The 144,179-nt window shown below is 43.1% G+C and overlaps 2 long non-coding RNA genes across 2 annotated transcripts; one reads left to right on the top strand and one right to left on the bottom strand.

Annotated features, from left to right (window-relative positions):
- Positions 1–28,285: 28,285 nt before the first annotated feature.
- Positions 28,286–78,703, top strand: LOC120409044. Its single transcript, XR_005601077.1, has 3 exons — positions 28,286–28,373; positions 68,502–68,675; positions 75,849–78,703. It is a non-coding gene; the product is annotated as an uncharacterized LOC120409044 (long non-coding RNA).
- A 5,183-nt stretch (positions 78,704–83,886) lies between these two features.
- On the bottom strand, positions 83,887–108,408 carry LOC120409045. The gene is made up of 4 exons (XR_005601078.1): positions 108,348–108,408; positions 105,696–105,788; positions 85,847–86,087; positions 83,887–84,688 (listed from the first exon to the last, which is right to left on the bottom strand). It is a non-coding gene; the product is annotated as an uncharacterized LOC120409045 (long non-coding RNA).
- Between the last annotated feature and the right edge of the window lie 35,771 nt (positions 108,409–144,179).

Genomic DNA, 144,179 nt, shown 5'->3' with positions numbered 1-144,179 from the left:
AGATGATGCATCAGCCTTATATAGACTTTTCCAAGTGTAAGAATCTCTTTGTCCTCACTGTGAAAAATTACAGCAAAATGGAGTCTGGAGTCACAAGGACAAGTCTCTGCATACTTTGCTGAGTCACAAGGCGTGTCTGCCTTCTCTCCATGGGTCAATTGTGTAGCTGATGGTCCTTAATGGGCCATCAAGCCAGCTAGGCAGGGCTAACATCAGCTTGTCTGGGCTATTTCCCAGAAGCAGAGCATAATACAAAATACAGACAGTACAGAGCCAATACTTATACTTCAACTACAAAATGATACACAGACATACAGACAGCATAATCATAACCAGAAACCCATAACCTGGTCTTAGACACCTTATTTGACCCCCTTTACTTAAGATTTGGTGCCACTACAGGACCTTGGTTGCAACCCATGTTCTATATGGTCCCCATTTATATCAATAACGTCACAGTACTATTTAAGAAAAGTTTTGTAAATGAGTTCCAATAGTTCATGGATTAGGGACCCAATTTTATGGGGTTCCAGGGGTGTCTGTATAGATTATTTAGGTTAATCTTTCTATCTACCCAATGGGACTCAGTGCTCAGTCTAGAAGATACCATCAGAGATGCTTAGTTTTGCAGTTCTCAAGCTGTGGATTTGTGTCTCCAGAGATAACGTGCTTGTTAACAGCAAAAATGTTTTAAAATAAATAAATAATATAGAGAGGTGAGAAATAACAGACCTCAACCCTATTGTCCCTCTGCAGATTTGTGTACACAGAGTCAATCCCTTACCTCTCTCTAAAAGTGCAAAGTTTCAAAAAGTTCAATGAATAGAAGATTGTTGGGCGTGGAATAGATCTGGACAAGGAGAAGAAGTCTGGAGGAGGGAGGGACGGGCATTAGAAACAAAAGTGAAGCTGTCTGAGCAGCATATTCCAGAAGTCTTGAGGTCTTTTTGAGTGTAGCCGTCACTGATTTGAGATCTACCATACCATTCTCTCACTAGAAGGGAAAACTTATAATGGCAGCAGGCGGTAAAAGAGACCCAGTTTGTGAAGTTCCTCTACCTGCAAAGAATATGTATAAAGATTGTAACAGCCAACAAGAATGCACTTTTATGTAGAAATCCATGATTAAATTGAGTCTTCCTGATTTGATTTGGATGACAGGGTGGATTTGATTTAAATCAAATTGATTTAAATCAAATCCACCCTGAAGCTAACCCCCAAGAAAGCTATTATGGGTGCTTAATTTTTGGAATTGCTCTTTTAAAAGCTAGCAAAAGCCTAAGTTCCATGTATTTTCTTCCTTTTTGTTTTTAATAAAATTTACCTTTTTTAAGAACAGGATTGGATTTGTGGTGTCCTAAAAGGTTTGTGCATATGCTGTTTGATTAGCTGGTGGCAACAGCTAGTTTCCTTTGTTTTCTTTCTCAGCAATTTCCTGGGGGGAGGGGAGAGTGAAAGCGCTTGAGGATACCCCACAGGGAGGAATTCCCAAGTGCGCCTTCCTGAGTCCAAGGGGTTTTCTTTGCATTTGGGTGGTGGCAGCATTTACCAAGCCAAGGTCAGAGAAAAGATGTAAGCTTTGGAGTTTAATACAAGCCTTGAGTGGCAAGTATTAATTTTTAGAATCCTTGCAGGCCCCCACCTTCTGCACTCAGAGTGACAGAGTGGGGATTCAGCCTTGACAACTGTACCAGGGGAAAGGATTTGGTCCAGACTAGGAAGAAGTCTAGTCTGTGAAAGACGCTTATTGGGATATCTTTGAGGGTGAGATATTACCTGTAATCAATTTCTTAATGTATTTGGCTTAGACTTCTGTGTTTTGTTTTATTTTGCTTTGTGACTGACTTTGTTCTGGCTGTTATTACTTGAAATCACTTAAATCCTACTCTTTATACTTAATACAATCACTTCTGTTTATTAATAAACTGAAACTTAGTGGTTAATACCTGGGTGAGCAAACAGCTGTGCATATCTCTCTATCAGTGTTATAGAGGGCAGACAATTTATGAATTTACCCTGTATAAGCTTTATACAGAGTAAAACAAATTTATTTGGGGTTCAGGCTCCCAGAAAGACTGAATACTGGGCACTGGGAAAGTCCCTGCTGACTGAGAAGCCCCTAGGCTGAGTGAATCTCAGTTTTAGTGAACTGCATAGAGGCATGGCCCAACCTCTGAGTCTGTGCTGGAGCTGACTGGAGTGTCTAACTCAGCAAGACAGGAGTGAAGGAGCACCCGTTCTGGCAGGAGGGTTGTTCTCAGTGGTATCCCAGCTCATCGAGGGACAGTCTCAAGGGGAGTCTCTGTGACCGAACCTGTCACAGTACATATCTGGACACTTTGGGGACCTGAATCCAGGGGGAATGACTAATACTGATAGTCATTTATGCAGGTTTAATTGTATCTGTTAGTACTACCAATGGATAGTTACTTTGGAAACGAACAGTGCTGTAACGTAGTGTAATAAAGTGGCAGTTTCTAGAAATTTATAAACCAGGTGATAGAACCCTGAAAAATATGAAGTAATTACTACAGCTGTCAATTAATCACAGTTAATTCACGCGATTAACTCAAAAAAATTAATCACAATTAAAATAAAATTAAATAAGGACAACTAAAATAGACCCCAGTTTGGAAGTTCTTTGCAAATGAGATTTATTTGGACCTGAATGTATGCTTAGTGATACTACAGTGACTTTGACTGTTGCAGCAGTACTTTTTTTAAGGGATAAACCTGTTTGTGGATAAAGTAAGAACTGGATAGACGCTTTGCCTAGATCTTAAAAAGAATTCAAGCTTTTATCATCATCATCATCATCATCATTAACTATGTACATAGTTCTGTACATGTACAAAGTGCCAAAGCCAAGCCTGCTTTAGAAAGTCTAAAAAGTTTGCTAACATCTCCCCCTTCTCTCTGTATTTTTGGCCTGAATCAAATACTTTGCGGGAGGCTATCCTTGCAATGTTTGTCAGCAAGAACTGGGAAATGCTGGAAATTTCATGTATCGTATATACTTGATCATAAGCCGGTTCGTTTATAAGCCAACCCCCCAAAAAATTTCCCCACCAGTTGCTGTCCCGGGCCGTCAGGGTAAGCAGCTGTCACGCTGGGACACTTTGTTTACTTAGGTTTACCTCCGTGCCTGCGGACGCTCGAGGTAAACAAACCATCTCGGCCCACCAGCAGCTTATCCTGATGGCCCGCGAGCAGAAGTTTGCTGACCCCTTAATTATAGGGTCAGTTTATGAACAGGTCATAAAAATTTTCCATTTTTACTTACCCATCTTGGGCGGGGGTTGGTAGTGTGGTATATAATTAGTCAAGAATAACATGGGTGGCACTGATGCTGTGTTAGAATGCAAACTGAATCAACAGCAGGGATTTTATATAGGTAGAAATGTATTGAACATACTGTGTGAATTTAGGGAAAAAACATATTGGTTGCTGGATCAGCAATCAGAACCCTGGTCCTACTGCATTCCTAGAGTGTTACTATATCAACTGTTTTTTTTTTTTAAATTAAGCCCTGTCAGTCTGACTCCTTTCACAAACTCTAAATTAACATGAATGTGTCTTTTGAAGTACTTAAATGTGTGCAGCAGAGATGGCAAATAGATACTAAGTGTTTGTGATTTAGATATAAAATGTGACAGGCATCTTAAAGTTCACTCCAATGGTACTACTTGAATGTGAAATAAGCAAGATTTGACTCCTGCCATCATGAAAACTTATGCTATGAGCAGCTGCTACGCAATCAGAATCCTTGGTAGAACTTTGAGAGGAGGTATTTGTAAAATGAGAGCGCTCTCAATCAGTGGTTAGCAGCTTGGTTCAAATATGTACTGGATTTCTTTTGTCACTTTTTATTATTTACATAGTGATTGGGATGTACATAGCACTGTTCAATGACAAAGGCTCCTTCCCTGAAGAGCTTATTATGTAAAAGGCACAACAGCTACAATGCAAAATAGGACACGCACTAGAAGAAGAACCTAGTGAGGAAGGCTTTAGACTAGGTTCAACAGGGACAGGTGAGCAAAGCCCACAGGTAAGTGGACAACATGGGGACCGGGGAGATGGGTCGGAAATAGGAGGGAGTGTGGGCTATAATGGCAGAGAGAAAAGAGGGTCAGGGCAAAACTGGGAGTCAAGATCAAATCAGTATCTTAGATGCCTATGGCACCTTATAGACTAACAGACGTTTTGCAGCATGAGCTTTCGTGGGTGAATACCCACTTCTTCTTCTTGCATCCGAAGAAGTGGGTATTCACCCACGAAAGGTCATGCTGCCAAACGTCTGTTAGTCTATAAGGTGCCACAGGATTCTTTGCGGCTTCTACAGAGCCAAACTAACACGGCTACCCCTCTGATACTTAGATGCCTATATACAAATGCAAGAAGTATGGGTAATAAGCCATGGAAGTGCTAATAAATAAATAAAGTATGGATGTGCTAATAAATAAATACAACTATGGCATTGTTGGCATCACCGAAACTTGGTGGGATAATACACGTGATTGGAATGCTGGTGTGGATGGGTACAGCTTACTCAGGAAGAATAGACAGAGGGAAAAGGGAGGAGGTGTTGCCTTATATATTAAAAATGTACACACTTGGACTGAGGTGGAGATGGACATAGGAGACAGAAGTGTTGAGAGTCTCTGGGTTAGGCTAAAAGGGGTAAAAAACAAGGGTGATGTCATGCTAGGAGTCTACTACAGGCCACCTAACCAGGTGGAAGAGGTGGATGAGGGTTTTTTTTAAACAACTAACAAAATCATCCAAAGCCCAAGATTTGGTGGGGATGGGGGACTTCAACTATCCATATATATGTTGGGAAAATAACACAGCGGGGCACAGACTATCCAATAAGGTCTTGGACTGCATTGCAGACAACTTTTTATTTCAGAAGGTTGAAAAAGCTACTGGGGGGAAGCTGTTCTAGATTTGATTTTAACAAATAGGGAGGAACTCGTTGAGAATTTGAAACTGGAAGGCAGCTTGGGTGAAAGTGATCATGAATCATAGAGTTCACAATTCTAAGGAAGGGTAGAAGGGAGTACAGCAAAATAGAGACGATGGATTTCAGGAAGGCAGATTTTGGTAAGCTCAGAGAGCGGATAGGTAAGGTCCCATGGGAATCAAATCTGAGGGGAAGAACGAGTGAGGAGAGTTGGCAGTTTTTCAAAGGGACACTGTTAAGGGCCCAAAAGCAAGCTATTCCGCTGGGTAGGAAAGATAGAAAATGTGGCAAAAGCCCACCTTGGCTTAACCACGAGATCTTGCATGATCTAAAAAATAAAAAGGAGTCATATAAAAAATGGAATCCTAGGACAAATTAATGAATATAGATAAACAACAAAGGAATGCAGGGGCAAGATTAGAAAGGCAGAGGCACAAAATGAGCTCAAACTAGCTACAGGAATAAAGGGAAACAAGAAGACTTTTTATCAATACATTAGAAGCAAGAGGAAGACCAAGGACAGGGTAGGCCCACTGCTCAGTGAGGAGGGAGAAACAGTATCAGGAAACTTGGAAATGGCAGAGATGCTTAATGACTTCTTTGTTTTGGTCTTCACCAAGAAGTCTGAAGGAATGCTTAACATAGTGAATGCTAATGGGAGGGGGGTAGGTTTAAAAGATAAAATAAAAAAAGAACAAGTTAAAAATCACTTAGAAAAGTTAGATGCCTGCAAGTCACCAGGGCCTGAGGAAATGCATCCTAGAAGACTCAAGGAGCTAATAGAGGAGGTATCTGAGCCTCTAGCTATTATCTCTGGAAAATCATGGGAGACAGGAGAGAGTCCAGAAGACTGGAAAAGGGCAAATATAGTGCCCATCTATAAAAAGGGAAATAAAAACAACCCAGGAAACTACAGACCAGTTAGTTTAACTTCTGTGCTAGGGAAGATAATGGAGCAAGTAATTAAGGAAATCATCTGCAAACACTTGGAAGGTGGTAAGGTGATAGGGAATAGCCAGCATGGATTTGTAAATAACAAATCATGTCAAACCAATCTGATAGCTTTCTTTGATAGGATAACAAGTCTTGTGTGGATAAGGGAGAAGCGGTGGATGTGGTATACCTAGACTTTAGTAAGGCATTTGATACAGTCTCGCATGATATTCTTATTGATAAACTAGGCATATACAACTTAGAGTGGGCTACTATAAGGTGGGTGCATAACTGGCTGGATAACCATACTCAGAGAGTCGTTATTAATGGTTCCCAATCTTGCTGGAAAGGTATAACAAGTGGGGTTCCGCAGGGGCCTGTTTTGGGACCGGCTCTGTTCAATATCTTCATCAACGACTTAGATGTTGGCATAGAAAGTACGCTTATTAAGTTTGCAGATGATACCAAACTGGGAGGGATCGCAACTGCTTTGGAGGACAGAGTCAAAATTCAAAATGATCTGGACAAATTGGAGAAATGGTCTGAGGTAAACAGGATGAAGGTTAATAAAGACAAATGCAAAGTGCTCCACTAAGGAAGGTACAATCAGTTTCACACATACAGAATGGGAAGAGACTATCTAGGAAGGAGTATGGCAGAAAGGGATCTAGGGGTTATAGTGGACCACAAGCTAAATATGAGTCAATAGTGTGATGCTATTGCAAAAAAAGCAAACATGATTCTGGGATGCATTAACAGGTGTGTTGTGAGCAAGACACAAGAAGTCATTCTTCTGCTCTACTCTGTGCTGCTTAGGCCTCAACGGGAGTATTGTGTCCAATTCTGGGCACCACATTTCAAGAAAGATGTGGAGAAATTGGAGAGGGTCCAGAGAAGAGCAACAAGAATTATTAAAGGTCTAGAGAACATGACCTATGAAGGAAGGCTGAAAGAATTGGGTTTGTTTAGTTTGGAAAAGAGAAGACTGAGAGGGGACATGATAGCAGTTTTCAGGTATCTAAAAGGGTATCATAAGGAGGAGGGAGAAAACTTGTTCACCTTAGCCTCTAAGGATAGAACAAGAAGCAATGGGCTTAAACTGCAGCAAGGGAGGTTTAGGTTGGACATTAGGAAAACGTTCCTAACTGTCAGGGTGGTTCAACACTGGAATAAATTGCCTAGGGAGGTTGTGGAATCTCCATCTATGGAGATATTTAAGAGTAGGTTAGATAAATGTCTATCAGGGATGGTCTAGACAGTATTTGGTCCTGCCATGAGGGCAGGGGACTGGACTCAATGACCTCTCGAGGTCCCTTCCAATCGTTGAATCTATGAATAAGAACCCACATGTGCAACACACTAAATGTGGGCAAGGCCTAGAGAAGTTGTATGGAAAGTTAGAGCCAAATCCTGAAGCCCTTACTGAGTTCCCTGTTCTTCCTGGCTCTTAGTCAAGTGCACACTGTGTGGGAAGAAGCTGCAAGGACTTTCTCCCCTTTCCCCTTGGGTGCCTAGAGTAATGATCCAGTACAACTGTGACCACTTCCTTACTTGGTACACATGGCACCCCAAGAAGGGCTGTGAAAAGTGAGAAGGAAGTGAGGGCAGTCATTTCTTCCCATGTACCGATGCAATCACACGTGTGGTTTTCTGACAGAATGCCTCTTGGTGTTCCTTGTAGAGTACTGTCCCTCCTACTCTGGGCTATGCTTAAACGGCACAATCTAGCCTTTCTTAAGGGCTAATTAAAAACCTCAACATTTATCCCAGAGAGATTAATTCAAAGATAAGAGTTTGTATAAGATTGAATGTATGTCAAGACTGGAAGTGTTACATCAAATTAGTCTTTAGAATTAGCCTTCTGAATGAAAAGCATAACCATCATCAATTAAATGACTCTTCCAGTATTATTTATGTTCTAAGTGGAGGGGAAACAAATCTACTACCTTGAGAACAGTGAGTCAGCACTGAAAGGTATTTTCACGATGTGGAGGAGTTATCAGTTAAATCCACTATGTAATAAATCTGTGTCTTCTCTGAACACTCTGGAATGCAATTATTTTAGAGATAGGTTTCTCTTTAAAAATAGCTCACTGGCCTCATCTGTATGTAGTTCTGACTGCACAAATTACAAAGCAAATAATGGCTTAGTGTTTCATCTGGGATATTCTGTTTATATAATGACTTGCTGAGATTAGCTTCAGTTGTTGTTAGTCTCATTGTTCCACCCAATTTCCAATAAAAGATATTTACCTACCAGTTGCAAATGTAAGTCTTGAAAGGGAGAAGCAAATACTTTTTAAAAAAAATAAAGAAAATAAGCAGTTAGCTTGTGAAAAACATAGAGATCATTGGATGAAAGATATATTTGATTGTTCTGGTACAATGTGAGTAGCCGCTATAGATCAGAGTGAAATGCAGGCTAGCTTACATAAAGCCCCTACATCCTCATTTCAGTTATTCATAACTTTCTCAGACAAATTCCTTTTGGGTTGAAATTTTCCAGGCTTGGCCTCCACCCAGTAAGTTTTGGAAAACATCAGCTAGTGAGTTGGATTCATGTGCATTAAAAAAGAAACAAACAGGCCTAAAACACAGCTGAATGTTCCCACACTGCCTCGGACCATGCCTCAACCCAGACTTAGAAGACTTTTGAGGGCTTAATGGGATCTCTGTTTCTATGGCCTGTTGAATTCTTAGCTGCTTCTTCTCATAGTGACCCTAAGGTTGCTCCACTTCATGTGCGCATGCATCCTATGTATTTTTGATAAAAGATTTTCAGTAGCAGTGCTTGTTCAGCTCACACATATGGCTACATATTCTTATGTCCCACACTGAGGCTATAGAGGGCTGCATGGGTGAACCACCTTCAGTTTCTTCTCAGCTGCCTCTCTCAGGGACTCTCACCTCTTGAATGCATCCAGCTACTGCGCCTGGTACTGCAGGCCATTTCCTTCCCCAGTGCACCCTGTAGGTTCTTGACCTTGCATGGCGGGTCTTCAGTGGCTCAGCCCTCTGGCCAAGTCACACTGTCTAAATGGATGGAGTCCTTTCATGGTAGCAAAATTCCAACAGAACTATCTGCCCTCTCCAGGGTATTCAGCCCCATGTCTGGGCTCTTTAAACTCTACTCTTTGCTTTGGCTTCTAAATGAGTCTTATCCCCTTCTTGGATAGAGGCTAGTGGGGGAACCTGGATCCACCCACTACTCCGGATCCCAGCCCAGAGAACCCATAAGCAGTAATCACATCCAGTTTCCTCCAGTTTGCTGTTTGATGGGCTCTGATTGGCTGCAGGGGGCTCTGAAGGATGAGGTACACCCAGTCACAAAGCATATCCAGCGAGCCTGCTTCAAATGGTCAAACTTGCCTTGCCTAATTGTTAGTTTTATTAGTTTAGTTGGATTTGTTGGGTTTTGTATCAGGATTGGTCCTTCCTCCTGGGAGGTTCTCCATCTGTTGAGGGGATATGCCAGGATCACCACAGTTCAAACATCGCCTCACTTGCAGGGAAGTGATTGTTGTCAGAAGGAGCATTCCCATTGTGTTTGTTGCCTAGGAGAAAAACACGTTCTACAGAGGTGCAAATTCTGTTTAGCTCTTAAGAGCAGGGCTAGGAAGAATCAGGAGTTTAAGCTGACACTGCTTATGATGGAGTGCTCCCTTTGCCCCACTTCAGATCCAGGTCAGAAGCCCCCACCTTGTACACCAGTCTTGGAGCAAATGTAGTGCCTTGTTGACCTCAGCTCAGTGTTCACCTGCACCTTCTAAGGGAAAGACTTGAGAGATCTCTGAGAATGTCCCTAAGAAAAGGATTTCTGGTTCTCCTGATTCTGGTTGAAAAGACCTCGGTCTCTTCATAGGTCGACTGTGTCTGACTCTTCGGGTTTCTGGCCCAGTACCATTGAGGCTCCTGACTCCTCTGATATTGTTGGTGCTACCAAGTCCCTAGGCTCCTCTAACGGCCTTAGCGCCAACCATGCTTCAGTACCTAAACCACTGTTGTTACCTCTGGAACATGATTGACTCAGCAGGGAGAGACAGCCTCCTTCTAGCAATAACTGATGGATATTCCTTTGCAACCTTTGGTACCCAACATCATGGGACCACAGAAACCTGAGTGGCTGCCTCAGTGTATACCCACCTTGAGGCAATCAACAAGCTTTATAGTTTTGTGCATTCGTGGGGTGAGAAGATTCATTAAGCAGCTCTCACAAGCTGCAGAAGCACTAAAAAGCAGACCTATCAACTTTATTATTTTTTGATTCCATTGCTATTTCAGCAGGTTGGTAAATTAGGCAGTTGATTAAATCAGAGATCACCTCATTCCTTCAAGGCAGGTGTGTATGAGAGAGGAGCTCAGAAGGCGGGTGATAGCAGAAGAGGCAGTGGGAAGGAAGAGACTTCCTGCAGATGTCTGTTGCAGATCCTTTCAGATTTATAAAGATCCTAAACCCTGCTGTTTCCTCAGTACACAATTTATCAGACAACAGAGTTAAAAGCTGCAGTTTTTCATACACAGAAAAGCAATGGGCTTTTTGTTTATATACATTCTGTGCTTAGGCAACTCCCGTTGAAAGTAAATACAATGTCTTAATTTGGCTCTTTTTTCCCTTGTTTAACATTTCACCCCAGTTTTTCTAATATTTTCTGTAATGAGAGAGCCAATTCCAGATGCCAATGTGAATCAGAGCCCTTAGAAATGTTTTTCTCTCCTTGAACCTGCTTCATTCAATAGACTTGCACAGCTGGGTAAAGTGTTCTATTGACTAATTTTGTCTATCTCTTTCAGATTCTCAGAACATCTCAGGGCACTTTGCCAAAGGAAAAAAAAATAAAGAGACAAAAACAGTCTGTACGTGTGAAAAAGCAAATTGAACCTAGAAACTGATCTGGAGAGTGGCACAACCACTCTACCAGGAGATAGCAAAGGGGTTGCAGAGCTGAGCAGGCAACAGAACTTGCTGTGAAAATAGTGATCCTCACTATAAAGTTGGAATAAAGTTTAACAAATCAATTATTACTTTTGGTCAGAGAACTTTTTTAGAATGTTTCCTACTTATTAGAATTTTTCATAATATTTAACTTTCAAAGTCTTGAAAACTATGTGAACAGTAATACATAATCCTCTGCATAGCCTTGTTAGGTAAGATGGGCCAAATTCAGACTGAGTTTCAGGGGCTATAATTCTATTTGAATTCATAGAGTGACAGTGAACCAGGTCAGAGGATAAGCAAGTATATCCAAGACTGCCCATTAAGTCTGTCATGGCTTGTCTACAGGAAAACTTAGTTTGCTGCCAGCTGCAGTGTAAATCTACCCTGCAGCAGTTTGCCATGCACTAAGTGTCCATATGGACTGTGCTGTTGAGCACTAAAATTACTTAGTATGCTTTCAAAACAGGGTAGATCAAAGCACACTGGGGAACTGTTACTGTACAACAGCAGGGTCCACACAAACACAAAGGATATATCTACATTGCACACAAAAACAACAACAACAACAAAAGGCAGCAAGTCTCAGAGCCTGGACATGCAGATGCATGCTCCTGCTATGGCACTAAAATGAGCATTGTATATGTTCTCGCTTAGGCTCTGAGACCCACGCCCTTCACTGGGTTTTAGAGTTCGAGCTCCAGCCTGAGCAGGAACATCTACACTGCAATTTTTAGCGCCATAGCACAAGCCCTGTCAGCACAAGTCTGTAGACCCAAGCTCTGAGACTTGCTGCTGCAGGTTGGTAGGGTTTTTTGTGTGCAGTGTAACCATACCCATAGTTCACAGCAGACTATTGTGGGGTAGATTTACCCCCCAGCTTGCTGCAAACTAAATATGTCTGTAGACAAAAGCTGCTAGAACTAAGAATTCCTGGCTCCCAGTTCTGAGTGCAGTCTGCTTGACTATGCTTCCTCTCCCATATAAAAGCTGGTTGCCTGCAATACCAAAGCTATACAAACACTTACATTGTTTAGAATCATAGCTGTTAATTACAAATAATGCAGTGAAGGAAACCAGAGAATGCTTTGATATATCAGGATGACGAACTACCCAGCAGCTAATGAATTGATGCCTACACAGTTTAGAATAGTTTCAAGTGGGATTTTCACTCTGGGAAAACTTGAGAATGTATTATGCTTAAATACTAGTCTATTTACATTTAGCTGCATTTTTCACTATATTTCTTGTTACTCTGGTTAATGATCAAAGGTACATATTAAAAAATAATTTCCAGCTGGCTGCATTGATTTAAGTGAAAACAATTTAAATCAGCAAATAGGAAACCTTGATTCAAACCATGGATTTTAATTTTGTTTTGCATTTGTACTTTTTAGGGTTTTTTTCCCTAAAGAAAGGTTGATTCACATTGGTTGGTAATGGTTAAAACATGTCCATTTGCAATTAAAACTTGACTTTAGGCTAAATTTGGTACTTGAGTCTGTTAACCAGGAGGATACACTCTCTCTCTCTCTCTCTCTCTCTCTCTCTGTATTTAAGCAATTATATAGATTAATATACATTTATTCAATTTTTCTATTTTTACATTTTTTATTATGTTAGAAAATGTTAAATGATAATTTTCTTGATTAATTTTGTACTTGTGATTTGTCAAATTGTGTTTGAATTGAAATACAAAACCAGCATTTTAAAATGTTTTCATTAGTTAACTAAACTACCTTAAATATACTGGAGACATAATTTTTTTTATCAAAACATGATGTTTTCAGGAAAGGAAGTATTTATCTGTAGTTAGTGAATTGAACTAATTGTTTCTGGCCACCATGTCCTTCAAGATTTTAGAGCTAGTAGATCGTATCTTCGGTCTCACACCTAGCTTTTACTCATAGATTGGAAGAAGAAACTCTCTTTCCTGCGCTCTTAATTCCCAGTTGGTTTCTTAACTTTGAATGAACTAGTCATTGAATTGAACTAGTTGAATAAACTGGAATGAAGAAAATATTCTCTCTGCACCTGCAAAAGAGACTACTGCTGTCAAAACTGGTTTAGCACTTCAGCAAACTCTGGTTCCAGATGCTTAGCCGGTGACTTCCACCAGTGACTTCAGCAGTTCAAATTTCTTTTAAAACTTTGTCAGAAAACATGTAATGCTTGAATATTTTTTATTATATTTAAATGATTTTAGTAGATTATATTAAACTGAGGCCTTACTATAGGCTGTCCATTTAAAATTTGATTATAAATAGGTTTATTTAAAAAAAAGTATTTAATTTAAATAAAAAATCAAATTGTTGTTATTAAAAAATCACTGATTTTTATCCACCCTAGTTTCCAGTCAAAGGTCACAGTCTCCCCTTATTTGAGTTTGCACTGGATCAGAATTCTCAACTTCTGACATAGCCATAATTTCTGTAACCAGCTGTGAAGTGACAAATGGTAAATTATGAGCTTTGTTCAGGATCACAAAAAGCAGAAACCAGTGTATTGAAGAAGAAAGCTCTTATTCAGAACACAGATATCAGCACTAATAACCAGGGGAATAGAAAATTTACAGGGACGAGAAAAAAAATTTCTATGTGTGTTCCTTCTTTTCCCCCCACCCAGTAGTTCCTCTCATTTACATGACAGTATCAACTGCTCCTGGTAATCGCTACCTCATGACTTCTTTAGAACTGTTTTTTAAAATAATTTTCCTGTAGACAAGATGGTAGCCCATTGTTATCAGTAGATTTGCAGTATAAATAACAAATTGTGGCTGGCTGGCATTTTGCAGCCCTTGGGGCAAAAGTAGCTGAAAAGCTGAAGGCCTTGATTATTGAGGGAGTTGTGACATTTACTTAGAGATATGGGTATTCAAATGTTTACCAAGGTTTAACTTGTTAGCAGCTAATTATTCATAACTATCCTTCAATAGGACTAAATTTCATACCTTGAATCTTAAATTAGGGGCTTTGAAGTGGCAGTTTGCTCAGTACAGCCTGCTTCAAACCGAAAATTTATGATTGTTTGTGCTCAGACAACATGCACACCCTTTTGTACTTGTTTAATAAATGGTATCCTGACACATTACTTCAGTGTTTTACCTTACTAAGCAAAGTAACTACATTTAACACAATTATACACATATATTGAAAGATTGTACTACTAAAAGAAGTTGGGTTCATCCGATTTGCTATAATGTTTGCATATGGTATCAAGCATTGTAATTAGGATGAAAAGCCAAATTCAACTGTGATGTAACTATTGAGATCAATGGAGTTACATCAGGGATGAACTCAGCCCGGTGGATTTATTGCCACAAGTGCCTGTGGGAAATTGAATTCATTCAGAGTTTGTTTTTTTGACTTCAGTATTCTGCTTCTCTTGTCAGTTAGTCATTACAAACTTTGGTCCCAGTCCTGCTCTCTATCACAGTAAATGGTAACCTTGCTTGAGTAGGAAGTATGGGATCAGGCCCTTTACTTGCATTGTAATTTCTGTTTATAATTTGTAATTTTCTTGCACTGCATCTATTTACCCTTTGTAAAATTTATAAGTGTATCACAGATGTACTTGATCCCCCAGCTCCAAACATCCCTGCATTTTGAGGAGATACAGAATTTAGTTCCAGACTCCAATTTTTGCCTAGGCTTTTCTGTGTGTGTATGTATGGATGTATGTATGTAATATATTTGTAGATACATAAATAGTTAGAAATATATACATGATGAAACACTAATCACTTATGGGGAGGTAAAAAGAAATCTCAGTCGTTCTTTGTACTCAGTTTTCACTATGACTGAGTCCTGTAAATGAGTCTTATAGTTCATATGAGACTATTATATCATGCAAGCCAGGCAGTGAAAGTCAAAAGCTATAACCGTGATGTAGGAGAGCTATTACTTTGCATGTTGCACTCTGGCCTCTTATCTGTTGATTCAATCTGTAACCTGTTAGTTTTGATGGATGACACTTGTGAAGGGCCAGTGAGGGTTGACCTTGGAATAAATGTACAGAGACTGAAGATGCCATGATTCAGAGCCTGTGCTTTAGGTACAGTTATCAAATTTGTATAAGTTTATATGGATATCACACTGATCTCAGGTACACAGATCTCTTTGTACTGATGTCAGGGAGCACAAAGAAATACTCCAGAAAGTTTATATAAAAAATAACCTGTCCAACCTAAAAAATGTTAGATCTGTGCTTCTATTATCTACTAAGACCAGCACAAAAACAATTCCATGTGAAGGTGACTGACTCAGTGAAAGCCTTCTAGGATTTTTGTCCTTTAGAGGGGGAGGGAAGCTTCGGAATAGTTGAGAGAAATACAGTAAGAAGAATGTAGTACAGGGTCTCAAGTGCACAATAACAAAGACATAATGGAAAGGGCAGGTTCCAGCAAAATTAATTATGCCGTCTTCTTGACACTAGTGAATTCCCTTGCTCATCATGTCAAGAAGTACCCCATTCGGAAACTGATTAAATAAGATCTCTCAACAATGGAGATTTAATATCTGGATTGTATCTCGTAATATTTTTGACAGCAGTATGCAGTCATTTCAGAGAGTCCATCCCTTGAGGGGCTATTCTTTTGTCAATAAACTCTCAGAAAGGTTGCCATCCAGCTGCTACTGAACTGGGGGATATTTTACACAGCGAGAAAGTAGCTTTTTCATTTTTTTAATGTGCACGTGTGATGTGTTCTTTGTCTTCAAAATCAATTATTTGCCATATTAGGAGTATTTCACCATTGATAGGGATTGGAACAAGCAGCATGAGTTAGCTTTATATTTCTTGTTGATTGCCTGCCTTCCCTTATGTCTGATAAGAATGTGCTTCTTTTTATTTTTTTAAAAGAAGTTTATTGTTAATGATTTTTTAAATGGGAAAACGCTAATATTTTAACATCCACAAATAATAATTTGCTATATTAATTTATCAAAATAACAAGATGAGATTGAAGCTATTTTGTTTGTGATGGATGACTGAAAGAACATTATGGCAAAGACCTCATCGTCAGGTGAAACATAGGAACAGCCATACTCAGCAATGGCCCATCTAACTCAGGATCCTTTCTCTGATAGTGGCTAGTGTCATATGCTTCAGACTGAGTGAACAAAACAGGGCCATAAAGTGATCCATTGCCTTTTGTCCTGTCCCAGCTTCTGACAGTCGGTGATTTAGGGGCATCTGGAGCATTGGGTTACATCCCTGACAATAGCCATTGATCTACTTCTCCTCCACTAACTTATCTAATTCTCTTTTGAACCCAGTTATAATATTGGCCTTCAGAACATCCCATGGCAACAAGTTCCACAGTTGACTATTCATTGTGTGAAGAAGTACTTATTTATGTTTGTTTTAAACCTTCTGCCTGTTAATCTCATTGGGTGACCCCTAGTTCTTGTGTTATGTGAAAGGGTAAATAACTTTTCCCTAGTTAATTTCTTCACACCATTCATGATTTTATAGACCTATGATAGAATATACAAACCCCACACTGGGATGGAAGGAGTTAAAGGCCAGTACTGGGCCCAGGTAGTGCTGCCCCTCCACTTGACTTGCAAGTAGGATTTGACTTCCAGTTTTTAAAAGATTCCTTTTTTCCTCTAACCACCTCTTTTACTTTGCTGTTTAGCCCCGGTGGCATTTTTGGGAAGGTTCTCTTACTATTTTTTTAAATGTGGAGGGTACATTTAGTTTTAGCCTCTATTATTAGGGTCCTAGCAAATTTACGGCCATGAAAAATGTGTCACAGACCATGAAATGTGGTCTTTTGTGTGTTTTTACCCTATGCTATACAAATTTCACAGGGGAGACCAATGTTTCTCAAATTGGGGTTCCTGACCCAAAAGGGAGTTGCAGGGGGGTCATAAGGTTTTTTTAGGGGGGATCCTGGTATTTCCACCTTTACTTCTGCACTGCCTTCAGAGCTGGGTGGTTGGAGAGCGTCGATTGTTGGCCAGATGCCCAGGTCTGAAGGCAGCACCCTACCAGCAGCAGCAGCAGCAGCAGCAGCACAGAAGTGATGGCAATACCATACCAAGCCACCATTACTTCTGTGCTGCTGCCTTCAGAGCTGGGTGGCCAGAGAGTGGTGGCTGCTGACTGAAGGTCCAGCTCTGCAGGCAGCAGCACAGAAGTAAGGGTGGCAATACTATACCAAGCCATCATTACTTCTGTGCTGCTGCTGGCAGCGGCTCTGCCTTCACTGCTTTCCAGCTGTCCCAGCTCTGAAGGTAACACCACCGCCAGCAGCAGCACAGAAGTAAGGGTAGCAGTACCACAGCTTGTGACCTTGTGACCCCCCAAAAAACCTCATTTTTGGGTTAGGATCCCTACAATTACAACACTGTGAAATTTCAGATTTAAATAGCTGTAATCATGAAATTTCTGATTTTTAAAAGCATATGACTGTGAAATTGACCAAAATGGACCATGAATTTGGTAGGGCCCTATCTATTATGGTGTTTTTAAATAGTTTCCATACAGTTTGTAGGTATTTCATCCTCGTGACTGTTCCTTTTAATTTTCATTTAACTGGCTCTCTCATTTTTGTGTAGTCCCCTTTTTTAAATGAAATGCTACTGTGGCATGTCCCCCACCTACAATTATGTTAAATTTAATTACATTATGTTTGCTATTACCGAGAGGTTCAGCTATATTCACCCCTGGGACAAAATCCTGTGTTCCACTCAGGACTAAATCAAGAATTGTCTCTCCCCAGTGGGTTCCAGGACAAGCTGCTCCAAGAAGCAATCATTTAATGTGTGTGGAAATTTTATCTCTGCATCCCTTCCTCCGGTTATGAGACTAGTTGAAATCCCCCCATTGTTATTGCATTTTCTGCCTGTGTAGCTTCTCTAATCTCTCTGAGCATTTCACAGTCATTGTCATCATCCTGATCAGGTGGTCGGTAGTATATTCCTACGGCTATACTCTTATTGTTGAAGCATGGAATTTCTATCCACAGAGATTCTATGGTACAGTTTGATTCATTTAAGACTTCAACTTTATTTGACTCTATGCTTTCTCTAATACAAGACATTTATTTTGGCTGGAGTTAAATGGGCAGATATACCACCATTTGCTGATAGTTCTTTTTTATACCTTGGTTGGGGAGGGATGAACATGAATACCTAATATCTGGAGCTAGTAAATATGTTCCTCATGCAAGGATATTTAGTAGAGAAAGATATGTGAACGGTTAGCCTAAAATCCCTAATTCTCCTCCCATAAGTCAAGGTGAATTAATTTTTTAATTTTTTTTTACAAGATTGGTCCAGGATTGTCCAACAGACTGGGTAGATGCTCTTCACAGCGTCTTTGTGACTTAACTGGTTAAACTCCTCAAATTATCTGAAGTGGTTTAAGATCCTAAATCAATTTAATAACTTAAACCTCATAGTCTTTAAAGTGTTGCAAGATCTTAAATGGCTTTTGGAGGGTATGGGGATTGAGGATATCCTGAAATAGGAAGGCAGGAGGCAGCCGACTGAGGGAACTTGTGTGATTTGTTTTCTCCTGTGGAAGAAAAGTTTGTCCAATCAGGGAAGAGAAATAATGCTCATCAGTCACATCATGAATAGGAAATAATCCAAGTAAGCAGTAAATAAACAATGGATAGACTGAAAAGTGTCCATCATCATTCAATGACTACTTAATGTAGATTCACAGAAATTGGAAAATCTCAGAAAATGATTTTGGGATCAGAAAAGGCCTAAATTTGACTAATTCTTGGTTCAATTAATACTATTCAGTCAGGTCTACCAGGAATATGATACAGTTTGACAGGAATAGGAGACAGCTATATCAAACTGAAAGTGTAAAAATTTGCTAAGGATTTCCAAAGCAAAAATCTCTGTTCTTACAGAAAGTGCCATGTAACTTTTGATTCCCCTGGGAGACTGGGAATCAGGATCCCAAACAGCATGATGTCCTCCATACTTTACACCCAGGCGAGGCCTGGCCAGGCAGGCCCAGATAGCAGGTGTGCATCTTCCTCCACGGGGGACCCACAGCCCCCAAAACTGCAGGAGGCACCTCCCGGGACAGGGGTGGACTCACCTGGTGTCGCTCAGCTCTCCCTGTGCCTTGCTGCCAGGAGCAGGCACCACCCCAGAATCAGTCGCAGTCACCCACACCAGGCCAGGCCTGCCTGGATTCTATCCTCCTATGGACATCTGTGATAGTACCACGATACTACCGGCCATCAGGTCAACCTGTTTGATAGACTTGGGTTGACCTGGTGGCTGAGTGGGGAGTTTAGAAAAATGTCCAGCCCTTTTCCCTGGGGTCTTGACCTGACGCCCGGCCCGACCTAGACCGACTGTCAGGGCCTGGCCACTCACGCCTAGGTGAGCCTGACAGGCGCCCGGGGCTGGGGAGTCAGGCTCTGGCTCCCCACCCTTCCCTGGCTTCCTCTGCAGCAGGGGCCCCAGACCAAGCTGCTGGAGGGAGACCTTCGATTCCATGTCTGAAAGAAGACTGCCACTTCCTGAATCACTACCACTTACTGTAGGAGCTGGGTATTCTTTGCAAGACTTCCAACCAAACATCGATTTTGATAGTTACTCTTTAGCTTATAACAGGGGTAGGCAATCTATGGCACGTGTGCCAAAAGTGGCACACAAGCTGATTTTCAGCGGCACTCACACTGCCTGGGTCCTGGCCACCGGTCCAGGGGGCTCTGCATTTTAATTTAATTTTAAATGAAACTTCTTAAACATTTTAAAAACCTTATTTACTTTACATACAACAATAGTTTAGTTATATATTATAGACTTATAGAAAGAGACCTTCTAAAAATGTTAAAATGTATTACTGGCACGTGAAACCTTAAATTAGAGTGAATAAATGAAGACTCGGCACACCACTTCTGAAAGGTTGCCGACCCCTGGCTTATAAGATACAAACTGGGTATTATGTAACAGGGTAGCTGGCTCCCTACATTAAGTTGGGCCCAGCTTTTCTGGTCCAGTTCAGGTGTGTTCTAGTTTGGTGTTACGAGGAGCACAGATCTGGCTCTGGAAGTTATAAATGAGAGAGAGAAGGGAGAGAGTCCTGAATGTAGATAGCAGCGCTGGGTTAAAAGCTTCTGGGAGGGGATGCCCTTGAAGAAAGGAAAGGTGACAGTTGTCTGGTTGAGCAGTAGAGACAGATCAGACTGGTGAAAGTAGAAGGCGGTTAGCAGGGTAATGAGGGATCAGCTACAAAACTTCCCCAGTGTAGAAAGCCAGGGCCAAAGAAGGTTGAAAGCTGACAGCAGCAGAGGGAGATGCCTGCTGACTCTCTGAGCCAGAGAGCTGAAGCTAGAGGACCAGAGAGGGCCGAATGCTGAGGAATGATGGAGGGGTGAGCCTGCTGCTGGTGTCTCTGGGAAAGAATTAGAACAAATTAACAAAGAGGCTGAGTGAGGTGTGATGAAAGACACCACAGCTGTACCGGGAAGGTTGTGAGAGATGCTAGAGTTGTAGCTGAGAGCCTGAGCATGGTGAGAGATATTGGAACTGTACTTGAGGTGTTGGACAGTTGGAACTTGAGAGACTGAGCTGGGGAATTCTGGTTTATGGCTGTGGGATTTTTTGTAATAAAGTAACTCTTCAAAGGGCCATTTATAATCTGACATCTTGTGTGGAGTCACTGGGGTCTCCAGAAGAAAAGGGCAGCTGAGACAGGTGTAGCAGTTGTGCTGTGTCTGACTGCAGGAGGTGCCCCTGATGGGGCCGCATTGTTACATATAATGGATAACATGAGCAAGCGATTGGGTTCTGAGAAGAGGGACAATGTGAGTGCCTGGAAGAAGGAATTGAGGCAGGGGCTGCTTACAGGGGCACCTTAGAGGCAGATATCCTATAAGAAGGTGGTTCTTCTATTTCAGGTGTGGGTTAGACACTATGGCCCAGCTCCTCCAAAGTAGTTAGGAGCTTAACTAATGGGAGTTAGGCAGCTAAGTACTTCGGAGGATCTGGGCTCATGAGTACGGTCATGTTTTCTCCTTATCTCTCTTTTGTACAATCTGATCACAACTAATTTAAAAATACAATATTTTTGCACTGTATTTGGTCCTTCCACTCCCAGCAGAAGTGCTGAGATGCAGAAACATTTAAAAAAAATGTAACTACTATTTCTCTGAACCTCAAAGGTACCATCTGAGATTTTGGGTAAAGTGTGGATAGATTCTTGTTTTATCAGAATCCGTAATTTGGTGTCATTACCAGTAGCCCAAGCTTGTCACCATTACAGAGCTTATTCTTAGGCTTTGTCAACGTGGCAACTTTTTTTTTTGTATAACCCTCCACATCCCTGAATTTAAACAGATTTATACTAGTATAACTCCCCTTGTGGACACTAATTCCAGTACAAGAACGAGTGCCTTTTTTCTGGGTTAGCTTATGTCGCTTGGGAAAAGATTTAAGCCAAACAAAATAAAGCCATCGGTATACCAGAATAAGTGTGTCTGCACAGAGAGTTATACCAGTATATCTATATTGATTTGACTATACCAAATTAACTAGTTAAATTCTCCAGTGTAGACAAACCCTTAGCCATTCACATCTTAAGTTTGTATATTTGTGCATGAAGAAACCAAAATGTCTAGCAAGGTCAGTTTATTTTGTAAAGGTTTAACATTTTTTCAGTTTTTAACTATTGATCTGTTCTGTGCAAATTGTTTGTAAAACATTAAACAAATACATTTTTCTTTTTGGTCATGCAGTTTGTTGCCTTTTATGTAAATAGTGACTCACAGAACTATAGATTCCATAGAGTTTTGAAAAATTTACAGAAGTGGCCAAGGTAAAAACAGCAATAAATATCTATGAAAATTGTTCAGGGACATAGCTGTCAAACAAGCTACACACACTCCCATCTTTATAGTTTCCCACTGCAATATGCTCCTTGGTGGGTTAGATGGCCTAATGATTAGCACCCCCTACTGCCACCTTCCAGTGGGTAGATCTTGAAATGCTAGTTCTCCTTTAGTGAGAGGTGCAGTACGGTGGATTTGGGTCCCTCTTGTAGTGGTAGTGGTAGGTGAGTCCAGGCCCAACCACTTCATTGGGCTTCCAGGGCCCTAGGAGGGTCAACAGTGTCTGGCCCCCAAAGGCACCCTCTAAGTTATCTTCCTTGGGTCACTTCCTACTACTGCTTTTCTCTCTCAGCTGGAGGGCCAGGCCTATCTGGGCCCAGCACGGTCTTTTAACCCCTTTCAGCTCATTGTATACCCCATCACACTCACCATTCCTTTGAATGTCTTAAAAAAACTCTAGTAAATGTGGAGGTCATGAAATGTAGTGCATTTCTTATTAAATATCTATAGCATCTTTTATTATAAATATTAAAGAACACTTTACAAACTAAACAGCATGCCAAAGGTCTCATTTCACCCACTACTGAAAGGCAGCTACCTCTGGGGTGAAACAGCAAGTGACGCACACTGAGGAAGAGAACAGTTTGGGACAAGCCCTGAAGAGAAAGGCATAATCCATTGAAACGAATGGGAGAATTTTAGGAAGGCAAAATATAATTCCCAAATTGGAATATGGCCAGGACAACACTGGAGTTAACTGTCTAAAATTAAAAATAAAATGACCTTATCAGAAAGTGTCAGGAATTTGCTGTTATGTTTTATATGGAAGCGTACCTCCACCAGCACGGTGACCACTAATGCCAAGGAGAGACATCAATTCCATACTGACTCAGAAGAGGGCCACCTGCTGAATCACCCTCACTGCTGGATATTCCTTTCATGGAAGTTTTACATCCAAGTACTGATTGAGCCTGATCTATTTTAGTTAGAGGCTTGACAAAATTACAGCTCTAGATGGCTTACCTACTGTCAAGCAGACTACTGATTATAGATAGGGTAATGTTAGCCTGTGGTCAAATAGACAAATGCTTCCATGGGTATAAAAGTTTTATGTAAAATTGCTAATATCAGAAATACATTTGTCCCTCTGAGATTATTTGGCTCCAGACATAATCTGTTTTATTTTTTGGACATTTCAGTGCATTTTGTCTCCTTGGAGTTGAAAGCACATTCATTTTGCAAAGAGGTTGCTGATGACAGACTGAACTACAGGGGAAAGACTTTCATGAAGACTTATTTGGCTTTATTCCCATCATTAAGCTATATTAAAAGTCTCACAATTTCTAGTGTTCATTACCTAAACTGTCCATTAAACAATGTATGTTTGTTTTTAGGGTGTTAGAGCATGTCAGATGGTGACCAATTAGAGCAGGGGTGGCCAGCCTGTGGCTCCAGAGCCATATGTGGCTCTTCAGAAGTTAATATGCAGCTCCTTTTTATAGGCACCGACTCCGGGGCTGGAGCTACAGGTGCAAACTTTCCAATGTGCTGGGGGGTGCTCACTGCTCAACCTCTGGCTCTTCCACAGGCCCTGCCCCCACTCCACCCTTTCCAGCCCTCCTCCCCCCAGAACCTCCTGCATGCTATGAAACAGCTGATAGGGAGGTGCAGAGCAGGAGGGGGAGGCGCTGATTGGCAGGGCTGCTGGTGGATGGGAGATGCTAGGAGTGGGTGGTGGGAGCTGCTGCGGGGCTGCTGATGTATTACTGTGGTTCTTTGGCAATGTACATTGGTAAATTCTGGCTCCTTCTCAGGCTCAGGTTGGCCACCCCTGAGTTAGAAGATTTGAAGGCAAAATATAGGCTACTTGATACTCTGACTCTTGTAGCATTCTTTCATAAGCATCAGAGCACTTTGCAGTACTTAGTAAAACAGAATATATAAAATAATCTGATACAAACGAGGCGTTTTAGCAGGAAAAGCACTTCCAAAAGAAAATTGTAGTAAGAGAAATTTGAAAGTTTGTTTGAATATAAAGTTTAAACAATTGCCTCATGGGAAGGAAGGGACAGAAAAGCATACATGATAGTCTTACACAATACTGTGATGGTTTAACCAACCTGTTGCCCCTTTTAACGAAAGTTTCAATAATATCAAAACTTCCTCTTGCATTTAAAATCTCTGTTCTAACACTGATATCTGAAAATCTGATTATTTCTCTGAAAATCTCCAATAGGGAAAATATATTGAAAATTGTAGATAATCTCCATCCTGGGGCAGTCTGGCATCTTGCAATAGTTCCATGAAAGTGGTTAGAGTCTTGGGGTGGTTATGATAAAAAGCAATTTTTTTGCCCTCAAAATGTGCCAGATTGCAGCAATGGCACATAGCTTCATAAAACTTTGGCAAAGGAGTCATGGGGAAAATATTCTCAGTCCCTTCCCAAGGGCTTCACTTTCTCTTTCTCTCTCCCTGCAAATTCCTCAGTTTATACACTGCTGGACAGATATTGCCCAGGATGCTTTCATGTACTAATCTAATGCCGGTTAACTCATTGAAGCACAAGATTTGATTACCTTGATTTTAGTATGTATTAGAAACACTGTTGGTCAAAACTATTCAGTCCTTTAAAAGTCCACTACAGTACAACATTGAATCAAAGCAACCTGCAATTGTGAATTCTTCAGGTCCCATTGGGAACTGGGGACAGATTGCTATTAAGCAATTGTAGTACAGTAATTGTTACAATTCAGTACTGGTAGTACAGCATGAACCACAGTTTAGCACAAGTAGTACTGTAATTGCTGCCTTATCAGAAATACAGAACAGGGGAAGACTATCAATTGCTGCTTGGTAAAAGAAAAACTCTTCCTTGATTATCATAGATTTTTCCATTTGCCTGTTTTAAGCCCTGTGCTGCAGTCAAAACCCAAATCACTGAGTGAAGAAAGACTAATTGATGAATATGTGCTGGCCACAAATCCTGTTTCCTGCTTTATATTAGTCAGAAAACCTTTTCCTGAAAGGTCAGCTCAGCTAAACAATGAACCTAAATGCAAATTTTCAAAGGAAGGCTGACCAGTTAAAACTGTTGCATCTGAAGAAGTGGTTTTTTTTATCCATGAAAGCTTATACCCAAATAAATCTGTTAGTCTTTAAGATGCCACCGGACTTCTTCTTGTTTTTGTGGATACAGACTAATACGGCTTGTGGATACAGACTAACCCCCTGACAGTTAAAACTGTAACATGCTTGGACTGCTTTAATGAGAAATGGTCCTGAAACAAAAGATGAATTCAGAAACCCACACTTTGAGGAGATTCAAAATCTCAGTCAGGCTCCAGATTGGACTTTAGTATCTGAGCCCCCTTCTGTAATGGGCTAAACCAAAATCTTAGCTGTGAACCCCACTAAAATGATCTTTCAAGGCAGGATAGGGCACACAATGTAGAAAAGGCAGCACAGAGGTTGAAATCTGGATCCAGATCTTAATTTTGCAATCTGGGCTCATTTTGAGATTGGCTTTGTCTTCTCCTTAGCCCTCACCTGGAGTCCTTATGTTTGTCTGATCAGTCTTACTTCAATTTACCTTACCAAACAAGAGTTGGCTGTGTATATTACTTTTATAGATTTTAAATGCAAGAAGGCCTCATCATATCTTCCACATAGACCTTAGAATTTCACTTTTGGATTTCTGAAGTGTAGGAAAATATTCTCTCTTACTGTGAAATGAAAATGATCAAGGTGCAGGAACTTGCAGCTGAACCTGATATCAAGCTCCAGCACTTTGATTGTCCATTTTCTAGGTTAATGTTAAGCCTTGGCCTCAGGATAGTATCTCACAGAAAGAAACTGAACTACATCATGAAGTCCTACAGTCTCTTTTCTTTCCTTCCTGACAGTGGTTGTATCTGGCTGGCCTCTTCTGCAGAAGTTTGTCTACATTTTCCTGTGGATAATATTACCCCAAATATGGAAGTTTAGTTTGAAATGCAGGATCTTGCACATGTTTTCTGGCCTATTGGTACATTAAAACAAAGATTTTAGCTACTCAGGAAGTAGAATTTTTGGCATCTGCTTTATCCTTATATTTAAAAGGAAGTGAAAATGCCTCAGACAGTAGTTGTGGGCCAGGTTGTGATCTAGTTTAAATCTTTTTCAGTCAGGAGCAACTTCACTGACATCAGTGGAATTACACTGACAAAACTTAACTCCACTGAAAGCAACACTTACTGATTCTCACTGGTGTGAGATCAGAATCAGGTCCACTGGATCATGATCTTTAAATATTTAAGTAGTCTAATCTGTAGAGTGAGTGAACAATATTTAGAGAGTGGGTGATTTAACTGATCACTGCAACAGTACTAGCTTTGCCTCAGATAATATTTATTCTTTTTTTTAACCTGCTTTTGAAGCAGATCCTTGTAGTTCCATATTGCCCTTCCCTCTGGGCTTTTTAAACTTGTTCTCACACTGCCTTATATGAGGAGATGTAGAGATTGTAGATAATAGACCTTTCTCAACGTGCTTAGGTGCATCACACTGTGTACAGTTTATTGTAAGTGGGGACAGTGCAGTGCAAGAGTATGAGTGTGCAAAACAAAGTGCTGTATACAAGGACCACAGACAAAAAGATAAAGCCAAATTTAAGCAGCCTTGATCACTCTGCCAGATCTAGGCACAGATTGCTTGTTCATAGCTCTGTATGCAGTGTCTGATTCTGTTTCAATTTACCATGCTATAAAAGAGTAATAATGATAAAAATAAGACTGTATAAAGATCAGAATGCAAAATCAGAATTGGGGCTAGTAATTGGCTCTCGTTCTGTATCCTAAATTGTTGTTGTTAATCACATTAATGGCAGTGAGATTATGCTTAGTTTCTCCACCCTTTTGAACTGAGAAACACCCTCTGGGGTAGGCAATAGTTAGAGGCTCAGTAGTTTAAAAAAACACATGAAGGGGAGAAATAAGTAATTGGCTGATGAGAGATTGCAAACACTGGAGTAATATCTGTTACAGTCAGCTGGAAATGGGAACTTGAGGAGAAGAGAAAGTAAATAGTTGTCCTTTAAAAGCTCACAAGCTAGTAGGTGCTGTAGATGTCAGCCCTTTGGAAATCAGGTTATTTATTAACTTCTGCTCAGCTTTCCCTGTCACACCATCTTTAATCTGTGGAATTACCTGCTGCAATATACCACTAGTAAAGCTAATAGCTTAGAGAATTGTAGACAATTGTATGAGTAGGGGTATTATTGGTAGTTGCATAATGGGATAAAAAAATGAAAGGGTATTTTCCTTATGCTTCAAAGCAGAAGCTAATTGTTTGGGATTGGCAAGAAATCTTTCCTCCTTCTCTGTACAGTTTTACTCAGTTGGCCAGGTTACTTATGGGTATTTCTACGTTCCTTTAAAAAGAGAGGTATTGGTAACTGCTGGAGTCAGGGTATAAGATAAGATTATTATAGTTTCCCTAGACAGCATGATATATGTTCATAGAGCTTTACAAGGACATTGATCCCTGACCCAAGCTATGTAGGCCCAGATACTCAAAGGTATTTAGGCACCTAACACCCACTGATTTTTAAAGTTTAAATTAAACTTACACAGAATGGGGGATGCTTTATGTTTGAATATGAGTTAAAGCAGTGAAAGATGAAGTAAAACTATTAAATACATATGTATTTTCCCTCAGCCTTTTCCCAATCCTTTTGTTATGTTAACTCAATATATTTGAGTATAGGATCCAGAATTGAGACCTGGATGGAGGTCAGCACAGTAAGCACTGTCCAAAGGGTGAAAGTTTTGAAAAGGCATGTGACAGATGTAATTGAGGGTGAATGATACACAGGGACAATGATGTGTCCTGGTATGGAACATTCTATGTTCCTCTGAATTCTTTCAGTGATGTTGGCTTCCCTTCATTAAAGCGATGTAAGTTCTGCAAAGGGAGTCTATGGTTGTTTCCCTTGGTCAGAGCTAATCATTTGGTTAACAACAATTTAAATATATATTTAGGATATTGTTTCAAATCTTAATTTGCTTAAAATTCAGTCTTTTGCAGAATTATCTTAGAGATGTGTCACTGCACAGCTTCTCTTATTCCTTGTATAGGATTACAAAGAATGGTCTACATTTTGCTCTTAATGAGAGCTGTGCAAACCCACCGAGAGTGAGATTGTTGGGGTTTAAGTAGAATTTGTCAGTTTCCACATTATCGTACTGAATTTAGTTGGCCAAATTATTTATAATTAGACAGATTTTGCTCTGTTGAAGCTAATGGAATTACAGTGAGGCCCAGATTCTGGTGAACTGCCTTTTTGAAAACATGTACTCAGAGGTGAAAGTAAGCCAGAATGCCCTAGTACGGTATACTGGACCGGCTTCCCCAGGCGGCAATTTAAAGGTCCTGGGGCTTCCAGCACCGGTTGAAACCCCAGGCCCTTTAAATTGCTGCCAGAGCCCCCAGGTAGTGGATGTGGCCGGGACCCCCGGGGCTACGGGGGTGATTTAAAGTATGCTGGGCTCCACTGCGGTAGCGGCGGCTGGGAGGTCTGAGCCCTTTAAATCACTGCCAGAGCCCTGCTGCCGCTACCCCAGGGCTCTGGCGCAGGGCTCAGGTGGCAATTTAAAGGCCCAGGGCTCTGGCTGCCGCTACCGCTTCTTCCGGTTGAGGCCACGCCCCTTCCGGTTGAGGCCCCACCCTTTGCCCAGGACTCCAGCGTACCGGTAAGTCGTTTAAGTTACTTTCACTCCCACATGTACTACATTCTTCTAAATTCTTTGGACTTGGCAGTTTCTCACTCAGTGGAGAGCACTGAGTTGTCTCAAGACTGCATAAATCAGCAAATTCTCCTTTTGCCAAGTCTTTCTGCACATTATAATTTTAATTATTAACAATATGCCCTAATGTGGTTGCCATTATAAAAGCCTGTACCACAATAATAATATTCTCTCCCCAACCCATGTGAAGAATCTGAGAGATCTGAAGTAACTCTGGCAGAAATTAAGTACTGACATTTAGTGTTTTCTACTGTAAACAATCACTTGTCTTTTGAGTTTTTGCTATCAACAGGATTAAATAGCTTTTACCTCACTGACCCATTTGGCATATTTTCCAGATTTGTATTGTTAACACTGAAATTATTTTTTATGAAGTCCTGGAATGTTTTATTTTGCATCATATTAAGTATAACTCAGGTGTATTTCCATTGTGGCAATGTTCTTTGTATATCTGGTGGCTCAGTATCTAGGATATAATTGAATATGTGGTCTTGTGCCAAAAAACATTAAAATACACAAAGGAAGAAAAATCAATAATGGATAGTATTTAAGTGTGGGAGATTATTAACCTTTTTTGTAGTAGTGCAGTCTCTGAAACCTCTCCCTTCCTCTCTGCACTGCCTGATCTCTTAACTCTTGCACAAGAAATTGAAGTGTACAGTTTCAGTGTTTTATGTACATTTCTCAGTATGTCTGCCTGTCTGACTGATAATAAGCTGCCCTATAAGTAAGGTGTTTAAACCCAGTGGGATTGTTTTCTTGTATCAGTTTTTATCTTACTGTGTTGCATAACGTATTACCCTTAGTATTACACAACTGGCCAGGGGACCTCTGGGATTCTGCTTGAGTAAAAACTGCAACATTGGATGTATTTGAAGCATGCAGTATGCTTGACTAAGGCCAATAGTCTGGTCTAGCATGGCAGTTTTTATGTATTGACTTAATTGTTTATTGAATTAAAAGCTGAATTTTTAAAGTAGTCTACGGATACTCAATTTACAGTCCTTCAGTCTGACATATGGCTCTTTTGTTATGTTTGAGTGAGACTCTGCTAATGTTCTATTATTGATCAGTAATGACACCTAGGAAAACGGCTGATTATGTAGGCAGAGATGTGTCTGATTTATTCGTTATTAACACCCAGATTTATTCTCTATTGACCAAGGAGTTAAAGCTACATTATATTACACTGGTTGCTAAATGAAGATTTCTGTTTTGAGGCGTTAGTCTTCAGAAAGTTGCTATAATGGAAGCAATTGTTTAAATGGATTTACTCATTCCTGTTCTAAATAATTTGAATTGTGATTCTCTGAGGACAAAAGGGCTCTTGCCCATCATGTTGAGTACTGCTGTTTTAGACATAGTAGCCCACCCAAAACCCAAAATAGTGGTTTTCAAACTTTTTGAGCTGAGCTCCCCCCTTTGAGTTACAGTTTTTGGTTGCACTCCCTCAACCGAGACAAAAAAAGACAAATGCAAGCCTGCATAGCCTGCTGAGGTTAGTCAGGAGGCAGAGGTGGCGCTCCCTCCCCAAGCCCTGCTATGCAGGGCTAACCTGGGCCCTGCCACTCACCCCCCACACCTTGTACCTCTGCACCCCCCCAGGGGACTGCCCCACAGTGTGAAAACCTCTGTTCTAGGAGGATGAGCTCCTGACTTCACTGAAGATGTCCAGAAATGGAAAAGAGTTTATGTAGCTGAAGAATTATTTGCAATGTTTAAATTTAGAAGACTTCTTTGAAAATCAGATATGTAGTGTGCAATTATTGCTTTCATTTTCTGAGGTGTTGTGTATCTAAAACTCCAGCAGAAGTGAACAGAACCTGTGGATGCACAACACCTGAACAAAAATCACATAGAACTATGATTGACATCCATGGCAAGTAAATTATCAGAAATGTTCTTTTTTATTCACTGTGGGAAATTCAGCCAAATTGTAATGGATGCAACTCAATTAGCGCGAGTTGCATGTGTTTACATTACAATTCAATTTGGCCCTCTTCCTCTACAGTAATATAAATGTTACATAGTCCTTTACATTCATGCTGTGACCTCATTAGGGATGATGCAACAGTGTAATTCCCCTGATATTGTTACACCAGTTCAAGTTTGCCTAGTTTAGACAAGCCCTGAATCACTGAAAGAGGAGAGATTAAAACTCAAGCGTTTTTAGCTTCCAGCCCAATTCAATTGCCTATGCCATGCTGCCTCTCCCATAACAAAAAGTTGCAAGGCAACAGTGAAATAAACTAACAAAATATTAAGAAATACAGATTATTAGCCAGACTTTTCCTGTGACTCAGAAGTTCATCACCAGGTAGGACAGATATCATGGAGTTATTAGCAAGACTAACCTAACATCGTCCATGAGTTGAAACTGAAAGGGGGGAATTCAGCCAGAACAGGTTGCCACAAAAGATCTCTGGGACTGAAAAGGATGAGACATTTAATCAGAGTTACAATAGTACATAATAAGAAAACAAGTTTTGATAGAGAGAGATACCCTTAGAAGACAATCTTTAACTATCCGGTGTTTGAAAAAAACTTTGAGGAGAGCTTTTCACAGCTGGTCCTGGCGACCGTTGGGGAGGGGATACTGAACTAGACAGACCACTGATTTGATCTGGGATGGCATTCCTACCAGGGGCGGCTCTAGGCAGCAGCAAAAGAAGCTGGTGCCTAGGGCGGCAACATCTAGGGGGCGTCCCCTGCGGCCGGCGGTCCGGCCGCAGTCATGCCTGCGGGAGGTCCACCGGAGCCCCGGGATGACCGGAGCTGCCGCAGGCATGACTGCGGAGGGGGCGCTCGTCCCGCGGCTCGGCTGGACCTCCCGCAGGCATGACTGCGGCAGCTCAACCGGAGCCGCCGGACCCGCAGCCGCGGGAGGTCCAGCCGAGCCACGCGGGACCAGCGGTCCCTCTGCAGTCATGCCCGCGGGAGGTCCGCTGCTCCTGCGGCTCCGGGGCACCTCCCGCGCATGACTGCTTGGGGCGGCCAAAAAGCTAGAGCCGCCCCTGATTCCTACGTAGGTTTAGCTCCTTGCTAGACAGAGTTAGTTTGGAATAAATATCGCTTGTAGAACTTTGATTCGCCCTGAACTCTTCTCTCCAAATGACTCAACCCACCACTTTCACTTTGTTAATAATGATCAGCTCCAACCTGCAGTCTGATTATAATGACGTCTCACACACCCTTCCCTGCCTTAACCTGTATGATACCTGCTTGCTATGAAGGTCTCAACTGACCATTTAAAAACTTGGAGGACTGTTTACTCTTTTCTGTCACTTTTGATATCTTCTAAATTTTTTTAGTGGGCACAAGCAAAAATGCAAGGGCGCATTAAATATTGTGTGTATATGAGAGCTGGGCATAAATGCCAATTTTTAATCTGGTCTTGAAGTCCCCCCTTTCCTCACACCTTCCAAATTTAATAATGATTGGATTTAGGGAGGCGGTGTGTGTTCCTGTCTAGGGCATATGTGTTGGAGATAAAGTATATATATAAAGTCAGATCTTAAGTCCGTTAACATGCTGAACATGCCTTTACAGCAATGATTTATAGCCTAACATAACCATGCAGAATCACTTCATTATATTTGAATAATGAAAAGAGTGGCATCAAAATGGCATGTCTCAAGGGAGCTTTCTAAGGCAATACTTTAAACAAATGAATTTTTAGTTAAATTTATTATGAAGTGTGATGGAAACCATTTTTCTTGGCAGTCACATTTTGCAAAATCAATGGATTTTCTCGTGCTGTTTTTTTAAGCTCTTACATAACTAAAGGTCCAAGACATGCAAATTTATGGTTGATATGTTATAGACACAATAGTTATAAAATGCAAAGTTAAGAATGGTCAGTCATAACTCTACCCAATTATGCCTACTTAATATTCCTGGACCTAATTTAGGCCCAAATCCTGCAATCATTACATAATTATGAATATACATAAAATTAATTTTGAATATGTGGACATGAGTATTTCCACCTGAAACATGTATCTAATTTTCTCATCTGATTAGGAAATAGAACAATACCATGCGATTTTATGTATAATCAAACTAGTGGACCCAGATTGAATACTGACAATTTACAAACAAAAAATTATGTTGTTCAAAAATATTTTTGAGGAAAATATGATAGAACCTCTTTAGGATCACTTCTTAACCTCCCCACTTTGGCAACTGCCTCTTTGACTTTCAAGAAGCCTGGACTCTGATCACCTTGGACCAGTGAGTCCTGGAAACTGTCAATTGCAGATATTCTACCCACTTCCAGTCTGTCCCTACCTTCTGTGCCCCTTCTCTGTCCCTCTTCAGGGACTCTTCTCATAAGATACTGTTAAAACAAGAAACGCACTCCCTACTACAACTTGGGGCAGTGAAGGAGATGCCCTTAGGATTCAGGGGCAGGGATTCTCATTCACACTATTGTCTTATCTCAAAGAAGAAAATGGGGTGGCATCCCATTCTGGATCTTTGACATCTTGAATTCATCATTTCAAGTTCAATATGGTGATACTGGCCTTCATAATTCCCTTGATAGATCCTCAAAACTGGTTTGTAGCTTTTGACCTTCAAGATGCCTGCCTTCACATCCATTTGTCCAGGTCATAGGAAATACCTCAGATTGCTAGTAAGAACATTTCATGATCGGTACCCATACCTCACTGTCTGGCTGATCTGAGAGAGATCACCCCATTAGATGACCAACTCAATTCATATAACTTTAAAACTGTTCACCACACTGGGCCTCAGAGTCAGAGAAAAATCTGCGCATACTCTGACTCAAAGCATGGAATTCATAGGAGCAGTGTTAAAGCTGACTACTCACCAGACAAATTCCTTATTATAGAGAACTTACTGACCAACTTTCAAGCTCACCCAAAGACATTAGTAAGAGCATGCATTAGACTTTTGGGACACCTGGCCTCATGAACCTACGTGGTGCAATTTGCCAGACTTTACCTATGATGTACATAAGGATAGTTGAAACTCTGGTGACAGATATCTACACTCAAGAATTGGGAACCCATCTAGATTGCCTTTGAACTCAGGGCATATAATCCCCTCAGGAAGCTCATTTTGCAACTCAGAGCAATCCTCTTGCGATGCAAAATATTTCTGCCTTTACTTCAGAGAATCTCAATCTATATGCTGCTGACAGAAAACATTGCAGCTATGAATTATGGCAGACAAGGAGAAGCAAGGTCATTTCCACTCTTGCAAGGAGTCCATTTGTCTCTGTTCTTGATGTATTCCTCACTGGACCCCACCACTGGCCATGCATCTTCCAGGTTTTCAGAACTTGGTGGCAGATAATCTCAGACTGTTCTCAGACACCCATGATTTGTCCATCAGGTTCAAGTGTTGCAGATCCTCTTTTGCAATTAGAGATAGCCCTCAATAGACCTGATAAACAAGAGGGAAGCACGTCAAAGAATTTGCCTTCTCTAATGTCCCTCACTGTAAAAGGCATCTTCCCTCAGATAATTGTCTGCAGCGTTGGATATCTTTCAGACTCAGTGCTGTTGAATGTCCAAATAACTAAGGGGGCAAAAAATGCTCACTTCCATCTGAGACTAGCCAGAAGACTGTGCCATGATGTCAGACAGATCTATCTACAGGGCTCCACCATTTGTAACCACTAGTTTTGATTATTGCAATTCATATCCTGAATCACATGTGCTGCAAAAACTCAGCTAGTATTTATGTTGACCACATGCGCAGCCCTCTGCATTGCCTCTCATTCTGAGTCCAATTCATAGTCTCCACCCTGACATTTAAAGTACCCCATGGAATATATCCTACCTGCTCTCCTACAATCATGGCCATGTGACAGCTGCTTTCCACTGTAACAGTGAAACTGTACACTGGTAAGTAAAGTCTCATGAGCATGAGAAAATATCATAGGAGCTGGACTTAGAGTATGAAAAGGGTAAGAGTTGCACCATTCTCCCAACTACAGCAAAAGTAATTATTTCTTCAACTTAGCTTCCCTCGGTTCTGCTCACACCACACAAGAAAATTCTGAACTAATGGAGCTCTTTCTCTTATAGGGCTGGAAAGAGAAAAGATTCTTATTTGTAATGGAATTTAATTACATTGATGGGAACTATGCAGGTACCTAGAGTGAGTTTTACTGGTACAAATGCACACAGAAAATATTTCAAAGTTAGGGCGAATAATTTGTTCCACGAATTTCACCTTTTTCCATTCAGAGATTGTTTATGAACAGATTGCAATTTTCAGTTTTTGTAGTAATTCAAAATCATTTAAATAGTTTCTTGAAGATAATTCATGAGCAGTTCATTGTCAATACTTGATAGGAGCGCTATTAGATTTGATTGGGTCACAGTTGGGTCACAGTTTCATTCTGTATGCAGGGTGGATAAGTAACTGATGTGGATACTCATTTAGGCATTCAAAACTTGCTTTCTGAAAATGTTCTAATAGTCCCTTAAATTTCACTGTTTCTATGAACATTCCTATCAGCAAACTCATTGCTGAAAGCAAATGAAAGGAGAAGAAACAGTAAATGTAAATTCAGTGACAAAGAGATTGCACTACAGTACGTATATGAAGTGAATTGAATTTTTTTTATCATTTTTACAGTGCAACTATTTGTAATAAAAGTAATACACACTTTGATTTCAATTATAACACAGAATACTATATGAAAATGTAGAAAAACATCCAAAATACTTAATACATTTCAATTGGTATTCTATAGTGTAACAGTGCTATTAAAACTCTGATTAATCACAATTAATTTTTTTAATTGTGATTAATGTTTTGAGTTAATTGCATGAGTTAATTGCGATTAATCAACAGCCCTACTCTTAACACAATCTTACTTCACTGAGGAAGTATATTATGAAGTGTGACAGATTTATATCTGGGTAACTCCACTAAAGGGAATGCATTACCACCAGAAATTGGCCTATTGTTTCAGGATCTAAATTACCTGATTGACTAATTTAAATTTAGATCCCCCCCAGCAAAGAGAGTTGTAGCTATTATGTAGCTACTCGTACAATTTGATTTACAGTTAAAGTGCTGTAACTTGAGACACTACGACTGTGAGTGTTGATGAAAATGACAAGTATCTGTGGTGGTAAGCAGCTCACCTTACCTTATGGACGAGTTCTAAAAAATTTAGTAGAGTGTTAACTTACTATAGTATTTTTTAAAAGGTATTAATTATTCTACTCTGTAGGTTAGTTAAATTTTAGAGAAAATATATCCTTTCCTGTCAAATTCTATAAACTTTGTCATTTTTATGGAACCCTGTTTCTTTCATCTTAATTTCTACAGGACTGCTACATAAGGGGGATTGGTGGGAAGGAGAGTTTTGGCTTTGTCAGACTTAGTTTCCACTCTCATGCTCTCTTCTTCACTCACCTGCACAGTTTTTCAGAATGTTCTGTGGAGCAAAGACAGATACTACTGCTTTTGTTTTCTTGTGGACTGAAATGAGTTTAGATCAGTGGTGGACAAACTTTTTAGCCTGAGGGCCACATTGAGTTTCCAAGATTGTATGGAGGGCCGGTTAGGGGAGGCTGTGCCTTCCCAAACAGCCAGGCATGGCCCAACCCCCACCCCCATCCAACCCCCTGGCTTCTCACCCCCGGACAGCCCCCCCGGGATCCCTGCCCCATCCATCCATTCCTCCCTGTCCCCTGACTGCCCCCAGATCTCTCGCCCCTGACTGCCCCCCCATCACCCCATCCAACCCCCCCTCCTTCCTGACTGCTCCCCCAGAACCCCTGCCCCCATTCAACCCCCCTGTTCCCCTCCCTCTGACCTCCGTGACCTCTATCTACACCCCCACCCCCTGACCGCCACCCCAAACTCCCCAGCCCTCTATCCAATCCCCCCTGCTCCCTGTCCCCACATGCACTGCCTGGAGCACTGGTGGCTGGCGGCGCTACCGTTGTGCCACCCAGAGCACCAGGACAGTCAGCCATGCTGCCCGGCTGGAGCCAGCCACGCCACCACGCAGCACAGAGCACTGGGTCAGGCAGCACAGCTGCAGAGCCGCGGCCTGGCAAGAGCTTGCAGCCCCGCCGCCCAGAGGATTGTTGCAGCGGTGCAGTGAGCTGAGGCTTCAGGGGAGGAGGAACAGCAGGGGAGGGGCCAGGGGCTAGCCTCCCAGGCCAGGAGCTCGGGCCAGGTAGGAGGGTCCCGAGGGCCAGATGTGGCCCGCGGGCCATAGTTTGCCCACCTCTGGTTTAGATTGTCACTTTAAGAACATAAGAACGGCCATACTGGGTCAGAACAAAGGTCCATCTAGCCCAGTATCCTGTCTACCAACAGTGAGTGAACCTAACAGGTAATGATCAAGTGATCTTTCTCCTGCCATCCATCTCCACCCTCTGACAAACAAAAGCCTGGTCTACACTAGGCGTTTAAACCGGTTTTAGGAGCGTAAAACCGATTTAACGCCACAACCGTCCACACTAGGAGGCACCATATATCGATTTTAATGGCTCTTTAAACCGGTTTCTGTACTCCTCCCTAACGAGAGGAGTAACGCTAGTATCGGTATTAACATATCGGATTAGGGTTAGTGTGGACGCTGATCGACGGTATTGGCCTCCGGGAGCTATCCCACAGTGCACCACTGACCGCTCTGGACAGCAATCTGAACTCGGATGCAGTGGCCAGGTAGACAGGAAAAGCCCCGCGAACTTTTGAATATTTCCTGTTTGCCCAGCGTGGAGCTCCGATCAGCCCGGGTGACGATGCAGTTAAAAATCAAAATAAAGAAAGAGCTCTCGCATGGACCATGCGGATGTGATCACTGTAAGGGCAGGTAAATCTGTTCTATCAGCGCTCCGTTACAGAAGATGAAATTCAAAATCATTTTTAAAAAATCTCCAGACAGACGCCATAGCAGGGGCTCAGCGCACTGCTGCGTGACAAACGTAACGGAAAGCCCAAGAATCAAATGGATGCTCATGGACTGGAGGACTCAAGCTATCCCACAGTTCCTGCAGTCTCCGAAAAGTATTTGCATTCTTGGCTGAGCTCCAAATGCTTCTAGGGTCAAACACAGTGTCCGCGGTGGGTCAGGGCATAGCTCGGCAATTTACGCACCCCCCCACCCACCCCCAGAAGTGAAAGGGAAAACAATCCTCTCTTGACTCTTTAACATGTCACCCTATCTTTACTGAATGCTGCAGATAGACCCGATGCTGCAGCACTGAACCCCAACATCCTTGCTTCGCCCCGCCATGGGTGGCTGATGGTGCAATATGACTGGTACCCGTCCTCATCATCAGCCTATTGGCAAAAGGGGCAGTGCAAAAGGACTGATAACCATGATGACCAGCATCTGTTAGGTCGATCAAGGGCGCCTGGTCCTAATTTTTCATGGTAGATGGTGCAATATGGCTGATAACCATCATCGTCATAGAAACAGGGGCTGAGCTCCATCAGCCCCACCCTTCATGTGTAAAGAAAAGATTCAAGTGCCCCTGAACTAGCAGAGGGATGCTGGGCTCCTCTCCTACACACTCCTTACTGTCCTGTCTGGACTATCATAGCAGCTGGAGGCTGCCTTCCACTCATATCTCACTAACAAATCACTGTGTCTTATTCCTGCATTCTTTATTACATCATCACACAAGTGGGGGGAAAATGCTACGGTAGCCCAGGAAGGCTGAGGGAAGAACGGAATCAACAGGTGGGGTTGTTGCAGGAGCACCCCCTGTAAATAGAATACAGCTCATAATTTCTGCAGGATCTGACACAGAGCAGCTGTGCTCTTTGGTTCTATGATACAGTGGTTCTCTAGTACACTTGCCCATATTCTAGGCAGGACTAGGGGACTTGCCCATATTCTAGGGGACTTGCCCATATTCTAGGCAGGACTGATTCTATTTTTAGATACCAAAAAGGAGGGATTGACTCAGGGAGTCATTCCCAATTTTGGCTTTTGCGCCCCTGGCTAAGAGCAGCCAGGGGCACTTATGACAGCAGCAAATGGAACAGTGCAAAAGGACTGGTAGCCACAATCATCTTATTACCAATTTATGGTATGGTAGATGGTGCAATATGGCTGATAACCATCCCTGCTATCATGCAAAAGCAAAAGCATGCTGCTGTGTAGCGCTGCTGAATCGCCTCTGTGAGCGGCATCTAGTACACATACGGTGACAGTCACAAAAGGCTAAACAGGCTCCATGATTGCCATGCTATGGCATCTTCCAGGGCAATCCAGGGAAAAAAGGCATGAAATGCTTGTCTGCCGTTGCTTTCCCAGCGGAAGGAGTGACTGACGACATTTACCCAGAACCACCCGCGACAATGAATTTCTCAACCCGGAAATTCAAAGGGGCGGGGCGGCGGGGTTGGCTGCGGGAACTATGGGATAGCTACGGAGTAGCTACCCACAGTGCAATGCTCCAGAAATCGACGCTAGCCTCGGACCGTGGACGCACACCACCGATTTAATGTGTTTAGTGTGGCCACGCACACTCGATTTTATAAAATCTGTTTTACAAAACCGGTTTATGCAAATTCGGAATAGTCCCGTAGTGTAGACGTACCCAAACAGAGGCTAGGGACACCATTCCTTACTCAGCCTGGTTAATAGCCATTAATGGACTTAATCTCCACGAATTTATCCAGTTCTCTTTTAAACACTGTTATAGTCCTAGCCTTTACAACCTCCTCAGGCATGGAGTTCCACAAGTTGACTGTGCGCTGTGTGAAGAACTTCCTTTTTTTTGTTTTAAACCTGCTGCCCATTAATTTCATTTGGTGACCCCTCGTTCTTGTATTATGGGAATAAGTAAATAGCTTTTCCTTATCTACTTTCTCCACATCACTCATGATTTTATATACCTCTGTCATATCCCCCCTTAGTTTCCTCTTTTCCAAGCTGAAAAGTCCTAGCCTCTTTAATCTCTCCTCATATGGGACCCGTTCCAAACCTCTAATCATTTTAGTTGCCCTTCTCTGAACCTTTTCTAGTGCCAGTATATCTTTTTTGAGATGAGGAGACGACATCTGTACTCAGTATTCAAGATGTGGGCGTACCATCGATTTTATGTAAGGGCAATAATATATTCTCCGTCTTATTCTCTATCCCCTTTTTGATTCTCTCTATATTATTCATAGTTGGGTTTCCTATTTGTTAGACACACTTAAGGCTTCAAGTGACTTTGGATTATTTGTTACAGAGCTTTATGATGGTTTATAGTCTGCTCTAGTTACCATTTCATTAAATATTCCAGAGTTAGTGAAGCAGAGGGCAACACTGAGTTTGATCTGCATGTGGCTTTTTCCTCAGTACATCGTTCTTTGCATTGCAGTGTTGCTCAGATCCATTTATATACTGGTAATATATATTACCCACAAAATACATTAAGAAGGTTAAGTTTGCAAAATCAAGTACAGATAGTCAATATAAGGAGTTCCCAAATATCTCTGCAAACTTTGTTTATACATGCAGTACATATTCCAGCAAGGCTATGTTGGATGTGGGAGCTTGACTGCAGAAAGGTAACTAGAGGTGCTGGGCTCTCTTGAATTTATTAACTTCTGAAGTTTACATTTTTGAGTTCTAAAGTATAGATTTGATCTACCTTTGTTCTTTCAATGGGAACTGTGGACAACAGGGTGCTAGGAGGGAGACTAATAACATTCTCGAGCTACAAGAACATACCTGAGTAGCATTATATACATTGCTTCTTTCTGTGGTGGCAAAAACATATTGAAACCAATCGTAATTGGGAGAAAAGCATATGTTGTTCTGCTTTTTCCTGATTAAGGGCATAGACCTAAATTTGCTGGAAGATTTCTGCCTGTTAGGGTTTTTTTTTTCCCAGTCAAGACTGCAGGTTTATAGGCCCTCTTTGGCTGTCTTTGATATATGAGCTAAAACACCCCATTTTGTACTGGGGAAGGACTCAGTAGTGGTTATTAGTGCAGCTGTTAAACTTTTTCTAAAATATACAGGTCATATAAATCCTAAAAATAAAACTGGCCTTTTGTCAGCATCTGAGCAGGAATACATAAAAAGGTTAATAAATAACCTATATGGATGAGAATACAGGCTGAGTCACTGGGTCAGAGAAAAGAGTGCTGTTGGCCATTGTGGGGAAAGTAGTAGTTTAAGCTTTAATTTTATTCATTTTCAGAGCATCAGATTTTGTGTATATGTCTAAACATACACACACCCTGCATGCTACAATTTGGGTGCTGCAGTTTGGTGTAATATAGCCATTACTGCAGAAGATGGTGAGTCAAAAGACCTGGGTTCTATTCCTGCATCTACCACTGATTTGCCTTGTATTTTGGAGGTAGTCACCAATAACTCTGGTGGCCTGTCAAGATCTTGAAATTATCAGGACCTTGCAAATACTTTGTAAACTCCTCACATGTCCATACAATTGCTCAGTCTGTTTGTGTTTACCTGGACTTACAGTCTGAAAATCTTGAACAATATGTTATAGGCTTCCAAATATCTCTGTGTAACTGGAAGAGCACCCCACCAAAGCTACAGCTGCTGACATCAGGCGCTGACTTGAAAACATTATAGGTTACCAAAACAGCTATGTGGCTAATATATTTAGATACTCTAAAAAGCACTCCTGTGCTTAATCTAGATCGACAGAGCATGTTTTAATCAGCTCATAAAGAAATATGCCTTTTAAGAATTGATTAGGTATGAATTTGCTACAAAGTTTTATACCAATGAACCACATCAGTTTGGATACATCTTCAGAAAATGGTATTTCAATTAGAGCTTAGACGTATAGAATTCTGAGTTACAGCCCTTTATTAATCTTATGCCCTAAGAATTATAGTGGGGGTTGTTAAATTATCTGTTTCTCTATTTAAGCTTAGCCCAGCAGAACTTGTTTTAAACTGCCACTGTGTTTAACTTGAACTTCATTTGGAACAATTAAGGCCATGTAATATTACATATATAAGCACAAACTTTCTCCTCATTGAAACAGGTGCAATCTTATTGGCTTCCATGAAATTGCACAAATGTAACTAAGCAGGAAGTTTGACCCATAGACCCTTGAAATGCATTGAACTGATATTTGTCTTTTCCCAGAATTTATTTGATTGCCCTATCTTCACGTATTCTTAGTCCAGGTAGAATGACCAATGAAAAACACCTTTGACCAGTACTTTGGAAAAACTAAAGCAGAGACTTTCCACCATTCTCTTTCTCTCTGCTCCTTCTTCGCCTTCCCACTCCCCTCCTCCCCCCCAAAAAAGTTCTCTACAAGATTCAGCGCATAGTGGAATGGAACAGGAATCCGTGAGTTTTGGTTGTCCATGTCCCAACTAGAAAGGACCGTCAGGTTTTGCATAGGTCCGATGGTTTTGCTTCACTGATTTTAATTGTGTTATTACTCCTAATTTCAGGCTCTTCAAGTCAATGGAGCTACTCACACAAATAAACATGCTTAAATTTAAATGCTTGCAAGTTTGGTATGGGAGTTAAATTGGGCCCAATATCTCATCTGCTTCTGCAAACCCAGGTTCCAAGATTCCCATCGACTCAGAGGGCACCCTAATATCTAGGGATTAAGTGTCTGAATAAGAGACAGGAAAAATGGACAGAGGTTGAAGAGAAGAAAACAACAATATAGATGTAAGCCCCAAAGCTAGAAGGTTTAAAGGGAAAAGCTCCCCTTCTTTTCTTAGAAGAAGAGAAAAAGCTACTCCGACAGCTTAATTTACATGAATTTTTCTTGTATTCTGATTTTATTAATATAAGAGTTTGTTAATGTAACTATTTATGAAACGTTATCTGAATTGTGCAATATGCATCCTGTAGTAAGTGGAACTGACACGTAGAGGACTGGTGGGTGTGAAATCCAAGTTCAGCAGCCGGGCTCTGAAGGCTAGGCCTTTTTGAGAGAGCAATGACTCTATCCAGAGGTCCTCCTTTGTTCAGAGTTTGTCTTTCAGGATCCTGCTCCAAGCAAAGTGATGGCTGGAGGCCCGAGACCAAAGAAGATTGCCCTCAAGTCAGTAAAGGGCTCAGAAGTGTCCTTATGGCACCTGGCTGCTGGCAGCATGGCCGGCTCTAGGTTTTTTGCCGCCCCAAGCAAAACAAGTTTTGGCTGCCCCGCACCCCAGCCCTGGGCTCTCCCCCCACCACCAGTGCCCGCCCCTGCCACCCCAGCCCTGGGCTCCCACCCACCCCAAATGTGACCTCCTCATTCACAACAGCAATCCCCATTTACACTTGATGTGGGGATCAAACCGTTTCTCCTAATTTTATTTCACTTTAGTATAGAACACACACACACACACACACACACACACACACACACACACACACACACACTGTCCCCGCAACCCCATCTTTAGTGCTCCAAATGCACATGGAAGGCATAGGGACTAACCCTCAAATCTTGTACCAAGAAAGGGATGGGGATCTAGTAAAGAGGGTTCAGGCAGAGGTGTGGGGGTGCTTGGGGGCTCTACACTGGCAGAGAAGCGGGGCGCGCTGTACTTGTGGAGGAGGAGAGGGGGTATCAGGAGGGTTGCAGAAGAGGTGCAGGGGAAGGGGGAGGTGCGGGAGGAGAGGGCTGGGGGAGGGTACAAGGGGAGAGATGCAGGTGAAGGGAGACTACAAGGGGAAGGGGTGCGGTGAAGGAGCAATATGGGGAGGTACAAGTGGAGGGGCTGCGAGTGGGATGGGGGGGGTGCAAGGGCTGAGAGGGGCAGGCGCTGACAGCTGTTTCCCCAGCCCTGTGCAGACAGAGCTGAGAGGACAGACACTGACCCCGCAGGTGCCAGAGCCGCGGGGGTCCCCTGGTGGGGCAGTATCCACTGCCCCACTTGGAGCTGGGCTCTGCATCTCCCCGCATGGGGCTGAGGTGGGGGAGGTGTGCAGCGGGCTGGGTCTGGCGTCAGGAGGGGGCAGCGGCAGTTCCCTGGCAGCTCGGGCTGCCCAGCCACTTGCCCTGTCAGCTCGTGAGCTGGGATCCACACACCCCTGCCCACCCTGGCGGCACCCTGCACAGCCCACTTGGGTGGGGAAACACCGCGCCACCCTGGGGAGACTCAGAGCAGCAGCAGCAGGACCCCTCCCCCCTCCCTGCATCCCGGGCCTCACTTCCCTCCCTCCCCGGCTGGACTGGACAGGCTGGACTGCAGTTCAGGCTCCCCTGCCCCTGGAAAGCCAGACCATCATCCCCCGGAGCTGAGCCCGGCCTGCGGCAGCGAGAGAGGCTCAGCTCCAGGGGATGATGCTCTGGCTCTCCAGCGGCAGGGCAGCCTGAACTGCAGTCCAGCCTGTGCAACTCAGGCTGCCATGAGCGCCATCTAGCTATTGAAGCCAGAACTGCAGTGCCAGTTCCAGCTCAGCCTGAAAGCCTCAGCTGACAGGGAACATCTTGGTTCAGGGCCAGCTCCCGGCTTTTTGCACCCCCAAGCAAAAAAAAAAAAAAGTGGGGGGTGGGCTGGAGTGCCACCCCTTGGAAAGTGCCGCCCCTAGCACATGCTTGGAGCGCTGGTGCCTAGAGCCGGCTCTGGCTGGCAGCTGCCAGACCTGAATGTTGTGGCACCTGACTAGTGGCAGAGATGATGGAGCTGAACTTGGAGAAACCAGACCAGATAGCCATAGATCAGAGGGAGTCTTGGTGACACAAGTTTTTCTGGACTGGAGTAAATGGGCTGAGGGGCTGCTTCCTGATGACTGCTTGATCACCACTGTGTGTAATGGAATTGGAGAATGATGATTGTATTGCAGATAAGCATTTTGGTCCCTCAGTAAGCTAGGCAATTAATGATGGGGACAGTGAGGTCAGCCATACACGATACATGATCTGGATTTTGCTCACTTTCTGTTATGTGAATATATGATTGTGTTCTTTTCCAAATAAAAGGCATTTGTGGTTACTTATTCACAAGTGATGATAGGTGGGCAAGCAACACATGTAAAGGTGACCAGAAGGGGCCAAGATTGTTAGTTCCTAAAACTTTATCTGCTCTCAGGTTTTAGATGGAAGCTCGAAATACATTTCTAAACAGAACCCTTAGACAGCATTGAACTCGGCCCTGTTTCTGCTATGACACCTGGCAGCAGAGTTACGTGAATTAGGTTAGAAAATGTAATCATTTAATATAAAGCAAATAAAATGTGTCTAGCATTGAAACTGGCCAAAATTCAATTTTAACAGTAGCCAATCAACCATCTGTGACTGTTTCTCTATAGTCTAGTCTTTGACTTGGCTATTGAGTTAGTAGAAGGTGTAAGAAATATACAGGACCCTGTTCATAATAGCATTCCTGGGCATTTTGAAACTGGATTTGTTTTTAAACCAGAGGTGGGTGGAGAGTGGAGAACATGTTTTTCATTTTTAGAGAGAAGTTTGAGACCCTTAGGAGTGCTTAATCCCTGTCAATGGGTAAAGTAATACAGGAAAAGGTAGGGCAGCAAGATATATATTATATACACTGTACAGTATCTTGTCACATTGGCTAGATGCCAGTCCTAATAGATGTGAAGAATGGACTGTGCCAAGGAGAAGGAATGTCACTTGTAGATTGTGATGAGGCACCTTGAAAGAGTGGGAGGACCTGCTTGCAAATGTAATAGATGTAATTATACATAGAGGTTACTTGTGGGTTGATCACTTGCTGCCCATTCTTACTTTGAAGACAAAAAGACAATGTTGCAAGGGCAGTCATACCTCATGTTTAAGGTTGCTTACAATGGTTAGGCAGGGAAGAAATTCTTTCCCGCACCACGGTTCCCATGGTACCCAGTATGAGAGTCACCTTGTTACCCTGCAACCCCCGACTCCAGTGAGATATGGATCAGGATACTCTTGTAACTACCTTGTCAGTTGGCATAGAGGGTTTCATGCATCACAAACCACCACTTGTCTTCCATTTAAATATAGGCCTGATTAAAATAACTGGGTGAGAACTCAGACCTTTGGGAATGGGGATGGATTTGGCATCCAGGGTCTGAGCCTAAATTCCATACCCATCCCTAAAATGTTCTGTAACCAACTCGCTTCAGAGCAGTTAAACCAGTTTAAATTGCTGAGTCACAATCTACTTGCCAATTATAGAGTTTACAGACCTAAGCACTTAAAACCAAGGAAATGAATAATTAAGGATTACTGCCCACTTCGATTTGGCCTGGTGGCCCTTCTATCATGAGTGGGACAAACCTGAGTGGTGCTGCAAACCTGTGCACCTGGTTGCAATGCCCAAGGCAGAGAGCTGGACCCAGCTCCATGGGACAAGAGCCATTACTGCAGGGAGAATGGGGGATGGTCTCAATCTCCAGATCCCACCCCCAGGGACTCCCTTCCACAGTGGGTCAGGATTAGGGTTGCAGTGCCAGGGGAGAGGTTGCTGCTGCGGATGGTCAGTAATTTATATGTGCACCTATTGAATTTGGAGGCTGCATCTGCCCCTATAGGCAGGTAATAAGTCTGGAGAAGCCTTAACTCCTTGGGGAAATTGCATATACTAGATTGACATGGTTCAGGAGGTGTGGCAAACAAGGAACTGAAAACTGTATATAATGTCCACTCTCACCCTAGGGCGAGAGGTCATTCTCATCTCATTCAAGAACAGATATGAAACTGTGACCCAGGCAAACATGCCCTGCAAGAGGGCCAGAAGTACTCTGAAACTTGCTAGGGTTCCCATGTGGAAGATGAGTCACACCGGGTAAAACATGCATATAAGCTGTTTTCAAGATAATTTTTGCTCTGTAATGCTTTTGATCTGAATAATAAATACTCTGTTATATGAAGGCTCACTGGTCACTGGTTAACCCTGTCATTGACCGTGAGAGAATAGAACTACAAGTGCTGAATTAAAATTAGACTTGCTGGGATGATCACAGTGAGCTATAGGAGTCTGCAGCCTAATCCCTAGTCTGGGAGTAGATCACAGGATCCTGCTCCAAGCCAAGTGATGGCTGGAGGCCTGAGAACAAAGGGGATTGCCCTCAAGGAGGTCAGTAAAGGTTTCAGAAGCGCAGTTACCTCAGATCTGTGACACCTGTTCTGGGATGTGTTTAACATCTTGTATATATGATGAAGCTTTTTCCAGTATATGTGCACTTGCTTTTGGAGTTCATCACTGTCATTCATCTTTCACCCTCCCCTCCACAAGTGCTGAATTCCTCAGCCATGCTTTTGGATTGTCTTCCTTATTTATAACTAGAAATTTTAGTTAGGAAATCTTAAACTAACATGGTATGGACATCTCTATAGACAAAAAGCCCGCTGTCTCTCTAATCGCACCATCATCATGTCATTTGAAGGACCTGCTCATTGTCCTGCCACCTGTTTTCTGAGGCAGCTCCATAGGGCTCTGTTCTTGGTCATCTTCTCCTTTTACACCTTATCTCTGAGTATTCTCATCTGCAAACACAAATTTAACTGCCATCTCTATGTGGATGATACACAGATTTACTTCTCTACTCCAGACCTGTCTCCATCTGTCCAAACTAAAATATCTAAATATCAGTCTGTCTCTTACCTTTTCTGATGGTTGTCTAGAACTCAGCTGAAGCTCAACATGGCTAAGGAGAGCTCTTAATCTCCCCTCTTCCTGCCACCGTCTTTCTCAATCACTATGGTCAACACCACCATCCTGCCTGTCACTTCAGGCCCATAACCTGGATGTCCTCTTATTGACTTGGATCTTTCTAGGTCCTCACATCCAGGCTATGGCAAAGTCTGGCAGTCTTTCTGCATAACATTTCTAAGATCTGGTCTCTCCTGCCTATCTGCACAACTAAAACTCTCATCCAGACTTTCATCATCTTGCATCCAAATAACTGCAACACCCTTTTCTCTGATCTTGACAAATGTAGTATTACCCTGTTGATGTCCATTCAAAATGACGCTGCAAAGATCATCTTCCTAGCCAGTCACTTTGACCGTGTCATCCTTCTCTTTGCATTCCCTCACTGGCTTTCCCTTCTCTATTGCATCAAACATAAGCTACTTGTCTTCACTGTCTATCAGGCTTTCTCTGCCCCCCTGATGAAGTTGTCAGTGACCTGATAACTCCCTGCTTGAGGAAAGCCCACTTGACCTTTGCTACTAGCAAGACTTAGTGCTTCAGAGAGCAAGAAGGGCCAGAAGGAGACACTGACCAATTGGGAGCCAGCATGGAAGTTAACAAGGCTTGTCTGCTTCTGGGTGGTTGTTGAGACTCAAACAGAGGAGGAATTCCACAGTACTAGTCCAAAACCCTAGGGTGAGGTCAGGGCCTTGCCTTCAAGTGTTGCAAATAACCACTTGCCTTTTCAGGTTGATTGGTTTGTTTAAAGGTGAAGACAGTCAAATTCTGTGTTTATTTTTATTTAACTGATTAGAGACTGTTGGAGAGCTTATTGCATTGGCCACCCTACTCTGCGCAGGCAGCCATAACTTGTAAACTAGGGCAGGGAGAGCCTGCAGTACCATGTCTGCCCCCACAGGGGGCACTACAAAGCACCCGCACCTGTGACAAGGCCCATCATGACCTATCCCCACCCAACCTATCATCTTATTCCATATCAAAAAGGTGATTCCTGCCTCCAATTGACCCAGGATGCCAACCTCCTTTGTCCATTTATTACAGTTTCAAACAAACACCTTCATGCTTTCTCCCTAGCTGCTCCTCATGCTTGGGAGGCAGTCCTCATAAACATCTGCAGAACTAATTAATTATCTACCTTTAAAACCCTCCTTCAAACCTCTCAGTAACTGTGAGATCTACAAGAAACTTGATAATTGTTAGGCTGCTGGTGTACTGAGATCACTACCTGCCATGCTGACTCGTACTGTTTCCTCATATTCCCCCATCTGTCCTTATCCATCTATTGTCTCTTGTTGTTATACTTAGACTGTAACCTCTTTGGGGCAGGGACTGTCTTTGTTCTGTGTTTGTACAGTGCCTAGCACAATGGGGTCCAGGTCTATGACTGAGACTCATAGATGCACGATGATGCAAATAACAATATTCAGTCCAAATACACTTAAGTTCAAAAGTCATTAGAGCAACATATGCCAACTTTCAAGCAATCCTGGGGGCAGACCAATTGGATCACAGGCCAGGAAGTTATCCTTCAAGCCCAAGCCATACTTGGCATGTTACTTTTACCATTGCACAGGTCAACTTCCTGGCGTTTCCTGGGCCAGTTATCAAATTTATGTAGATAATTTCACAAGAGTATGAGTTGCTTTGAGCCATTAACACTAGAAGGGATTGTTATAAATGTGCAGTATATGTCTACAAGAATGAAAATTGTTTATTACAAGGACTGTACCAATAGCTATGCCTGCAGTTAGAATTTAGACGATGACTAAATGTTTCAGACCTAAATTTACCCAAACATAATTTATATTTTGGAGAATGGTTGCATATTCATAATGGACTATAGTTTATACTCCACTAATATACACTTTTACTTGAAAATATATTTGTTTTAGTGTGGTTTTTATACCTTAATTACACTTTAGAATGGATTGGTTTAACAGTTAAAGATTTTTTTTAAGTGTTCATTTTATTTTTAAACAGTCCAGGTCTAAAATTTTGTAATTGACTGACTAGTAATTTTGGGTGCCCCAGTCTTTAGCTTCCCAACTCAACACCATAAGAGGTCTGATTTTAACAGGTGTATGCTCAGTATTTATGTAAATAAGGCTCCTTTAGGTTCTCTCTGCTTTGGCACCCAAAAGTTGTTCGCTTTAGAATATACAGGCCCCAGACTTTTGGGAATATCAAGTGGTATTTGTAACTCGGTATTTAAATACATAAGTGATTATTAGTAAGGATTGAATTTCAGAAGCTTGTTATATGAAGTTTGTGAAGACTTTGGATACTGGATAATATATCCCCTGTCTATATTTTCTTCCTCCTTTGCACTCTATAAAAATCCAGGTTTATAAAGCTTAAAAGTCCCCTACATTTTCTACTCTGCGGTAATTTTAATATGCTGGCATCTTCCATGTTAAGGAGATATCACAGTTGTACTGGCTGAGTAGTCAATGTTGAGCTTTTTAATGGCAACTGCTGTATAAAGACTTTAATTTACCATGTTATGAATAACGAATCTGAAATTTGTCTGTTTAGTATTCTGATCAACTGCAATCTGCCAGTAATTCCAAGGCTACTTTGTGGAATATTATTCCATGTAGTTAAATAATTTCAGTCATAATAACAAGACATAAGATAATGTGGTGATGTTAAGATTAGATAGAGCAGGGGGTTTCCAAATATTTCCATAATCTGGAACACATTTTAATACAAGGATTATTATTTGAACCACCTCCTCTCCAGGGTGATCTTATAACCTCCCTGTGGCATCTATAGCAATTGCTTTATATGGTTAATAATACAGTATGCATCTTAATGAAGTTTAAGATTAGGAACAAAGGAGGAGCCAGCACCTTGTGCCAGCGAGCTATGCACAGAGTGGCGTTTGGGAACCTCTAAGATAGAGCGTTAGATAGAAAACCCTGTCAATTGGGACTCTGACTAATGCAAAGCAAGATTATGTGGGAACACAGATGGGAATCCTCTTTCTAAAAATGAGATATAACTGACCTAATGTCCGCTATAGGACGTTAACTATTACAGTAGATCTCTTTTAATTATCCACTTTATAAACTACATAGAAATCTTTGCCCTCTCTCAGCAAAGATTTAATAACTGAGGTTGCAATAAAGTTTCATTACCCAGGTGTCATTTTTACACAGTATATTACTGTTTCCTTACTATTACATAGTGAGATATTATCATAAATAAAAATAAATATACGGAGTACATTGTGGTACATTATTCTTGCTTTGATCACGCACTTGCAGAGTCACAAAATTCACCATTAGCAATACGAATCCCTGTCATTAGGACAAGTGATGTTTTTTTACAGAACAGAAATTAAAAGTAAATATTAAAAGCGATATTGTGAAATACTTTATGAATGTGATTAACAATTTTAGCTACATTTGAACTGTTTTAGACTATTTCAAAGCTCTTAAGATCACTAGAAAGCAGAGAGAGTATGCATAACTTTTCTTTGGTCGGAAAAAAGCTTAAAAATAAACTTTGCTCAAATTAGAACAGCTTTCTGGAGCTCTCCATTGAGCTCTCCAGAGAGGAAGTATAACTAGGAATATAAGATACAATTAAGGAATTGAAAGATTTGGGTGAATATCAGGAAAAAAAATAAAAAATGAAGTTAGTTAGACAGTGGAACAGTCTCCAAAGCAATGTGAAAGCCCCATTGCTTGGCTGGCAGGTTAATACTTTACTGGACAAACGTCTAGAAAATGTGCTCTAAGGAACAGTCCTGTATTGGCAGGAGGATGGTCAAGATGATCTCAAAGCACTTTATGAATATTTAGTTAAGTCTCCTCACCATTATGAGGTAGGTAATACGTACGGATCTGCACAGGGCATGAATGTGGTGCAGAATTCTTCCATGAGTTATGTACCCACACTAATTTTATAATAATAAGTTGAAACAGCATGGAGAGTTAGGTTGGCAGCCTTAAAATAAATTTTGGCCAAGATATTGGCATGAACTCTAACCTAATAAGACTTTCTTCTCTACCTCAAACTTGTTTCTAATGGTGCAATGCAACACATCAGGTCAAATTCATATGTTGTGTAACTGTGTTCAAATGAATGAACCAAATGCTGATCTTTGTTACATCAATATAAATCTGCAGCAACTCCATTAACATCAAAGGAGGAGAGTTGGGCCTTTTGACTTCAAAAGTTACAGCAGGGATTTATTTGGTTTGTTTTATGGAAAAAAATAGACTAGAGACGTTTGACACTGATTCAGAATATGTCCTAGTCTAATACGTACCTTTCTGTGAATTTGTTGTGTCCTATATTCTAGTAAATGATTAAACTTAATTATGTGTTTATATTTAAACTGGAAATTCAATCCTACATTTTGAGTCCCTACAATTATTTATTTGTAAGACTGATGCAATGAATTATTTATGCCCTTTGGTTTTAGACTGAGTGTTTTTGCTGTTAAAGCACTGTACATGACTAATTTGTTTTTCTGCTTATTCAAAAGCAAGAGATTGTCAGAAAGCTAGATCTATAGTGAATTGAAAACATGTTGTTTTGTTTCCATAGTTGTACTGTAACTTGGCCTTTTAAAAAAAAAGTCTTTATATTCCAAGTGTGATATTAGTATATCAGTGAAATGGCAAAGCGATGAACCACTGATATAAAGTGAAGATGGACACAGTATAGAATTTGTTCTATAACACATTGCAAAAAGATGCTGAGGAATCTGACATTTGCATATTTGTTTTCAGTTGCAGTAGCTCCCTTGGTTAATGTAATACAAAATGGTTTTAGGCAAATCAATACATTTGCTATTAATAAACAGTTACAATTCTGTGTCCAATATAATAATGGCATCATACATTAATTACTTCCATATCAGTTTTTTGTTCAAAATGTTCTGTGCAATGTCCCATGCAAGAAATTTCTGACTTGCAGCAAAACACGTTCATGTAAAAATCTGGTTCATCTTGCTTAGATTTGAAGTTATATTCTAGTATAGGTCAGGCATGGCCAAACTGTGGCTTGTGAGCCACATGCGGCTCTTTTACAATTAAACTGCAGCTCGTGGAGTCCCCCCACATTCTCCGCCTACCAGGCTGGGTGGGGTGGAGCTCGGGGTTTCTGCCCCCTGGCACGGTGGTGGGACTAGGGGCCCTGTGGTGGGATCTCTCCCTTGAAGGGCGGGGAGGGGTATAAGCCTTTAGTCCTGCAGGGGAGGAGAGTCGGGGCAGAAGTCCCGCACCCTGGCAGGCGCTGGCCGTCGGGACAGATTGTGTGTGTGTGTTGTGGCTCTCAAGCTTCTGAAAATTATTGTATGCGGCTCTGAGGGTCAGTAAGTTTGGCCACTCCTGGTATAGATATCTGCTGAGTTCTCTGCTTAAGTTAGCTTGTAGCGGAGTCTTTCATTCTGTTATAGCCAGGGTCCTGAAACTGTCCCTATATTGTACTCTATATCCACGCTTTTAAGGGTCAATTTAGTCTTAGACATTTTACAGTCTTTATAATCTTTTGTCAATTCTTCAGTCTTCAGAGAAAGATTAAAACTTCTTAGATAATAGTTTCATATTAAACCAGTGGATTCTAATAATAGATATTTTTAATTGATGTTACCTGAAACTGCCCGTTAGATCCCATCACCACTGGACTGGTTTCTGTGCAATATAACTGTAGGATTAAATTTCAGTGAATTTAGGGTTGTAAGTAACTACGCTGCAAGAAACAAGTGCTGTACTACTGCAACCTGTAGTTTCCAATATGATTCTTATGGCACAGCAAGCACATTAATCATTTTATATAGCATGAGGAACAAAAGGCTTCTCAGATACAGTGCAGCTGCCGAGAAAAAGATATAAAAGGGATCACTTATCCCTCATAATTTTGGTGAAACAAAACAGAATTACCTGCTGCTGTTTTTAGGTTAGTGTATTATAGGTTACTTTATATAGCATCACTAGCTAAATTGGGAATTGCAGCTGCAGGGGTGATGAATTAAGCAATAAAGAATAAGTTTCTGTGCATGATATTTCATTTCTGGATAGCTATGGATAGTAATGTATGAGTCATAGGCAAGTGAATGAATTTCTCCAGCTTAATATCAACTTATTCTATACCACTAACAGTATATCAGGTGTCCTAACACATTGAAGAAGTGATGCTGCTTTCCCATTATTATTTTATAAAGTCAGATGGCCCTTACGCCTAAATGAAATAATTGCTGGATTAAAATTTTTAATCTTTTTTATATTATTTATAGAACTCCATGAATTCACAGGGCACGGTGTGAAGTCTAAATATATAAAACAAAGGGAGTCCCTGCTCTTGAAAGGTTTAGGGAGATACAGCCTTAAGATGTCAGGGGCAGTTGGTGCCAGTCAGAACCTTGCAAGAGGTGCACAGCGCCTTGAAGGAAACATCAGTGCATTACATGATACACTATAAAGTGGGGCAGTGTCTGGTTCCTACTTCACAGGAAATTAGACATAGTCACTAGTGATAAGCACATTTAAGTGGCAAAATCGTGACAAGGTGTAAGGGGAGGTGTTTGTTTCCAGAGATTGCGTGACTGTTGTGACTAGAAATTTAATATGAGGAAAAGATGCAGACAATGTGGCTCTTGTTTGAGTCAGACCACTTCAGCTCTGGAAATCAGCATCTGTGTAAGGAGTCAGACTATTTACTTTAGCGGCTCCTTGATTGTTATGTATTTTGCCACTGAAATAATTGCCACAGTACATGCTGAACAAAGACTTGGAAGTAAACCAGCGAGCAACTTGCTACTTAGTCAAAACAAAAACAAAACAAAACCGTTTATTAATGGCAAGGTCAGCTGGGGAAAGTAATCTGGTTTTGAAAGAGGTGGTAGAAACCCATTCATTAGTACTTATCATAGTATGTTGAGTATCTTTTGGAGATTGTCCAGAAGTAGTGGAGCCCAGTCTCATTCCTATCAAATCTTGTAGGAGAGTCAGGCCCTTGGGCCTTATCTACATTAGAGAGGTTTTTGGCAAAAATAATCCACCATTGCTACCACTAGAGCAGCTCCACTGGTATTAGAGGTGGGATTCCTAGCAAATGCAGCATTTAAAATTGTTTAGCTGTGCTCTGAGCAGGCTTAGTCAACATATTACCAGCCCTGGTGGCCATGGGCATCTTGTGCATACTTGTACTCTCACCATTGCTACTGCTGGTGGGAAGTGTTTGCATAAGAACCCAACTGTCAGTAGCCTATGATTCTGTCATCCAGTTACACATGCATGGAGTGATGTTTATAGCCAAAAGGGCACCATAGAAAAGATGCCTATATCTGTCTCAGTCAGAGGCTTCATAATACACAATAGTGTGATTAAAACCCTGACTCTTACACAGTGAAATTTATGGGAGGAAGTGCTACCTAATTCAGACAGTTTTCTTCTTTACATTGTTACCCTGATGTAAATGATATTGCTGAGCAGAAAAAAAAATTCAGCTCTGCATGCTGGATAAATAATACACTCATAACATTTGCAGAAGGTTTGAGTTGGAATTTTTTTCTCCTGGTTGGAGTTTACAGCAGGTGAGTAGTGTTAGTTATAGAATTTTCCTTGCATAATGGACCACATTGTGACTAACTTGTTATCCAACTTCCATGGAAGTAGGGTGTGTAACAAGGCTATCTTCTCCATCCTTTGGACCGCTGCACACAGACTGGATGCTTTCACCTTCATAAGCACCTCTGTATTATTTATTGGGGTCCTCCAGCTCATCAGTACAGGCTTGTGCAGCAACTTACAAGTGAGCTTCCCCATTAGCCCACTCTTCAGAAGCAAAGGGAATGATTTCCTCATCCTGAGATCCTGTATCTTCTGGCCCCTACCATCCTCCTACCCATACTCTTCTTTCCTCAGCTTTAACTCTTCCCAGCTGATGGGTTGATTGTTCTCATTAGCTTGTCAGCTTCCTGCCTACTTAAGCCATGGAGCACTCATCTCCAAATTATGTCCACTCTAGGATGGAATAGCTGGTACGTTAGTAACCAGAGTGCTGGGTCAGCTTTACACTACTAGCACTAGGTAACAGGGTGTCAAGTTGACACGGAAGCAGCCCCATTGTTGCAGGAATATCTGTTGCAAAATAATCAAACTATAAAACTTATACTTGCTTGTTTCTGGTATTTCTAGTTTTTCTATAAATTGCAACTAGGTAGTTCCATGCCTAAGCACCACTGAGGATACTGTGTGTTGAACAGAACGTTGCTGTGCCCTATCAATAGCTGTGTAGATGGTGCCAACCACTGCAGCATGTTGACATATTGTCAGGCAACATAAGTGGCTGTGAGGTTGCCAGTTCTACTGGGCTGCCATGCTCACTACTCTCCCTTGCGTCTTTTTCCAGTCTCTCTGTATTCTCAGGCTACCACCTTGTCCATGAGTAGCTTTTGGGAAAGATTATCAATATTGCCTACAAAGTATAGAAGGCTGCAAGTTTGCTGCATTGAGGTTCAATTTCCTGTCCCATTTAGGTCAATGGGAATTTTGGAATCAAAATTTGGCCTTTAATGCAGCATTGGGATCCAGAGCCCCCATCCTATAATACGGAAATAACCCCATTGCTTAGACTGGTTGCCTAGCAGTGGGTACCCCTTCCTGTCAATCTCTCAAATAATACATTAAATGATTAAACCATAATTGCAGCCTGGACAAAATCATTTTCAGCCCAATTACAGAAAATGTGCCGGAGACTTGTTGTGGAATGAGGGCTACCGCATCCCCCGCAGGGCCAACAACAACCAGCTAACACATTTTAAAGGCGTTAAACTGTGTCAACACTAGATGTCAAATAGTGTTTAAAAACATGTTACCTAGCTTTCAGACATGACCTACTTTCCTAGTCTAGATGGCGAAAAAAGAGTGAAGTTGACTATTTCCAGCTGATGAGTCTAGACAAAGCCTGAGAGGTTACCTGATCAACCGTGAAACTTTCCTAGAAGATAGGGAACGAACATTCAAAAGTGATAGAGAAAATGACTTTTCCTTTTTCTTCTCTTGTATTCTTTTTTTTAACCACAGACCAATATTAATTTCACAAACTCAGGAGTGACAGTAACATCAAGCAATAGTACAAGATCAATTCAGTGAATCATTGTGTGCATATGCTTATATCTGATGTCTGGCACCATGTGAGAAGTTTATTCCTCACACTGCTTTGTAATTCCCCAATATCATCACTGAATTAATAAGTCTGTTTTTACTGCCCAGTACAACTAAAAAGCAATTTTAATGGTATTTTCCCCATTTAACATCTAAATAATCATTAGCTTCCTATATCTAATTTTATAACACAGACATACTGTCTGAGTTAATTACAGCAACACTCTACAATAAGTGGAAAATCGTTATGAATTCCTTTGGTATTCGTAACATTAATCATGAATTGTTTTGGTGCTAATATGAATGCACTATGTGATGCTTAATGCGGAGATGAACTACAACAAAGACATTAATATATGTTATAAAATGTATTCTTTAAAGATGCAAAAGCAATTGGACTGAGGCTTACAATCAAAAATGTATATGGAATAGCAGCTATAGACAGTGCCTTGTGACAACTTGTGACCTGCAGACAACTTGTTGTGACCTGCAGCCCTTGTAGGAGAGATTTGTCATTGAAATACTATTTAATAGATTTCTATAGTAGTGGCTCAAAAAATACCGATCATGCAATTAATCATGTTAAGCTAATTTGTCCTTGCAGCCTATCTCTTTCAGACTATGCTAAGCCACTGGTTTCTATTGTTACCTGTCCTTGGCAGTGAGTTTCACAAGGTCACCATTCTTTTCGTGAAACAATTCTTTGTTCATTTCCTTATTTTTATACTGTCTAAGATTTTATTGCCTTCCATCTTCACTAGACAGATCAACTGAGCTAGAGCTCTGGTGCTATTGTTTCCCTTCTTACTGAGCACTTATGTGGACACTCAGCACTGTTAGTGTGATGGAATGAAGGTTTAAACATGGAATGAAGGTTTAAAAATGTTTGTAAATTGTCCTTTTCTCTATTTGCCAGGTAGCATTTGAGAGTCACAGGTGTAACAAGATGAAAGCTAGGTAACTGGGGTATCTGGTACCCATGTTGGATTATTGTCGCTAAGGACTGACTGATGCTCAATATATGAGTGAGGCAGAATGTGTGACATTACATTTTTGTCTTTTTGGAACATATAAGCAAGCATCACCAGCAAACTTTTGGATCAGGAAGATTGCCAGCTGAACAAACTGGTAGCAACCAAAAGACCATGCATATATATTATGTGTCTGAGGACAAGATTCGCAGCCTGGACGGTTGAAGCTTCTCTTCTTCTCAAGTGACTGCATTTGACTAGTTCACTGCTACTCTACATTGATGCTACACTGCCTGAAGATTGTGAACTCGAGTCCAAGGCCATCATGTTGAGGTTGAGGTTTTGTTATTGGTGAATTGGGATTCCAGGAGCATAAAATTATTACAAGGAAACCACCACCACTTTCTGCCTTTTCAATGTTACTCTGCCAAACACAACCTAAACAATATACATGGTGAAGTCTGAAGGAGCTCTTGAATGGTTTGCAGACTTGATGGCATTCACTTGTGAATATCCCAGCCTAAATTAGTGATACATTGTATCCCACAAATTTGGATTCTAGAATTGCATACGGGTATGAAAAGACTATTATTTTGTTGTTGTGACTGGAATTCATACTGACCTCACAAATACCAAAGTTATCGGTCAAGAAGCCAGTTCCATAACTGAACTCAGATGAGCAGTTCCATTGAATTCAGCTGAAGTATACACCCAAGTATAGGTTTGGGTCTCCAGTGATCTACTTCTTGTATCAGGCATATTCCTACTTCTATTTCTACCATTTATGCTTAATACAAGTTTTTAAAAACTTCTCATCTACTGCAGCCTTGACACCTGATATCCAATGTATATGAACCTCGAAAAGTGTCAGAGTTCCAAAACACACAGAAAAGTTTGGAGTATTATTTAAAGCACTGGTTCTCAACCAAGGGTTTGGGGCCTCTGAGGGGCCGTGAGCAAGTTTCAGGAGGTCTGCCAAGCACGGCCAGCATTAGACTAGCTAGGGCCCAGGACAGAAAGCCGAAGTCCCACCACGCAGGACTGCAACCTGGGGCTCCAGGGCTGAAGTCTAAGCCTGAGCAACTTAGCTTTGTAGGCCTGGGCAGTTACCGTGCTTGCTACCCTCTAACACTGGCCCTGGCTTTTATATGCAGGAAAACAGTTGTTGTGTGGTACAGTTGGGCCATGGAGTATTTATAGCATGATGGTGATGGTGGGGGAGCAAGAAAGAATATGTTTGAGAACCCCTGATTTAAAGCATGGCAGCTGTCTAAATCTGTTTCATCTGCAACACAGAGGAAAAGGTCAGATTTCTAGCTCTAAATTAGTTTTACTTCTCATTTTCGGTTGGGCAAGCAGTGGACAAAGCAGGCAGCTGCCAAAGGACGTTAGAATTGCATCACACAACTTTAAACAAGCATGTTCCCTAATTGATCAGCAACGTAACAACGAAACAACGTTAACCGGGACGACTTTAAGTGAGGAGTTACTGTATACTGATTGGTTGGCTTGTCATCCACATGCCTCATTCACTCAACCCATCCACCTATTTTAAAAGAACAAATCCACAATCACCATCTATCCTCAATTTCTGGCACAAAAAACCCCAAACAAAAGTAATTAAATAAATCTAAACAAAAAACAAAAAGCAAAAAAAGAATAGCTAGTAACAGTAAATACACAGCTCATTCTAATGGCACAGGCCAGACCTTCCTACTGTATTTAAGAAAGAATCCCATGGCATAGTAGCTGTAATCCTAAAAGAAAAAAAAATGAGATTGCTTAAAACTAATTGATTACTAAATCATTCAAGAGTAAAAATAAATTAAACTGACACTAATGGCAAACAAAATATCAGTCTTGAATACCTAAATGTTTCTTCTGGTTCTCTCACAGACTATAAGAATTAATCTAAATTGAGTACATAATACAACGAGGCAATCATATATCTAGGTTCTAAGTGCACGTGCATAACAATTACAAGAGCATGCATCGATCCGTGTATTAATCAGCTTCATAACAATGGGTCGCTTCTTTCCTTGAGGAACAAGGTTATGAATTACAACATGTATACTTACTGATCACACTTGAATAACCTAATTAGGTACAACAAAGATAGGTTGAAAAGAAAAGAAAAAATCTGTACAGTAATTGCAAATTTCACTCCTTCAAGTACCCTTCTGTAGCATTACTCTGTAATAAATTCTATGGGAGAAAAAAAAAGTTCTCATTATCTTAACTTTCTGATTTTTTTCCTGTCTACTTTATCCCATACCCTGCCCCACCACGCCAACGGAACTAAACACACTTACTGAGACCAATCTCTAGTTATGAAGCAAGTGCTGGCTTCTATTTGTTACAATTTACATAAACACGCACTGTATATAACTTACTGGTCTATATTGGAACTGGATTTCTGTGACATGAGAAATGTTAAATCAATCTTTAAATATTTATCTTTGAATTCCCCTGCTTGAATGTACTTAAGAATGTTTTCATAAATACATCAATAACTGTCTTGTATGGCTCATTAAGGAAGCTTTTTATCCTTTAATGTAATAGTACAGTTTACAGCTGCCTGTGAATCATTTTTATGGACCTCCATTAAGTATGCCCTTCAAACTGCAATTATTTGTCAGATTTTTTTTGATACTTGAGCAATCACCAGAGAAACCATGAAAGCTGAGAAGATACACAAACATTTGGAATTAAAAACTGGCCCATTTCCAGCAGTATGTTCTCTCATATAACTAGTACTGATACCATAATATAACAGATTTACTTAACAGATCCGTTCATTTAAGTGAATCTGTTTATCCACGTGAAGGACAACCTGTTCAAATAGACTAAAACATTATCCCTTGAATTTTCATTTCAAACCTGATAGGAACCTTCTTTGAGGTTTGAAGAAGGTTAAGCTGCATTTATTTAATTTTTCCCTAGATACTTTAGTTTTGGATTCATGATGAGCCTGGGAAAGGTAGTTCCAAGTAAGAATATAAGACTGACCATACAGTAACTCCTCACTTAAAGTCGTCCTGGTTAATGTTGTTTCATTGTTACGTTGCTGATCAATTAGGGAACATGCTCATTTAAAGTTGTGCAATGCTCCCTACTAATGTCCTTTGGCAGCTGTTTGCTTTGTCCACTGCTTGCAGGAAGAGCAGCCCGTTGCAGCTAGCTGGTGGGGGCTTGTAACCAGGGTGGACTGGCAGCCCCCCTATCAGCTCCCCCAAGTTCCCTGTGCTGCAACCGCCCAGCAAGCTATCAATTGCTGGCAGTTCAGCTGTCCCTCCCCCCACTACCATGTGCTGCTCCTGCCCTCTACCTTGGAGCTACTCCCAGAGACTGCTGCTTGCTGTGCAAGAGGGAAAGGGGTGGGGGGGGGGCTAATGTCAGGGTGTCCTCCTTCCCCCTGATCCTGCACCTCACTTACCCCTTTGCCATATAGAGCAGGGAGGGGACACCGATGGAGAAAGACATAGAGAGATTGGGGCAGCAGCTGCTGTCTCCACTTCCTGATCCACTTAAAAAGACAATGCACTTAAGAGTGGGTCAGCTTACTTAAAGGGGCAGTGTGCATCTCTCTCTCTCTCTCCACAGACACAGACACACACACACACACACACACACACACATATACATATGGTGTGTGTCTGTCTCTATCTGCTGTTTGTGCTGCCTTGTGTGAAAGGCTACATTAACAACAGTGTGTTCACCTTGAGGGCTCAGCCAAGTGCTAGTTCATCATTTAACAGCAAGGCATTCCCTGGGAAATATCTCTCCCTCTAACTTCAACACCTCAACCAAGCTTCACAATCATCATAGCTGTGAACAGTATTAAATTGTTTGTTTAAAACGTATACTATGTGTATATCTATATAATATATAGTTTTTTGTCTGGTGAAAAATATTTCCCTGGAACCTAACCCTCCCATTTACATTAATTCTTATGGGGAAATTGGATTCGCTTAACATCCTTTCACTTAAAGTCGCATTTTTCAAGAACATAACTACAACGTTAAGTGAGGAGTTACTGTATAGCATGGCAGATAACATTGGTATTGGGAAGTTGAGTGGCAGTGGTGGAGGAGGTCCTGAAGTAGCATGGTCAAGTGACCATGGAGAATAACAGAAGGATCCAACCAACAAAGTTGTAGGGAGCAATGGATAAAGTAGATTTAAACAGGATGGGGGATTTCTTACTGGACAAGCAAAGAAGGAAGGGGTTCACTGTCCTAAGTAAGGAAGAGGAGGAGGAAGAGCTCACTGTGCTTCCTCATCTCTTCTTACTTAACCTCTCTTATTAGAGTATGGATTTTCCCTTTATATCAATGTTCTATCATCTGTTTTGCTAAAAATCTTTTTATGCACTTTTGCCCAATTCTTTTCTTTTTTTTTTGTACATTTACCTTTCTCCATTTATAACTTTCAAACCCACTTTTCATATCTTTTCAGGTGTTGATCTGGACAATCATTTTTTAGCTATGCTAATTAGAATTTGACAAATTAACTGTGACAGATAAATTAAACACCCAAATTTAGACATTGTAACTGTCACAGTTCCTGAGATAACTGCACCTCTTACCTAACATTGGAGGGCACCCCTCTTACATCTCTGGCCTCTATCTGTTACCTTCATTGGGGCAGAGTCCTTTGACTTTCTCCCTCTAGACCTAGGCCTCCTTAGGCTGTAGAGTCCTACAGTTCTTTGTGATTATCTCAGTAGTCCTGTTCTCTCAGTAACCAGCCTGCTTTCATAAAACAAAGTACTGCTTATTCAGAACAAAAGCATTACAGAGAAAACATATCTTAAAAACAGTAAACAAGTTATATGCAGACCTCTTGTAGGCAGTTCTCCACCTTCCACATGGAGCCCCTGATAAGATAAACCCTTTCTACAGGATCTTTCTTTCTCTTAGTCACAGCTTCATGTCAGTTTCTGGATAGAGTGAGCATGACCCTTCTCCTAGGTAAGGGCTGTGTCCTTATCCAGTTTTAAGATTTTTGTTTGCCAGGCCTCCTTAACCAGGTCAAACCAGTATCTGCCCAGTGTGTGAACCTTCTTACGGACTTGTCACCTGCATTAGGGATTTGCATTAATTGTCCCCCAGTGACATTAGTTCCTATGCCAAACATCTTTTAGCTCACCCACTGAGCCAGAAATACAATCACTAGTCAGTCTATAAAGATAAACATAATACTTGAAAGTTTTTGAATATTCCAGGTGTCCATGGAATCTATCACATCTCAATACAATACTGTATGATTAGTCTATGTTTCCAGAGCATCACATCTGTCACAGTAAACATCTCATGTCACAAACAAAGAAGTTAAAGGTGCAATAAAGTTAAAACTTGGGAAAGCTGCAGGTGAAGACTTAGGCCTAGATCCTCAGTGGTATTTAGCCTCCTAACTTTCATTCAAATCAGTGGAAGTTAGGAGCCTAAATACCTTTTGAGGCCCTGGGTCTAAGTCACTGGGGAAGTGTTGAAAGCTTGCAATGAGCCCAGTGATGAAATAACCAACCTCCCAACAAAGCATAGAAGCAGGAAAAGATTCCAGACAAATGGTATTGTAGTCAAAATATCAAATAAGGGTGACAAAGTATTGCAACAGCTGGTGAGGTGTTATATTCCTTTCAACGATTAGGTGAAGTCTTCCACAGTATCGTCTTGAGCAGAATAAAGGAAGAAGTTGTTGAGGCAAAGCTTAGGGAAGAGTGTCAACCAGATTTTCACCCTAAGAATAATAATCAAAGAAGGCATTGAATGGTAAAAACTACTTCTTATGAACTTCATAGATGCCAAGGAAGTATGTGATAGGCTTTGTTGTGATTCACTCTGGAACATCCTCAAGTGTTATACGCCAACAAAAACATCATCAAAGCTTTATATCAAGGTGCAGCAAGCACAGGTAAAGTAAGCACAGCCTTAAGTGATTGTTCAGCATAGACTCTGTGTACAAACAGGGATGCATTGTCTCACCTCTGCTGTTTGGCACTGTCATTGACTTAATTATGAGGAAAAAAATGTGGCCTGATAAAACAGAAGCATTGCATGACTCAACAGTATGCTGGAAGATCTACATTTTGTTGGCGACGTGAGAACTAACATGCAAGTAAAGACTGAAAGACTGACCATTATACAAAAGAGATAGGTTTAAATATTAGTTATGAAAAAAAACCCAAATCTAATCAGAAACCCAGCAACTCCCAACTCAAGCATTATTTCGGATGGCAAAGAAATACAAGTATTGAGTCAATTTACAAACCTTGACAGTAATGTGCAAGCCATTGGATATGTCCAGAAGGAAATGATGTCACGAAATGGCAAGGTGGCATCTGTGTTCACCAGTTTAAACAAGATTTGGACATAGAAAAATCTATAGTTTTAAAGACCAAACTACTTCAAACTCCAGTTTTATTTCCATCTTAACACATGGATGTGAAAGCTGGAAAATCAAAGAGACATCTAAATTCCTTTGAAAGCAAATTCTTTTTAAAATTAATTCCATGTATTTTTCAGAAATGTGAAGATTCATCATATTTCAGAAACCCCTTATTTTTAAAGTTATCCAGGAAAGATGGAAATATTTGGGACATGTATTAAGAATGAAGCCAGAGCATCTGCCATGGCAAGCATGTCATTGGGCAGCTGGACGAATACACAAAAGCGGCTGACTGACAGAATTCCTCCATCAAAAACTGAGAGGGAAAATTTTTATGGGGCTTATATGGGTGAGAGACGGGGATGGTTTAACCTTTTTTTGTGCCCTAAATTATATCTGATGCATGGGATTAATTTAGATTCAGAATTGAAATCTGGGCTTCAAAGTAGAAATAAGGCCACATCCAATTTGATTTCGTGTTCTGGAATCTATATTACTTGCCATAAAAGTCAGTATTTGTTATGTGATATTTGTCACAGTTCCAGGGTTGACTGTACCTTTGACCCGCTACACTATGGTCTTCTTGAGGGAACCCCCTCAAGGTTCTAGGCTTCCCATCCATCACCTCTCTTGGTGCAGAGAATCATGTCTTTCTCCCTTCAGACCAGAGGTATAGGCTTGCAGTCCTTCCGCACTTTAGTGTGATTTCCCAGCAGGTCTGACTAGGGTCCGACACCTGTGCTTAACTCCTTCTCCAGGGACTATAACTGTACACCAGTTAGCAATCAGCCTTCACAAAGCAAGCTGCATTGATTCTTACGGCAAAAGCATTACAGAGAAATCATGTATGTAAAAAGGAAAAAACTTATACACATACTAAAAGCTTACCAGATATCACTCCCAACTCTAGCGTAGGCCCTGGTAGGTGTCAGACTTTCAAACCTTACAAGTGAGTTTGCCCTGTTGGTTACAAGTTCATGTCAGTTTTTAGATCAGGAACCAGACCCCAACTGGTCAGTTCAGCTGTTTCTTTACACAGCTAATGCCTGCGATCTCCAGTCTGCTGGAACAGGTAATCACCAGTCAGGGAGTTGCTTCAAAAGTTGCTTTTCAGGGAGTTGCTTCAAAAGATTGGGTTTTTGCATAAGTGGAGTTGTGGAATTTGTAATAACTGCACCCCAGGGATTCCCCAGGAAACCCATTTAACACTTCTTATCCCTAAAGTCTGTGCCTGTCTAGCATATTTTAATATAGTTGTTTGAACTCCTTCGCTTCCCAGGTCTCCTATCTGTCACAGTGGTACAGTATTTAGTTTTATTGTGAAGAATTTTGCAGTGTTCAGAAGATACCTAAATAGGAAGTTTTCCATAGGCAACATAACACTTCAGAAAATAAAAATTACTTTTCGAGGATTCCAAGATTCCTTCCAATATTACTTTTATTCTGCCACTTCCTTTCTTACTTCCCCCACCCCCACCATTGGATGGGCTAATTTTGACTCAAAACCTTAATACATTGTGGTTGTCATTTGACATTTGTTTTCCCTTTCTGATAAAGTTCTTTTGCATCTTTCATCACTTCAGTAAAAAAGATATCAAAGCTAGTTATCAAATGCTGAAAAACTGTTTATATTTATATTTTGGAAAACTGCTTTTCTATAGACCCTCAATCCTCCTCCAGTCAATCTCAATCTCAAACCATCAGCTCTTAAAATGTAAGGATTGAAGCAAATCCAAAAAAACCTGCCTACTTAGGGCCCAATTCTGCAAACCAAACTCATGGGCATTCACTAACCTCGAGTGACATCTTCCCATGTGAGTGAAGGTTGCAGGCTCAGGCACTATCTTTCTGAGTACTAAATTCCTTGAAGTCATTTCCAAATATTGAAGACTCAATCTGTACCGAATATCTGCAACCATACAATCTTGGGCTAACTCCCCATACACCAATTTAAAAGATTAGCTTATACTGATTACTTTGTTAATTGGGAGGATATTTGTTTTAGAAAACAATAGTTGAGAAATACCACATGTTCACACATTATATTATGTTAACAGCAGCAATGCATGTATTGTAGCATCTTATCTGAGACTGATTTTAAGCTCTTGCTGTTTTATTGCTTGGATGTATGTATTTCAGCCTCATCCTTTCCTCTCTTTGATTGACCTAAATTTTGCCTGTTGGCTAATCTCTATGCCATGCCATTTTTGCTCCTGCTCTTTCCTTTCACTTTTTTTTCAGTTTGATAGTTATGGTACAGTAGTTCTAATTTAATGAGTAATTTTAATAATGTCTTTAAAATGAAATAATTTGTTTAAGGAATCCCTTTATGAAAAGTTGTAAGTAGAAACTGCTGGTTAGTTGCTTGGCTGGAGTGTGAAGGATGGAGAGATGGCTATAGGGAAGACAAAGATTTTGGTACTTACGAAAGTGAGACCTAAACATTTGCTACAGTATGAATTCTAAGGGTTTATACAAATTCTCAGTCCAGCTCTGTTCATGCATCTCACTCTTAGTTTGTACCAACCCCTGCTGTATTCATCTTATAACTCTCTTGAGCAGAGTCTGACAAGCCTGCCTGTAGCAGGGTGGTCCCTTGCTCCTGCCCTGAAGGGCTTAAAACAGCCCTGGGGGAGGGTTGTGGCTGGGAGCTACTAAGCTGGGCTGATTGGGAAGTGGCTGCAGCTGGGCCACGCCCCAATCAGGCCACAGCTGGCCTGTATAGAGGCTGGGAGCCAGAAGCTCAGCAGTCTCCCTCTGCCTGTAGAGGGAGAAGGGCCTGGCTGCAGGGAGCTAGAGACAGGGTATGTGAGTGAAGCAGGGCTGGGGACAGGCAGTGGAGCTGGGGAGCTCCAGCCTGGAAAGCCCCAGGCTGTGGCCTAGCATAAGGCCAACAGGTATGGGGGGTTGCGGAGGGCAGCCCAGGGGTAGGCCAAGGCAGCAGGTCCAAACCCAACCTTGCCAGTGATGAGTGGCTGATACTGCAGTCTGCCCTAGGGCATGGGGCTAGATGATGACTGGCAGTAGCCTTATACTGAGGTGAGGTGGGAATAGTGGGTGGGGGTTCCCTGGGGAGGGGAGACGCTAAGACTGAGGGGTTACTGCCAGGGGGCAACACCCTAGATAAGAGGGCACCGGGGTCCTGGGAGGGACACGGGGGCCAGAAGACAGGTGGATCACCAGCCTGCAGAGGGCACTCCGGAGCTGGAATGAGCTAATTCCTGGAAGTCACCAGCAGGAGGTGCCGCAGGGGTGAGTCTGCCCATCTACACTGCACAATTGGTACAAATGTCTGACCTCCTCTAATTGTGACCTAAACTAGATTTTAAAGGTTAGTGTATTTGACCTACTCTTCCAGTCTTTGTTTTCAAACTAGCGGTGCTGGTATGCAATGTTAAAACAAATTAAGGGCCAGAGTCAGTCCTAGATTCAGTGGGTTGAAGTACTTAGAATACCCTGAAAGAACTCATTTACATGCACATTTCAGCTCTGATATCCTTTACTCTTGCTCCTGTTTTGAAGATGCATTTGCCCTAATAAGTTCCCCTCTGTCTTGCTGCTTTGCAGAAATGCATTTCTGCTAAAGTCAACAGTGGTGCCTTTATTTCTTTCAATGGAAAGAATCTGAAATGTTGTCACTGTAAACCACTCTGAATTCACAAATCTATACATATGAAAGGGACAAGCGCTGAAATAATCTCTGGGACTGTCAGACCATGTTACATTCATCTGTGTTTGTTGCCTTGCCATGTTTTCTTTGGAAGACTGTGGTTCTCAGTTCTCAATGGGGGCATGCATATGTGACACCAAAATCAACTCCTACAGTGCTTTCTACGTTACTTCCAGGAAATTATATGGGGAATACAGTTTTTGCATATTACTTTTTTCTGTAACAGGCTACACCTTTCAGGAGGATATTTTCATCTTCAAAGTGATATACAAACAGTTTCAGACCCTGCGAGTTAAGTATTATTCCCATTTTGCCAGGCAGGAAGTTGAAACAAGTTGTGACAAACAGGGCCCCAGAAGGCATTTATGCAGAGCCAGGGTTACAGAAGACAGGAGTTCCAGTTCTATACTGAGGCCCTGACATTTGCTAAACATTTCTGGTAATTGACATACTTTTGGTAGAAATGCATTAGGAACCTTTCAGAAATATAAAGATGCCTAAATTACCTGGAGCAATTATACTGTAAAAACGGAGCATATACACAGATTATAGTCAGATTTAATCTCTGTACTAAAGTAGTTACCTTGGCAACTATTATATTGCAGGAGATTTGGGTAATTAGCAAGTAACACACCGACTAAAGTCTGACAGGTGGGATACAACACTTCACCAATGTGTTTCATAAGAACTAAGCATAAAGTGGCATATACACTTGTGTTATTTTCAGTTTAAGAAAAAATATGCCAAAAGCAACACTACATTCAAGGAAGGTTTGTTTTAAATGCATTAGTGTGCCTTTTAATATAGCAGTCTGTGCAGTATTGTATACACTATACCAGCACTCATTGAAGCAACATGACATGCATGGGCATAATTAAGACAACATTGTTTGTCTCAATCTATAAGCCTTCTGTCTAAAACATCTTAATAATCCTTATTAGTACAAGTGTGCAATTGTATATTACTGAAGTTCCCTCTTAAATCTGGGGTGGTTGTAGGCTTGGTTAGATTAAAGGCTTGTCTCCATGATGCCACACTATGCTTTTCAGAGTGTGTCTTGTAGAACGCACATGATAGAGTATTCTGCAACTGCCCCATGTAGACCCTGCTGGCACAAACTAAAGGATACCTAGTATGCATTAACATAGTCCTGTTTGAAATGGGACTACATCAGTGCAAACTAGATACCTTTATTTCATGCCAGCAGGGCTTACCTAGGGCAGTTAGAGCAATCTGTAGTTCACACGCATGTAGAGCACACTGCAGCACTATGTAGATTAGCCCTAAGGCTCTGATTTTTTAAATTAAATCTTATATGAACAGATGCATAAAAAGTGAGTTTTCAATATAGGCTTAATATGTGCTTGTGTGACAGGGTCCAGCAAGACTTCTCTGCCCTCTGCTGGAGGCATCAGTGTCTTGCCACTCCCTGTTAAAGAAAATCCGCTCTGATTGGGCTGCCAACACGATTTACTCCTCCAAAGAATTAGAAGGCCAAAGTAGACTGGTGGAGACGCTGACTAAGAAGGCTTGGCTACTTCCTCTCAGGGTGAGTGCTGGGTGAGCCTGGGACAGAGGAGAAGGTGCTCAGTGCTGGCTCTGAAGCTCAGGGCCAGGTCAGGACCTTGGCTTAAAGCACTGTGACCAAGTGCTTGCCTTTTGTGTTTCTTAGTTTAAAAATGCAGTCAACTCACATTCTGAGTTTATCATTTAATTGTTTAAAGGGTGAAGCCGAGCTTTATTCCTCAAGCTTCGATGAGCACAAGATTTCCTCTCACTTGTGTGATTTCTGGAATATTTGGGGTAAAATTTGAAACAGTCATTTGAATAAAAAAATCAAAATGTTTTGAAAATGTAACAATATTTTAATTTTTGTTCAGAATCTTTTTTTTATTACTATAATTGGCAAATTTGATACTAATGTGCAAAATGTGTTCATTGACCTGAATCTGCATTTTTTTTTACAGAACAAAGTTTTGGCCCAAAAATATCACCCAGCTCTACACTTAAATTTTTACATACAAAGTATAAGAAAGCTGTTAAGTCCTGACTATTTAAAGTGAAAAAATATCTGGTATCTGACACTGGAGGTTCAGAAACATAAGGGAATGTTGTAGATATGAACTAATTTGAAGAAGTCTCATCACTTTCTGTAGTTCTTCTTCGAGAGATGTTCCTGTGGGTGCTCCGCTCCAGGTGTTGGTGCGTCCCTGCGCCTTCACTCGGAGATTTTTGCAGCAGTACTCATACCGGCCACGCATGCACAGAGCCTGCCCCCCCGCTCAGACCCCCGCTACAAGCCTACCTACCTGTAAACGAGCGGATCGCAAGTACTTCATCCCTTCTAAGGGCTCTGAAGTCTTTTTTACCCATCCAGTGCCAAACTCGTTGGTAGTAGATACAGCCAGCCAAAGGGCCAAACAGCAGTATTCCCGCTCCACCCCATCCAACAAAGACAGTAAATGCTTGGACCTCCTTGGACATAAAGTATATGCATCTTCAATGCTACAATTTTGTATTGCTAATTATACTGCAGTTCTCGCAAAGTATGACCACAAGAACTATAACAAATTCATAGACTTTATTGATGACATTCCAGATGAAAAGAAGCAACAATTCACAGCTCTAGTCTCTGAGGGACAAATCATATCATGTACCGCTCTTCAAGCGGCCCTCGATGCAGCCAATACTGCAGCAAGATACACCGCCACAGCAGTGGTCATGTGCAGAGGTTCATGGCTCTCCTCCTCTTCCTTTCCACGAGAGGTCCAGAGTACCATTGAAGATCTTCTCTTTGATGGTGACAAACTCTTTGCTTCCACCATGAATTATGTACTTCATTCAATGAAGGACTCAAGGGCAACCCTCCGGTCCTTAGGAATCCAAACCCCTATGACCAGAAGGCGACATTATAGATTTCAACCTTACCACCGTCCACGCTATCCCGCATATACACAGCACTTCCATAGATCACAGGAGCAACAACAACAACAACAGCAATGCCGGAGACCCAGATACCAGCGCCGTCATCTCAATTCTTCGGTAACGCCTCAGCCCCCTCCAACTAATAAGCAGATTTGAAATTTTGGTCGAGGATCTAAAAAACAACATTCCCACTTCAGCGCTTACACCCCATGGCCCTATTTTTGGACACCACCTACGGCCATTCTCCCACCAATGGCAGAGCATTACCACCAACAAGTGGGTTATAGAGCTTGTCACAGTTGGCTACTCTATTCCCTTCCGCTCCCTGCCTCCCACCCACCCACCCTCCCCGTCCCTCGTCAGGAACCCCTCTCACGAGCCACTGGTCTTCCAAGAAGTACAACATCTCCTTCAGTTGGGAGCAGTGGAACTTGTGCCCAAACGACACAGAGGGAAGGGCTTTTATTCCCATTACTTCTTAATAGAAAAGAAAACTGGGGGATGGTGACCGATCCTCGATTTCAGGCGCTCAACAAATTTATCAAAAAGCAAAAGTTCAAGATGGTTACTCTCACCACCATAATCCCAGTGCTGGAGCAGGGCGATTGGTTTTCAGCCCTCGACCTACAGGACGCCTATTTTCATGTCACTATACATCCAGCCCACAGATGTTTCCTTCGTTTTACCCTCGGCTCGACACATTTTCAATACAGGGTTCTACCTTTCAGACTTTCCACCACCACTTGGAGTTTTCTCCAAGCTCCTAGCCGTAGTCACCGCCTACCTCAGGAAATAAGGAGAAGGAGTCATAATATTTCCTTACCTCGACAATTGCCTCCTCAAAGCCTCAATGTTCGATGAAGCTCTCCGATTTACGCGGCTCACCATGTATTGTTTCCTATCTCTTGGTCTATAAATAAACAAAAACAAATCCACATTACGTCCTACTCAGCACCTGGAGTTCATAGGAGCATACCTCAATTCCCGAACGGGGTTGGCATCTCTCCCACCCGACCGATTCAACACCATAAAACTTCTGGCCACAAAACTTCGCAACAGTCCCCAGGTCACTGCCCGAGACTGCCTACAACTACTAGGTCACATGGCCTCGTGCACTTTCATGGTCCTAAATGCACGCCTGTACATGAGGTGCTTCCAAGCTCGGTTGGCCACGGTTTACAAACCAAATGTGCATGCTCTAAACAAGCCTCTTTCCATACCCTTCCGAGTCAAAGACTCTCTACTATGGTGGACAGTTCCCTCCAACCTCTGCTCTGGAGTCCCCTTTCTCCAGGACGCTCCATCCCTCATAATGACTACCAATGCATCCCTCACAGGGTGGGGCATACACATGTCTCACCACACAGTCCAGCGGCTATAGTCTTCAACGGAAACCTCCCTGCACATAAATGTCCTAGAACTTCGAGCCATACGCAATGCCTGCCATCACTTCCTCCCACTAATCAGGAATCAACATGTATGCATAATGACAGACAACATTGCCTGCTTGTTCTATGTAAACAGGCAAGGAGGAGCTCACTCTCACTCGCTTTGCACAGAGGTTATGAAGCTCTGGAATTGGTGCCTTGCAAACAACATCCGGATATCAGCTGCCTATCTTCCCAGAGTTATGAATACCACAGTGGACGAATTAAGCAGACGCTTTCCCTGGGATCATGAATGGGAGATAAATGAGACAATCATCCACAGCATATTCCGCATTTGGGGGTCACCCAACCATAGACCTTTTCGCAACTGCGAAAAACACGAAATGTTCCGAATTTTGCTCCAGGGCAGGACTCGGCAAACATTCCCTGGGAGACTCATTCATGGTCTCATGGCACCGGAACTTACTCTACGCTTCCCCCCCTATACTGGTTCTCCACAGAGTTATGACAAAGATACGAACAGATCATGCCAAGGTGATCTTGATTGCCCGTCGTGGCCCAGACAACCATGGTTTCTGTTCCTCACTAGAATGTCAATTCGACCACCAATTTCATTGCCCCTCACTCTGAACCTCTTATCACAGCAACACGGCCGATTTCTTCACCCCAACCTGTCCATGCTTTACCTCAAAGCCTGGTTCCTATATGGTTCTCCCAAAACTAGCTTGCTCTGACCAAGTTCAGAGTGTTCCTACACAGCAGAACACAATCTACTCATACCAGCTATCTACAAAAGTGGAAACAATTCACACAATGGTGTTCACCTAAACAACTTTCTCCCACATCGGTACCTCTCCCGCTCATACTTGACTACCTATTGGACATTAAGCAATCTGGCCTTTCTTTCAGCTCCATCAGAGTCCATTTAGCTACTATTACAACCTCTCATGACAGAATCAACAATACCTCTGTCTTTGCTCGTCTGATCAACAAGCGTTTTCCTCAAGGGACTCCAAACCCTATACTCAGACATTAAACCGCCTACCCCTCCGTGGGACCTTCATTTAGTATTATCCTGCCTAACTCAACAACCATTTGAGCCCCTAGCCACTTGCTCCCTTTTACACCTCTCTATGAAAACAGCATTTTTAGTGGCAATTACCTCCGCCAGACGGGCAGGAGAAATAGCAGCTGTTATGGTAGATTCACCATATACACTATTTTTCAAGGACAAGGTTACCCTTGGATTACACCCCAAATTTCTTCCAAAGGTTCATTCCTCATTAATGAGCCAATACACCTACCGACCTTCTTTCGAAAACCACATGCAAACTCTTTCGAAGCCACAATGCATATGTTAGATGTACGCAGGGCCTTGTCTTTCTATTTGGATAGAACCAAACCTTTTAGAAGCTCTTCTAGACTTTTTGTCTCCATCGCGGAGCGTTCCAAAGGGACACCTATTTCTGCCCAGAGACTTTCAAACTGGATTTCTGACTGCATCCGATTGTGTTATCAGATAAAGAAAGTTTTGAATAGCTTTCAAAAGGTTGTTGAATAGCTCAGTGGTTTGAGCATTGGCCTGCTAAACCCAGGCTTGTGAGTTCAATCCTTGAGGAGGCCACTTAGGGATCTGGGGCAAAAATTGGTCCTGCTAGTGAAGGCAGGGGGCTGGACTCGATGACCTTTCGAGGTCCCTTCCAGTTCTAGGAGATTGGTATATCTCCAATTATTACCTTTTTTTTTTTTTAAGTTACACCTCCAGCCTGCATCAGAACTCATTCCACTAGATCTGTAGCTACCTCTGTAGATTTCTTACGCAAAGTTACCCTGGCTGACATCTGTAAAGTAGCCACTTGGTCCTCTGAACACACATTTGTTAAACACTATGCCCTTACTCAAGGCCCTCTCTCTCATACACGATTGGGCAGAGCTGTATTATCTACTGAATTCCTATCAGATCCAAAGTCCCTACCTCCTTGAGACACACTGCTTTTAAGTCACCTGGAGTGGAGCACCCACAGGGACATCTCTCTCTCGAAGAGGAGGTTACTCACCCTGTGCAGTAACTGATGTTCTTCGAGATGAGTGTCCCTGTGGGTGCTCCACTACCTACCCTCCTCCCCTCTACTTTGGAGTTGGGGTACCTCTGTTGTAAAGAAGGAACTGAGGAGACCGGTCATGCATGCGTACTATTAAGGTATACTCAGAGCGGGGGGGCAGGCTCTGCACATGAGTGGCCGGTACAGGTACTGCTGCAAAAATCTCCAAGCAAAGGCACAGGAACGCACCAGCACCTGGAGTGGAGCACCCACAGGGACACTCATCTCAAAGAACATCAGTTAATGCACAGGGTGAGTAACCTCCTCTTCTGTGAGAGATTAATTATATGAAACAAAGCTTCATTTTTAAATGAGTACAACAGTATTGGTGATGTCCTGTGTATTTCATCATATTATGTACGAAGGATAAGGGTACTGTATTGTGTGTTGTGGAAACAGAACCCAGTTCTGTATGTGCTTTCCCATAGACTAACAATTAAGTCATTGCACAGAATTACTCTTGAGCGCTGGGATGAAGATTATTTTTGATGTTTACATAATTTTAAGCCTTTTAAAACTGATGTGCATGCATAGTACATTTTGTATGGCATCTTTTATTAAGCTTGTAAACTGTGGCTAAGGAAGTCTGCACTGAATATGTGTGAGTGGCTAACTGCAGATCTTGGAGACCTTTAAAAGACACCCTCCACTACTGCCCATATTGTAAGCATCTCTCAGCCTCCTCTTGTGAATCTGTGTGGCAGAGTTCTGTTGAATGGGGTAATTCCCAAATATCTCTACAGAAGTGCTGTCCTGCTCTATAGACCTTCTGAGATGCACTGGAGACTTATCTTCCTGCAGACCTCCCAAGATGTGGGTGGGACCATTTGATCAGTGTCCATTGATTTTTTTTTAATTTTTATTTTTGGCAAGCCAGCAGAGCTTTCTAGTCTAGGAGACAAACATTTATGTCCTCTACTTTATCCTTTTAAAATTCCATACAAAGTTACATTAAGAATGTTGGAGTTGCGTGGTTAAGCACTCAAGTCAAGAAATACAAAAATTAGGGTTGCATGCACAACCATTTTGCCCCTTGTATTTTTGAATTTGATATGGTCTTAAAATGTATGTTCATCACATACCATTTCTAATTTCACACAATGTACTATTTTCCCTACAAACTTAAATCTGTGTGTATCTTTGAGTACTGTGCACATTATGCAAGAATCTGAGTAGTGATACATGAAAAGTAAAGTAAATGTTTATACCTGATTCAGATTCTATCTAGGAGCAGAGATTAATGTGTATGAGAATTAAAATTAGATGGCATAGGTAGACCATTTAAGTATGTAGCTAAATTACTTGATTAGTTGGCTATTTCAGCCCCTGAAAGGCACCTAAAGATTGTGCTGCTGTTGGAAGAATACACCCCCCCCCCACACACACACCCCTCTTTAGGTGTCTTTATATATACACAGTACAAGGTGTGATGGGATATACCCCGCACACTGGCTCTAAAAGGGCTGAGGTAAACAAGGTGGACCCAATTAGCAGGCTGGGAGAATTAAGGATGAGAGTAAAGCCGTAATTATGAGGAAACTCTCCTGAGCAAAGGTGGGCTGGGCTAGCGTAAAGACAGGAAGCTGGCAGCAGCAAGGGATTGCTTGGAGGAAGTTTGCGGTCACCCTCTGTTTAGTAGAGAGGGAAAGAGGGAACACAGGGAAAAAGTAGTACCCTGAGAGCCTGGTTCAGAGGGAAGGGTGTACCCTGAAGAGAGCAGGGTGGAGAAGAGAGCCCGTGGGATGGGACATGGGGTAGGAAGTAGCCCAGCGAATTAGCAGCAAGGTTGGGGACTGAACAGACCTTGGCTCCATGTTGTAGGGTCCCTGGGCTGGAACTCAGGGTCGAGGGCTGGGGAAGTGGCACCGGTGGGACAGTGAATTGGAAGGCTGCCTGAGTCACTGAACATAAGAACATAAGAACGGCTGTACCGGGTCAGATGAAAGGTCCATCTAGCCCAGTATCTGTCTACCGACAGTGGCCAGTGCCAGGTGCCCCAGAGGGAGTGAACCTAACAGCAGGGCTGGCTCCAGACCCCAGCGCGTCAAGCGCGTGCTTGGGGCGGCATGCCGCGGGAGGGCGGCAGGCGGCTCTGGTGGACCTCCCGCAGGCATGCCTGCGGAGGGTCCGCTGGTCCCGCGGCTTCGGTGGAGCATCCGCAGGCATGTCTGTGGGAGGTCCACCGGAGCCGCGGGACCGGCGACCGGGAGAGCACCCCCCTGCGGCGTGCCGCCCTGCTTGGGGCGGCGCAATTCCTAGAGCCGCCCCTGCCTAACAGGCAATGATCAAGTGATCTCTCTCCTGCAGGGGTGACAGGATCAGGATACCAGGCGTGGGGACTTCTGGATGCCCCTTGAACAGGAGAGATTTTGAAGGACTCTACCCTGGAAGGGGGGAAATGTTGAGTGACCTCGCCAGAGGGCCAAATCACTAAGAGGGAGCAACAGTTAATGAAGTGAGAGTAGGGCTGTGGCCTGAGAGTGAGAGGCAGAGAAACGGCATGCGACCGCAGGAAGAGGCATTGGTCTCATGGAGCGAATCCCCAGAACAGCCAGGAGGAGGCACCATTCCAGCAATGAGTAGAGCACACATGTGAGTATTGATAGTTATTACAATGTATTAAAGAGAAGACAAAGTATCAAGAATTTGGTATTTTGACAGTAAAAGCAATATAAATACACATCAGTGTCTAATCCTGCATGGTGTGAATGTCTACTGTGAACAGGGCTGTGCAACACATCTGCTCTTTCAGAGTCTGTTCTGGTTTGGCTACCCACCGTTTGAGACTTACACCTGTCTTATTTTGAAGCCTCTGGACTGCTGACTCCCAAGATAGATAATCTAGTTTTAAGGTTTTGAAACTGTGTGAATGTAATTTATACTCTTTACACTTCCACTGAAGAATGCATCCCATCATGTCATACAAACATGTGACGTTATTCTTGCTGGCATATTGGAGAGATCATATCCTTAGCATCAATACCATGCTGTGAATTTATTGTGGGTGATGACATGTATCCACTCACTTATACACAGCCTATTTCAGAATTTCTAGAAAGGCAACTGAAACAACAAAATTGTCATCAAGAAATACAGTAATAAACTATGCTATAAAAATACTGAGGATTTGCAGTGCAGATCTGGATTTTATTCCCATAAGCATTAGAATAAAAACCTAGACATTTGCTGATTTAATGCCCACTTCCTCTTAAGAAGTCGTAGCTTCATGCTACCCTAAATCACAAACTACAGCATCTCTTGCCACACTGAATCTCACTATGAGACTTTGCTCATATCTTGCTCACACATTGCCCACCTGCAATAAACTGTGCTTCAAACTGAAAGTGTATGTAAGGTAACATGTACCCACCATTCTCACCCTACTATTGAGGCTGAACCAACTACTAGAGAATGACTTCAAGTCACACAGCATCTCAGAACTACCCTATTGAAAGTAAAATGAAACTACCATGTAGAAAAATATGTTCCTAGAAGATCATTTTAACTTCATTCAGTTCAAGCTTGTATGACTATCTACACATTTCCATGGTCTTTCAGTTTCTAGGGACAGTTTACCCTACTGATATCTGAAAGGTAGCAATCAGTGTGAGTAGGCTCTGAAAATGTATATGAATTCTTTCACATACATGACAGCTTGTTTTGAGCAGGAGATGCAAGTGAATGCATATAGACACATGGATGGATTTAAGCACGAGGCCACAACTTTATTAATGCTCTATTACATACCAGGCATTTAAGTGGGACCAGTGCAGGGTTACAGGGCTCCCAACATTTAACCTGTAACTTGGGTTAGACTCTCCTCAGCTTAGCCCTTGGATTCTGCTCATTCTTCTGAATCCTCTTTACCCTGATACCCATGAGGGGAACAGAAGGTATGAAAAAGGGGGGACCTTGGTATGCACAAGCTTCAGATCTCCTTTCTCCAGCAGACATAAGGCCCACCAGCAAAATCCCAGGTGTCTGTCTCTCTCTTTTTTTTTCCCTTTGGGAGCAAGCCCCTTTTTGGCTGTTATCTGCAGTGGACACTAAGAGTGCCAGCAATTAGACTGCTCTCATCCTCCACTGCACAGTACCTGTTTTCTGCCTGATCCAATCCCCAGTTGCCATCGTACATCATAATGGGAAATTCATTTACAGACTTATCCGCGTTCCTTCCCCTGCATCGAGCTTGCCTGTGCTTCACTGCCAGGCTGACTGGACTGTGGTGGAGTCTCAAATTGGTCCTGGCTCACGGCATAGCTAGAAAGTTGCATGTCCCCCATCTCCTCCTCATCCTCACTGTTCACATCGGGAATCTGTGTCTCAGGCGCCTCAGAGGTATCCACAGTGGTATGGTGGTGGAGTCTCTGCCAGATATGGCATGCAGCTCTTTGTAAAAGCATAAGGTCTTAAACTTTGAACCAGATTGACTGTTGGCCTCCCTGGCCTTCTGATATGCATGCCACAATTTCTTTGCTTGCACACAGCACTGTTGCTGATCCCTCTCGTACTCTCTTGCATCCCCTGTCCACATTTCTACATCTGGTCCATGGCTGTGCCTGCACAGCCTCTTCTTCCCACAGCCCAGGAGATCCAGTATCTCCTGTCAACTCCAGAATGGAGCATGCCTGGAGCGTGTAGCAAACATGGGCAGCTGGGCAGTTGCACACAAGAATGGAGAGCTGCTAGGTGTGTTGCCAAGCTGGACAATCAGGAAAAGGCATTTCAAAAATCACAGGGTTTTAAAGGAGAGGCTTCCAGTCTCCATGGCCCCTGGGCAGTGGAGTTCACAATTATAACCAGAGCAGTTGGTATAGGGCATTATAGGACAGCTGCTGGAGGATATAGGGTCAATATAGGTAAGGCAGTATCTACACTTCACTGCATTGACCTCAGTACGATTGACTGTAGCTCAACGTGCTGGGTGAGGTGGTGTTACTGTGTTGCCATAATGGGGTGCTTATATTGGTGTGAATCAAATTTAACTGATGACACATGGACAACTAGGTCAATGCAAGACACCTTACATCAGGGCCACCCAGAGGATACAGGGGGCCTGGGGCAAAGCTGGGGAGCTGCGGCGCTTGTACTCACCCGGCGGCGGTCCAGGTCTCTGGTGGCATTTTGGTGGCGGGGGGCTTTTAGTCGCTCTGCATCTTTGGCATCACTGAAGGGCCCCCTGCTGCCGAAGACCTGGACTGCCGCCGGGCCAGGGCTCGCGGGGCCCCTGCGGGGCCCAGGGCCTGCGGCAAATTGGCCCACTTGCCCCCCCCCCGGGCAGCCCTGCCTTACATTGACCTGATGTAGGGGAACCAAGCCTTATTTTCTACTTACAATAGGCATGTATTTTCTAGTAATACTTTAACAAGGAAGGACAAAACAGCAAATCTTAGTAAAAGTTTTTTCAAAACTACTTCAGCCCAATTCACACTTGCTCTACTGATGCATAAGGTAGTCTAATGTAAGTCACCTAACATCACTTCTGAATTTGGCCCTTAATGTGCATATGCAATGTGTAATATTTTACACTTATACACACAGATTTTACATTTTTCTGGTTTCTATTATAACTCTTTATTTTCCACTTGAGTTTTTAATATTTAGATCTTTTGGGATGAAAGTTTCTATATTTGGTGTCTGTCTGAAGTAGAAATCTGATTATTTTGATAAAAATCTTCAGCCATTTTTCTGTGTTGGAAAATATTCTAGCTGTATTTTTTTAGAAGTGGCTCCAGCAGAAGTCACTAAATTTCAAAACCGGAACACTGTCCTCATTGAGGCGTTATCAGTGTTGGAGACTTAGGCCCTGGTCCTGCAAAAAATTATACCTGTGCTTAGCTTTACTGTGTTAGCGGTCCCTTTGAAGTCCACAGGACTACTTGCATTGTTTGAAGGATGTGCATGAAGTCTTTGGACTATTGTGACCTTCATTTTTTGTTTCCCCACTTTGCATTGCTTCAATTGTATGACTTCAGCATTACATAAAGGAATTTTTATTAAATATAAATCCTTCATTGCAGTCCTGTGTATTAGTGCCTGTACTTTGTGTAACAGGAGTTTTGGATGTTGAAGAAATACGAGACTGGATCCATTGTGTAAACAAAATGTACTGTAGTTGTCTCATGCAAGTATATTTCAGCATACATTTGACGTAGAAAATAGATGTGAGAAACAATATTTGAAAAGCTATCTTTTGCTTGAACTTTGATTTATAAAGGAAAATTCTGCTAATTCCAGTGGGATAAGACTAGTGACTTCTAATTCAATTGCTTGTGCATAAAGATGTAACATGGGATCATAGGATGAAAAAGGGTACTCTTGCCTCAGCTGAATCAGACAAAATACAGTGCTTAAGCTGTTGACTAATACATGACATGACTGCTGCCAAGATTATGCTGCTCATTTATAAAGGTTGGGGATGACTCAAAGGCAGCACATGTTTCACATTAGTGCCCAGAGGCAATTACTGTTTACATCATGACAATGTCAATTATCACCTACAGCACTTCTGCAAGGAATAAAATGGTACTGACAAAGATATAATTATTTGGCCATTTGCTTCTTTACTACTTCAAATGTCAGTGTCTGAGTTGTTTCTCTAGTGATGTTTATATGGCCATATTTTCTCTCAGCTAAAATGGTATGAAAGCTACAGTCTCTTCCCACTTGAGTATTGGGGAAATATGTTGTTTAAAGCAAAACCTCTTCCTGTGTGACCTTTGATACTGAGCTAGATTTGGGGGGATTTTCATGGTCTGAAATTAGCTTCCATACAGTTACATTTTTATTTTAAATGTACATGTTAACATGGCTTAGCCAGCCCCAACAGTTGTGCTAAAGAGTCAAGGACTTTGGAAGTGAATATTAGAGCCATTGCTGAAAGCCAGTCATTAGTGGTGGCATTTGGATGGAATAGAAAAATAGTAATATAAAAATTCAGTGTCGCTCATTACTGTGTCAGCATGGAGAGGCACTAAATAGTGGAAGAACTAAGTTGTAATCCTGGATGTAGCAGTAGGTCTCCAAGACAACATGAGTTTCAAGTGCTGCATAAGAAAGCTGTAAATGTGCTCACAGTTCCTACTATGGACTTGAAGCCGTGTCAGCTTCTGTGACTATTAATATTATGTGTAATTATGTACATTCTAAACTCAGCCTTTTTATCAGCTCAGTTCCTAAGCATCATCACACACAAACCCCCACTAGAACTGCTGCTAATTGGTGCTATTGTTGACATTGCTGACAGAGGTATTGAGGAGCCAGTGGGCAGGGAGTCTAAATTCTTCTCACTCCCAGAAGTGGATCTCTAGATCAGAATTGTGGCACATTGTCATGGCGTGAGCGTGATGATGTTGTAAAAAGTTACACTCCATTTGCTGGTTATTCTGTGTATAGAGAATTTTGTTTTCCAGGGATGTTAATCTGGTACCTCTTACAATAAGTACATTTTGAACAAAGGTGATATCTTTACTTTCTTGATTCCTGATTCAGGAATCATATTAGTGATTCATTTAATGTAGAACCTGGAAGGGGAGTAAGCTTATTAATAACAAAGTATTTCTCCACCCTCATTGGATCTTTCTGCCCGTAGACAGAATCCATCTAGCTTCCAGGTTGAGCTGGTCAAAAATTTTCTGATGGAATGTTTCCCATCCAAAAACGACAGTTAATTGAAACAGAAACTTTCCAAGGAAACATGTTTCGACAAAATTTCATCAATCGACAATTGAATATTAAATTGGTCCAATAAAATATATTACCTCACCCACTTTTGTCTCTAATATCCTGGGACCAACATGGATACAATAACACAGCATAAAAATTAATATTGGGTTTAACAAGGTTGAAAAATCCATGTTGGTGGTTTTGGAATGGAATACTATTTTTCATTTCAAATTTTATTTTTATTAAAAGTCAAAATTGAAACAAAATGCATCTACGGACAATAATTTTTTTGAAAACATTTTTCAGTGGTAAATTTCAAATTTTTGTTTTTATTCCAATTTGGAATCAAATAAATCTTGAAATTGTGGAATATTCTGCAAAACAGAAATTCCAGTTCTTGCACAGCTCAATTTCCAGGATGCAAATAAGTTTTTTCAGGGGTGTCTTGCAGTTTCCCTGGTCTTTTGCACAATGGAAAATTATTTTGCTCAGTCAGATCCTTTCCCTTCTTTGCAGCCATATTCCCAAAGGAAAGGGAGAGTAAAGCAAATAATGGGGGATGGAGAGACTAAGTTTAAAAATCTCACTACTTAAGAGATATTCCAACTCTTCAAACTGGAAAAATTCTGTAGACTTGAAGTGAGAACTCCTACCTGTTTTAACTGCCAATGATGAACTTACGCGTGCTGCTTGCTGGAACACACGAAACAATTTTGAATATATATTCTATGCTTTATAGTATGAAATGTTGAATTTCTTTGACAGCTTCATAAGAATTTTACATGCATTTCTGCACCAACAAAAAGCAATGTCAATCAAATGGAGTGATTATGCAACAAAATATTGCTTATTGACAGTGATTCTTAAAGTTGCAAGATATGTTTTTATCACCCTCCATAATAAGGGCTGAAAACCTAATTATTACATGCATAATAGTCTGAGCTGAGTCATTCCTACAGCTGTTTCTCTTTCTGAATGTAGATAATTGGTAAGAGTAGCAATCATAGCTCTTGTTAAAATGGAAAATACCAAATTGCTCTGAGAATCACCATGAAATAAATTTGAGTTGGGCCTTTCTAAAAAACACATTCTAAGTAAGCTAATCTGTTTGCTGCAAAGCTAGTATAACAGCCACTCCCCTCCACTTGTAGCAGAAGAACCAGACTTCAATAGCTCCAGAAATGAACCAGCAAGGGCTGCAACTGGACCTTCAGCCATTAGGACATACAGAAAGATTTGATCTGTCCCAGATCACTGAATGTAGATGGAATTCCACTTTTACTTTGTTTTACTCTGCTCAGTTTATCTACATTGGGTAACTTTTGCAAAACTGATTTATAAGGAAGTTAATGTTTAAGGATGATTGTTGCTAGCATGAAAAATTAAACACTTATTTGATAACAGTTTGATATAATTTGCATTATAAGTTTTTACAGGACAAAGAAAGTAGTCCAGATACAGAGTATGTGTTTGTTCTCTGTATTCTTTTAAAAAGATAAAATTGACCAGTTTCATCCAGTTTTTAGTGGTTGGCCAGAACCCAGAAATTAGATGGAAGAAAAGCTTGTTGAGTTAATTTAAATAATGCAGGAACACATGGTATAACCTGTTCTTCAAAACAGTGCCAGACATTAATTAGTGGAGCTGACAGTTTAAGGATATAGCCCTGTTGGAAAGCCTGATTATTAATACATAAAGAAGGGGAGAAGAATATGATCAGTTCTAATTGCTACCCTTTGACTGTTTTAAAGATTGTGAGGAGAGATCCCTGTTTACAGGGACCTCTAAGATCTTAAGAAATTATGTAGTTTTTACCAAGACATGTATTACTATAGGTCTATGTCTACTCTGCAATTAAAAACCTGTGGCTGGCCCATGCCAGCTGACTTGGGCTCGGGCTAAGGGGCTGTTTAATTGCAGTTAGTCTGGGTGATATAGAGCCCGGGAGAACTTCAAGTCCAGTAGTCTAAATAAAGAATGCCCTTTATATTATTTACAACTGTCTCCTTGTTGTTGAGAGATCCTGCAATAGCCAGTTTGCCTGACTATGTCGTAGATTGTGTACATCTAAACAAGTTCCTTTGGCTGTTATCACCTTTAAGATTATACTTATTCAGAAACTTGTAGTTTTCTTAAGTTTTTTCAAACTTCAGATGCTTATAATACTTAAATTGAGCCTTTGTCCCAAACAAGCTGATTCCTAACTAAAGCTGGGTCCATAGAACATAAGTCATTTTAGTTAAATTAAATGATAGTCTTGATTTCTTTGCCCACCTTAATAAGATGGGTGAATAGTAGAGAAATACTCTTGTGTATTTTAAAACATAGAACATTCAAATAAGTTTTGCATAAATATTATTTGACCATCTCTATCATTCCAGTTTTTTGGTTAGTTAATTACTTTATGGACCTTTGAATTTCTGGGCTACAACTGGAATTGGTAATGCAGCACCCAAAATACCACGAGAAATCCTCTCTGTGGTATTATAGGCCAACTGGAATAGAAAAACAGTAGAAACCTTACTCAAAAGCCTTACCATGTGAATTTCCAAGCCCAGATCTGTTTATTTGAATAGGTTTAAATAAGTATCAGAATCTTTTGAACTTTATTGGCTAATAGTGAAAAAAATCATAAAAAAACCAAAACCCAAAAACCTAGTAATGTGAATGTAACTGAGTCGACAACCATATCCCGTGAGCATCCCCTTATGGCTGAAAAGTGCCTGCAGTCACTTAGTTTTGAAATGGAGTGGCACCTTTCATGAACACCCTCCTTCTGGTTGGGTGTAAGCCTGCTTTTCTTTGAGTTCTTACAATAGGGTGGCACCTGCGTCTCATGCGCACCCCCATGGCCAACGGCTGTTTGGTGGGTCTTCGGTGACTCAGCCCTCTGGTGGAGTCACACTATCTCCCCTTCTGAGGTATACACTCTCTAGTTCTTTCTCTCAGTCCTGGTATGGGGCTGTAGCACGAAGGCTTCCTTCCCAGAGGCACTGCCTTCTTTAACAGCCCAACAGGGGCCCATCTCGGTACCCTCAGTTAGTGTCTTTTCAGCAGCCTTTCTTGGGCTCAGTCTTCAACCAGAGTCCATCACAGTACTCTCTGGTCTGGCTGGGTTCTTGGCTCAGTCCCCTGGGCTCAGCCTTTCTGCATTGACCTGTCCAGGTCCTGCTAATCTTCCAGCCAGCCAGACACCTGGTCTTTGGCAGCCTTCCCTTTGCTCAGTCCTGCCTGTAGTAAACTGTCTGCAGGCCTGCTGCTCTTCCAACCAGCCAGGCACCCGGTCCACCCTCTTCAAGCTCCAGGCAGTAACTGACTGCTCTGCCTCTGCTGCTTCTTTTTATAGGCCCCTTCTGGCCCCTGACTGGTTGCTCCAGCAGCCCCTGTAGGCTGCCTGTAGGACTTCTCCCCTGTTCTTTTCTGGGGCGGGGTGAAGCAGGGCTGCAAGGCCTCCAGCAGAGGGCCTCTGGACCTAGTCCACCCTGTCACAGTGGAAAAAAAGGGCATGAATTGCGCTGTATTCTACTGTAGACATAGTAGAACCTCAAAGATGCAAACACCAGAGTTACGGACTGACCAGTCAACTGGACATCATGTGAAACCAGAAGTAACCAATCAGGCAGCAGCAAACACCAAAAAAAAAAAAAAAAAAGAGAAAATACTGTACTGTGCCTATATTGCATCTTAAAGGTAGGCACATGTGGGCTGCCTGTCCCCATCCCCACCAGCATACGTGGGGAAGCCACTTACATCTAGGAGTGAAGACGCTGGGGCTGCCAGACCAAGGCAACTGGCAGAGCACAAGCAGCACTGGGGTCTGTGCTGCTTTCACCCCTCTCCTTCTCCCCTGGACAGGAGGGGGTGCTGTTTTCACCCCTCCTCCCCCAGCCGGAAGGGGGACACAGTTGCAGTCTGACCCAGGAAAAGAAGCTGCCTGCGAGGAAGCTGCTAGCACTTAAGAGGGAGTTCAGCTGCTGCTGGAACTTGGCTTGGAGTGACAGCTGCTGGAACTGGAGCCCGAACTGCACTTTTTTCAGAGTTACGAACATTCCAGAGTTACAGACAACCTCCATTCCCAAGATGTCTGTAACTCTGAGGTTCTACTGTACAAATAAATACCCATTTTGCTTGGAATTTCTTTTTTCTTAAGGTGTAGGATTTACTTCATTTTTCATCTGAGATCAGAGGCAAGAGCTCATGACACATTCCCACAATTAAAGAACTCAAAATTAGAAAAACTTTTCTCAAACGCCTGAGAAATTTTGGTTATGACTCACAGAACAATCCCAAACCTTGCAGTTCTTATTTTCATTGTATGAGCTTGTGTTTGCAGACCAAAACCTTTGAGGCTGAATAACACCCTTCCAGGTCAGGTAAGGATTAACTCAAAAATGCAATAATGAAGCTACACTCTGAAAGACCATTGCTACTGTCCGTCCTTTGCACTATGTATCACAGAAAGTTGTTCTGACACAAATACGAGCAGAGGGAGTTTGAATACAAGCATATGTTACAAACCGCCTGTGTTGTATATATTCATTACAAGAAGCAAGACAGCCCGTACTGTGCCCCCTTGCAGTGTAAGATTTCAGAAACGATAGAATCTTTCAAATTTCAGTATGCTCCCTTGTCCTTATTACCTTTGGTGCTGGTTTTATCACAGTCAGCTTCCGCACCTCACAAGCTCCACAGCCTTTTAAAGAGCAAGCCAGTATTTCCTTTCCGTAGCCTCTTGTCTGTGTCATTTCATTATTTGTTTGTGGTTTTGCATGCTTTTATTTAGCAGATGTGACTGCTCTCTACAGATTTTAACCTAGGTTCCTGGGCTCAGTGTAGGTCTGTAGGCCTTCTCAAGCGTACACTTCATTACACATTCAGTCTCTGAAAAAAGGAGAAAAGTGTGAAATGAAATGACTGAATAATATGCTAGATAGTTTCTGCTTCTTCAGTATCTCTTTTACATTACAGTAGCAGCTAGAGCACCCGAACATGATCAGGACCCATTATGCTAGGCACGGTACAGACCAAAGAAAAGCCCTGTCCTGGAGACCTTCCACTATGAATATACAAGACAAACAAAGGGTAGGAGAAAGGGAGTATTTTACAGATGAGGAACTGAGGCAGGGATAAAATGATTTTCCAAAGGTTATACAGGGCATATATGACAGAGCTTAGAATTGAACCCAGATCAATTTCCTAGTCCAGTGGCTTACCTACAAGACCAAATTTCCTCTGATTTCCATTGTGTATATCATACTGAGACTATTTAAGGAGTAATTTCTGGTACAATTCCAATCATGTGGACACCAATCCATTATCTGACCTTAAATATGGTTTTCCAGACTTCCATGCTCTTCCACATTTTTCGGAATAAAAACTACAGACTCGGAGGGGCAGGCGGGAAGGGCACTCTGACACATGGTAGTTTAAGTAGGCCAAGCTTATTGCACACAGCAGGGGCTCCTTGTATCATTCCATTCCACCCAACAAGCTCCCTGTCTGCCGCCACCATCCCAGGCCCTTCTAATTCAGGGACTCTCAGAAACTCTCCTTGGTTGCCCTGCCACCCTGGAGTTCAGTGTGACCCTCATTCTCCCTCCTCCTATACCAGGGTCCCCTATTCTCCCTCATGCCAGTTAGCTCTGCCCCATACTCCATATTAGGTTCCCCTTACCTCCTCCACCCACTAAGGGTTCTGTGTGACCCCATTCTATCCTGCCCCTGCACCACTGTCCTCTCTTCTCCCTCATGCCTTGGGTTCTATGTGCATGTCTTCCTCCCCCATGCTAGGGGCTCTGTGTGCCCCCAACCCCACATACCACGGTTCCCCAATTTCCCGCACCAAGGATAGTACATGTCCCCATTCCCCATGTGCCTTCCCACTCCCATTATTATTTGTTTGGGAGATGTCATTCAGGATGTCAACATGTTAAACTCTATAGGGGGGATGAGCAGGGGTATTGTTATGCTGGAAGAGTTTAAGCCTTGCCACCACCAATTGTTTGATCTCTAGACAATTGCAGAGGTGCTCGAAGCTGTGGGTGTGCTATCTGGATGGGAGGGTACCCCGTTTCCCCTCTTTTGAATTTCTGATTTTCCCCATCGATGGCTAGAACATTCCCTGTAATTTTTACAATGATTGGATCCATGTTCAAAGACTATTGTGTTACACACAGAAAACATCATCAAATTGTGTGTAAGGCCTTTGTAAGCTAGGACAAAAAGTGCACATTGAATTTGATCAATGAACTTAGCATCTTTCCACTCACTCTGCAATCCCAATTTCCTGTGATTTAATTATTCAAAATTTACTAGACTCAGTTAAATAATACACTGGATAGATTGTGGACGGGTTCCATTATTCTTTCGACATTTAGTATCCCAAAGTAGAGACCACTTTTTGAAAGAAAGAGAGATTGTTTTTGTGTCCTATCACAATGGTAACTGGGCACATAAACTACCCACAACTGCCAGCACAAACAGCTCTGACCTAACCAAGTGATTGTCCAGTTTCTAAGTTGTTGTTTGGTTATATAAATGTGCACACCAAAAAAACTTCTGCCACTCGAGTTTGAAGGATGACAGATTCAGGCTCTGGAAGCCTGCCCAGAAGGAATGAGTTCCACAGATGGGACCCTTCAGTGAACTACTCTGCTGATAGTCTCTATGGGAGGGGTGAGGGAGGGGAGAGGAAATTTTCAACTCCTAATGCCCTTTGGTGTTTGGAAAATCTCATCCAAAGTGTGTATATTTTGGTATAGTCAGCAATACATATCAGGTGCTATCCGCCGGTTAAGTAGTACTAACAAATATTAAATGATTTTTGGTCACCATGGTCTTGAACTGGATGCTGACTGGTAATAAATGCCAATGGCTTGAGCTAATCAATCCAGCATACAAGCAGCCTTAAATGTTTATTCATCCTTGAAGGAAATTAAAAAATAGCTGATCTGATCAGTTGAGACTAGAACTGATTACTTATTCATTGCGCTCAATCTATTGGCTAATTTAGCCATTTTTTCCTGTTTGTGAATTGTCTAATAATTTATTAACTTAATTGAAATTGTTTGTTGAATGTTTTTATGAACATTTATTCAGTTTTGATTGTTCAGGAACTGCCCTTAATAATTACTTACGGTATTAGATATCCAGAACTATTCGAGCTGTGTGATTGGTCATCAAGTTACATGGTTTCTGCTCCTTGATTTTCATGGGTTTTAAACTTCAATATTTCTGCTTGAAACAAGTTTAACTTCAAGAGGAAGTGAATTTCATTTTGTGGTTTAACAAATACATAATTTTTTTGCTAACTTCTGGTCAGGCAAAATTTTGCTTTCACAATCTTTCATGAAAGGTTATTAAAACAGGTGTATGTTTAGCACAAGGCAAAAATCTATTTAGAATTTGCCAAGTGTTTATGCAGAATTCTTCCCGCTGTTTCTCCAACTGGAGGGCAGTTCTTGGAGATGCGTGAAAATGTATGTGCATTTTTCTAAAATGGAGTCTAAACAGAGAGAGCTCTTAACTCTAATGAGGTGAAAGACAAAATAAATAACTGCTCTTTGTTGTAAGGGGAAAATGAGTTGAGTATACATATTACTAACATACAATGGAGAATGTAAGTGAGCTTTAGTCTCAGAGCAAAAACTGGACAAATGAAAATGTTACCAATTAATTTATTTAAACTTCAGGTTCTCTGTGAAATGTGAAGTCTCAAGGGTCATTTTTCAAATCTGCTGTTAAATATTTCATTAAAAGTAATTTAAACTAAGGGAGAATAAGTAACATTTGCAAGTGCACATCATATCTTCTCAGCTCTACACTGTCTTGACCTGCACGGCTACCTTTGGCTGCTACTCATCAAATATTGAACAGCTGTTAGTGTAATTGCATTCTCTGCACATCCCCATAAAAGATAATCAAGGCTGTGCTTGCCATGAAAGCCAAGAAACAAGAGCATCTTAACCCCCTCCCCCCTGAAACTGTTCCCAGCATATTACATCTTGAATTGAGATTAATGAAGTTAACTGTCACTTTGTCTCTGAGATTGTGTCAGCCATGCTGCAGAGAAGACCATGGGGAGATAGAGCATTCAGAAGGTATTCAGGAGTCATTTAGTGCTGCTGCCCTTGAGGGTTATCAAAAATTAAATAAATTAGAGTATTAAAAATAAAGATGTACAATGTTCTTAACTAGGGGTGTCAGATGATTTAAAAAAATTAATTGCAATTAATTGCAGTCTTAATCGCACTGTTAATAATAGAATACCACTTATTTAAATATTTTGGATGTTTTCTACATTTTCAAATATATTCAATTACAACACAAAAGACAAAGTGTATAGTGCTCACTTTGTTATTTTTATTACAAATATTTGCACTGTAAAAAAGATAAAATAGTATTTTTCAAGTCACCTCAGACAAGTACTGTAGTGCAATCTGTTTATCATGAAAGTGCAATTTACAAATGTAGAATTTATTTGTTTTTACACAACTGCACTCAAAAACAAAACAATGTAAAACTTCAGAGCCTACAAGTCCACTCAGTCCTACTTCTTGTTCAGCCAATCGCTATGACAAATAAGTTTGTTTACATTTACGGGAGATAATGCTGCCCGCTTCTTATTTACACTATCACCTGAAAGTGAGAACAGGTGTTCAAATGGCATTTTTGTAGCCGGCATTAGAAGGTGTTTACGTGCCAGATATGCTAACATTTACATGTTCCTTCATGTTCAACCACCATTCCAGAAGGCATGTTTCTATGCTGATGATGGGTTCTGCTCGATAGCAATCTGAAGCAATGTGGACTGACGCATGTTAATTTTCATCATCTGAGTCAGATGCCACCAGCAGAAGGTTGATTTTCTTTTTTGGTGGTTCTTTTAAGACTTCTGACAGCACGTTCCACATCTCATCCCTCTCAGATTTTGGAAGGCACTTCTGATTCTTAAACCTTGGGTTGAGTGCTGTAGATATCTTTAGAAATCTCACATTGGTACCTTCTTCACATTTTGTCAAAGGGCAGTGAAAGTGTTCTTAAATTGAACAACACGTGCTGGGTCATCATCTGAGACTGCCATAACATGATATATATATGGCAGAATGCTGGTAAAACCACAGAGCAGGAGATGTACAATTCTCCCCCAAGGAGTTCAGTCACAAATTTAATTAACGCGTTATTTTTTTAATGAGCATCATCAGCATGGAAGCATGTCTTCTGGAATAGTTGACGAAGCATGAAGGGGCACACAAATGTTTAGCATATCTGGCATGTAAATATCCCCCTGCCCCACCAACCCCCCCCCAGCGCCATCAAGCCCCTCTGAAATACTCCCCCACCCTCCAGCACCACCCGCCCCATGGAAACAATCCCTCCTTCCCCAGCACTGCTCCACCAGAACAGCGGTATTGAACCTTGGTAATATGTTATAGCGAGCCCCTAAGGTAGTATAATTAAGGTAAAAGAAAAATGTCTTTTTGCTAGAAGTAGAATAAGATCTCCCCCCGACTTTGTAATCAATTGCCCTGTTGAATGAATGAGGTGTGACTGAGGAAGGCGTGGAAGGCAGCACCTCCAGACAGCTGCAATCCCTGGAGAGGGGATGGGAGCCAGACCAAATCAGTAGAACAGGTCAGCCACTGACTCCTCACTCGCCTCAACCTCTCACCCCCCTGGCTCACCTACTCACCCCCCGCCACTGCCCACCCGCCCCTTCAGCCCCCCTCCCTCACCTGCCGCTTGCCTACTCACCCCCCGCGGGCTGCACAGTGAGCCCACCTACTCACCCCCCGTTGGCCGCACAGTGAGCCAACGCGGGCCGCGTGTTGTGCACGCCTGCTCTACATAAAAGAATAAATGGACACAAATCAGATGTCAAGAATTATAACATTCAAAAACAAGTTGGAGAACACTTCAATCTCCCTGGCCACTTCATTACAGACCTAAAAGTCGTAATATTACAACCAAAAAAAACAGACTCCAATGAGAGATTGCTGAATTGGAATTAATTTGCAAATTGGACACCATTAAATTAGACTTGAATAAAGACTGGGAGTGAATGGGCCATTACACAAAATAAAACTATTTCCCCATGCTTATTCTCCCCCGTAACCACCCAACAGTTCCTCACATCTTGTCAATTGCTGGAAATGGGCCATTTTCATTACCACTACAAACAGTTCTTCTTTGAGTGATTGCTCCTATGCATTCCATGTAGGTGTGCGCGCTGCGCGTGCACGGCTCTTCGGAACATTTTTACCCTAGCAACTCCGGCGGGCTGGCTGGGCGCCCCCTGGAGTGGTGCCGCCATGGTGCTGAATATATACCCCAGCCGGCCTGTCCGCTCCTCAGTTCCTTCTTACCGCCCGTGACGGCCAGTTGGAACAGTGGAGTGCTCCTTTACCTCCACAGCCCTAGCGTTTCTCCATTTCCTACATGTACATAGTTGGTTAAGTTAGTTTAGTTGTTAGATTAGTTGAATAAGTTTAGTTAGATATAGTATAGTTAGGGAATTAGGGGGGTTTAGCCCCTCTTCTTCCACAACCGGTGCGGGCTCATGCCCAAGGCACTGGGGTTTAAGCCCTGTGCGGCTTACCAGCGGCACATGCCTGTCGGGGACCCGCACGACTCCTGCTTGCGCTGCCTCAGGGAGACCCATCATCCAGATAAGTGTCCTATCTGCACGGCGTTTAAGCCGAGAACTAGAAAGGAGCGGGACACTCACCTAAAGCAGCTCCTTGTGGAGGCGACACTTCAACCTCCCGCGCCGACCCCAGCGGCACCGAAATCGTCATCGGCGCGCAGCACACCAGCGGCCCCGAGCTGCTCCGGTACCGAGACTGCTCGAGCTCCGCAGCCGGCACCGGCGTCCCGGCACCGTTCCCTCTCTCCAGCGAGGAAACGGAAGATGGCGCAGACGGCCTCCAAGCCGCATGCTACGGGACCGCTTCCACAGCCACCACTGGCCCCTCCAGTACCGGCTGCGGCGGTGCACAAACCGTGCACGGTACCGTCGACTCCGGCGCCGCAAGAGCCGTTGAGTCCGGTACCACCCTGCTCCCCGGTGCCAACCGCGGTTGAGCTGCAGCTCCCGTCCATGCCCGAGACATTCTCGACAGCAAGAGAGCTCATCGAGCTCACAGAGGCTCCGGTGCGGGCCGTTCAGTCAGCGGGCAAGCCGGCGATGATGCGGCCGCCTCCCCCTGACGGACGACAGAGACGTCGGTCCCGGTCCCGGTCCCAGTCCCAGCCCCGCAGACGGTCACCGCCACGCCGTTCCAGATCTCGGCACCGTTCACCATCGTGGTACCGCTCCTCGTCTTGGCACCGGTCGCAGTCCTGGTACATCGCGGTACCGGTCGCACTCCCGGAGACGCTCCCAGTCCCGGTCGCCCGACCGTCGGTACCGAGGGAGGTCCGGATCCCGGTACCGTTCCCGGCACCACGACTCCCGAAGCCGCTCCCAACGCCGTCGGTCGAGGTCATGGTCGAGCTCCCGGCACCGGTCGAGCTCCCGGCACCGCAACAGTCGCTGGTCCCGCTCTCCATCCCGGCACCGCGATGACCGGCACCAATCCTCGGCACCGCCCAGGGACCTACTGCCGGCATCCACGGCGCATTCTTTCAGCGCCTCTGCTCCGCCCTGGCCTTCTCGTCAGTCCTCAGTCGCCTCTCAGGCGGGCAGCGGGAGAGATCTCCGGGCCGACCCCCAAGGCCAGGACCACGGACCGCAGCAGTGGGGTTTTTGGGTCCCTTGGGCCTACCACGAGCCTCAAGGACTCCCCTTTCCCCCGAGGCACGTGGGCGCTGAACATAGGGTGCCCGAAGCCATGGTGAGCAGACCTCCCCCATCACCACTGGGTGAGGCCCCGTCGCCACCTGGCCCCGTACAGCATCCAGGGTCCGAGGTGGCTTCACACCCCCTGGAAGAACCACCTCCAGAAGCGGTGGTCCAAGGTCTGTCCTCATCATCCTCGCCGGATGAGGCGGTGGCGGGGGCTTCTACGGCAGACCCCCCTCCTATTGACATGCGGGCCCACCAAGACCTTCTTCGCCGGGTGGCAAAGGCTATCGACCTCCCCATGGCGGAGGTCCCGGAGGATGACGACCCGGTGACCAACGTCATTGGAGCTGAGGCCCCGCTGCGGGTAGCCCTGCCCTTCATCCGCACCATACAGCGGAATGCCACTACCATCTGGCAGTCACCGGCGTCCATCCCTCCCACCGCGCGTGGCTTGGAGCGCAAGTACTCGGTCCCGCCCACCGGATACGAGTACCTCTATACCCACCCAACTCCGGACTCCCTCGTGGTACAGTCCGTAAATGACAGGGAGAGGCATGGGCAGCCCGCTCCAGCGCCAAAATCCAAAGACGCACGGCGCATGGACCTGTTGGGCCGGAAGGTGTATTCGGCGGGAGGCCTCCAGCTCCGGATTGCCAACCAGATGGCTCTTCTCGCTCGTTACATCTTTGACATCTTGGTGTCCCTGGCGAAATTTTCGGAGCTGATCCCAACAGCCTCACGTCAAGAGTTCTCGGCCCTCTTGGAAGAAGGCAAAAAAGCCTCCCGGTCCTCCATCCAGGCCGCTCTGGACTTGGCGGATTGAGGAGCCAGAACCCTGGCCTCCGGTGTGACCATGCGGCGTATCTCCTGGCTGCAGTCCTCCACCTTGCCGCCTGAGGTGCAGTACACCCTTCAAGACCTCCCGTTCGACACTCAGGGTCTCTTCTCGGAGAAAACGGACTCCAGAATTCAGACCCTCAAAGATGGTCGAATTGCCATTCGCACCTTGGGTATGCACATACCGGCTACCCAGAGGAGGTCATTCCGGCAGCAGCCCTACCGGCCGTTTACCCAGGCCAGGTCAAGGCCGTATAATAGTCGGCGTGCTAACCTAAACCGCCGTAGACCATCGGGCAACAGACGCAACCAGGCCCAGGCACCTTCCAAGGCCCCTCAAGGGCCCAAACAGGCCTTTTGATGGAACGCCCGAGGACGGCCCATCAGTCTCCTTCCCGGATCCTACCCCGTTATTTTACAACCGCCTTTCCCACTTCCTTCCGGCGTGGTCCCAAATAACATCGGACAACTGGGTCCTTCGCACCATCCAGTATGGTTACCGCCTTCAGTTTGTTTCGCCCCCTCCTTCCCACCCACCTTCCCCGTCCCTCTTCAGGGACTCCTCTCACGAGCAATTCCTCCTACAAGAGGTCGAGACTCTGCTGAGCTTGGGGGCCATAGAGGAGGTGCCGCACAACATGCGGGGCAGGGGATTTTATTCCCGATATTTTCTCATCCCCAAGGCGAAAGGAGGTCTCTGACCCATACTAGACCTCCGGGAGCTCAACAGGTACCTGCTCAAGCTCAAGTTTTGCATGGTCACCCTGGGGACTATCATTCCCTCCCTGGATCCGGGAGACTGGTTTGCCGCCCTCGATATAAAGGACGTGTACTTCCATGTCGCGATTTACCCTCCCCATCGACGCTACCTGCACTTTGTGGTCAACAGCGCGCACTACCAGTTTGCGGTGCTGCCCTTCGGCCTGTCCACCGCGCCAAGGGTCTTTACCAAGTGCATGGCAGTGGTTGCCGCAGCCCTCCGCCGTCGTCGCATACACGTCTACCCGTATCTCGACGACTGGCTGATTCGCGGGACATCCCGACAGCTAGTAATGGACCAGATGACGGAAATACTATCCCTATTTCGGCTCCTGGGCCTTCTCATCAATGCCGAGAAGTCCACTTTAACTCCATCGCAACGAGTGGAGTTCATCGGAGCGGTCCTCGACTCCAGTTTAGCCAGGGCCTGCCTCCCTCGGTCTCGGCACCAGACAATGGTCTCCATCATTCAGGACCTACACACCTTTCCCACGACGACGGTTCGGTCCTGCCTACGCCTCCTGGGCCACATGGCATCCTGCACATTTGTGACCATGCACGCCAGGCTGCGCCTTCGCCCATTTCAATCTTGGCTGGCGTCGGTGTACCACCTGCATCGCGACCCCATAAACATGGTGGTCACGGTCACGAAGCCTACCCTCGATTCGCTCAGCTGGTGGCTGGACCCAGAGGTCGTGTGTGCAGGAGTCCCGTTCCGCCCTCCTCGCCCATCCGTCACCCTGACCACGGATGCCTCGGCGTTGGGATGGGGGGCTCACCTGGGCGACCTTCACACACAGGGTCTCTGGTCGCCCCAAGAGCTCTCCCTCAACATCAACGTCCGGGAGCTGCGAGCGATCCGCTTGGCGTGTCTCGCCTTCCGCGCCCGTCTGCAAGGCCGCTGCGTGGCGGTGTTCACAGACAACATGACGGCGATGTTCTATGTGAACAAGCAGGGCGGAGCTCGCTCCTCCCTGCTCTGCAAGGAAGCGATGCTCCTGTGGGACTTCTGCGTGACCCACTCGATTCGCCTGGAAGCGTCCTTTCTTCCAGGATTGCAGAACACGCTGGCCGACCGTCTCAGCAGATCGTTCCTCTCCCACGAGTGGTCTCTTCGTCCGGATGTGGTGCACACAATTTTCCGGAGGTGGGGGTTTCCCCAGATAGACCTGTTTGCCTCCAAGGAGAACAGGAAGTGTCACCTGTTTTGTTCGTACCAGGGTCGCTCCCCAGGCTCCCTGTCGGACGCATTCCTCTGCTCCTGGACGGATCACCTCCTCTACGCCTTCCCTCCATTCCCGCTCATACACCGGGTGCTACTCAAGCTTCGGAGGGACAGAGCCCACATAATACTCGTCGCTCCGGCCTGGCCGAGGCAGCACTGGTACACCCTGCTGCTCGAGCTCTCTGTTCGGGACCCCGTTCCCCTTCCGTTATGGCCGGACCTCATCACACAGGACTTCGGCAGACTCTGCCACCCGAACCTACAGTCCCTCCATCTTACAGCTTGGTACCTGCGTGGTTGACGCACGCAGAGAGGGACTGTTCGGCGGCAGTACAGCAAGTCCTATTTGAAAGCAGGAAGCCTTCCACTCGCTCCACCTACCTCGCGAAATGGAAGCGTTTCGCGCTCTGGTGCGATCAGTGCGGCCATAATCCCTTCCTAGTCCCTATCCCTACAATCCTGGACTACCTCTGGTACCTTAAAGAACAAGGTCTTGCGGTCTCCTCCTTGAAGGTGCACCTGGCAGCAGTGTCTGCCTTTCATCCATCCATGGGAGGTTGGTCCATCTTCTCCAACCAGATGGTTTCCCGCTTCCTTAAAGGCCTGGACTGCTTATACCCGCCGGTGCGGCGTCCTACCCCGACCTGGGATTTAAATCTCGTTCCGGCCAAGCTTATGGGACTGCCCTTCGAGCCCCTGGCCACGTGCTCTCTACTCTACCTCTCCTGGAAGATAGCCTTCCTAGTCGCAATTACATCGGCAAGACGAGTTTCTGAGCTCCGTGCATTAACGGTTAGTCCACCATACACCGTATTCCACGGAGACAAGGTGCAGCTTCGACCACACCCGGCCTTCCTCCCTAAGGTGGTGTTGGCCTTTCACCTCAATCAGGAGATCTTCCTTCCGGTCTTCTTCCCAAAGCCGCACGCCTCACCTCGTGAGCAACAGCTTCACACCCTGGACGTCCGCAGGGTCCTCGCTTTTTATATCGAGCGGATGAAGCCCTTCCGGCGTTCGCCACAGCTCTTTGTAGCGGTTGCTGACCGCATGAAAGGCGAGCCGGTCTCCTCGCAGCGGATTTCCTCCTGGGTGATGGCATGTATCCGGACATGCTACGAGCTTGCTCGCGTGCCTCCATGCCGCCTCACCGCTCACTTGACGAGGGCGCATGCCTCGTTGGCCGCCTTCCTGGCCCATGTCCCCATCCAGAACATCTGTAGAGCGGCCACCTGGTCTTCTGTACACACCTTCGCTTCCCACTACGCGTTGGTGCAGCAATCTAGAGGCGATGCAGCCTTCGGCTCCGCAGTCTTACACTCTGCCACATCTCACTCTGACCCCACCGCCTAGGTAAGGCTTGGGAATCACCTATATGGAATGCATAGGAGCAATCACTCGAAGAAGAAAAGACGGTTACTCACCATAGTAACTGTTGTTCTTCGAGATGTGTTGCTCCTATCCATTCCAGACCCGCCCTCCTTCCCCACTGTCGGAGTAGCTGGCAAGAAGGAACTGAGGAGCGGACGGGTCGGCAGGGGTAGATATTCAGCGCCATGGCGGCGCCACTCCAGGGGGCGCCCAGCCGGCCTGCCGGAGTTGCTAGGGTAAAAATGTTCCGAAGAGCCATGCATGCGCGGTGCGCACACCTACATGGAATGGATAGGAGCAACACATCTCAAAGAACAACAGTTACTACGGTGAGTAACCATCTTTTCTTTTTCTCTCCTACTGATAATAGCTCACCTTAACCGATCACTCTCCTTATAGTGTGTATGGTAATACCCATTGTTTCATGTTCTCTGTGTGTATATATATATCTTCCTACTGTATTTTCCACTGCATGCATCCGATGAAGTGGGCTGTGGCCCACGAAAGCTTATGCTCAAATAAATTTGTTAGTCTCTAAGGTGCCACAAGTACTCCTGTTCTTTTTGTGGATACAGACTAACACTGCTGCTACTATGAAACCTCTATTTTTAACACATCTGAAGGCTTGGTAGTCTCTGTCCAAGAGATGCCCAAGAATGCGAGAAGTGATGGGTGATAAAGACCAGGAAATTGGATGCATTGTGATGGGAACTTGTACATTACCTGTATGTTCTGCCTGTACTCAGGCCAGTATTGTTCCTATCCTTTCTTTCCTGAACACTAAATTCACTCAACATTAAAAGTCAGTTTCTGACCAGCTATGTATACATACTTAGGCTGCGGGCTGCTCTACACTACACAGTTAGGTCAACATAAGGCTGCTTATGTCAACCTAATTATGTCAGTGTCTACACTACAGCCTTCCTCACAGGAGCTGTGAAATTGACAAGAAAGCTGGGCAACTAGATCCCAGCTGCCACCCGCTCTCCTGGAGAGCTGGGTGGCTGCACCTAGCTCCCGGTGGCTTCAGACCATGCTCCCCGCTTGGAGCCAGGGCAAGAATCCCCAGCAGCTTTGGATCCCACTCCCATCCGAGAGCGGGTGATAAGCCCCGGCGCCGCCCTTCCACACCCTGCTGGGAGCTGGGCAACTTTGTCAATGTGGGAGCCAAGAAGTCAGGACAGCTGGACCCTGCTCCCAGGGGACAAGAAGCTCAAGGCAGCTTCCCCTCGCTCCTGGTGGGGAACGGGGAGGGGAGAAGACCTGCGTGGCTTCCCCTGCTGCCAGTGTGGAGCAAGTAGCAGGGGGCAGTCCTCCGGGAGCCTGTGGGGAAGCTGGGCTCCCAGAAGGGAGTTCCCACTGGAGCTGAGAGACCGTGGTCTCAGCTCCCTGCACTGCTTTTCTTAGGTCATTCCTGGTGAGGATGTGCTCCATTGACTCCAGGAGGGTGGTGTGGACATGCACCACCATAGTAATAACTGTGGTGGCTGTAAGTGGATCTGTAGTGAGTCGGTGTGGCTCCCCTCCTGCCCGGCAGAGGGAGCTGCCCTGCCAACACCGCAGTGGGTGGAACTTCCGCCCCCAGTCCCCGCCCCCCAGAAGTCAAGGGGCGGGGCAGGAAGTAGAAAAGGAGTGCGCCCAAGCTCAGTCAGGAGCCAGCCACCGCCGAGAGCAGACGTGCCTGCGGGAGCTCCCGGGTGGGAGCCCTCCTCGGCCCAAGGTAGCTGCCCTGCCTGGCCGGAGCTTCCCCGCGCCCGTTACGAGGAGGAGCCACCGGAGCCTACCTGGAGCCGGTACTGGGAGGAGCCCCCAGGATTGCCTAGCAGCCACTACGACAAGGAGCCCCCAGGCTTGCCGAGCGCCCGCTACGACGAGGAGCCCCCTCGGCCTTGCTGTTACCCAGAGGAGCCGCCCGAGCAGTCCTGGCCCAACTTCCCGGAGGAGCTGCCGGACCTGCCGCCAAGCCCTCCACCGGAGCCGATGCAGACAGACTGGCCTGAACCGGGTGCGACTGACGAGGTAGGCCCTGAGGGGGAGATGGAGTGTAGCCCGGGGGTAGCCGACCCCTGTCCGGCTGAGGGCACTGATGTGCCCATGTCAGTGTGTTGCGGCCAGGATCCCCACTGACTGCAGCGGATCCACGCCGCTGTTAGGGCCCCGGGCTGGGACACAGTGGAGTGGGTGGGCCTGTGTCCCCCCTGCCACCCCACCCACGGGTGGCAGTCTCCTCCCTCACACCTGCACCCCAACCAAACGTCTGGACTTACCGACGGTTTGCTCAGCTCCTGCCTGAGGACCTGAGCCCTGTGTTCGCTGTTTGCCCAGCCCCTGCTCCAGAGGGCCTGGGCCTACTGTGACTGTTGTTTGCCCAGCCCCTGCTCCAGAGGGCCTGGGCCTGCTTTGACTACTGCTGTTTGCCCAGCCCCTGCTCCAGAGGGCCTGGGCCTATTTGTACTGCTGTTTGCCCAGCCCCTGCTCCAGAGGGCCTGGGCCTATTTGTACTGCTGTTTGCCCAGCCCCTGCTCTAGAGGGCCTGGCCCTATTTGTACTGCTGTTGCCCAGCCCCCGCTCCAGAGGGCCTGGGCCTATTTAAACTGTGTTGCCCAGCCCCTGTTCCGGAGGGCTTGGGCCTATTCGTATTGCTGTTTGCCCAGCCCCCGCTCCAGAGGGCCTGGGCCTATTTAAACTGTGTTGCCCAGCCCCTGTTCCGGAGGGCTTGGGCCTATTCGTATTGCTGTTTGCCCAGCCCCTGCTCCAGAGGGTCTGGGCCTATTTGTACTGCTGTTCGCCCAGCCCCTGCTCCGGAGGGCCTGGGCCTATTTGTACTGTTGTTTGGCCAGCCCCTGCTCCAGAGGGCCTGGGCCGACTTTGACTATTGTTTGCCCCGCCCCTGCTCCAGAGGGCCGGGGCCTAATTGTACTGGAGTCTGCCCAGCCCCTGCTCTAGAGGGCCTGGGCCTATTTCAACTGCTGTTGGCCAGCCCCTGCACCAGGAGGCCTGGTGGTCTAACGTTGTTCCCGGTCACCCCTAAAGACTAGCGGGAGAACAGAAGTGAGTCGGTGTGGCTCCCCTCCTGCCCGCTGGAGGGTCGAGCCCCGACCGACCGATTACAGGATCAAATATAGGTTGACTTACATGTAGACATAGTGTAGACATAGCCTGAGACTTTCAAAGTCACCTTAGGGATTGAAGCACAGAACTCCTATTAATTTAAATGGATCTCAATCATTGGTTGTGAAAGGCTGCTTTAACTTTTTGCAACAGCAATGCACTACATCAATTATAAGCTCTTTGGGGCAGAGATTATACTGTTGGCTCTTTGTACAGCACCAAGCACGATGAGGTCCTAGTCTATAACTGAGACTCTTATGCACTACTGAACTACAAATAGTAATATCTGTACATTTATGTCATTGCAGAAGAGAAGACTTACTGCCATAATTACAAACTAAGTTGCTATTACACAAGATCAGCGCTAGAATGTTGAAAATAATTCATTGGTTAGTTGAAGGTATTTGACCAAATTAATTCCAGGTTTAACTCCACTGAAGTCTTAGTAGATAAGGAGTTAGCTTTTTACTTTTTTGTTAGAAAAAGTGCTAATTCTTCATTTTAATTACGTACCACTTATAATCAGCACTCTTGTAACTTTGAATAGTTTATACATTTAGTTTGTGTGATTTTGCTAATGTTTGAAGATACCCAGATGTTACAAAGCTATGAGAAAATACATTTTAAAATAGTTATATTCTTTGGAATTTGGAAATTAAAGATTTAAAACCTCTATAATTCCCTTTTGTTAGTAGATAAAGTTTTTTAAAATAGGTTATTTGCGTGTCTTGTGAACTTCAAGAAAAAATGACACTATTTACACTGAAAACCACCTTGCATTATTTATGTGGATTTTATGGAGGATGGAATGTTCTGCTTTAAACTGAAACCATGTTGCAGTCTTTAACTATGGTGCAGCTATCACTGTCCCATACTGTGTGGAGTTAGCAATGTATCAGATACTTAGGGGGTGTTTGTTGGTTCAATTTACTGACTATAAGTTTTTATTCTTAGAAATAGGTAGATTTTTACCCCCAAAACACGTTTTTAAAAATTCTTTTATTTGGCGTGTATATATAAATGACCCTGCTTTGCAGCTCAGTAGTTCCAGGGAGCTCCTAGCAGGTATGGGGAAACTTTAAGGCCTGCTGCTCCCCCTCTAGAAACAATATTCAGCACTGCCCAAGTGTTTCAGGTATATATGGAGTATATTACACAAGTAGTAATGCTTCAATTTTTGCTTCACTTTCTTATGATTAGGCTTTATATTTTCATCTAAATCTGGGAACACTGCAAAGAATTACCATGTGAATAGAACTCAGCAGGTTTTGGACTAGATATGTAAAAGGTGAAAGGAATGATGATCTCCAGCTGTACACAGGCTGAACGAGGTATGTCTATACTGCAGTCATGGGGTGAGATTGCACTAGAATAGAAATGCTGTAGCTAGCTTTAATCTAGCTAGCTCAGGTTCTGGATCAGTGAAATGTACCAGCTACCCAAAACCCTGGGTAATTACCTGCGGGTCTAGCCCATGCTGAAGCACATGGTGAGCTGCTTCACTGTTCGGGTGCCCAAGCTAGCTCAGGTATGTCTACTCAAGCTGCAGTCCTGCACCATGATTGCAGTATAGACATGCCCTTAGTACAGTTTTGTTCCTGAAGGTGCCAAAGGACACTTGCAAGCATTCTTGTAGGGGGCAACCGATCAGACTAGTCCAACAAGCTAGTGGATTACAAACAATTCCAGTAGCGGAATTTGGAGACAAATGAAAACAAGCCGTCAAATGGATATTTCTTCCCTACCCCCCCCACCCTTTCCAGGAATTTATTATTAATTTTTTTATTGCATCTGTGAAATTGCTGCCTAACAGTGATATGTCTTGGTGATGAAATATAGCCACTTATCACTTCATGCATTTTTCAAAGTATATAGCAGATACTCAGTGTTCAAAAATTGATTAAACAAAACCACCATTTCATTTTTAATATTTTAATGATTTAATCATTGTTACTCCTTCTGTATTACAGCCTCATGCAATATTGAATCTGAAATCTGTTTCCTGCGTGTCCTTCTCCCCACCCCTCCTATGTAAAATTGTTCATGATTTCTGGGCTGCTGGCACAAATTTTGTTCTACAAAAACTAAGATCAATGAAGTGTGTATTTTCTGTTTTAAAATGTACAATACAAAAGATTTACTGATTTGCAAAAAAATGGTAAGACTAGCAAGACATTTCCATTAGCAGTCTTGAAACTAGTGGATATTGAGGTTGGGAAGATGGAGCACGGCACTGCTACCCATACACCACAGTCTGTAATAAGGGATAATGGAGAATGGAAATGCACAGGCATATTCAGAACCTTTTGTAGCCCAAGGTGAAGCCTATCCACACCCTATATCATTTGCAGGTAGTTTCTGTATTCACAGATATCTTTATGATGTGTCACTGAAGTGAACATATTTGCTTTTATCAAGTCACTAATGACTAGAGCAACATTGATTTTTAGTTTTCTGGTGTAATTTTAACGTCAGGGTAACAGTATTTTGGTCTTGCCATGGCTTTTCCCACATATCTCTACACCACACTCTCTCTGGGGAGTTTGCGGGTATTTGAACTGTTTTTGAAGTGTAAACTGATTTGACTGTCATACCCAGCAAAAAGTTTTAATCTTATTTGTAGCCTTTCAAATATTTTTTATAGTTAGTTGGCACACTTCAGTGTACAAGCCAAGGGAGCATCTAAACATTTCTGGTGTTAATAGATCTGCGGTCAGGAAGCATATACAGTATTCCCTTTTCAATAAGTACTTCTATCAGGTGTCTTCACCTAGGTTCAGAAATAATGAATAACACTTTTTGTAAGTTTCCTGAGATCATTGACTATTGCTACATCTTTCTTGGAGAGCGTGTCTACGTAGTCAGGCAGATAAATTCAGTAAAGCCAATTTAGCAGTATTCTAGTTAGAGATGAAAAGTGCTATGTCATCTTTAAAATCTAGGATTGCTCCTGGCCTTCACTGACTTTCAATTAATTTTCATAAATCTTTTTCTGATTTTTTTTTGTCCTTAAAAGTTCTGACTTTTGCTCTGGAGATTTAATCTGCATCCTGTTTAAAAAAAAAAGTCTTCAAGATTACAAGGACTCCAGATACAGTAATTGGGACACCACTGTCTTATTTTTCAACAGTTTTTGTACTTGATTGAAAAGGGATTTAAATAGGCATAATTCCTAGGGACTATAGGACCAGATTGGAATTGTTCAATGTCACAATGATCTGCAACCTGTTTTATAAGTTATAATGCTTTTTCCAAAGCACAAGAGAAAAATCTAAACAGCATGACATCTTAAGTAGATGCTACTACATGGTATGCTAAAAAAGGCATTCCATAAGGTAGGCTGTTTTTTTTTTTTATCATTAGGATGACAAGAAATTGCTTTCATGCAAACAGTAGTTAATATGAATGAAATAGTTATATCAAATAATACAATTAAGACTGGTGGGTGAAGTCTTTAAAGGTACAGATCTTTGTTTCTCTTTAGGTAAACAACTAAAAGCTCTTGTCTGTTTTTATCCAAATTTATCAGAATATCTCTCTTGGTGCATAAACGGCATTGACAGTCTCACAAGAACAGCCTTTCCACGTGTCTTCTTACTTTGGTTTCCAACTTGTGCCTTTAACTATGATCTGCATAAAGGGACATGCACAGGGCCGCCCAGAGAGGGGGGCAAGTGGGGCAATTTGCCCCGGTCCCCACAGGAGCCCCTTCAAGAGTTTTTCAGGGCCCCTGGAGTAGGGTCCTTCACTCGCTCTGGAGGCCCTGGAAAACTCTCGCGGGGCCCGGGCCCCCAGAGCTGCTTCTGCTTCCGGTCTTCGCCGGTGGGGGGGTCCTTCCGCTCTGGGGTGGAAGGACCCCCCGCCACCGAAGTGCAGCCGGGTCTTTGGCAGTAATTTGGCGGCTGGGGGCCCTTCCACTCCGGGACCCGCTGCCAAAGTGCCCCGAAGACCTGCAGTGGGGGCCCCTGCTGCCGAATTACCGCCGAAGACCCGGCTGCACTTCGGCGGTAATTCAGTGGCAAGGGGTCCCCGCTGCGGGTCTTCGGGGCACTTCCGCTCCGGGACCCACCGCCGAAGGACACTCCCCCCCCCCGCTGAATTACCGCTGAAGCGGGAGCCCCCCACCACTGAAGACCCCCGGCCCCCAGAATCCTCTGGGCAGCCCTGGACATGCATAAATACCAGGGTATGAAATAAATCACTGTACTTTTAGGAAAAAAACGTTCACATTGACTTGTGATGAGATTCTGAATCATGTTAATTTGATTTATGTTGTGTGCATGCTATTTATCCAAGGCACATGTACAGTTTAAATACTGATACAAAAGGCTATACTCTGATAAAAGATCAGCAGTCTTCAAACGGAGTTCCTTCTTTCTTTCTTTCCATTCAGGAAACCTGGGTAATCCAAAAAGACTCTACAACATGTCCTGAAATTCCAGCATATTGTAGCTTTGTCAGTCCAAGTGGGGAAGCAAGTACCAAAGTCAGGGAGCCTCCAAAACTACCCTTGGCTTAAGTACCTTAGGGCAGGTCTACACTACGGGGGGAAAGTCGATCTAAGCTATGCAATTTGAGTTACATTAGTAGTGTAACTCAAGTCAACGTAGCTTAGATCTACTTACTGCGGGGTCCACACTACGCTATGTTGATGGGAGAGTGGTGGATTTTAGCGGTTCTTCACTAGACCTGCTAAATCGTCCCCCGGTGGATCAATTGCTGTTGTGTCGATCCACCAGTAAGAGGACTCAAGCCCTTAGTTGATAAGATATTGGGATGGTAGATGGGGAAAAGAGATCTCTAAGGCCTGGTCTACACTAAGGGGGGGGGGGTCGAACTAAGGTACGCGACTTCAGCTACGCGAAGTCGAAGTACCTTAGTTCGGGCTACTCACCCGTCCAGACGCCGCGGGAACGAAGTCTGCGGCTCCCCTGTCGACTCCGCCACCGCCACTCGCTCCGGTGGAGTTCCGGAGTCGATGGGAGTGCGTCCGGAGTTCGAACTATCGCGTCTAGATTAGACACGATAGTTCGAACTCCGAGAAGTCGAACGTCACCCGTCGACCCGGCAGGTAAGTGTAGACCTACCCTAAGCTATTTATGGTTTAAGCCATAGAGGACTTGGCTAGATACATGACTCGAGCCTCTCGGACTATTCAGAATGTCTTAGATAGAGACCATCCCCACTCCAAAATAATTAAAAATAAAACTAAAACATCCTTTAGCTAATATATTTTACCAGAGACCTAGTACTAAAAGCTTGGAGAGAGAGATCCATATTTAGTATTAAAAATGATAGCCTACTATTCAACACAAGTATTACAAAAATGTGAAGTTGTCATATCTACTTTATGTTCAGTTCAATTTACTTGGAAATTTATGATTGTGGTTTGGAGAGTACATACCTGATTGTAGTGGATACACAACCCATTTTGTCTGGGTGGATCTAAATTGTTTTTCTGGTATCGCCTACTCCTTCCCAGGAAGACTTATGATGCCTAAAATCAAGCAAAGACAACTACTGGATAGTAATAAATCATTGCTCTGCTTTAGTTATTCATGGTTGGCTCTGGGTAAACTTCACCAGGGCAGTGTTTCTGCCTCCAAGTGCATCCCTGGGTTGCGAACAGTGGAACAGCCTTCAGATATGGAGGTTCGCTGTGTTATAAGTAGGGAAATCTGTAAATAAGCGGGAGTGGACAATTTGATGACAGTACTGAGTCATGGCAAGTGCAGGCTGCCATTTAATAAGCCTGCTGCCTTGTGGGTTAAGTGTTTTGGCCAAAAGTTAGGGTTCCAATATGGAAAAATGGCTGTGCTTTATTCTTGGGGCCCCAAAATCGTAACATTATAATCAATGTAATATTCCTCAGCTGCCATACATTCTGACTGGCTCTCAGCATGAACCGGTGCCCTATATGGCTGGAGATATGAAACTGGCAACTGCAGGGATTGCCACATGGAATGTAAGGCCAACCTGGGAAGCTAGCCAATTTATGCAGAGAAATGGACAGGCTAGACATTACAATAATGGGACCGAGACATTCTAGAGAAGGCAAGATGACTTTGTCATAAGTCTACCAAGCAGTAAAGAATACAGTTATCTGTGCAGGTGGATGTCAAAGTAGGAAGGAATGTAAATTATAGTAGTGATAATAGTGGTAAAAGCACATCCAAAAGATATGATTATTCAAGAACATCCCCAACAACTGCAGTTTCTGATGAGGATGTTGAAAAAATATATGAAAACATTGAAGAAGCAATGGAAATCAGTGATGGAAAGAAAGAGAGCGTGATAATTCTTATGGAAGACTGGAATGCAAATGTAGGAAGGGAAAGAATATCTGTGGCAGTTGGCCTACTTGGCCTTAGTGAAAGAACTAACAGAGGAGAAATATTAATAGAATTTTGCAAGAAACATGATCTCACTATCTGCTATAGTTATTTTGAATTAAAGAAAGAGCAAGGCATACATGGAAATCACCAGAAGGGGTCAATAAAAACCAAAATGATTTTACCATGATCAATCATAGTTATAGAAATGGTGTTAGGAAGGTTACGTTTTTGCTAAGTGTAGATTGGTATTGATGAAACTGAATATCAAACAGGAAAAGTTGCAGGAAGTCACAATGGAAACTTGAAGCTCTGAGGAATCATGAAACACCCAGTCACTACCAAGAAGAAGTGTTGTGAATCATTGATGAAAACAAAGATCTAATGATTTGGGAATGTCTGAAAGATGCTGTCAAAGAATCTGTAGATAAACAGGCAGGGAAGAAGTTAATAGCCAAGAAAAACCCATGGATAAGAGATGAAATCATTGCTCTGATGGACAAAGGAAGGAAAGTAAAAGCATAACGATTGACAACAGAAAAAGAGAAATACCAAGACTAAATACAATGTTAAAGAATAAATGCAGGTTAGCAAAGTCTGAATGAGAAATGAAAAGAAATTGAACAACTTTGTTTTTAAAGACCAAAGAGGTTCAGAATATTAAGTTTTAAGAAAAATCCAAACACCTGGATTCCAAACAGAAACTTTTGGGGTTCAACAATCACATCTGTTTTTCACCAGCAATTTAACACTCTATGCTCATTTACCAGAAAGTAACTAAGATCAAGTCAGTCTGTAACAGGGTCAGATTCACCCCTGCGGCGCCTCCCGCTGGTGACTCTGGGAATTAGCTCTCTGCAGTGCTGGAGCGCCCTCTGCAGGCCAGTGATCCACCTGTCTTCAGGCCCCCGTGTCCCTCCCTGGACCCGGTGCCCTCTTACATGGGGTGCTGCCCCCTAGCAGTAACCCCGTTCTCTCTGGGTTTCCCCTGCCCAGGGAACCCCCACCTTCTATCCCCACTTCACCTCAGTAGTGGCTACTGCCAGTCATTCTCTAGCCCCATGCCCTGGGGCAGACTGCAGTATCAGTCTGTTCATCATTGGCAAGGAGGGTTTGGACCTGCTGCCTTGGCCTACCCCTGGGCTGCCCTCTACAACCCCCAGTACCTTTTAGCCCTCTGCTAGGCCACAGCCTGGGGCTTTCCAGACTGGAGCTCCCCAGCTCCTCTGCCTTTCCCCAGCCCTGCTTCACCCTCAGGTACTTTGTCTCAGCTCCCTGCAGCCAGGCCTTTCTCCCTCTTCAGGCAGAGGAAGACTGACTGGGCTCCTGGCTCACAGCCTTTTATAGGGGCCAGCTGTGACTTGATTGGGGTGTGGCCCAGCTGCGGCTACTTCCCCAATCAGCCCAGCTTGAGAGCAGCAGCTCTCAAGCCCTGCCAAGCTGCTTTTAAACCCCTTAAAACCGGGAGCAGGGATCCACCCTGCTACACAGTCCTATAATGAACCACCATGCAAAGGAAAGATATAATAGTCGTGCTAATATTGGGTCTGATCCTGCAATCACACTGTGTGTGGACTTTCCCTTATTTTTAAAGCAAGTTTAGTGCTCTTGGAAGGTGCCAATTTATCACAGGAGATTAACATCTTATTTTTCAACATAACAGGTGCAATACATTGCAGTGGCAATGCAAGCTTCCCATACACCAACTAAAGAAAGTATTGTACCTCTGTGTCATGATGCTGTGGGTCTTGAATCTTGGTCCTTAGGGTTCCTAGTTGACTTTTGCCTCCCTGCTTCCACCCAGCAGCTTGCTACTAACTGACTGAGAGAGACCATAAAACCTGAAGCTGCCAGGGAGGCCTCTGCTGGGCTCTGATTGGAGGAAAATGGGACATCTGATTTGTCAGAGTTTCCTATTGAAACCCAAAGAGAGGCACAGGAAGTTGTCTGCAAAACTGGGTTCTACCTGGCTGCTACATCTGACCCTGCTTTCCTGCCTTGTTCCTTATCCTTGCGACTGGTCTCCGACTCCAACCCTTGGTTCAACACCTGAACCAGACTTTGATGCTTAGCTTCACTGCCGACTCCAACTCCAACCACTAGACCTGACTGCCTACATCTCAACCCTGACACACTATTCTAGAGGGATATGGCTTGGAAAGCAGTTTTGGTTTTCTGTCAATTCTAGCCTTGGCTTCTTCTGAGATTGCTAGCAAAGCAGCTAGTTGTGATGGTGATTTTGGTGATTTTTTATTAGGAATGGAACTGAACAAGACTTTGTTGACTAGTAACTGTTAGGTTGTCTTCAACTTTAAGTATTTATATAAGCATTTTATACCATATCCCAAATAAATACATTGTTGGGAAGGTCACCAAACAAAGCATTATAGTAAATTTATGTTTAAAGACAGAGCACCAGAAATATTATACCACAGCCATACAGTATATATTGGGGGGGGGGAAGACATTTTAACAATATTTTGGTATATGAGAATGAGCCAGAAAGGGCTCATGGAAAACCCTTGTTAAAATTCTGCCACCTAACTAGAGGAGAAAGGTTTTGGGTAAAGCACTCCCTTTGATCATCACCCATTGCGAATACTGGAAAATCATCCATGCCAGAAATCTCTTGGGCTCAGAAAAAATGGCAAAAGCAATTTTTTTTGCTTTTGCAATGGACTAGGATTTACCAAAACACAGGGATTTCCAGAAGTGTCCTTCAGGAGCATACCTCCTGGAAATTGCCCCTCTCCATAAAGTCTTCACCCCACAATCCTTCACTGCAAATTATACATACTAAAGAGATTGCTATGTTATCACTCAGTATTTTTCTAGGAGCATTATATGAACAGCTCCAGAGAAGCGTACGTAATACAAGTTTGTTTACCAAGAGATGCTGCCTCCTCCTTTGGTCATGTTCAGGAGAAAACAAGCTAATGAATTCCCCAAACCTTTCCTCCTCTCCACCCTCTGCAAGCACACACTGCCATGTCAGGTGAAATTTATCAGAGGCTAATGGAAATCTTTAGTGGGACTCCCTTGTTAAAATGTTGGTAGCTCATCATTGATGTGAAGCTTCACCAGTGAAGCCGAATCAAATATGACATCCTAATTCTTAACCAGAGAACTCAAGTTAATTATTCAGACATGAAAATTTACCATGGAAGAGAACAGCTTGTTCATAAGCTGCTAAAGACCCATTAACAGAGCTCCTGTTTTATCCAAATTCAACTGAAGGAAATTTTGCAGCAATTCAATCATTCTTTTAGCTTATTACATTTCAAGTACTGTGACAGCATTTGCAATGCTAGGCTTTGAAGAGATGTTGAACTGGATGTCATCAACCTAGAAATGACAAACCACATCATGTTGATTAACAGAATTACCGAGAGGAAGAATAGAGATGTGATGCAGCAATAGACGTGATTGAGAACCTTGAGGGATCCTACAAAGAACTTCTGCAAAAGAGAGAGGAAATTTCCTTTTGATGCAAACAGACATCTGTTTGGTAAAATAAGACTTAAACCTGTCATAGCAGTGCCAGTGGAGCCTACATAACATTGTAAATGATTCATTAAGATAATATACTCTACAATCAACATTAACTGAAGCTCTCAAATAACCAACATTAAAACACAGTCAGATTGACTGCATTAATAAACCATTATAGAAACTCTGACAAGAGCAGTATCTATGCTAAACATGACTGACATCTAGAATGACTTTCCATCAGAGGTGACTTGTCACTAAACAACAGTTTACCAGACATGATGCTTCTCCACACGTCCTCTTACTGGCCAAGATGCTGAGCTAAGATATTTACAGATTTTTTTCTAATAATGCAAAAGACATCTAAATATTTATTTGACAATTTTAAATGAATTTTGACTTCATTTGTATCCTTTTAATGTTCATTTTCTGAAAATATTCTTGAGAACAAGTTTACTAACAATTATTCAAAACAACAGAAAACTTACAGCAAATATTGCAAAATATTATCAGAAAATTAATTTCAGCTGTGTAATCTTAAGTATTTGCAAAAGGAACACTCTTCCAATTAGCAGAGTGAAACAATGCCATGTGATTTATTTGTCTAGTAACAGTGGTTTGAAATTTGAATGGTGAATCCTCACAGTGAACTGATTATGAACAATCACCATACCAAGAATTATTTTGGGAACGATAAAAAAGTTTGTGAATGATTCCCAAATTAAAAATGAGGCAACTGGTCAAATGAATTTGCAGCATATTGTTTGCGCAGCTCTAATTGATAATGTTTTCTTTCTTTGTTCTTTACAATTCATTTGCAATTGCAAGTGAATGAACAGAGGCAGTATCGGATGTAGAAGTAATTATAATTTTGGAATAAGGATCGTTTTCAGCAGCCACTGTAGAAAGAGAGTTTAAAAGTCAATTTTGGTTTTTCAGAAGAGATGTCTGTGGTTTTTACTTAAATATAATTTCACGAACTTGATGCAAAAAACTGAGATGATTAATTACAACCAAACAAGTATCTACTAAAAGTATCTTCTCAGTCTCTGCTATGACTCTGAAAATTGTTTAATGAGCATATGCAGTAGAAAGTGCCCTTAGTTCTTCATGTGCACATGAGGAGTACACCATGCATGCATGTGCAGTTTCAAGCATGCATTTGTTGGTTTAAATAGTTTGTAAACGCATCCAAAAAAGTATCCCCTAGTGAGTAAATGGTTCAGGTTTTAAGGCCATTTGCAGACGACAGCAGCTAGAGGGAGGAGTCTGATGAAGCCCTGCTCTTGTGGAGCTCTAACGTGGAGCCAGTCTGTTGTCATTTCTCAGAAAAAAGTAGAGGAATCTCATCTTCCTAAAATTTCATTACGTCTTAAAAAATCCTCTCCATAACATTGACCAGTATCGTGTAGTGTAAATGACCATAAACAGTGAACTCTGAACTATATGTCTCAGATAAATGAACAAAATATATTCAGTGAAACATTAGCCTTGCTTTTTTAAAATACGTTCATTTATTCGCTAATGCATAACATTAAGTAATCTGCAGTGGTTCTCCCTTAGGGTGACCACATAGCAAGTGTGAAAAATTGAGATGGGGTGAGGGGTAATAGGTGCCTATGTAAGAAAAAACTCCAAAAATCGGGACTGTCCCTATAAAATCGGGACATCTGGTCACCCTATTCTTCCTTAATTAGTATGAGTTAGCAAGATTCTGGTGTAATATTTCAAGTAAACATAACTTTTAAAATCATCTCAAGATTCTTAAACTACTACTGTCTGTTCTGACAAAAAACATGCTTAAAATGCCCTTACTGCATAGTAAGTGGTGGGACGTTTGTCCAGCTTAATAGAAAAGGGAGTTGGCTTTTTAATTGCAAGGGTGGCTTGGCTAGCAGGCTGGAAGAAAAGCCCCCCACTCCTCCTTGTGGGTAACTGTCCATGTAAGAAACAGGAAGGAGTCTCTGGCCAGGTCTGTAGGGTGACTTGTCCACACAGGTGACCCGAAGATTGGAGGGAGGTATTTATACCCTAGACTGTGCCAGCAAAAGCCCTCTTTTGTCCGGAACAGGCAAGCAAGACTCACCCTTCCACCCATGGAAGTTTTGTCATGAGCCACTGCAGGCATTAGGCTTGTCGTTCTTTTCTCGGGGTGCTGGGAAGGAAATGTTTCCCTTACTGCCAGATTGGCTGAGATGAGATGAGTTTTTTGCCTTTTCCACAGCAGATTAGGGCCTAGAGGGATAGGAAAGGAGGATTGGGATAAAAGGTCACAACTCCCTATGTAAGGTTGAGGTGGATGTCCAGTGCAGGTACTCCATAGGGAATGGATACAGTGATCAGATAAAATGGATTGATAAAGGATTTAGAGAAGGCTTTCTTTAAAGGAGCAGAGAAAGGGGGGTCCAATGCTTTCTTGACTAATATGGTGGGGAGTCAGCCCCCCAACTCCCCATCCTCTACCCTCATATGTGGGGGGTGGCAGGGTTCCAGCAGTGGTTTTGCTGGGACCTGAATGGGAAAGGATGAGGACTGACAGCCTGTTAGTATATGGGAATAATTATGGAATTGCCTGCACTGTACAATTTCATCTCTCGGGTACTCCCAGATATTTAATAAAGTTGTGGCCTAATTAAAACCACATCTAGTGCCTGCTGTCCTTCTTCAGGCATAGCTGGACAATATTGCAGCTTTATTTCTGATTGGCCATCCTCATTTTGTATAATTTACTTTGTACTTAGAGATCTTGCAAACTCAGTACTGCTGATCCCAAGCATTCAAAAATCATCAGATTGACTTAAAAATATCATAATTTTTAACCCAAGAAAGTTGGGGTGATTTTTTTCCTTTGTCTTTTGGTTTATGAGCCTTTAAAGTTCACTCACTTAATTTTCAAGCTTTTCTCTGCAACTACAAGGGCTAGAAACGTACTGTAAGTGAAAACTGAGATTCTCATGTAATTTTTTGATTCCAGCAGCTGAGGTTTTAAGAAAAACACCAAATATTGTGAGACTCTCAATAAAATTGTGAGAGTTGGCATCCTTGCTGAGTTTGGGTTGCAGGAAGCAAACTAACTTCTGAAGGCTTTTTTGGAAGCTGGAGTTGGATGAACTTCAAATTCCAATGGAAATGCTACCTTCTACCATTGTCTCTACTTCTATCTCACCCACCTAAGAGATATGAATAAGGGTATGGGGTTTGCTGGGGAGGAAGGGAAGGATAGAGGGAGACAGCTGGTAGAGTCTGTATATAGTTCACGAATGTTGTAGCTATGGGAACAAGTTTCATTCCTGTGTGAAGAATGAACCCAGCCTAAATTTGAGTGCGTTCAAAGCTTAAATGTTCTACCCAGCTCTATTTGTGGCATCAAAACCACTTCCCCTCTTAATTCTGTGTTTAATTTATTGTGTTTTGAGAAACCCTTAACAAACTTAATACTGCAGCCTAAAATTTATCTGCTTTCATCACCAGGTTGCATAAAGAAATCTAACTTCCACTGGGGGATGAGACAGAAGGGGAGAAGTGAGGGCCTTGGCTATCTACATTTGATTTAATAATTATATATGCATGTCCTATGCTATATGATTTTTAAGTCATATTAACTTACATTGTAACATACAAATTTTTTCTGGACTCAAGGTGGGAAAACTTTTTTAGTAGATACAGCCCATATTGGTTTCCCTAATCATCTGGATTATCAGCTTACTGTGGTTTGAGGCCTAACTACTGCATTGTGACAATTCATTTATCTCTGTGCATCTTTTGTAAAATGCAAGTCTGTACTCCAACTTCCCAAATTAATTTTCATTTCTGGGTGTTATAAATCCATTTTCACACTGTATGATATAGGTGGATTACTTTCAGTGCTGTTTCCTGCCAGGTCTGATGAGCTTTAATTAAAGGGAGTAGAAGGTGGGGGGCAAAAGAGTAGGGGAGGGGTGTTTTTTTAGAGTGAGATGTAAAGCTGTGTTCCTGACCATTTGTGGACATTAAGCATCCTCTTGCACTTTTTTCAAGAGTTTTCCAGTGTCATCTCCAAATCCAGACTGGATAATTCCATCATGCCTTAAATTCTTATTATAGTTTTAATTGAATAAGTTAATCTTCACCTTTGTCCTGATGAGTAGAGTTCTTGTGCTGTGGAGTGTTTCTGACACATTTCCTGCCAGGGTGGCTGCATTTCAGTTATGAGGTGAAGTGATTCTGCTCTACAATGGCTTGGCCTGTCAAAAACATGCATTAGGGCAAAAAAGATTCAAAACTATGGTACAACTCATGATTGATTATATACCTTATCTACTGGGTATGGAAGAACCATGGGGAAATATCCTTGGAATTGTTTGTAGCCTGAGAACCAATTGGGAGTCCCAGCAACTCATGCAAAATCCCTGCCTCTCTTTGTGCTGGCTTGAGCTTCTCCTTTTTTCTGGCACCATGGCTGGCTCATTGGCCAGTGCTGCCTTGGAGTTGTAGTTACACATTACCTATTTTCCCCTCAGAATGGTGGTGGTGAAAATAACTGGAAACTAAATGTTTCAAAGGGCAAAATTAACTTCTATGGGAAATACACAATAAATTGTGTGAAGTCCCGAAGGCCTGCCCCCTTTCCAGTTGGCAACATATCTCAAATTTCTCAGAACTCCAAATGGATGGGTCTTAATGTTCCCCTCTTCAACCTGAATTTGCATTATATTGCACAGAGTTTGTAGATCTGTTAATATGGCAACCTTTTAGGGGAAAAGACGCTATATTAATATAAAAATATTATAATTAAATGGTTGCCATTCGGGCCCTGTCTTTGTGTTTAGGGATTGGACTGAGTTGGTATTCAATCTGAAAAAGCAGCAAAGAATCCTGTGGCACCTTATAGACTAACAGACGTTTTGGAGCATGAGCTTTCGTGGGTGAATACCCACTTCATCAGATGCGACGAAGTGGGTATTCACCCACGAAAGCTCATGTTCCAAAACATCTGTTAGTCTATAAGGTGCCACAGGACTCTTAGTCTGGATCTGTAAAAGCAGCAAACACGGCTACCCCTCTGATACTATTCAATCTGATATACTTTTACTTCTCTGTGGCACAGTTAGTTCCTGTTGAAACTATGCTTTATACAGTTTCTTTCTTCTCTTTGTATGAAGGAAATACTGCAAGTGTGACCTGTTGCAATGCTGACAGACTGACTCTGCAGACAGTTTATAGCCCTAAGACATATGAAATGCCCTGTTCATCTCCTGGGTGTGCTAACTCTGAAATTTATTAACATCATTTTAAATATTAATGTAACACTGACAGACCCTGGTCATTGGTGGGTGGGATCAAACGTGGGATCTCTGTAGCTTAGGGCATGAGCCTCTATTGCATAAGATAAAAGCCAACTGACTATTAGCTAAGGCTGTAGAGCAGATTCATAATCTCTCTCTCTCTCACACAAAGTGGTCTCGGTGCCACTAGATGGGACAGAAAACCACACCCAGAAGGTATGTGGGTTACATACTTCCCCTAGCTGAGGAAGCACATCCTGAGCTTCAGAGACTTCCCAGTTGAAATCCTGTATAAGCCCCCACTTGTAACACCAACAGACCCTGGTCATTGGGATCAAACTTGGGGCCTCTGGAGCTTAGTACACGAGCCCCTACTGTATGAGCTAAAAGCCAACTGGCTATTAACTAACGCTATAGAGCAGACTCATAATCAATCAATCTCTCTCTCTCTCTCCCCTCCTCCCCCCGATGGGGCAGAAAACGACACCCAGAAGGTGTGTGGGTTACATTAACATGAAATATTTCACTGCTGATCATGTTAGCAAAACTGTCCAGCTGCTTTGACAATGAGGTGTCCTTTTGGCACCTTAGAAACTAACAAATGTATTTGAGCATAAGCTTTCGTGGGCTAGAACCCACTTCATTGGATGCATGAAGTAAAAAATACAGGAGCAGGTATAAATGCATGAAAGGATGGGAGTTGCTTTACCAAGTGTGAGGTCAGTTTAATGAGATAAATCAATTAACAGCAGGATACCAAGGGCAGAAAAATAACTTTTGAAGTGGTAAGAGAGTGGCCCATTACAGACAGTTGACAAGAAGGTGTGAGTAACAGTAGGGAGAAATTAGTATTGGGGAAATTAAGTTTAGGTTTTGTAATGACCCAACCACTCCCAGTCTTTATTCAGGCCTAATCTGATGGTAACCAGTTTGCAAATTAGTTCCAGTTCTGCAGCTTCATGTTGGAGTCTGTTTTTGAAGTTTTTTTGTTGAAGAATTGCCACTTTTAGGTCCATTATTGAGTGACCAGAGAGATTGAAGTGTTCTCCTACTGGTTTTTGAATGTTATGATTCCTGTTGCCAGATTTGTGTCCATTTATTTTTTTGCATAAAGACTGTCCGGTTTGGCCAATTTACATAGCAGAGGGGCATTGCTGGCACATGATGGCATATATCACATTGGTAGATGTGCAGGTGAAACAAGCCCTAGATGGTATGGCTGATGTGGTTAGGTCCTATGATGATGTCCCTAGATATGTGGACAGAGTTGGCACCGGGGTTTGTAGTAGGGTTTGGTTCCTGGGTTGGTGTTTTTGTTGTGCGGTGTGTAGTTGCTGGTGAGTATTTGCTTCAGCTGGGGGCTGTCTGTAGGTGAGGACTGGCCTGTCTTCCAAGGTATGTGAGAGTGAGGGAATCATCCTTCAGGATAGGTTGTCGATCCTTGATGATGCTCTGGAGAGGTTTTAGTTGGGGGCTGTAGGTGATGTCTAGTGGCATTCTGTTACTTTCTTTGTTGGGCCTATCTTGTAGTAGGTGACTTCTCGGTACCCTTCTGGCTCTGTCAGTCTGTTTCTTCACGTCACTGGGTGGCTATTGCAAGAATGCTTGATAGAGATTCTGTAGGCGTTTGTCTCTGTCTGAGAGATCGAAGAAAATGCAGTTGTATCTTAGAGCATGGCTGTACACAATAGATCATGTAATGTGGTCTGGATGAAAGCTGAAGGCATGTAGGTAAGTATAGCGGTCAGTAGGTTTCTGGTATAGGGTGGTGTTTATGTGACCATCACTTATTAGCACTTGTAGTGTCTAGGAAGTGAACCTTTTGTGTGGACTGGTCGAGGCTGAGGTTGATGGTGTGGATGGAAATTATTGAAATCATGGTGGAACTCCTCAAAGGTTTCTTTTCCTGAGTCCAGATGATGAAGATGTCATCAATGTAGCGCAAGTAGAGTAGGGACGCTCGGGGACAAGAACTGAGGAAGCGTTGTTCTAAGTCAGCCATAAAAATGTTGGCATACTGTGGGGTCATGCGGGTCCCCATAGCAGTCCCGCTGACTTGAAGGTATAAATTGTCCCCAAATCTGAAATAGTTGTGGGTGAGGACAAAGTCACAAAGTTCAGCCACCAGGTTTGCCATGATGGTATTGGGGATGCTATTCCTGATGACTTGTAGTGCATCTTTGTGTGGAATGTTGGTGTAGAGGGCTTCTACATCCATAGTGGCTAGGATGGTGTTTTCTAGGAGATCACCAAAGGATTGTAGTTTCCTCAGGAAGTCAGTGGTGTCTCGAATATAGCTGGGAGTGCTGGTAGCGTAGGGTCTGAGGAGAGAGTCTACATAGCCAGATAATCCTGCTGTCAGGGTGCCAATGCCTGAGATGATGGGGCATCCAGGATTATGGATTTTGAGTAGCAGGGAGAATACCCCCTGGTCAGGGTTCTAGGGGTGTGTCAGTGTATATTTGTTTCTATGCTTCTTTAGGAAGTTTCTTGAGCGGATGGTAATCCTCAGTGGGATCAGAGGGTAATGGCCTGTAAAATGTGGTGTCAGAGAGTTGTGTAGCAGCCTCTTGTTCATATTCCGACCTATTCATGATGACTACAGCACTTCCTTTGTCAGCCTTTTTTATTATGTCAGAGTTCTTTCTGAGGCTGTGGATGGCTTTGTGTTCTGCACGGCTGAGGTTATGGGGCAAGTGATGCTGCTTTTCCACAATTTCAGCACGTGCAAGTCGATGGAAGCACTCTATGTAGAAGTCCAGTCTGTTGTTTTGACCTTCAGGAGGAGTCCACGCAGAATCCTTCTTTTTGTAGTGTTGGTAGGAAGCTTCATGTATGTTAGTGTGCCGTTCGGGGGGATGGTGGAAATATTCCTTGACTTGGAGACATCAAAAGTAGGATTCTAGGTCACCGCAGAACTGTATCATGTTTGTGGGGGTAGTGGGGGAGAAGGAGAGACCCTGAGATAGGACAGACTCTTCTGTCAGGCTAAGAGTATAGCTGGATAGATTAACAATATTGTTCAGAAAGTTAAGGGAACCACTGTTGTGGCCCCTTTTGGCATGTAGGAGTTTAGATAGTTTAGTGTCCTTTTTCCTCTGTAAAGATGCAAAGTGCGTGTTCTGAATGACTTGACTAGTTTTTGTAAAGTCCAGCCACGAGGGAGTTTGTGTGGAAGGAAGGCTACCCCTTCCTGCTTCTCCATGTGGGCACCAATGATACTGCCAAGAATGACCTTGAGCAGATCACTGCAGACTACGTGACTCTGGGAAGAAGGATAAAGGAGTTTGAGGTGCAAGTGGTGTTCTTGGTGTGGAAGGAAAAGGCCCAGGTAGAGACCGTCTAATCGTGGAAGTCAATGAATGGCTACGCAGGTGATGTCGGAGAGAAGGCTTTGGATTCTTTGACCACGGGATGGTGTTCCAAGAAGGATTGCTAGGCAGAGATAGGCTCCACTTAACGAAGAGAGGGAAGAGCATCTTCGCAAGCAGGCTGGCTAACCTAGTGAGGAGGGCTTTAAACTAGGTTCACCAGGGGAAAGAGACCAATGCCCTGAGGTAAGTGGGTGAGTGGGATACCGGGAGGAAGCAGGAGCAGGAGAGTGCAAGAGGGAAGCACTCCTGCCTCATACTGAGAAAGCAGGACAATCAGCGAGTTATCTTAAGTGCCTATACACAAATGCAAGAAGCCTGGGAAACAAGCAGAGAGAACTGGAAGTCCTGGCACAGTCAAGGAATTATGATGTGATTGGAATAACAGAGACTTGGTGGGATAACTCACATGACTGGAGTACTGTCATGGATGGATATAAACTGCTCAGGAAGGACAGGCAGGGCAGAAAAGGTAGGGGAGTTGCATTGTATGTAAGAGAGCAATATGACTCCTCAGAGCTCCAGTATGAAACTGCAGAAAAACCTGAGAGTCTCTGGATTAAGTTTAGGAGTGGGAGTGGGAGTCTGCTATAAACTATCAGACCAGGGGGATGAGGCTTTCTTCCGGCAACTAACAGAAGTTTACTAGATCACAGGCCCTGGTTCTCATGGGAGTCTTCAATAAAGGTAATAATTGGAGATATACCAATCTCCTAGAACTGGAAGGGACCTTGAAAGGTCATTGAGTCCAGCCCCCTGCCTTCACTAGCAGGACCAATTTTTGCCCCAGATCCCTAAGTGGCCCCCTTAAGGATTGAGCTCACAACCCTGGGTTTAGCAGGCCACTGCTCAAACCACTGAGCTATCCCTCCCCGCAATCACCCTGATATCTGCGGGGAGAGCAATACAGTGGTGCACAGACAATCCAGGAAGTTTTTGGAAAGTGTAGGGGACAATTTCCTGGTGCAAGTGCTAGAGGAACCAACTAGGGGCAGAGCTCTTCTTGACCTGATGCTCACAAACAGGGAAGAATTAGTAGGGGAAGTAAAAGTGGATGGGAATCTGGGAGGCAGTGACCATGAGATGGTCGAGTTCAGGATCCTGACACAAAGAAGAAAGGAGAGCATTAGAATCAAGGGCGGCTCTAGGTATTTTGCCGCCCCAAGCATGGCAGGCAGGCTTCCTTCGGCGGCTTGCCTGTGGGAGGTCCCCGGTCCCGCGGATTCGGCGGCGTGCCTGCGGGAGGTCCGCCGAAGCTGCGGGACCAGCAGACCCTCCGCAGGCATGCCACCGAAGGCAACCTGCCTGCCGCCCTGGCGGAAACAGGCAGAGCGCCCCCCGTGGCTTGCCGCCCCAGGCACGCGCTTGGTGTGCTTGTGCCTGGAGCCACCCCTGATTAGAATATGGACGCTGGACTTCAGAAAGCAGACTTTGACTCCCTCGGGAAACTGATGGGCAGGATCCCCTGGGAGAATAACATGAGGGGGGAAGGAGTCCCAGAGAGCTGGCTGAATTTTAAAGAATCCTTATTGAGATTGCAGGAACAAACCATCCCGATGTGTAGAAAGAATAGTAAATATGGCAAGTGACCAGCTTGGCTTAACAGTGAAATTCTTGCTGATCTTAAACAAAAAAAGAAGCTTACAAGAAGTGGAAGATTGGACAAATGACCCAGGAGGAGTATAAACATATTGCTCCGGCATGCAGGAGTGAAATCAGGAAGGCCAAATCACACTTGGAGTTGCAGCTAACAAGAGATGTTAAGAGTAACTAGAAGGGTTTCGTCAGGTATGTTAGCAACAAAAAGTCAAGGCAAATATGGGCAACTTACTGAATGAGGGAGGCAACCTAGTGACAGAGGATGTGGAAAAAGCTAATGTACTCAATGCTTTTATTGCCTTGGTCTTCACGAACAAGGTCAGCTCCCAGACTACTGCACTGGGCAGCACAGCATGGGGAGGATGTTACTAGCCCTCTGTGGAGAAAGAAGTGGTTCAGGACTATTTAGAAAAGCTGGACGAGCACAAGTCCATGGGGCCGGATGCGCTGCATCCGAGGGTGCTAAAGGGGTTGGCGGATGTGATTGCAGAGCCATTGACCATTATATTTGAAAACTCATGGTGATCGGGGGAGGTCCTGGATGACTGGAAAAAGGCTAATGTAGTGCCCATCTTTTAAAAAGGTAAGAAGGAGGATCTGGGGAACTACAGGCCAGTCAGCCTCACCTCAGTCCCTGGAAAAATCATGGAGCAGGTCCTCAATATCTTCATTAATGATCTGGAGGACGGCGTGGACTGCACCTTCAGCAAGTTTGCAGATGACACTAATTTGGGAGGAGTGGTAGATACACTGGAGGGTAGGGATAGGATACAGAGGGACCTAGACAAATTAGAGGATTGGGCCAAAAGAAACCTGATGAGGTTCAACAAGGACAAGTGCAGAGTCCTGCACTTAGGATGGAAGAATCCCATGCAGTGCTACAGATTAGGGTCCGAATGGCTAGGCAGCAGTTCTGCAGAAAAGGACCTAGTGGTTACAGTGGGTGAGAAGCTGGATATGAGTCGACAGTGTGCCCTTGTTGCCAAGAAGGCTAACGGTATTTTGGGCTATATAAGTAGGGACATTGCCAGCAGATCGAGGGATGTGATCATTCCCCTCTATTTGACATTGAGGAGGCCTCATCTGGAGTACTGTGCCCAGTTTTGGGCCCCACACTACAAGAAGGATGTGAAAAAATTGGAAGGAGTCCAGCAGAGGGCAAAAAAAAAGATTAGGGGGCTGGAGCACATGACTTATGAGGAGAGGCTGAGGCAACTGGGATTGTTTAGTCTGCAAAAGAGAAGAATGAGGGAGATTTGATAGCTGCTTTCAACTACCTGAAAGGGGGTTCCAAAGAGGCTGGATCTAGACTGTTCTCAGTGGTGGCAGATGACAGAACAAGGAGTAATGGTCTCAAGTTGCAGTGGGGGAGGTTTAGGTTGGATATTAGGAAAAACTTTTTCACTCAGAGAGTGGTGAAGCACTGGAATGGGTTACCTAGAGAGGTGGTGGAATCTCCTTCCTTGGGAGGTTTTTAAGGTCAGGCTTGACAAAACCCTGGCTGGGATGATTTAGTTGGGGATTGGTCCTGCTTTGAGCAGGGGGTTGGACTAGATGACCTCTTGAGGTCCCTTCCAACCCTGATATTCTATGAAGGTTGTTTTTTTTAAGAGAGTTTCTAGCTTTGAGAGTTCATTCTGGATCTTCTCTTGTTTGCTGTATAGGATGCTGCTCAGGTGGTTCCGCAGTTTCTTTGAGAGTGTGTGGCACAATCTCTCACTATAGTCTGTGTGGTATGTTGATTATAATGGATTTTTTTACCTTCAGTCCTTTTGGTATTATGTCCATTTATTTGCATTTTGAAAGCTGCTTTGAGATAGCAGGCAAAGCTTAAGCAGTAATCAGATCTTCTCCCCATCATTGTTAGTGCAGTAAATTCACTGTGCACTTTCAAAACTAAATTTTATCAAAAACCCTTGGGTACTAGGAGCCTAAACCAAAAGCCCAGATCCAGACTGTGAATTATCTGAGGGAGACACTTCTCAAACATGGATGTAGATACAGTGTTATTTACCTCAATAGGCCAAACCAAAACCGTGGATCTGAACACCCTTAATCTTTTTTTCAGCATGAAGTGGAATCTTTAGCTGTCCAGTATTGGGTTCGTAAAATGGTTATGTGATGAAAACATACTCTTATATAATATATTCTTTGGTCGATACATTAACTGAAAGCATCCTCAGTGATTGTTTTTACTGCCATTATTCTATACAAGAAACCTCTGAACCTAATCTGTCATTTCAAAGAGCTTTGCTATAGAGAAGTGAGTGGAGGGTTTCAATTTTTCATAGATTTTTGACATCTTAAATAAAAAATTGTATTAAAGTAGGCAATACCTGTTGTAGTTTGCCATGAACTAATCAAAGAGGGAGTTTTAAATGGAACATATTAATACTTACCAGAGGTTTCTCACAAAAGCAATTTTCTTCATTTAAGAAATCTCTTTTCGTCCTAGAATATTAAATATTAAATGCTCTCCACTTAGAAGGAATTGGGTTTGTCATAGAGCAGTAGCATTGTGGCATTTTAGAGACTTCTCCATTGCTAAAGGATAATTACAGTTTAATGATGGTGTGAACAGATTGCTAACTGCTGTGGTGAGGTTTCCCTGCAGAAGAGAGGAGGAAAGAAACATCTGAATCACCATCAAAAGGGTTAAAGTCTGACAATGTCGGCGGGTGGTTGGCACGCAAGTACTTTAGGTTTATATACCAAATGTCATGACATTTTTGGATTGCCTTCATTTTTCTTGTGAGGTCTTATTCTGGGCAGCAGTTATATCTCAAAATTCCATTGAATCACATGTATGCCATCTAATGTATGCAGTACTGTACTCTTATCAGCAGAGTGAAAGGATCCGTGCACACTCAAGGCTAGGATAGAGGGCTGTACTAAGATATTAATGCACATACGCAGCTAGCTGTGTATGTTGAACATACCTGCTTATTAAAGTAATTGGATCTACTAAAATGTATAGTATTACATCATGGGCATAGCACAGCCTGTGTGTTTCTTTAAACAAATCTATACAAAACTAATACACATTTTAAAAAATATGTCATTGTATAATAAAATTTGCAGTTCTAAGGCCTCTTGCATCCATGAATCTGAACACGGTTTGGAAACATTAATAACCCTTCTTGCACTCCTGTGAAATAGGAAAATGCCTTGCCCAGTCTCTCACTAAGGCTGTGACACAGCTGGGAAATAGACTCCAGGCTCCCTGCATGGTGCTTTAATTTGTAGTGGTGCTCCTGGTTTGCCCGTGGGACATTAGTGAGGTTACTTGTGGACTGCCAGTTAGTTTCACCTCTTATAGCATAATGGATTTTTTGTAGTTCTGTTATAAACTGTTTTCATTGTAATATGTCAGTGTATGCAGGATGATACTTCTGTAGTACTGCTGTTTTTAGAAAAAAGAACAGGCGTACTTGTGGCACCTTAGAGACTAACAATTTTATTTGAGCATAAGCTTTTGTGGGCTACAGCCCACTTCTTCGGATGCATAGAATGGAACATATATTGAGGAGATATATATACACATACAGAGAGCATGAAAAGGTGGGTGTTGTCTTACCAAGTCTCTAAGGTGCCACAAGTACCCCTGTTCTTTTTGCAGATACAGACTAACACGGCTGCTACTCTGAAAGCTGTTTTTAGAGAACCCCTATTAATATGTGGGAATAACATCAGTGTCATTTTACTGTGTGTCACAACCCTGGTCAAGCTTGTCCTGCTAGATGCTCACCAGGCTGCCGTGTTTGGGTCTCAACACAAAACATGTATTTTTAAGATTTCCTTTGTCTGGGTGACTCCAGCATTGTTGCTTCTTTTGGCCTCTCTAGAATGATTCCTGGTCATAAATTCAGTCTGATATCCCTTCTCAGAAATGGGACCCTGCAGCCCAGCTGCCATAACCCTCCCAGGACCAATTCTGACTCCTCAAGTTACTCCAGTAGCTTAAGCACACCCTTCCCCAGAGTCCCAATCTGTGGGCACTTTGGTGTACAGTTTACTCTTTCAAGGGACATGTGATAGGTGAAGCAAACAAACACAAGCTCTGCAAAAGGATTTCTAAAACAATTTCTCTTTATATTTCAGTGAGGTAAAACAATAAACATGTGTACACCATTCCTTTCCTCAGTTTCCTCCTCACTCTTGAAAGCAGTCTTTTGATCTAGGTCAATGTCCTTTCAGGATTCACATCTCTACTAGTAGGCTACTAAATTACTATCCTGCAGGTCATGGCTTCTCCTCCAGAACAGGAGTCTGTTTCTACTCCTGTAGTCAGTTTCTTACTGGTTCTGGTCTCTTCTAACCTCTGTCTGTAAGCGAGGAGTGGTCCGTCTCCCAAGATCTGTGAGAGTGAGGGATTATCTTTCAGGATAGGTTTTAGATCTTTGATGATGCGCTGGAGAGGTTTCAGTTGGAGCTGAAGGTGACGGCTAGTGGCGTTCTGTTCTTTTTGTGGATACAGACTAACACGGCTGCTACTCTGAAACCTGTCATTATACAAGGCACTAAATTTAGCCGTATGGAGTGGAAATCCATCAACTTCATGAAAAAAATCATACAGATACAGACAGACATCATCTTCCTTTCCAAAAGCCCAACAAAGAAAATAAAAGAACAGTTTTCATTGTATTTTCTTGGGACCACATAGAATGGTTATATTATGCTCAGGAGACTCTTTGCTACACAGCTCCACCAGCTCCCATCCTTATCATCCATGGGCTACAGTAAATCCCATGTAGTGGCTGTGGAGAATTCCATTGCCACCAAACAGCCACAGAACTTTCTGTGCAAAGCTCATATAGTTGAGGTTTGTCCAAGGGGCAGGGTTTGGCCTAGTGTGTCCACTTATTAACTCCTTGGGTTAGGGATCAAGTTTTCATTAACTCATTTCAGCATCTACTGCAATTGTGGAAAGCTGTTCCTAGCTGGCACTTGAAGTGAAGACATTGTGTTTGGAAGAGTAACACCTCTTTCAGATGGAATCTCAATCACAGTGGTAGCCATTCTGTAGCAGTTAGTAGTAGAGGGAGCAGTACTTTTCATGCTTCCTGCCACAACAGGGCAAGGCTTTCCTATACTTTCCTTTCTTCTGGCATGTTGCTTGACCTTGTGCCTACAGGGGCACACAGAATAGTTCTAATGGCATGTAACTGACACCTACAATACAGTATGTGCAGTTCTCATGATCACACGGCATCAAACCAATCTCCAACAAAGGAGTATCATCAAGCTGGGAGCCATTCATGGATCCTGTCCCTGCTGAGACTTCAACCAAGAGCTCTTAGAACTAAAACACAGCAGTGGGTAGCAATAGGCAAGTGGATGCTATTTTATCTTACTGGTAGCATATGCCAGCGGGGGTGAGGAAAGACCAAGTAGAAAAAATATGCCTGGGGAAAATGGGAAGGTAAACGATGGGCACAAATAGTCCTGTCATACAAAATTTACCCTGAATTGTCCAGAGAAATTAATAGAAAATCTTATTCCTTCTGAGAAAATAAAAATCAGGTCTTGTATTTTGGAATAAAAATCTAAGCCAAATCAATAAAAAACAGTGTTGCTTGCCCTGGCAATATTATTGTGAATGTCGCAATTTTGGTTCTATTTTAGGGTTCTGATGATCTGGCAGCTCAGAAATGTTGCCTGAATTGCCTGCAGTTTCTGTCTTTGGCTGCTGTGGTACTTTTACCGCAGATAACTGTAGCTGCTGTCTATAGTAGCAGGGTGCCCTTGTGTGATATGAGAGGGCAGAGCCCTGGAATAGGTGCAGCAAAGCAGAGCCAACTCTTCCATGAGCTCAGCAGCAGTCTTACCTCCCCTAATGCAGGAAGGGTCTGTTAGTGCAGGTGTGATGCAGTGTCCACCCCACAGAAAGCCTTGAAGGGATTAAGGTGGCTAAATTGGCCAGTTCACCTATTGGACTGCAAGCTGGTGGAAGTAAGGCTGAAAGGAAAGCCCTAATTAGGGGAAACTCACCTGTGCAGGAGCAGGTAAGAGACCGGAGGATCCCCTTTCTCCTACTGATGTCAGGTGTTGGTCTGCAGTGGAGGAGTGGGGGCTAGGAGAGTGAAGGGGCTGGGTGGAGGAACTTAGGAGGGCTGTGGGTAGTATGCAAGGGCATGGGAGGAATAGGAGGCTGGGGAGTTGGTGCCCAAACATTTGGGTACAAACTTTGTGTGCTTTTAAAGATTGAAATTTTAGCCTGTAGTGGTCAGACATGCACACGAGGTGGGTGGGCAGAGGGAGAAGGAAATTAGACAGACCTAAATCCAGATTTCTTTTAAATTTCATTATTTTTAGGCAAATGTCATGTTTTCTTGAGCTCTAACTCATGCTTTAACTCATGGGGTTGGCAACACTGATTAGAAAACATGGCTCTGTATAAATCTCAACATGGAATAAAGCAAAGTTGGAATGTATGTTTCAGGAGGTGGTGCAAACTGCAGTAAATTTCATGGGTTTAAATTGTTGTCAGTAATTCAGATCTAAATTAGTGCTTTCCACTGCACTTCCCAACAGTTACTATTGCCAGCCTTTTTATGAGCTTTGTTAGTCCTTCAAATGAATAGCTAAATAGCGAATCAAAAAATGATTAGCATGCTGCTGTCTCCTGCTGCATATTAGGCAGTGCCTCAATATTAACAAATACTAATGTGGAGTAAATGAAAGATTTGTGTTCACAAATTTATACTTGCACAAAACAAATCACTGCTAATGAACATCTGATCCACTGAGCGCTACCCAATGCTGTCATAGGTTTTCTCCCTGACTTGGAGCTGTTGGGTTCCAAGATGGGGACCTGCATGGACTCCTCTAAACTAAAATCCTAGTTTAGATCTGGTTCTTGCTGCCACCAGCTAGGTTTTTAAGTGTCTAGCACACTCCCTATATCCCCAAACTTTCCCTGGGGAACACAGATTCAATCTCCCTGAATCTTTACACACAGGGAAACAGCCCACTTCCCCCCTCCCTCTCTCCTAGCCACTCTGGAGAGATACACACTGATTCAACTCTGTGAATCACCCTCAGGAGGAACTCACTCTTCCCCCCTCCCCTTCCCTTGAATCTCCACAAGAGAAGGAATTAACCAAATCCAAAGAAAAGAAAAATTTATTAAAAGAACAAAAAGAAAGTACACTATCTCTGTAATACCAGGATGGAACAATACACAGAGTCTAAATTATAAACCTGGACAGAACTCCCCCTCCCCTTTTCTTTCTCAGTAAAAGCAAAGTACAGCAATAGAAATAAAGAATTTCTCCAGCAAACACACAATTGCAAATGTAGAAATCAAATTATAAGACTAATCCGCCTTTCTAATTAATACTCACTATTGGATAGTAGGAACTACTCCAGGAGAACTTGGAGACATGTCTGGCCTCTCTTAGATCCAAAAAGAGAACACAGAGCAAACAAGGAACACAGACAAAGGCTTCCCTCCACAGAGATTTGAAATTATTCTGTCCCTTGATTGGTCCTCTGGTCAGGTGTTTCTCAGGTTACTGAGCTTGTTAACCCTTTCCAGGTAAAAGAGACCTTAACTCTGATCTGTTTATTTATGACAAATGCCTTCTCTGAGAAATCACTTCTCACATGTCCTCATTCAAATAAAAAGAATGCAAATAAAACCAAATCCAAGTCTCCACTGTAACGGGTAATATATTTAATGAAATAAGGCCCTGATCTCTGAACACACAGCATGACTTTTCTTTTAGTTGTGCCTTTTATCTTTCTGTCCTGGAGTGCTCCAAAAAGCACATTCCTGGTGTGTCCTTGCCCTCCTAGCTGCACTATGTATGTGTATATCCCCGCTTCTACAAACAGTCTCCATGAGTATGCCCTCTTGTCTCTTGGACCTGCAGTCACAAAAGTGGGATGGTGTAACTGCATGCCATGCAATGACCATCACACAAAACAAAAACACAGTTGGTTTGAGTTTCCCCACAGTCACATGGGGGTGAGACCTGCACTTACTTAACATAATCAGCAGAAGCCAGGCCTCATAGAAGAATGTCTAATTCACCATTAGTGTCTAAGGACAATGCAGTGATAAACACAGGTGAAAAAACAGTGGAATTGATAGATGTGAAATATGGGTACCAGAACAGGGACATGTGTAACTCCAGCATTATACACTTGTAGAGAATGTGAACCCATAATACAGGTCCTAGGTCACTAAACTGAGGACAAGCAGATCTTGAGTGTGGGGTACTAGAACACTGCTGTGAGAAGACACACAGCCAGATGGTGAGGTAGTAGACTGCTGGAGTCAGAAGGCAATAATCCTAAATGTGATTGGCTGTAGAAATCTCATACAGCTGGAGAATAAGGAGGGGTTAATTCAGGTTGAGAAGAGACAGGAAATGCACCAGCTGGAACAATTGTGACCCACTGTAAAGAGGCTTAGTTTTTTATTTGTTTCTTTGGAGGGGAGTTAATTGAAATAAACCACTCTCCTCTTCCTTTGTCTGTTTTCTGTGAACGGGGCTGCAGAAAGCCCTGGCTACTTTTATTTTGTGAATCTCTTTTGTACCTTGAAAGAGGGAGGATTTTTTCACAGTTTGGCTGGAGGATCAAATTACCCTACTTGCCAGAGGGAAACCAAGGCAGAAAATCTGCACATGACAAAAAGTTAAGGCATTTATCCACACAGCAGTCAGTACTAGCATATCAGGGTTGAAGAGGGAAAGGCACGCACAAAATGTTTGGAGGAATGTGTACCCAGCACTAGGATATGAGCATGTTGAGAAGTGGAAACAGCTAAGATGTGGGTACTCCAGGGAAGAGGGCACATTCATTGTGTGGCCGTCTAAATTTCTGTAGGAAGAGGGTATAAACACAGTGCAGCTGTTCAAATTTGGGAGGGAGACAATAAACAGAAATATGTCTTCTTGAACACTGGGAAGAGGACACACCTGGAATTTGGGTGCTAGAGCATTGGGAGAGGAACGTGGGAATTAAGTATAGGACCCTGGGAGAAGACGATAACTCCTCCCCCACTAGAATGGAGCTGTTAGACGACTATGCGAGGCTGAAGACATGGAGACCAATGCATGGAAATGTTTGGAATAGGGAATGAAGGGGTCATCTCCGTTACCCACACATAGAGGTTGATCCTGTCAAAAGACATGTGTCCAGATTAGTCATTCAAATGCTGTAAGGAAATGTCTGTCCCCCAGAATGTGGGGTTTACAGAAGATAGTTTTTGACAGGCACTAAAATAAAAGCATTTTCTCTCCTTTAAAATGCATTACGTTAAATAACTTTGTATTTTTAAAATTGCAGCATACCACTTTCCTTTTGAATACAAAGCCATCATGTCTTACATTCTGAACTAATTGTTAACATAACTTCAGAAATGTCCTTGAAGTATTTAATTTATATTAATAATAGATGACGTTACAGACAGGTGTCTTTATGTGTATATATATCTATGTAATAGATTATATATACACACACATATACAGAGATCTGGATATTAAAATGAGTAAAATTAGACTACTTCTAGGTAAGAGCACTTAAAATGGAAATGAAAAATAGTAAGGCATTGATTCCCAGGTCACCTAATTAAGTAATTTTTATTGTACTAAACAAGGAATGTGTGAACTAATTAAGATGACATATAGTAATGTTTAATCTAATTATAGTCTTGCCATCAGACACTGTTATATTTAAGAGTCTGTCAGAGTCTTCACTATCAAATCTTACTTTCAGTGGTTGAATGCTTAGCTATAAACTTGACTTCTTGCTGACATCATGGTAAAAGCTCTCAATCCAAATGTAGTGTCTTGATTTCAATTAATTTGTTTACTAGAAATAAATCAGTTTTTGCTGTTTTTAAGGTAAAGAGGTCAAAGTAAAAAATTATCATTTTATTGGTTTTGAAATTGTCGTGGGCAAAACTCAGAAAATTTGTATCATTCTGCTGGATTTGGATAAACACTGGAGTTTGGTTATCCGAATGGAGTATCTGTCTGTAAAAATTGAGATGGAAAGCATTTCTCATGGTATTTTTGGACTGTTATTCCAGTGCTATTTCTAGTCAAGAGTGGTGATGATAAAAAGGCATAACAAAGTAAATATAGATTAATAATAAAATATGACAACTTCTCCTGATTCTAAATTAAAGGTTTAGGCAGAGGTTTGCATTGTTCTTTTATCCAAACTGGTAACACAAGTCTAGTTACAAATGAACTGAAAAATCCGTTCTTCACTTGCTATGCACAAAGCCTAATCTTCTAGTCCTTAGTTAGATAAAAGTCCCTTTGAAAGAAATAGGACTAAGGACTGTGGGTTCTAATCTAGTCTCACATAGCTCAGGTTGGCATCAATGGGAACTGGAGTAGGTATGATAAAGAAATCTAGACCTGTACATTTTTAAAGGATGTTTTCAAATTGACAGTGTGTTAAAACATGAATTCAGCTACAAATCAGAGTAGCTATTATGTAAATTTGTCCTGGGTTTGTTTGCTAATACCAGTAACAGTTATGCAACATTGAATTGTTTTAAATATTAGTGATTAAGATGAAATAGGCTTTTAAAATAAATGTTCAAATATGGAAACTATGGATCCAGTAAATACTGCACATTTTTAAAGGGTCATAATATTGCAAGCATAAATGTCACTAAAATTGCATTAATACCAAGTTCTGGAAAGAAGCTTTCTGTTATAGTGGCTATGCATTTGGAGAATAGCATAACACTCTATGTAGCTTCACAGCAGACCATAATAGAATGGAATTTGTGTTAGATGAGTCGTGTGCATTTTGCAATGGTGAAAAATACAAATTTAGTTGGGCAAATGTCTTTAAAATTATCTAAAGCTGTCTTCACAGCCGTATTAAGACAAACAGGTAGAACGTGGGACTGATTGGTAATAACTTATGAATGCTGTATATGACCTGGTTATTGGGGTAGTTACTGTATGGTTATATTGTTGTTGGGATATTACTGTATGCATATATTGGTTTAGTTCAATATCAGGGCTATTAGGAAATTAGCAGGAAGGCAATATGATATCTCCAGGTAAGCAGCCTCCCAATTAACAAGGCGGGGTGATTAAGAAACAATGCCTGAACTATTAGATAGGAAGGGGCTACTTCCAGGTGCCAGCAAAGTTGCAAGGCATGGAGTCAAAAGGACAGTAAACAGTTACATTCACTATCTAAAGAGAGGAGAGGCTGTTGTCAGGGTGCTATTCATGGGTAACAGACTCCCTCTGCTGGAGAGTCTGAAGAAGCAAGAGCTGCCTGATCTGCTACCACAGGGTGGTAGGGCTTAGGGTAAAATATAGAGATCTTTTGTTGTGTTAAAATCCTCTTTTTCTTATGATATGCTTTGTTCCTACTATTAAAATTACCCAATACTTGGGTTTGAGAAAGTTGCTTGGTCACTCTTCGTTGCTGGTCCCAAGCTCCTGAAAGGAAGAATTGTAGGCGACCAAACACAGCTGGACCTGCTCAGTAATCACAGTTGGTACATGGGATACTGTAACTCAGGGCCCCCAGTTTAAGAGTGGGAGAACTGTGATTCCACCACAGGGAGGTAACAGCATAATGTCGAATACCCAAGGGGATGCAGACAGACCAAAGAAGGGTAAAAGGTGCAGATAGCTCTGTATCCATGACAACATCCACATCATATCTAGACTCCAGCTGACTGAGAGGCAATTTTATTAGGCAACTTTATTCTGTTGCTTCAAATATCAGTGGAAATTAGAAAACAAAATGACCAACATTCCCCTAGTGTTAACACTATAAAAACTAGGCACTAGATAGTGGATTGGCCCTGTGCAGCCCTGCAAGGGCCTGAGAGGGTAAGACAGCCCTCCATTTGTTGCATGGCCTCTCTGCATCTTCAGCAGGGCATGGAGGGAAAGGGGCTTGTCCCTTTCCATATCTTTGCCGAGATGGGTAAGAGAATGAGTGGAGCTTTGGCTTCCCTCAACACCATGCCTGATAGCCTAGGGGCTAGGTAGCATTCTCTTGCAGGTTATGGTTAATAGCAAATTACTACTAGGAGCAGAAAGACAGAATTCTTTCTCAGGACTCTTTCCTGTGGTGGGTTAAAGTACAAGTTGTTATGAAAACTGTACTTAGAGGTGGACCTCTATCCTTAATTCATCCTATTGTCCCCGATGTCTGCATTACTTCCAGACAGAGAGTGAACTCTCATAGACTATCACAGAGGTGCAATGCTTAGTAGAAACAAGTGAGCGGAGGACAAGTGCTTTATCCTCCATCCTGAGTTCCACAGCACAGTGTGGCTTAAAGATTAATATTAACACTGTGTAGCTTTAAAGGTGCAGTGCAGTGGTTTTACTGGTCATCTCAATTCTCACATTGTGGAAACCTACTACTAAATTCTCACATGGTACAAAGGAAACATAAGAGTTAATTTTTGTGCCCAGGGCCCATTTTATGCTTAGTTTATAGCATGTGTGTGGTGCTTGTTTGTTAGCAAAAATTTTCTCTGGAAGTGTTAAAAAAGGTGTCCTGCCTGTGACCATTGAGAGAGACAGTAATAAAATAAACCAAGATACTTTAGGTGCCAAATTTGCAAAAAAGCTTCTTAAAATGAACCTGTATATTTAATACTGGCCCTTGTTTCCACTTTGGAAATCCTGATTTCCAACTACTGATAAAAATATAAGGCTGATAAACAAGAGCTCCACGTGTCACATGCTGAATATTTCTTCTTTATAATGTCACGCTATTGTGGTGTCTTGGTGCTATCTATGAAGACAAATGGGAATGAAGACCTCAAGCAGTTCATTAGCTGTACTTTAGTTCCTGCCCTCAGCTTGCAGAGTGAACTAGATGAGTCATTTGTTTCTAATCAGCATCACATTCACAAATGAAATGCTCTTTTTTAGCATTCCAACACTGCAAGCCAATATAGACACTTAAAAAAACAAACTGATGTCTTATAACTACATGTTTTAAACAATCTTCTCTCTTTCAAATACCAAAACTTGGGCTGAAATTATCCACTACATGCACTTTCTGAAGTCTATTAAACCTTTAGTCATAGTGGTACATTAGTGAAGCCTAAGTAGGGTAATGGCTGCACAAGAAAGTTTTTAGTATATTTCTGAAAGGATAAATTTGACTCCTCCCACTCACCAGTGCCCAGCAGCTACATAGGGAACTCTGTGCATAGTTATTTAAGAATCCCAAAGCTGACTTAACTTCAAACAATGGCAGAGGGAAGCTGCAAAAGTGAACTCAGTGCCCCTTAACTTAACAGAGAAAGCTGCAAGCAGGCCATCCTCTTCCAGCTTTCTGAATCCAATGACACTGGGAGCTGTCCAGCCAAATGCCCTCTGAAGTAATGCACAGGATGCAGTACTGAATGGCAGTCTGACAAACACCTTGTAATTAATAACTTCCCACTGCCGTCCCTTTCTTCCATTGAAGGATCATTTTTACCTTGTCATGGCCAGACCCCCTGACCCCCTGACCAGAGAATATAGTTTCCTTTAGCAGATAAATTGATCTAAATATGATAGTAAGGGCTATTGCTCCTCATTCTTTAAGGATGACCAATTACAGACTGCTGGGTCAGGAAGGAACTTTTCCCATGGATATATTACTACATAAATGTCTTTGGGTTTTTTATATTTTTCTCTGGCCAACATTTTCTTTGGTTCTTATGTAGGTGTGTAGTGTTTTGTATTTGGGAGGATGAAAGAACCAACCCTCTTGACTCGCCTATGGAAGCCAAGCAGAAGTGCTGGGCCTGCACTCGGGAAAGCACACAAGTTTATCTCCATATCTCCAGAGGCAACAGGCATTTAAAGGGGGGGCAAGGAGAGTAGGACTGTGGTTCTCCCCCTATGCACTAGCCCATAGGATTGACTTGCTGCATGGGGGTCAGAAGCTGCACCACAAACAGCTATAACAGTGGAGTATTGCCTTGGTGTACCCAAGGGCCCAGGCAGGTCTGTCTCCTGGTGCTCTCCCTGGGCTAGTGTGGCTTTCTACTGCTTGTAGCTCAGAGCTCTACATACAACACACAACCAATCCTCAGAAGACAACATACTGGACTAGGTGGGCCCACTCTCATGTGGCAGTTCCTATGTTCCCTTTGCTGCTGGCTTTTTAGAATATTGTAGACTTTAAAGGGACCTGGTGTCCTGCTCTCTTCTAAATCTCTATCCTGTCTTCTGTGCTGCCATACTCTTTTGTCCCTGCCACAGTGCTATATGCACAGTCCATTGTCCCCATTACTAGGTTGCTACATAAGGATCAGACGACAGTTTAATTAGTACTATCCACTTTTACTGATGGGAAGTATCTAACAAGGGGTTATACTGGTGGCAAGGGAGCCACTATGGTATGTCAGGTTATTAAAATGATTTAGAGAAGGCAAGTGTTAATTTACTATGGATGACTTAATGGAGAAATAAGCAAATTATATTTGGATTCAAAGATCATAATAACCAGATGATATGCAAGGCCACCATAATCAAGGGAAATCCAAAAGAGACTTGCTTCCTTGCAGCACCACCCAGGTCAATTTGGATATTCAGTCTGTTAGTCTCTGGCAATCTTATTGTGCCACTGAAGCTTTTGGTACCGTGTAATTGGTGACACTGTGATGGCATTCCCTAATAACGGCACTTCATAATTCATTAGTCTTTCATCCACATATGTCCATACCAAGAAAGCCACCAAAAATGAACCAGTGATGATGGAGACAGCTGCTGGGTTCAGCTATAAATATCCTTGTTTGTGATCCTGTTCTGCCATGTAATATGGAGTAGCTGCTTTTTCACGGGTATCCATCAAGCATTCATTGCCGACATTGAACATCAATTGTGATAAGACAGTCTTGCTGAAGTCCTGTGGAAAAAAAGAGACCATTCCAGGTATCTGCCATCGACTCAAACACAGCTTTCCATTTCATTATAGAGCTCTTCTATCAGTGACTCGATCTTTCCAGGGACTCTGAGTAGACTCATCAGATCCCACAAGCTTGTTCAATGTACATAATCAAAGGCTTTACAAAGTCTGTAAAAAGGGCTGCACACAGTTTATTAAATTCACCCACCTTCTAAAAAGCTATATTGGGCAAAGATATGGTGGATAGTGAAAAAACCAGGTCTAGCTGCACTGACTATCCCAGCCTTTACCATCAAGTGCATTGCTGATCTGAGATGTTGACCTGGAAGCAATAATCTTCCTTGTAGTGGACAACAACATAATACCTTTAGTTCCTATATTTGGCTTTATCACCATTTTGAACAGATGCAGAACAGCACCCTTCTTCTAATAATTGGGGATAATACTGGTGTTCCAGATCATCTGCAAGATCGTGTGCATCTGGGCATAACCTTACTCACCTAATGGAAAATGGGGATAATAGATGCTTAGATACTACTGTGATGGGAACTATATAAGAACCTAGATAGTGGCAGAACTTCTTCCGGATCCTAATCTTGCCAGAATAAAGACAGATGTGTTGCTTTGAAGATAGATACCGATATGTTGCTCCTGTATGGGGAAAATAAACTATCAGGTTTTGAAAATATACTGAGAATAGAACCTCTGAATCAGAAGCTGCTTTTAGATTACCTATTTTCTCTGGTTTTAATAATTCTGTATTTGTCTGTTCATAGTTGGTGCTTGAAGCAAATAACTAAATGTTGTAAATAACCCCTTTCCAAAAGTCACTGAGGGAAAACCTATAAATCTTTTGTAATTTTCTTGTTTTGATCCTTCAAAGCCCCTAGATTACACTTGCAATTTCTAACAAGATGCTGTAATATGAGAGTTGGGGTGTGTGTGTGTGTGTGTGTGTGTGTGTGTGTGGCTTTAGTGTGGATCATTGCAATTGTTCAAGTACTTACTGCATCCTTCTCTAAAGAGAGACATTGTATTATGGAGCAAAGGTCAATGAACCAGTTGATCTTTACATAATAAGTACATGACTTAGTTGCTAGAAAATCTAAAGGGGGAAGGAGCATAGGGCAGAAAACTGAAGACACACATCTTGCATCTAATGTAAATTTCAAATACCCTTTTAGGGAAAACTCATCACACTTCACATATATCTCTAATCCAACTGAATTAGTGCTAAATTTTGTAAATAGTGGCTTTTTAAATGAAAGTAGTTATCCTTTTAATGCTGAAAATCTCTTGATTGACAGGAGTTTGTCCAAACATACTCCTTTCCAAACAAAGATTTTAAGTATCCTGTTGTCCTGTGTCTTGGGTTCAGGAGTCCAGCCAGAAAACCAGGAGTTGCAGAACTGTGTGGAGATCTGAGTTTTAAATGTTACTTTAACTTCATTTCTTAAAACTGAACTGTCAGGTTTGATTCAGCTTCACCTAGTAAAAGTTTGCTCTAGTTCTCCTTCTAAACAGATTGTTTCACTCATCCCTAATCTCAACTCTAATATGCAATCAGGCACCATGAGGAATGCACTCAGGTTGTTAACCTCTGCATACATTATCCTGACCTACTTAATTTTTAGTTTTTTTCATTTTATGATTAAAAGTGTGTTTTGTTAAGTGAGTGGATGGGTGAAGCTGTTCTCAAAACGCTAGCTTTATCTTACAGTAGAGCAAAAGAGTCCAGAAGTACAGCTGGTATCATAACTCATGTAGGGTAAGATCAGCTGTCATTCACATTTAGTAATATGTGACTCCTTGAGTATTCTCATTGTTATCAGTGAGAATGTGACTGAGGCTGCCAGGGGCCAGATTCTATCTTGATTTTCAAAATGACCCTCCAAAAGTTGACACACTGATGAACAGTGAAAAGAGTGATTAAAAGATAATACAAATTTAAAGATGTAAAAATCACTAATCATATAACCTCTTTCTACAGACTATTCCCAGAATCCTCGTTCCTTCAGGGTAATTCTTTGAAGATAAACTTATTTTTGCTTAAGTACATGACCAGCTATCAGAAGATCTGCTATTAAAAATGAGTCATAGATGGGAAAAAACTGACTTGGTCATCTAGTTCACCTTCCCTGCCACTGGCAACTGTGGAAAATACACAGCTTCTTCATCATCATAATAACTAACAAGATCAAAGTTGTGCCAGTCTATAGGAGGAATAGGATCTCAAGACTGACTTTAGCTTTATTTCTGCTATTGATTAACCTCAGGCAAATCACCTAACTTCTCTGGATCTGTTTCCAGATGTCTAAAACGTATAGAACACCTACCTTTCAGGACTGTTGAGGCACTTTGAGTTTTGTCAATGAAAGCTGTTATAGAAATGTGAAATATTTTATATCTGACATATCTATTGTCTCTTATGTGTGGTATGGAGCCATCGTCTCCCATCTCAGATCTGTCAATGGTACCGTCCTTTGTTGACCATTATTCAGATTTTTCCCAAAAGCACCTTTGTACTTTTTCCCATGCTGCTCCTTGTATGTTGGAAGAACATCCTGTAGGAGCGAGGAGTGGGGAGACATCTGCAAAGTTACTACACTATCATTCAAGCCCCTTCTTAAAACTTCTGCCATGATGCCTGCACAAAAACTTGTATTGCTAGGCAGCTGGTGTTCTGTGACTGCTGTTTATCATACTAATCCTTGTCTTATTGCTACCTTATACTCCCCCACATCTGTTTTGTGATCGTCATTTATTGTCTCTGATACTTAAATTGCAATCTTTTTGGCAGGACTCCTTCCATTCGGTGTAGTATCTAGCATAATGGGGCTTTCATATGAGTCTCTAGGTGTTACTGCAATAAAAATATTACATAATACTTAAGACTTTGAAATCTGAGGCTCTATTTATTTCTGTTGTATGCTATCTTGTCCTGTGGGAAGGGAAACAAAATAGATCAGGTTCTTCCATTATGGTCTTGGACTTCAGGGAAAGTGAAAAAGCTGAATCATGGACTCCTAATCCTTCATAAAGCAGGCACTTTCTGCTGAACAGATGTGGATTTTAAAACTGTGCCTAGATCTAAGTGTTCCACATGGCAAAAGGTAATTGCTTCCAGAGGGATGAGAAGGGAGTGCAGTAATAGGTATGGACTATCCAGGGAATAACACTAAAATAACAATGGTCACATGTGAAAGAGTATGTAAAAGGCCATTCCCCACCTATGTAAGATTAGTTTACTTGTATTGAGAACCAGTTATCAGAATATTTTATGTAATGTAAATAATACATATTTTCTGTATTCCTTTAGTACAATGTAATCTAAGATTTTATGCTTAGCAGGCCATCAAAACAGATCTTCATCAAAGCACAAAGTGGAGCTCAGACTGTTGGCGGGGAGGGGGGAGTCTGAAATTCAAGAGTTAATTCATTTAAATACCCAGTCTCTTCAATGAAGTATAACAATACATTTTAGAATGAGTATTTTAAACATAGCTTATATTTCGTAGGGATGGTTTTATGTAAATGCAAAGTGTACAGGTGTTGCATAGGGTATTACTATATGTATAGATGCATTGAAGCTACATTATAGACAAGTCTAGGCACAGATACCTCATACACTGTTGTGTTACAAAGATAGGTCTACATGTATACTTGGTGCTGACTTGCAATAAATGGCATGTGTAAACTGTAAGTATGCAGAGAAAAACTTTAACTTCAGTTTAAAAAAAGGATGTAATGTATTTGGTTTCCCATATGGGATGTGTTTAAAAACCAGAATAAAATGACCAACTTTCATTTGTGTCTCAGCTGAGTGGAATTCAGAAAGTAAGTAAAAACTATCAATGATGTATTTGGAAATGGGGCTGAATGCTAGCGACAAACTACTGATGGACATGTTCTATATTAAAGGGATGTCTGTACTGCAAACGTGTGTTCTTAACTCTGCCAGCATGGATTAGTTAACTTTATCTTGAGTCAACATTGCAGCAAAGACATGGCAATTTATCTTTTAACTTGGGTTAGCAGCTCAAGTCGAAGCTTGAAGTTACTAAATGTATCTTCCATATGAGAGGAGTCATGGAGTCTTTAGATTTATATATCAAACTGCTGATTAAGTATTGGAAAGTGCAAAATGCAATGATGTTAATAAACTGCTTTTACAGTTGGACCAAAAATTTAGTGGAATAGAAACTAGAATGTGTAGTAATCTTGTTAATTCTCCTTCTAAAACCATGGAAGTTAACAAACTTTAAAGGAAGGGAGGCTTATAAAAATGCCACAGTATTCTAGAACAATCACCCATAACATTACATATTTACTATAGTGTTAATTTAGAGCTTAGGCCATTATTCTAGACAGGGGCGGCTCTAGGTATTTTGCCGCCCCAAGCACGGCAGGCAGGCTGCCTTCGGCGGCTTGCCTGCAGGAAGTCCCCGGTCCAGCGGATTCGGCGGCACGCCTGCGGGAGATCTGCCAAAGCTGCGGGAAGTCTGCCGCCGAAGGCAACCTGCCTGCCGCTCTCGCGGCGACTGGCAGAGCGCCCCCCATGGCTTGCCACCCCAGGCACACGCTTGGCATGCTGGGGCCTGGAGCCACCCCTGATTCTAGGACACTGTAGTAGTGTTAAAAAGGTCAAATAGATTACCTAGGTAAAGTCCATGGCCTCCCAACCTCACTTTACTCTCTATATGCCCTGTCTTGGTCTAAGATATTAATAAAAATGAGAAGTGAGAACTCGGTGTAAATACTAAAGGGTTTTATTATCCATGTGAAACATACTATTGCATAGCTTATAATAGCATGGGATAGCAGGAGCTGGTTGATGAGCCTGACCTGAAGGAATGTTCCCGGGGGAGGATCGCTTTGACACGTTCAATGGAGCCTTTGACTTTATATTCTTCCTAATGGATAAAAAGGGCTCCAGAGAGGTGAAAAAAATTACTTCTGGAGTGTTGTCATCCACTAAGAGAAACTGGTCTTTGGAAACAAATGCCTTTTTAAGATCAACTGGCAAATTTGTTCTTCAATTTCACATACGATAACATGTCAGCAGTCTGCACTTCCACATCTGCAACATCACTTCCAATCAGTTCTTTAATGCCAGTGGCATGTCTTTTGCTGTCATCTGAAGAATAAGTGACAGTAAAATCAAAAAATTTTGAATAGCTTTAAAACCTAGGTCTTTTCTTCCAGATTCAGAAGACTTTTGATTGATATTAGTTACAGAATTTTGTTCGAATACTCAAGTTAAAGGAACAATCAGACATTTTTTTTCTAGTCAGTTGGAGAGTTATGGCTTATTAAACATATATACCTATTTTTAAGGAGAAGAAATAATTCACTTGCTAAAAAAATATCTGTTTGCTAGTCCTGCAATATTATTTGATTCAGTGTGATTGGAATCCACATTCCTCTAACTTAAAGGCTATTCATTCATACCTTTGTCCTATCATACTAACATTATTTGTATGAACAAAGAGTCCTGTGGCACCTTATAGACTAACAGACGTATTGGAGCATAAGCTTTCGTGGGTGAATACCCACTTCGTCAGACGCATGTGGTGGAAATTTCCAGAGGCAGGTATAAATATGCAGGCAAGAATCAGTCTAGAGATAATGAGGTTAGTTCAATCAGGGAGGATGAGGCCCTCTTCTAGCAGTTAAGGGTGAACACCTAGGAAGGAGAAACTGCTTTTGTAGTTGGCTAGCCATTCACAGTCTTTGTTTAATCCTGAGCTGATGGTGTCAAATTTGCAAATGAACTGAAGTTTAGCAGTTTCTCTTTGGAGTCTGGTCCTGAAGTTTTTTTGCTGCAGGATAGCTACCTTTAAATCTGCTATTGTGTGTCCAGGGAGGTTGAAGTGTTCTCCTACAGGTTTTTGTATATTGCCATTCCTGATATCTGACTTGTGTCCATTTATCCTTTTACGTAGGGATTGTCCAGTTTGGCCAATGTATATAGCAGAGGAGCATTGCTGGCACATGATGATGCAACCACAACATCACCGGTTCATTCACTTGCACGTCCACCACAGGGCCGCCCAGAGGATTCCGGGGGCCCGGGGTCTTCGGCGGCGGGGGGCCCTTCCGTTCCAGGACCCGCCGCCAAAGTACCCCGAAGACCCGCGGCGGGAGCCCCCCGCCGCCGAATTACCGCCGAAGCGGGACCCGCCGCTGAAGTGCAGGCCGGTCTTCGGCGGTAATTCGGCGGGGGGGGGGTCTCCGCCGCGGGCCTTCGGGGCACTTCGGCGGCGGGTCCCGGGGCCAAAGCTCCGTCCCGCTCAGAGCCGCGTGGTGAGGGGGCGGTGCTGGGAGCTCAGCCCGTAGCTCGCAGCCCCGCCCCCTCCCCACGCCGCTCTGAGCGGGGCGGGGCTCAGGCCCCGTTGGAGCTCCCAGCCCCGCCCCCTCATCACTCGGATCGGGGCGGGGCTCAGGGGCTCGGCCGGAGACTCGGCGCTTGATGCGCTGAGGCTCCAGGAGAGGGGCGGAGGCGGGAGCCTCCGCTCTTCTCTTGGGGGCCCCTGCGGAGCCCGGGGCCCGGGGCAAATTTCCCCCTTTGCCCCCCCCTCTGGGCGGCCCTGGTCCACCAATGTAATATACGCCATCATGTGCCATCATTCGCCATTGGGGTGGGGTGGAGTGTGACAGGGAGTGTGTTGTGTGTATGTGGGGGGAGAGAGAGTGGGTTTTTGGCATGCTGAGAGCATGTCAGCATGCTGTCTTGTAAGTTCAGACAGCAGCAGACCTCCCCCTTCCCCTCCCCCCGCCTCTCTCTCTCTCACACACACTCAGTAACGGCTTGCATGCCAGCTGTCAGGAACAGAGCTTTGAAAGGGCATTTCCACATCCCTACAGGAGTTCAAAACAATGACAAGAGTGGCCATTTGACTTAAGGGGATTATGGGACATTTCTTGAGGCCAATCAGAGCGCAGTAACGCAACACCTCATTCACACTGACGCCTATGCATTGTAGCCAAGGCACAGCAAACGTTATTCTTCTCACCGAGGTGGAGTACCAGCAGCGCTGTAGCCGTGGAGTCAGAGCGCTCTACGAGCCTTGCCAGTGTGGACGGGGAGTGAGCTAAGGTGCCCAGGGCTCCTTTATTGCGCTGTAACTCGCAAGTGTAGCCAAGCCCTTTGTTACTTTACTGTTTTAATTGTTCATGCTAAACCCCTGGGAGAGGGTGAGTTGGGACATCCTATATTGTGCTAATTCTCTTTAGAGTAGGTTGGGAAAGGCACCTGTTTTGGGCTCCTAACTGCTGCTGCAATTTAAAAAACAAAACATTGCCATTGAAGGCAATTAGAGTTTTGAGTAGGGAAACTAGGTAGGGTTGGGCCTTTTGTATGATTATCTTGACAATGTCTCTTCTGTGTTAGAAACTTGTAGGTACGTCACACCTCTTTTCACCATCCCCTGCAGAAAACCTTGACTAGGCTTCCTTGTGGTATGTGAACTATATAACCTTTTCTCTTATGTGGCTGGACATTAAAAGAAAATTTTCTTAAGATCAGCATATTTTTGTGGAAACCCTTATTGAGGTGTGTAGCGGGGTGGTTACCCACTCCTGCCCTTTGGGGCTTTAAAACAGCCCTGGGAAGGGGCTTTTGGCTGGGCTGATTGGGGAAGTGGCTGCAGCTGGGGCCACGCCCCAAACAGAGCCACAGCTGACCCCTATAAAAGGCCAGGGAAGCCAGAAGCACAGACAGTCTCTCTCTGCCTGTAGAGAGAGATGGGCATGGCTGCAGGGAGCTAGACCAAGTACCTGAGGGAAGCAGGGCTGGGGACAGGCTAAGGAGCTGGGGAGCTCTGGCCTGGAAAGCCCCAGGCTGTGGCCTAGCAGAGGGCTAAAAGGTACTGGGGGGTTGCAAGGGGCAACCCAGGGGTAGGCCAAGGCAGCAGGTCCAAACCCCTTTGCCTGTGATGAGTAGGCTGATACTGCAGTCTGCCCCAGAGTGTGGGGCTATATAATGACTGGCAGTAGCCACTACTGAGGCAAAGTGGGGATAGTGGGGTGGGGGTTCCCCTGGGACGGGGAGACCCAGTCAAAGGAGCACCGGGGTCCTGGGAGGGACACGGGGCCAATAGTAAACAGGTGGATCACCGGCCTGCAGAGGGTGCTCCGGGCTGGAACAGAGCTAATTCCCAGAGTCACCAGCAGGAGGCGCCGCAGGGGTGAGTATGACCCTGTTACAAGGTGTCAGTGCCTTTCTCTGAAGATAAGATTTTTCTAACTGCCTTTATTTTGCATCAGATTAGTATAAGCCAGAATTTGATGAGCAGCGACAGCTAAGCAGATCTTAAAACTAAATACAGTCACTGTCCAATATTAGCCTAAGCCAGCGGTTCCCAAAACTGTGGGGCACACCTCCCTTAGGGAGGTGTGGAGGAACATGCGGGGGGTAGGGGGCCTGGGCCAGCCCCTACATGGGGTGGGGAGGGAGCACCCCCCCAGCCCTACCTCCAGTTGCAGCTCCACTCCAGCCATAGCTCCACTCCACCCCCAGTCCAGTTCTGCCCTCATTCCCGTTCTACCCCCAGCACCACCGTCAGCTCAAGCTCCTCTGCTGAGCCAGCTGCACAGTAATGGAGTGGGAGTGTGGACAGATTCCATAACTGGTAAGGGGGACCTGAGAGGAAAAGTTTGGGCACCACTGGCCTAAGCTAAGGTGGACATATTTTGTAAACCAAATCCAGGGGAGCACAGCAAAGTAGCCAAGACTGAAAATGTAAGGCCTGGTCTACACTACAGAAGTAGGTTGATGTAAGGCAGTTTATGTCAACCTAACTGTGTAAGCATCTACACTACAAGGTTCCTCCAGCTGATTTAACTTGTCTCTTACTCTGACCTAATATCTCCAGCTCCCTGAGAGGCATAGCACTTAAGTAAACACTTTGTGCATGTAGACACTGTATTGCTTACACCGTCTGTTGCTGCCTTTGATAGCCAGGACCCC

Source organism: Mauremys reevesii, linkage group 7 (genome assembly GCF_016161935.1).
Source record: "Mauremys reevesii isolate NIE-2019 linkage group 7, ASM1616193v1, whole genome shotgun sequence".
NCBI lineage: Eukaryota > Metazoa > Chordata > Testudines > Geoemydidae > Mauremys > Mauremys reevesii.
This window is presented reverse-complemented; position numbering and strand designations above follow the sequence as displayed.